This window comes from Dipodomys merriami, unplaced genomic scaffold, assembly GCF_024711535.1.
Source record: "Dipodomys merriami isolate MVZ:Mamm:240054 unplaced genomic scaffold, mDipMer1.0.p SCAF_26, whole genome shotgun sequence".
Taxonomy (NCBI): domain Eukaryota; kingdom Metazoa; phylum Chordata; class Mammalia; order Rodentia; family Heteromyidae; genus Dipodomys; species Dipodomys merriami.
In genome coordinates, this window is record NW_027204048.1 from 7,750,437 (window position 1) to 7,893,320 (window position 142,884).

General features: G+C 43.0%; 4 protein-coding genes, 1 long non-coding RNA gene and 1 pseudogene across 6 annotated transcripts; 1 reads left to right on the top strand and 5 right to left on the bottom strand.

Moving 5' to 3' along the window:
• Positions 1-5,985: 5,985 nt before the first annotated feature.
• LOC138836801 (ral guanine nucleotide dissociation stimulator-like) lies at positions 5,986-19,863 on the bottom strand. Its single transcript, XM_070035433.1, has 16 exons — positions 19,780-19,863; positions 19,373-19,560; positions 18,740-18,835; positions 16,146-16,339; positions 15,252-15,892; positions 14,413-14,628; positions 14,007-14,110; positions 13,497-13,581; positions 11,549-11,635; positions 11,057-11,089; positions 10,648-10,769; positions 10,357-10,452; positions 9,850-10,054; positions 9,448-9,690; positions 8,235-8,349; positions 5,986-6,496 (listed from the first exon to the last, which is right to left on the bottom strand). Exons 1-16 carry the CDS (start codon positions 19,861-19,863, stop codon positions 6,330-6,332), a joined length of 2,676 nt encoding a protein of 891 aa, XP_069891534.1. The 3' UTR covers positions 5,986-6,329.
• A 3,591-nt stretch (positions 19,864-23,454) lies between these two features.
• On the bottom strand, positions 23,455-28,361 carry LOC138836802 (tripartite motif-containing protein 5-like; annotated as a pseudogene).
• Positions 28,362-37,890: 9,529 nt separating this feature from the next.
• Positions 37,891-67,011, top strand: LOC138836947 (uncharacterized). Its single transcript, XR_011375126.1, has 3 exons — positions 37,891-37,971; positions 41,112-41,228; positions 66,907-67,011. It is a non-coding gene; the product is annotated as an uncharacterized lncRNA (long non-coding RNA).
• On the bottom strand, positions 52,735-59,310 carry LOC138836932 (spermatogenesis-associated protein 31A6-like). Its single transcript, XM_070035635.1, has 4 exons — positions 59,114-59,310; positions 57,630-57,687; positions 56,587-56,647; positions 52,735-56,351 (listed from the first exon to the last, which is right to left on the bottom strand). The coding sequence occupies exons 1-4, from the start codon at positions 59,303-59,305 to the stop codon at positions 52,796-52,798; spliced, it is 3,867 nt and encodes a 1,288-aa protein (XP_069891736.1). The 5' UTR covers positions 59,306-59,310; the 3' UTR covers positions 52,735-52,795.
• A 12,280-nt stretch (positions 67,012-79,291) lies between the features above and the next one.
• Positions 79,292-92,969, bottom strand: LOC138836938 (zinc finger protein 782-like). The gene is made up of 4 exons (XM_070035643.1): positions 92,598-92,969; positions 89,237-89,365; positions 85,649-85,750; positions 79,292-83,011 (listed from the first exon to the last, which is right to left on the bottom strand). Exons 1-4 carry the CDS (start codon positions 92,647-92,649, stop codon positions 82,047-82,049), a joined length of 1,248 nt encoding a protein of 415 aa, XP_069891744.1. The 5' UTR covers positions 92,650-92,969; the 3' UTR covers positions 79,292-82,046.
• A 28,342-nt stretch (positions 92,970-121,311) lies between these two features.
• LOC138836948 (procathepsin L-like) lies at positions 121,312-127,991 on the bottom strand. Of its 2 annotated transcripts, none has more exons than XM_070035647.1 (8): positions 127,887-127,991; positions 126,452-126,588; positions 126,072-126,194; positions 125,825-125,971; positions 124,236-124,460; positions 122,813-122,975; positions 122,201-122,315; positions 121,312-121,504 (listed from the first exon to the last, which is right to left on the bottom strand). In XM_070035647.1, the coding sequence occupies exons 2-8, from the start codon at positions 126,575-126,577 to the stop codon at positions 121,405-121,407; spliced, it is 999 nt and encodes a 332-aa protein (XP_069891748.1). In that variant the 5' UTR covers positions 126,578-126,588; positions 127,887-127,991; the 3' UTR covers positions 121,312-121,404. The 2 variants fall into 2 exon arrangements, with proteins under 2 accessions (XP_069891748.1, XP_069891749.1); XM_070035648.1 differs by lacking the exon at positions 127,887-127,991 and adding an exon at positions 127,717-127,763.
• Between the last annotated feature and the right edge of the window lie 14,893 nt (positions 127,992-142,884).

The following is a 142,884-nucleotide window of genomic DNA, read 5'->3' on the forward strand; positions in this document are numbered from 1 at the left end:
TCATTTTCCTGACATCACATTATCTAACCTTTTCCGCTTGACTCATACATATACTAGATATTACAAATAAGGGAAACCATGGGACCTATGTTTTTTGGGCCTGGCTTACTTCACTTAATATAATTGTTTCCAAGTTTTTCCATTTCCTAACAAATTGGGCAATGTCATTCTTTCTAATGGAGGCATAGAATTCCATTGTGTATATATACCACATTTTCTTGATCCATTCATCTACTGAGGGGCATCTGGGTTGGTTCCATATCTTAGCTATGGTAAATAATGCTGCAATAAACATAGTTGTGCTGGTAGCTTTAGTGTGGTCTTGTTTGTAAACATTTGGGTAAATGCCCAAAAGTGGGATTGCTGGGTCATAAGGGAGTTCTATGTGAAGTCTTTTGAGGAACCTCCATACTGCTTTCCAAAGTGGTTGAACAAGTTTACATTCCCACCAACAATGAAGTAAGGTTCCTTTCTGTCCACATCCCCTCCAGCATCTGTTGTTGTTAGAGTTCTTGATTTTTGCCGTTCTAACTGGGGTGAGGTGATATCTCAATGTTGTTTTGATTTGCATTTCTTTTATGGCTAGGGATGTTGAACATTTCTTCATGTGGCTATTGGCCATCCTTCTTTCTTCTTCAGAGAAGTTTCTCTTTAAGTCCTTCGCCCACTTATTTATTGGGCAGTTGTTTCTTTGAGGATTTGTTGTTGGGGGGTTTAATTTTTTGAGTTCCAAGTATATTTTAGATATGAGACCCTTGTCTGTTGTATGGCTAGTAAAGATCTTCTCCCAATCGGTGGGCTTTCTATTGATCTTGCTAGCTATGTCATTTGCCCTGCAGAAGCTCTGCAACTTTATGCAATCCCATTTGTCCAACCTTTCTTTGATTTGTTGTGTTTCCAGGCCTCTATTCAGAAAATTTCGGCCTGAGCCAAGGAGACCTAGGGCTTCTCCTATTCCATCCTGTAATGTTTTCAGAGTGTCTGTTTTGAGTTCAAGGTCTTTGATCCATTTGGAGTTGATTCTGGTGCAGGGTGATATATAAGGATCTAGCTTTAGTTTTCTACATGTAGTTAACCAATTTTGCCAGCACCATTTACTGAAGAGGCTGTCTTTCTTCCATTCTTTTGTTTTAGCTCCATTATCGAAGATTAGATGGCTATAGGTCTGTTGGTTCATTTCTGGGGTTTCAATTCTATTCCATTGGTCCTGAGGTCTGTTCTTGAGCCAGTACCAAGCTGTTTTGATTACTATGGCTTTATTGTAGAGTTTGAAATTTGGTATTGATATTCCTCCAGCAGTGTTCTTTCTGTTGAGGAGCATTTTTGCTATTCTGGGTCTTTTATTGTTCCATATGATGTTTTAGATTTCCTCTTCTATTTCCTTGAAGAATGAGGTTGGAATATTTATAAGTATCACATTGAATCAATGGCTTTTCTGTATGCCAACAATGAGAAAAGTGTGGCTGAAATTAGGAAAGCAACTCCATTTGTAATAGCCCCACAAAAAAATAAAATACCTAGGAATTAACTTAACTAAAGAAGTGAAGGACCTCTATGATGAAAAGTTTAAAATCTTAAAAAAGGTAATGTACACAGAACTTAAAAAATGGCAAAACCTCCCATGCTCCTGGATTGGAAAGATTAACATCGTGAAAATGGCAATACTTCCCAAGGCTATCTACAAATTCAACTCAATACCTATCAAAATTCCAACCTCATTCTTCAGGGAAATAGAAGAGGCAATCCAAAAATTCATATGGAACAATAAAAGACCCCGAATAGCAAAAACGCTCCTCAACGGAAAGAACACTGCTGGAGGAATATCAATACCAAATTTCAAACTCTACTATAAAGCCATAGTAATCAAAACAGATTTTTATACATACTTTTACTGAGATATAGATGAGCATTCTAAAATTGATACTATCTAGAAGATATTTGGATTTGACTATTAAACATTTGAATTTTGCTGTTTTCTAATTATACAGAATATTTGAAAAGGGTGCTTGTTATCTTTCGCAAACATTTTGGAAATGCTGTAAAGTCAGATTTTTCAAGTGCAGGATAGAAACACATTCACAGATGGGAAAAGTGATAGAATTACTGTCTTTTAACATATATCTTTAAAGATACTGCATGTCATGCAAACTGGAATGTGGCAACATTGAATGCTTTCCAAATTTTCATGGTATAGAAATGTATCAAATGTACCCCAAAGGAATGCAGACTTCTGGTTTTCCTAGAGTGCAAGAATAACATATTCTTAAGCTTTTGAGCCCAGTTTTTGTCCTTTTTATTTTCAGTTTTGGTGCATGTCTGAGGCTTTCATTCAGGTCCTGGGTGCTGTGTCAGAGCTTTTATGCTCTAACACTTGAGCCACCATTGAAGGTTATCACACTCTGTACTTCTTTATAAATGCTATTGATTGAATCTTTACAACCTTATAAATACTACAAAATGGGGCATCTCATAAAAGGAAAAAGTTAGTTTGAAGAAGTTCCTGACGATACTTGGAATTTAAAGGGTACAACCAGGATTTAAGATTGACAGTCCAGGTCACAAAAGGTGTATTGCTGGGAATCAAATATAGGTCTTTGCATATGCTAGGCAAGCACTGTATCACTGAGCTACATTTCCCATTCCCACAAAGGCATCTTAAATCACATTAACAAAGTGTAATCCATTAATAGTAGGCTTACATGTTTTGTTTTTCTTAGGTTTGCTTTAAAGTATGGAAGTTATGGCTTGTTTGCTACTGCACTGCAAATTGTTTACTTTGTAATTGATGGCAATCTAAACATGTTTTAAAATTAACTGTTAGCTAGGATTGTTTGTTCATGTCTATAACTCTGTAACCCTGGTTATCAGAAGGCTGAGGTCCCAGGATACAGGCCAGCCCAAGTAGCATGGACTATAAAACTCTTACTTTTGATTGACCATCATGATGCCCAAAGTAGAACTGTGACTCAAGTGGTCACTACCCTTTAGCAAAGAAAGAAAGAAAGAAAGAAAGAAAGAAAGAAAGAAAGAAAGAAAGAAAGAAAGAAAGAAAGAGAGAGAGAAAGAAAGAAAGAAAGAAAAAGAGAGAGAGAGAAAGAGAGAAAGAAAGAAAGAAGGGAGAGAAAGAAAGGAAGGAAAGAAAGAAAAAAGGAAAGAAAGAGTGATAATGGGGGGAAGGAAGGAAGGAAGGAAGGCAGGAAGGAAGGAAGAAAGGAAGAAAGGAAGGATAGATTTAAGGAAGGAAGCAAGGATGGATTTAAGGAAGCAAGCAAGCACGCAAGAAAGGAAGGAAGGAAGGAAGAAAAAGGAAAACATAAAAGCTCAGAAACAGTGGCCAGACACTGTGTTAGTACCACATACAAAATCATTAACTTCTGATCACTTATGGCTCATTACTGTAATACTAGTGAAGCAGAAAGCTAAAATCTGAGGATTGCAGTTTATAGCCAGCCTGAGGAGATAAACTGTAGAAACTCTTATCTTATTAACCAATCAAAGGACAAGGTTAAAATATGGATCAATGGCAGAGCTCAAGTCTTGAGTGAATAAGCTAAGGAAGAGCTTGTTGTCCTGAGTTCTAGCCCAGAAGTGACACAAAAATCAAATAAGTCAAAGTTGAAAATAATGTTTAAACAAATAGTGCTTTAATGTGTTGAAAGTTTGTGGAGAATAAAATTACTTTCCTTACCATTTATAACCAAATTTTCACTTGCCAGCACTAACATTGCACTAATAAAGTTAAGGCTCGGCTGCTGATTTGGATTTGTTCTGTGTCTCAATGAAACCTTAGGTTATTGAGCAACATATATTTACCTTTTGCATTTCTCAAATAGTAATGAGCTTATCAGGAAGCAAGTACCCACATTGATAGCAAACTGAGTAAAGCCCAGTAGGGTAAGCTTATATCTCTTTATTCACCTCTGTTGCCAGCATGGATTAAAAAAAAACTATATCCCCAAATAAACATTCTGTGGTTGTACTAAACTGTACTCAATAAAATTTCCAAGAATCTGGATCAGTTTGCATCACAATTGGCATATGCAGCAGGATTCAGAACAGGCCAAGTGCTTCCTCATGCCCCATACCAGGGATGATCGTGGGCATAGCTATCAGGGACCCCAGGGTATCCCATGGCAGCATCTCCCTATACCACCAAGGATAGAGGACAGGCAGTTACAGCAGAGATATGGTGCTGTGGACCCAGGGGAAAGTGTTGGCCAGCAGAGCACCCAGGAGAGACAACATGGAGCCCTGGCTACCATCTCTCTGTTACTCTCAGGTGAATCTAGGCTCTAGAGGGCAGCCATGAATTACCTGAGCCCGTGGGCCAGCTGACACTGGGAGGAGGGGAAAGGCTGGGCTCCAGGGAGTAGGTGCCATGAAAAAGCAGCTCAGGCCATGTACAGACCTGATAGTTCACTGACCTAGGAGAGAGAAATGAAGGGAAGCTAAGCCAAAGCTTAGCTACTAGAGCTCTACACCATGGGTAGGAACCCCTACTTGGCTGGACAGTGACTGGGTGAGTGTCCACCACATGTAGTGGGAGCTGTGGCAACACCTGTGAAAGTTGATACCAAACCTGTGCCTCCCAAATCAGAGGAGGACAGCAAGGCATGGAGCAGAGAGACCAGGAAGAGGCAGGGACCCAGCAGGAATACAGGAATACAGGAATACAGGGGACTGACCCAGACCCCCACAGAGGAAGCCTGAGCAGGTGTCAGAGGGCTGTACCACCTCCATACCAGAACTCCCAAGGTTGAGGGATGGGGAAGTGTTTGAAGACATCTTGGACTAAATAGAACACCCTCTCCCTCTCAAAAAAAAAAAAAAGACAAGCAAGTAAATAATTCCACCATGCCATTCTGTTAATATACATTGTAGTATATGTTTCTCTTAGATTATGCATAGTGGATTGGCCATGGCTCAGGGAAACCTGATTGTCCCTCCTCCTGAGCTGGGTTAGTGCCTTGTGGAAGGCTCCAGTCTCCTATTTCTGTGGTGACATTTGTAGATGAGTTTTGTGAAGCCTGTTAATCTCTGTGAGTGAATTCACTGATTTTTCTGTTCCTTTGTCTCTTGTCATCACTGACCCAGAGACATTCCCTTAACTCCTCAATGTCAGCAGGGTCCCTTTCCATGAAGTACTCCCCAGATTTCTAAATCTGATCCCTTCCCAGAGGCAACAAGGTATGTAGGGACAGTCAAAAACACCTCCTCCAACCTTGAGTGTTATTGCTGTTTCCCTGGAAATATTGTTAAAGACACCCAAACATCAGATTTTGTTCCATGGTCTATGGGAGCAACTAGGACATCCAGTCCCAGAATTGCTTGCATCATATCATGGCAGCAACCAGTTTAGTGAAACAGATTTAAACACTTGCTCTCTGCAGAGTGGCCATATTCTCCTTCATTAGATAGGAAAGAGTGGCATCATTCCCTACTTCTCCAAAAAGTTGACTGAACTGTACATACTAAATGATTTTGAATTTCACATAAAGTGGAAGAGTGTCTTATTTACACTAGAGAAGAAAATAAAACCACAATGATTATGATGGAAACATTTTATTATAAATAACAAGTCTACATTTCCTATCTATAATATCTATACATTTATGATATCTACACATTGCCCTACCCAATCAGTAGCACTGTGCTTTCTGCTCCTTCTACAAATGCTAACTACAAACAATAAATAGATACAGGGCCAAATGCTTCCAAAAATTATATCCATGTGCTCTCTAATGCTCAGTATGCTTTTTCTGTATGGAGTGGCATGTTAACTTGGCAGGCCATTGATTGTCTGCCGTTGAGTAGTAAAGACTGAGTTCTAGAAGAGGCCTTCCCTCTATGGTGCCCTAGGGTTTGTTGTGAGCCACACTCACTCTCAGTCAGCCCTGACAGGAGACTCTTCAGTGCAGCCTACTAAAGGTTAGAATGACTAAAAGGCAGGGAGGCTTTCTCCTGGGTCCCTTGAAGTCTCTTGAAGTCTCTGGGCAGGATGATAGAATTGAAAGTCATATAAGCTTGGTAAGAGAGTGCTCTGTGGAATCCACAGGCAAATTTGGTAGTGACCTGCACTAGAGAAAGGTGTCAGGTCAAGACTCATGGGCATTCCTCCACCCTCAACAGGAGCTGGCCCCTGAGGCACTTCTGGGAGTCCCAGATGATAGGACACTGTCCAATTTCAAGTGTAATTCTGACAGAAGGAGGAGACTGTGGATATGTGATTCTGAGTGTGACCTGGAGATGAGCAGAGTGGCAAGTACAGTGTGGCTTGGGGACTTGAGTTTGGAAGTACTTAGTTGGAGGCCAGCCAGGGGAGACACCCACTAATGGTGTCCTGCAGTTTTTCCATCCTTTCTCTTCCTGTAGGGTGGACCTGGCTCTTTGCTTGACTGTTGCTCCAGGAAGTAGGTCGACTTTTGCAGCATAAAATTATACTTCGCCATGCTGTTCATGGCATAGAAAAGATTAGCATCCCCGGGGATCCTCAGCTCTGGTGGAAGAAGGACAGAAAGCTAGTAAGCAGCACTGACAGACATGGAGACACAATTCCTTGAGAGCTTCCTCAGATTAGGTCTGACCCATGGCCTTTAATATCTCCAATCCAGATCTAGGAAGACCAATGCTGTGACTCTTGCCTGGCAACAGACTCTGCTGACTGCTGAACTCTAGCCTGTCTTGCTCAGAAAATAAATAGGCGTCCATGATGCCAGCTCATCCTGCAAGTGTCACAGGATATTCCTATCCTGCTCTTACTGCTGCCTGTGTTACCAAATCTGCAAGCAGAGCAGGCTTTCCAGAATGGAGATTCCTTGCTGGGAGTATTGGCCTACTGAGAACAAGGACTCCAAGGACCACAGAAGAGCAAGCATTGGCCCAAACCTTTTGCAATTGCTTCTGAGGTTCTCCCACACAGTGAGCTCAAGCACTCAGCAGGTCCTGGCTTTGGGCTCTTATTTGAGATCAAGTGTTCTCTGTCCTGGAGTCTCCTGTCACTTAATCTGGGCTGGACTCAATTTCTGCCAACATGGTTGTTTCTCATTGTCATTCATTACCCTCCCAAGGCCTCTGTCTTACTATCCTGAAAGAAGGGACCCCATGCTGCTTTCATAGTAAGAACATAGTAAGAAACATTTTATGACAGATCCTCTAGGAACTTGCAATCAATGCTGGCCATCTACACAAAGAGCCTGGTGGATTCCTCAGTTCATTATAAAAACAGCACATTGGGTCTTTGTCCTTTGCAGCAGTGATACTTAAAAGACAATGTTAGAAATGAACTTTGCAACTTTGAAGGAGCAGGGGGAGGGGGAAAGTGGGAGAAAAATGAGGGATGGTAACCATATTCCACAAGAAATGTACTCATTACATATACAATTATGACCCTCTGTATATCACATTGACAATAAAATTAAAAAGCAACAGAGCAATGACACCATGCATTTGCCTTTGTGGTCCATGTAAATATATTTCTTTTTCTGTGTTTCTGTTTCTCTTCAGTCTGTGTGTGTGTGTGTGTGTGTGTGTGTGTGTGTGTGTGTGTGTGTGTGTGTGTCTGTCTGTCTGTCTGTCTGTCTCTGTCTCTGCCTCTATCTCTCATCTCTACCTAACCTCTTGTCTTCTCTCAACCTCCTTTAGAAGAACACAGGAAAGAAGTTTTGGAACTTCCTCCTGGTCTCAGAAAGCTTGCTCTGGGCTGCGCATCTACTGGATTCTGCTTTTATTCCTCTGTGAACAACTGCACTGACTCAGCTCCTTATTGCATGCTTTCATGTCATTTGGTTGGATTTGTGTCATGAACTTTGACATGCTCAAACTGGGTTTGGGAGTGGTTTGGAGGAAACGTTTTGAAAAGTCCTGGGAATAGATCAAGTATCTCATGGATGCTAGGCAAGCAGTTCTTCATGGAGCTACACCCCCAGTTTCAGATTCCTTCTGCTGTCTTCATTCCACAGTTTAGTCAGCAAAGTCTCTTCTAATGAGCAATCTGGCCACCCTGACACATGGAGGCTGCCTTCTATCCACACCTTACTCTCTTTGCACTGACCCTTCCCTTGATAGGCAGGGCAAGCATAGATATATCCACCAACTTGGGCAGTAACAAGATCTGAAGCATCTGATATTGGCTTGCAGCATTGTGTTAGGTACACAATGTCCACCACTAGACTGCTGCACCCCGACTTTGGGCTGTGTACATGCTGACTCCCTTATGCCATTATTCAGTGACTTACTTCTATCCTCTGATATGATTTGGACCAGCTCCAAGTGCTCTGGCTTGTAACCATGCAAGAAATGTTTCTTCATGGCCTTCAGGATGATATCCCGGGTCTTGTCCTGGTTTGTCACCTGTTCAGAACAGGAGAGAAGACATCAGTGTGAAAGCCCGGTGTGCCTTCCCAGAGTTCAGTGGACAGGGATCCTCTGGATCAAACGCACACTAAGCACAGAAATCACACATGCTGTCATGGAGCATTTCATCTATTCCTTACTGGGAGTGATCTCCACATAAACAACAGTGGTACTTTCCCAACTATTCCTAGTTCTACCTGCTCCAAACTCCTTTTCAGTTATTTTCCCTTTAGGAATAATAACAAGATTGCCCATGCCAAAAGGAAACAACTTCCTCTTGTTCAGCCCAATGGAAGGGGGGAGTTAGTACAATGGCCAGTGCCTCCAAGCCAGGCCTGCTCTGGGCTCAAGGATGCAGTGGTGGGCACTTCTGTGACTCCCCGGAGGTTCAGAGCTCAGGAGAGAAAAAACACAGAGTCTCCCAGGTAGCTGTGAATGACGGCCATTCTAGCATCTGGCTAAGAGGGAACAGAACAATATGGGGTGTCATGGAATGCAACTCCAGCATGAGGAAGGAGAATCTATCAAGACCTCATTCCCAGTTGAGGACTTGGGGGAAGCCAGAGACCTCTCATGTGAGTACAGCCTGTTGCCTCCATGGTTAATACCATGCAGGTTCTGAGCACTATATTCCCCCAAGGCCAGCAGCTTGCTAAGACTTCCTGTCTCCCAACCTAGATTTGAATGTGACTATTGCCTACTCAGCAGCCTTCTAACATCTGAGAAATAGGTGAATTTCTCCCCCAGCCAACTGATCACATCCATTGCTACCTTATTTGCTACAAAAACTAGGGTCTTGGTCTGTCTTCACAGTACATTGTGAATGTTATAGTTTGGTTCTGCCCTAGACAATCCTGGATGTCATTTACATTAGTCTCGTTTCTTTTCCTCAAAGCTACTGTTCCACTCCTGCCTGCAGGTTGTGTGCACTGCTCCCAACCCCCCTTTCAGCTCAAGCCCTGAGCACTACATTTGTTCTGCACCACGGTCAGTTCTTCACCATTCACTACAAGGTCAAATTCAGGAAGGAATGGAAGGTAAATGGGAGTCTCACAGTTGGAGCACACCAAGAAGAATGCCATGTTTCCAACGTACCAGGATGCTTTTGTATACATTTCCTGTGTCCTCTTGTAGGCTCACTCTGATAACACAGGAGTCTCCTATCTGCTGGTTATACAAAGGCATGGTGGAGCTCTTGCTTCTAACCTCAGACACAGGGCTCTTCATATTGCCTCTGTTAGCCACAGATTTGGTAGAGGCTGAGGCTGTGGAGGTGGTGATGGAAGACAAGGAAGTCTCTGAAATTCCTGGAGATGAGGGGGAGGCTGATTTCCAGACCTGTGGTGGACAGCAGCAATGTCAGGAGAAGCCAGGACATTTACAAGTGCTCCAGTGTGGCAGCCAGTGGAATTTTGGAACTGAATTTTTGGGGTTCATGGTATGGATATTGAGAAGGCTGGCACTGGGAAGGAGGGGTATGGGAAGGGCCAAAGTCACCTTTTCCCGGAATTCAGAGGATTCTTTGTTGAGGCTCCTGTTGAGGTCTATGTGGGAGCTAGATGAGCCAGCCAGCTTCCTGTTACTGTGTGAGGTCACTTCCGGGATGTCCCCACTGCTGTTGTTAGGGCCACACTTGGCCTGATCCAGTGGTGTGGACTGGGAGCTTCCACTGGTATTGAGGTCAGTTTTCTGGGCCTGGCGGCTTTAGAGAAGGCCAAGTTTACTGGGAGGAACTCCACAAAGACACAAGAACCAATCCCTGGACCCCATACACTCTGTGATTGGTGCCCCATTCAAGGATGTAGGTCCATCACCAGCTACCTTCCTCCTTCCACAACTGAAGGCCCATAGAGACATGACAGTGGAGGAAGTGAGAAGCAGAGACCAAGGACTCTCAGCCCAGGAACAGGGCTTGCCATGGAAAGGTATCACCTGAATATCTGGCTCCTGTCTCCCAGCCCAGCATGTTCCCTGGCCCCTGCCCCAAAACGCCGATGCACTTACTTCTTCCAGGCCTTGCCAATGCCAAAGCGCTTCTTGGTATTAAGGCTTTTGCTGTTATTCTGGGTCCGGGGCTCCAGTGCAAGAGACAGGTCATAACTAAGGAAAGGGATGGTTTGAGCTGACAGAATAGCATGCTTGGGCCCTTCCCAGTGTCTGCCTGAACTGTAGAATCTGGTATCAGTTGCTCACTAGGCCCCATAGAGTGTCACAGTGACCCAGGTACAGATCTAGGCTCTCAGGACTCCATCCTAGGGACAACCCCACTCATGTTGCCCTGTGGTTCCAGCTCACCTGGCCTTCTCGCTGAGCCGCTCTAGGCCCCTGAACCAGGTAAGAAAGTGTTGTTCTGGTGTGAAGGTATAATAATTGCAGGTGGACTGCAGCTGCCTCACCTGCTCCATCACATCGAATTCCTGGTGAGGACAGGAGAGGATGGTGACATGACTGGGCTGTGCTGGGGAATGGATTTCTGCTCTCTGCAGTGGGAGCCCCTCATCTTCCTCCCACCAGGTTCTCCCTGTTTGAACATGATTGCATACACAGTCAGTCTCTGGATGCTCTCCTCGGTCCCACCTCAGACACCCAGCTTCCTGCTGGAGGTGCCTAGCCTCTCTACCAAAGGTCCACGTAACTCGAGTGAATACACCGGTTAATCCAACCCTGCTATGCGCATCTATCTGTGTGGGGAGTTGTAACTCACCTTTCTCAATTTCTGGAAATTAATTACTCCCTCCTAAAAGACAGACAGAAATGTGATTAGAAATGGCCCTCCTGCCTGCCTGGGCTCTTCTACCCCTGGAGGCAGGACACATATACAGGAACTGAGTGAGGGCAATTTGCAGACAGGGACTTTCTTCTCCTTAGACCTTCCCTAGGGACTGAAGTTCTGAGATCCAATTGTCTAAATCTTGTGAGGGACTTGGGTTTCAGGTCAAAGGCTTTGCTAGACCACATTCTGCATGTCTTTTAACCTTGGCTATGCTCTCTTTTCCCCAGCTAGTCTTGATGAATTTGCTGTTCCAGCTGAGTATCTGCCTCTGTCTCAGGCAGCTCTGAAAGTCACAGACGAAAATGGGTGCAGTGTTCTGCTCAGAGAGGAGATGGAAGGCTCTCAAGTATGCTAGACCTAAGAACTCAATAGGGGGACTTTTTCTCCTGGACCCAGGCCGCCAACTGTGCCCTGGCTACTCACATCCAGGAAGTCCTGAAAGGCAGTGTCAATCATCATGAGGTCCTTTAGGATAATTCCTAGGTAGGGAATAGTGCCCTTGACTAGCACCTGTAAGATTGGTAGGGATGGTAAGTTAGGCCCAGGGATCCTCTCCCAAGAGGTGCTCAGTCATTCCAAGCCCCACAGGGGCTTTGTTATCAGAGTAGCCTGGGGATCATATGGCAGTTCTGTGTTGAGCTCCTCCCCTGCAGTTGGAACTCCAAACTGCATCTGCATCAGGTTATGTCCCATACTGGCATTAAAGAACCCCAGCTGGTGTAGCCTGTGCCACCCAGCCTTTCTATAGATTAAGTCCTGGTTCTGGTGGGTCCAGCACCTCTTCCACAATGAAAACAGGGCCAGAATGCTGAAGACATGGAGCCCATTTCTCAGAGTGCATATAGAGAAGTGGGGAAAAGGTAAAAAGATCTCCAGGGGAACTCTCTTCTCTTACACAGCTGGGGCTTTGGGCACCGTTACTCACCAACTCCTTTGACAGCCGCAGACCTCTCTTGGCCTTCTTCTCCTTGGTGGCAACTATGGAAGTGTCCTGCCATGATTGGGAGTGGAGTCAGAGAGGTTTTTCTCCTATCCGCAATCATCCAAGACCATGAGCACAGAGTTCCCTGGTTGTCTGTGACAAAGGGTCCACCACCTGGCAGGCTGATTCTAGCTCAGTCTCTACCTGAGTTCCACTAATGTGGGATCCCAAGTGAGGAACCTGGCCTCACTGTGACTGTTTCCTCTTCTGCAAGGTGTGTGGGAATACACCTGCCTCAGGGGCTGGGAGTACTCAGTATCTTCCCCCACCAGTGGTGCTGTCCTGATTAGCACCAGCGCCAAGGCCGTTTCTGAATTCTTGAACATCTCTTTCTCTATTGGACCTCATCTTCCCTTGTGAAATAAACCTAAGCCTCCTCATCTCTTTATATGCCAGATGAAAATAATGAAGTGAAGAGAGGGCTGGAAACTTGTCCAGTGCCCTGTAGCTATACAAGGGGAAAAATCCTTCAGCCTCATCAGGCTATTGACTAAGGTCTTGTGCTCCAGCCCTTTGGTGTGTGCCAGGGTTCCTAGAGTAATTGAGGCTCAAAGAGAGAGGAAGACTGAAGCTTTCTGCCTGGCCCAGGTGCCGAATTCTCTGTCTTTGCACTGGGCCCAAGTCTAAAGCCATTTTTTTTCTAATCCCACAAATCCTCTACTATTCTCCCATGGAAGTCAATTCTACTATTACACTTGAATTGGGGCCTTTGTCAGGGCCCCTGATGTGGATAATTATGAACTGTGACTGAGGAAGTGAATCTTGTTTCCTGGTTACATAGTAGCTGCTAGAGAGTTTAGGAAAGACACTCAATGAGGTGACCATTCCCTTTTAATTTTTAAATCAGCTAGGCTTTCCACAGATCCACCTGTGTAGTACCTACCACAGCTTTTCTGTGTTCAGCAACAGCAACTTCTCTAGAGCACAACACAGAGCCAACACAGTGCCTCCCATGTTACATCCTGAGCCTGGATGTTTTGGCTCTAACCCAATGACTTCCATGTCCATTTGGCCCAGAGCAGCACTGAGAACCCCAGTGGCACAGCATAGCAGGAATCTCCCCAGTGAAGTCCAGCCAACAGTGACGACAGCAGAAGCCAGGGCTCCTGGGGACTGGTGGGACCTGTGTCTTGGCAAACGGACTCAACCACTCCATTAACACAGTCTAACAATATATAATCCCAGTAGGAAGAAAGACACCCCAAACCTGGGTTCAAGTGTCTTACAGAGATACCCTATCTTCCTGCAGTACAACTATTGTGAGAGGCCTCTGATCAATGTCTAAGCAGCCTCTTCTCTCTTTAGTTCAGATGACACAGAATTGGAAAATTTCAAAACACAGAGAGATAACAACACATACTTGTCCTCTCCTCACCCACCTCCCCTTACCTTGAATAGCAGTTCTCTGCACCTGCTGTGGTTATTATCTGGAGAAATTATCTCTGACAGTTTGTGAAATCTTTGGAAGCTATCCCTACAGGAGGAGACAAGAGAAAGGGACAGTTGAAAAGATGGGGGGATGAGAGAGTGGATCTCCATTTTGTTTTAAAACCAAGACTTCCAATTGCCTAGACAAGATTGTTGGAATACATCTTTTGAATTATATGGACACATAGGCTTGGAGAAAGTTTTTCATCCTGGCAAAAATCGGGTGCTACTTCTTTACCAAAATGTAGCTCTGGTTTGATTTCAAAAAAGCAGATCAGTGGCAATCCAAGAAACCTAGCTACCTCCTGTGTGTCTCCAGGTTTAGACAGACAGGGAGCTGGTCCCTGCCAAAGACAGAGCAAAGTGAGTCTCACAGCCAAGGAGCCCATGATCTGTTGTTGAGGCCCCAGATCTTAGTTTGGGTGATGCCAGCCTTTGTGCCAGCACAGCTCCTGCAGAGAGAGGACCCACCTGGAAACCATTTCCCAGGTCCTCTCCAGGCGGTGGATGGAAGAGCTTTGCAGGGCAGAGATGATGGCAAACATGGAGGAGAAGTTCCTCAGCACTAGGCACTCCTGGGGAGAAAGACTGAGTGAGATTTGGATGATTCTAACACCAGATTTTACCATGGTTGCTGGTTTAGCCTCTCATACTTAGGTTTTGGGAGAGATCAGGGAGTACATCAGGGAGTATGGGACAAGTAGGCAGGATTTTACATGGCCCAAGATCTGGGAGAGCACAGAGACAGTGAGTGGCCTGCTAGAGGAAAGGTTGTCTGTGGGGAAGAGGGACTCAATCCACAGAGGTCTCTGAACACAGTAAAATCTTGGGGATAAGAGGTAGAAGAGAGAGTCCCTGGTCGCCCCATGAATCATACCCAGGCCACCTTGATCCACTGCTGCACCAGAAGAGCTCTGTCTGGGGCCCTCATGCTGTGATCCCCAAGACAGCTTGTGATTACACAGGATGACACGCTGTTGAAGTGTGTGATGTTGGCCCAGACGGTTGGGGCCAAGTGCTCCTTGACCTTCTTGTCACTCTTGGACCAGATAGAGCCCAGGCACTGGTAGGGCACTACCTTTCTGAATAGTTCCTGGGGAAGAGCATGGTGTCACCCGGCCTTGTCATAGATTGCAATGCCAGGTGCAGGCTGGGATGACTCTAGTAGGAGATGGAGCTAGGGAAGTGCACAAGGTGACCTGAGCCAGTGGGAAGCTCTGGATCTGGTGTGCTGACCACCTAGAACACCCAACACCTGAGTGTCATAGAAGAAAACATAGGCAGGAAAGTGAGAGCTGTGTTTTCTCTACCTAATCCCAGTCTATCCACTTGAAATTAACTCTGTCTGCTTGGCCTTGGCCAGCAGGGTGTGCCCTCACATAGCCACTTCAAGCCTGTCTCCTGGTGCACATGCAATGTCTACCTTTTGTAAAGGCCAGACTTGTCTTCCCTAACCTGTGATAAAATAGGTGCCTAAAACGTCCTCATGCTGGAGAGGGTTCCTGGAATGAGGATGAGCTATAGGCCTGGCTGCCCCTGGGAGGGGAGTGGGTCTCATCTCTTATGATTCCATGTCAGAAATTTGCTTTGGCATGGTTAGGTATTGTGGAGCTGGGATTTAGACAAGGCCATGGCCCCGGGAAGAAGCAGCTACAGAACAGGCAGCAGAATAGAGCAGGTGCCCCATCCTCCCTTCATCCCTGCCTAGGACCTCACCACATCCATCATGGTGAGTTGCTTGGCCACCAGATCAGGAGAAAAAGCCAAGAAATCCAGCTTCTCCTTGTTCATCCAGTTCTGTGAGGTACCAGAAGAAAGACTTGAAGGGTCTCCTGAGGAACCTGATGCCTCCTCAGGCTCTGAATCAATGGAACCTGAGACTTCTGGATCCAGCTCTGAAAGAGGTTCTGCATAGGGCTTAGGCTCTTGACCCACAACAGGATCTGGCTCCAGCTCAAGAGCAGGTGCTGGAGCTGACTCTTGTTCCAGCTCTATACATGGTATTGGTTCTGCTGCTGAGGTTGGCATCAGAGCCACAGACTCTAGGTTGCAGCTAGCTGATGATGGTTCTCCTGCTGTGCTGGCCACCAGAGCCACAGGTGGAGTTGGCTCCAGCTGTGAAGCTGAGGCCAATTCTCCTGCTGGGCTTGCCACACAAACTGAGGCTTGTGCTAAATATGAATTGGGCTCCCACTCAGAACTAGAGCCTTTGACTCCCACTGGGCCAGGCACCAGAGGCACAGATGGAGCTAGCTGGCTCTCTGAATGTGACACTGGTTTTCCTGTTAGGCAGGGAACCACCGCTGCAGGTTGGGTTGGCGTCAACTCTTCGTAAGGATTTTGGGCTGGTGAAACACCTGGAAGAGCACAGAAGATTCTTCACATTACTGCAATGCTCTAAGTGTTTTCAAAGGTAGAGAAGACACCCTCTGCCCCCAAAATTTCCAGTTCCTCACTTTCAATAGGATACCTTCTAAAATGCCTCCTACCCACTGTGCCTTTCAGGTTCCTTCTTGCTTCTAATTCTAAGCCACACTTAACTATGCCTCCCAGTGTGGCCCTGCCCTGACTCCCCTTCTCCCCTCCCTGTTCCCACCCCTGGATTCTCACCCTCAGACTCAGCCTTGTTGGGCTCTAGGGCCTCTATCTGGCCCAGGAGAGTGTTGACACGAGATATCATGTCAGAACCAGGCATGTACGACTGAAGGTAAGCCATTAGTTTCTTGAAGCATGAACTTTGCAGAGGTTGGCAGAAATCCTCTGAGTACAGATCCAGCCAGGTGCCCAAGATGGAGGAGATGGCACTGGGAGGAGAAAAGGTGTGCAGCTGAGTCTGAGGCCTGGCCTCTCCTTCTTCCCAGTGAATTCCCTGAGCACCAATGGGACAGGGATTAGGGCCAGTCCCTATCCATCCAGTGTTTAGTGGACCCTACCCCAAGCCACTCTGGCTGGCAAGGCGGGGCAGACCAGGTTAGCCAGGCCAGAGCTGCAGAGAATACCCAGGCATGGATCCCATGATCAGTACTCTGAGCAGCTCTCTTGTTTTCACCAAGTACCACAGCCTCTAATCTCTCTCTCCCCACTAAAAGTCTCCAAATGGCTTGTCCCACATGGCATACACAGGATCCTGATGGCACCACACCTGATGCACTGCTGCCTCATTATCTGTACCACATGTAATGTGTCATTCTCCTGAAGATACAGCCTGACCCCAGGCTCTCACTGAGGGTTCAATGCCCAGCAGCAAGGTCTACACACTTTTTTGTCTCACCTGATTAATGATGGGCTAGCCTGGCTGGAATATACTATAGGGAAGATGGATTCTTCCAGGAGTTTCTTCTGAGCCCTTAGGTATCCCAGTGTTGCCTGGTGCTCAGAGTCTCATGTTTTTCTTCTAAACCAAATCCTTTCACCTCAATGCTCCAGTACAACATAGGTTGGAAGAAAGACAGCTGGTAATGGAAAAATTTGCTGTCCATTGGCATAAAACTGAAACTAGAGCCTTATACATCAGTTTGCACCAGAATCAATTCAAAATGGATCAAAGATTAGGTCAAGACAGAAACCATGAAAACATTACAGGAAAGGGGAGTGGAAACATTAGAGCTCCTAGGCACAGATCAGCCTTTCTAAGTAAAGATCCAGAATCAGAAGAAACCAAAGAAAGACTGGACAAATGGCATTTCTTCAAAAGTACACTTTCTGCATGTCAAAGGACATATATAACAAGTTAAAAAGAAGGTCTTGAACAAGGGATTAATATCCAAGTATACTGAACAGCTCACAATATTAAGCCTCATCAAATAAACCTTCAAAAATAAACCACCAAATTAATCAATGGGCTAATGCGTTAAAGAGAGAATTCTCAGAAGATGATGTAAAAATGGCCAATGGACACATGAAGAAATGTTCAGCATGTCTGGCCATAAAGGAAATGCAAGTCAAACCAACAGTGAGATTCTACCTCATGTCAATTAGAATGGCCAAAAATAAGAAAACTAACAATAACAAATCCTGGCATGAATATGGACAAAAGGGATCTCTATTATACTGTTGGTGAGATGGTAAGCTTGTTTGTCCACTCTAGAAAGCAGTATGGAATTTCCTCAGAAATGTAACATAGTGCTACACAATGACCCAGAAATTCTTCTCTTGGGCAATCATTTAATAGAAGAGAAAACAGGGGCTGGGAAGGTGGCTCAGTGGTAGAGCGCTTGCCTTGAATGCCTGAGGCCCTAGGTTAGATTCCTCAGCACCACATAAGCAAAAAGAAAAAAGCTGGAAGTGGCACTGTGGCTCAAGTGGTAGAGTGCTAGCCTTGAGCTGAAGAGCTGAGGGACAGCACCCAGGCCCAGAGTTCAGGCCCCACGACCAGATTAAAAAAAGAAGAAGAAGAAGAAGAGAAAACAGTCACACTAAAGCTACCAGCACAAACATGTTTGTTACGGTATTATTTACTGTAGCCAATATATGGAATCAGCCCTGATGCCCTTCCATGAATCACTAGATCAAGAAAATATGGTATATATACATATTGGAATCCTATGAATCCATCAGCAGGAATGATATTGTACCATGGGAAGATTTGGAAAAGGATGTATTAAGTCAGATCCAGAAAACAAAGTTTGTATGGCCTCCCTCCTTTGAGGTAACTAGAATGTGCCTATGAATCTACAGATAAACGTACTGCATGGTAAGCAAAGGTAACCAATGAGTTAACTGAAGTTTGATGGAATCTATGGAGAGCAAAGATCGCATAATTCTGTAAAAAGTCTAAGTCAAACCTGACAAAATCAATATCAGCAACTGGGTACTTGCAAGAGGACAGAGTGGGGACAAGGGGGGAGCAGTTGAAGAATGAATGGGGGAAATGGAGAGAATGCAGGCAAAAATTCATTGTACATTTCTCAGAATTGATAAAAATACGTAATCTAAAGTCAAGATAAGTAAGGGAAGGGGTGGGTTGGGAATGGTGTATGAGAATGCTGAAAAAAGGTGACATTGATCAGGATACACTGTATTCATAAACTGTTTTGGTGAATGACAGCTCCTTTCTACAACTGTGTACAATCATAAAATGTTTCAAAAAAAAAAAAAGAATCACAAGAGTTTGGGACTCCACTGTTTGTCTTTTCTATTAAGGACACAAATGTCCTCACTCTGGAGATAGATGTTTCCAGCCCTTTGACCTAAGGCCCACTCACTTTCTGAGCTGGTCTTGTGGGATGATCTTCTCAGAGGAATAGGGAAGGATTTCACCATCTCTATAGGAGTCCAAGAGGGCTTCACACCTGCGGAACCTGTTTAGAATGTTCGGTTTTACTGGCCATCAACCCATGTCTTGGATTTCAAGATAGAAAGGATTTACTTGCTCTTCTCACTCAACTATGATCAGTGTTTGGAAATCTGCACTTCTAATGTAACTGGATCTTATCTATTTGCAACATGGAAGAGGCCAACCAGCTCCTTTTCAGGTATTTCAGTGTGCCAGGATGTCTATGTACTGGTTAGAGGCACTCCTCTCAGATATAATGTGAAGTCCCCTTTTTAAAACAGAAGCTGCTTTTCCTGAGGACTTGGGTATGTGCTGCAGGAGGACAGAGCTGCTTTCTAAGGAAAACAGGTCACAAGGAAGAGGCTGAAGTCCTAGGCAGCCTGCTCTCCAGGGACAGGCTAGGCAAGCACTGCCAAGGCTCAAACCATATCGCCCTGCCAGGACACTAAGATAGTGATTTAGGCAGTACTTCCCAGGATCAAACTAGGGGTCAGAGTTTCAGGCCATTCCCCAGGTTCCACTTAGTGGTAAGGAGACCCCTGATCTTGAACTAGGTGCTCACCTTATGAACAGCAGGTCCAGCACCTGCTGGGCATTGGTAAACCTTCTGTAGCTGGACAGAAAGGTGGGGATGAAGAAGGGCTCCCCCGTCAGCTGGGCAGGCACCAAGTGGTCCACCAGCTCTTCCAGTGTGCCTGCACTAAGTGTCTCTGCCCACTGGGGCTCACCCATTGTCATTTGATTTTCATCCTAGAAGGGGACCAAGGAAGGTCAACTCAAATACTAAAGGTGGCAAACTTTAACACTCATTTCCAGAGTATAGAGATACAACCTAGAAAAAGGGTTGTCACAGAGAGAGAGAGAGAGAGAGAGAGAGAGAGAGAGAGAGAGAGAGAGAGAGAGAAGTTGGTGATGATCAGAGATTGGCTGGCTATCCTTTAACTGACACTCTATCAGCTTTGTGTTCACCTGGGAAAATCTCTCAGGATTATTGGGTTTGGGGGTAACCCAGCGTCGCCAGACATGGGTGAAGCCCCCTCTTTGGTCTTCCATTACGCATGAGCCAAAACAACTTGGGAGACAACAAACAGCAGGATATATCTTGCTTTCTCCACAGCCTCAGCACCAGTGAACTGGCTGGGGCTGTTGTGGATTCTGGCTACCTAGGCAACAGGGTTCTGAGTTCTACCTGATCCTTCATCAAGGAAGTGAGGTCATCTCCTCTACAGGTACCTTCACCTGAGTCGTACCCTCACATAAGACATTCTCAAAGGTGCCCTGTGTACAAACACTTGCCAAGAAGGGCACAAATACAGCTGTATACAATTCTACCCAGTCACCCTAGTCAACTGTCCCTGGGCTTGCCTGGGAGGACACTGCTGTGTTCAATCTGTCCCAACTACCAAAGAGATGTGGCACTGGAGGCAAAACTGTTTCCTTCACCATCTCTCCTATATCCCTACTTGTTCAAGGAGTCCCTCCAGTTTATGCTTCCTAGAATGTCATCATGTGGACATGCTTGTAGGTGTCTGAATGCTTTTTTTAAATTGTAAACATGTTATACAGATGGTTACAGTAACAGGAGTAAGGTAATGAGTACATTTCCTATCAAGCATTGTTACCCTCTCCTTTGTTTTACCTGTTCTATCCCTTCCCTCCCCAATTCCTGCCCCGACCCTGCCAGCCAAAGATGTAAAGTTTGTTTTCCACATAGTGTCTTGCATGTCTCATTGTTACTGAATGTCCTTGGATAAGTAAAATCACTCATTGCTAGTGCACTTAGATAATGACAAGACATGGAAAGACAAGGAACGCGACACAGAAGTGGCAGTGTTGGAGATGCATGGCGTGCCAGCACTGATTGGGAGGCAGAGGCAGCTGCTGATCTGGGCATCAGAACAGTGTTTGTTACTCTCTAGGTTCTCATAGATTGGTAGTGAATCCATCTAGACCTGGCCTTTTTGGATATGACAACTCTTCATTACTACATCCATCTAATTGTTGAAGTGACTATTTCCTCTTGGTACATTTTAGGAAGGTCAAAATAAAAGGTAGATCTAGGAACGTATTCACTTCCTGGCATTTGATTTTAAGCATAAGTATTTCCTCCTGATTCTTTGGTTTTCATTGAAATTTATTGTGGTATTCCCTTTTTTAATTTTAATATTAATTTGAGTCATGATTCTTCTTTTTGACAAATACTACTGGATTACAAAGCTTATTTTTCAAAATTTGTTTCATCAAGACTTTGCACAGTTTTTTCAGTATCCATTTGATTCCTCCTCTTCACTAGTTGTTTATATTTGTTCATTTTGCATTTTTATTCTTTTCTCACTTTTAGGTTTATCATTAACCTTTTTGTGATTTCACTTTCTCTTCTCATACTCCTGATTTTTTTTCTCTCCAATGTACATACACGCAGCTATACTAAGTTTCTTTCCTTACTGGCACTCTTACTGTATCCCAAACATTCTGACATGCAGTCTAATTCATTTCGACTAGCTTGTAGGATTATTCTCATTCTCCCTTTTCTTCTTCAGTCACTGTGAATAAGTACTAGGGCCTACCCAGGTCTTGGCAAAGCCTGGTCCCTGCAGTGTCTTGTGAGCAAGGTGAGGTGAGGGACTGAGGATCTGGTAGGTCTCAGGATGGCCTGGGGCCAGGGAAGTCTTAGGTCACTCAAGCTGTAGGCTGCTTGAATCTCATTGAGGCATGAGGCAAGGGGCTAAGAGTACCCCAGGGTCTCAGGGCAGCTTGTGACTAGGGACTGAGTGCTGAGGTGGTCTCAGGGAAGCCGAGGTTAAGGGTACAAGTGCCTGCTGGGATCTCCAGGAAGCCCTGGAAGACAGGATTAATAGTCAATAAGGGTCTCAGGGAAAACCTGGGCAAAGGACTGGGGACAGATCTTAAAATAGCTGGGCTGAGCAGCTGAGGGCCAAGAAAGGTCTCCAGACACACGAGGATGAGTAGTTGAGGAACCACCTGCTTCTCAGGGCAACCTGGAGCCAAGAGCTGGCCGAGGTCTCAGGGAAGCCCTTGATGAGTGGCCAGGTAAGTCTCCCAGGACTGAAGGACCAGAAGTTGAGGATTGGCCAGGGCCAGGACCTACGTTGTGCTCCAGATCCAGAGGATCCTATGGTTCATGGTTCTGAGCATGCAGAGACCACAAGAGGGAGTTGTACCAGGGACTGGACCTGATTGGGCAGCTCAAGCCATTGCAGGGCCCACCTGTAGTTTGTGTCCTGGCTCCCTTTCATGCCTACAGACCTCACCTCAGCTGCAGCACGCCATTCCAACTGCTGCTGTGTGCCGCCACCTGCCACCTGCCACGGCCTGCCCTTGCCTGCCTACCACAGTTCACCAAAAGAAACAGACACACTGAAAGAGAAACAGTGCCATGAGTGAGATACATCCTGACTGTTTATCCACCTGACCATATCAGTTATGGTGTGAAGAATGCTTCAAACCTCTTCTGCTTTCATGAAGGGAATGCATATTGCAAAGTCTTCCTTGTGAATATTCTATGACCAGCTGAATTGAAAATGAAGGCAGATGCATTTGTAATTACATCGTTCAATTTGCTTATTATTTTTTGAAAATGTGTTTCTGAATTCAGTGTGTTTTCTCATATAATTGAGAGAAAATTTTCATTGTGCTAGTTAAGTTCTAAATCTTGATCTTGAGCAACTCTTTTTTTATTTTTTTATTTTTATTTTTTATGAGCAACTCTTTTTTTTAGAGTTAAATAGATGTTTAATACAGAGCTTACTTTCTTATACAGTTCTAACGTGTAAGTTAAATTGTTTATATGAAACTTGCCAGAAAATAAACACAACATTTCAATATTTTAATCCAGCAAATACATGGGGAGAGGGGACATGAGTTAAAACTACAATGTACACATAATCTGCTTCTTGGTCTAGATCATTTGTGACACTTTTCTCCTTGATGAATAAAGAGTCTGAGAGTAAAGCTAAGACACTGCTAAGGGCTCATTCTTTAAGGGAGTGATTCCTATATATATAGTCTTTCAATGACACAAAAACCTTGTTGAAACAACTCTGCATTTTCTGTCAATGGCAGAGAGAAAAGGGCTGTGATATTAGGAATGATGACATAAGATTATCTCCCAAACAAATCTGGCCCATTGAAAGGTGTACATCCTAGTTATAAGTGAAGGACATTGAATCAGAAAGACTCAAGTAAGGAGGAAAAGATGTTTCAAGAAGCACAGAGGGGCACAGATGCATGAAACACACACCAGGACCAGGGACAGTGCACAGAAATGTCGAAGGGGGTAAAAAGGCTTAAGCACTGGATCAGCATAGAGTCATAGGTTCTGAACATTGTAAAGGATTGAAATATGGATAGACTTCACGGGTCAAGGCACAGTTAGTGGACTTGTAGATGAGAAATGCATTGTACGTAGTGCTGTAAAATGAGACTGAGCCAGCCTGGTAGTCTACAAAAACCCCCAACACGTTCAAGAGTGACAGGCAAAGACAGGGGCAAGGACAAAGGAGAATGAGTGGTAGGACCCTCCCTGAAAGCTTTATACTCAGATTTATTCTCCATCCCTATAATCCAGTAACCAATTTTTGGTCGAGGAACTTCATAAATAGTATGATCATGACTTGGCCTGCGTCAGAAGTGTCTTCCATCACTTAACCCCAGGTGCCAGGATGTTTTCTTAGACACACTTACCTCCCAGTAGTGCTTCCCTGATTTGATTACGAGGGCACGTAGGACTCCTAGGAGAGGTCAATTATTTCCTGGCAATTGAAATGCATTTTGTGAAAAACCTAAAATTTTGTTATGAACATTCTGAGCCGGGAAATAATGATCTCTAGAAATTGAAAAAGGTTGTGTGAAAAAGACAGGAGTATACTGGTATCTTATTTTTCTTTGATCCTTAGAAATATCAATTCTCGAATCGTCATTTGTAGTCACTCTCACAACTGCACCCAGTATTGGCGGGCATCAGTCAGCTCTTGAAACGCTTGTAGCCCTCCTCTCAGACCAGTTATTGGGAACACTGTCTGTGCTTTCTTGGGGAAAGGTATTGGTTTCTTCATTGTCAAGAGCTTACATCTTCTCATGATGGTATTCACATCCTGCAGCCTCTCCATTGTGGACCCTTTTAACAGACGCTCCGCATCTGAGATGAGCTCAGTCACCCACTCATGCTGCTGGATCAGCTCATTTTCTGACACTGCCAGGGTTTACAAACCATCTTCCTCCTCCCTTTTCAGCTTTTGCAGTACTTTCTCCTCCTCCGTGTCCAGGATGCCTCTCCACTGTGTAAAATCAGCTTGAACATTTTGTATCTTGCCCTGTATTTGAGTCTGCCAAGAAATTTTGTCTTGTTGGAGTTCAGCATTCCACTTCTCAGATTCTTCCTTGTTCTTCCTCAGCTTGTCCAGAGCTGCCCGGAGCTTGTTCTGTGAATAAGGAAGGAACCACGGCAGAGTCACTTTCTGAACTTTCTCAGCCTCTCCTCAAGGGATAACATGGAAGAAATCAGGAAGAGTCGAGTTTACAGAAAGGATGAACACTGTAATTAACTTCTAGCAGTTGGAAGAAAACTTATGAGCAACTCTTAAACTTTAGTTTTACCTTTCTAATGTGAGTGATTAGGACACTTGATTAGGCAGCTTTAAGAAGTCATATTGATTTTTAGAGTTTTAATTAAAAAAATTTTAAGTGTGCATATTGAAAATGTCAGGCCATCTGTGAGAAAAGCAAATAATTTTACACCATGATGACAATTTTTATGTATTACAATAAAATTACTTTGACATGTTTACACACATACTTGTGCACAAAATTTTAAGGCACTTTTAAGTTTTTTAGAAAAAATAAAAATTGGCCATATGTTTCCTGGAATTCCAGTGGCAAAATATGTTAATGCCTATTGCATGATAGAACCGCATGGTTTATGCTAAAAATGAAAAGCAACACCAATGTACAACACATATTTTTAAAACGATTTTGGGAATGAGACATATTAGCATATAAATTGACCTTTAAAGTAAGCTTGGTGGAAGAGTGGGGGTCATGTGAAAACCCACCATGTGGCCTTTGTCTCTTCCTAGGCAGTTATGGATCTCCAGGGCCTGTAGAGAACTGGGGGAGAGAAGAGTTCCTTCAAGGGGCCTGTAGCAAGCTCCTAGAGGAGTTTTGCCTGAAGGAAGAAATTAAGCATCCAGGGGTAGGAAGGTGGCTCAGTGGTAGAGCGCTTGCCTTGCATGCCTGAGGCCCTGGGTTCGATTCCTTAGCACCACATAAGCAAAAAGAAAAAAGCTGGAAGTGGTGCTGTGGCTCAAGTGGTAGAATGCTAGCCTTGAGCTGAAGAGCTGAGGGACAGCGCCCAGGCCTAGAGTTCAGGCCCCACAACTGGACCAAAAAAAAAAAAAACAAAACAGAAATTAAGCATCCAGATTCTGAAGTGAGTAGACCCAGGAAAGATAAAGGACTGGTTTATTTGAAGTATGACATATAACTGCTCCCCTTATGGGATTTTTGGGTGAGAAAAGGAGAAAGATGTAAAAAGGAGAAGCTGGCTTCGATGTGTTTGCTAGCCAGGGACTGTCAGTGATGGAGTTCAAGCAGGGCCATTAGCCTGTTGCAGGGACCACATGTAAAGCCACAGTTGCTTTACCTTTTGAGGCTTGCAACCACCCCACCTTGGGCCAGCCATACAGCAGGTACAGGGGGAGGCACAAGTCACTTACAGCAAAGTTTAATGTCAGAAAGCTAACAAGCTGAACCTCTCAGGTAGGGATGACTTAAAGAGGACAGTCAGTTTGCTGACTGCAAAGGGGAAGAATGTAGTTACTGGACCAAAAGTGGAAAAAGGCTTAGGAAAAAGGTGAGTGGTGGAGAGACAGATAATTTTAGCTAAGAAAATAGTAAGCCAGAATGGCTAACCTTGATAGGGAACCTTGGGGGGGGGGGGAGTCCTGTGATCCTGTCCATGTCTCACCTCTCAAGGGCACAAGCCCAGAGGCAGAGAGAGAGGTAAAGCTTGTACTTAGATGATTTCCTTCCATTTGTCTGAGTGCTTGCAGAAATTATATAGGTTCCATAAAGTATTAGGGTCCAGTGTCCCATGAAAAGGCCAGGAATACTCATTGTCCAGTGAATACTGGGGCTCAAGTTGATTATGTAAGCATCTAAACCCATGAGGATTAACATCAGGCAAAAGCTTAAGGGCCTCTAGTTTGTGTAAAAGGCAGCCCAGAGGGGAATCCTGAGGAATTTGGGATTGGGCCCCTCCCATGGTGAGTGTGCAGAGTTGAGTTGATGCTAGAGATCCATGGGCATGCCCAGTGGGACTCTGGTCAACTAACAGAGGGAGCAGGCAGCAGAGGGGTCATCACCCACAATTGCTGCATCCTGACCACAAAGGGATGCAATAAGAGGGGCCAGTCCCATGCAATTATTTGTTCACCTGGCCTATACCAACCTTCTAGAGGCCTAAGCCTCCGAGGAAAGGCTCAGAACTCAGTACCAGGTTTTCACCCTTGTGAACTCCAATCCCTGACACTGAATGGTCACTCACCCAGAAAAAATGTCAGATTGGTCACTGGTGGATGTAGACAAAGCAATTGGTCAGGAGGAAATCACCTCAGTGGTCCTTTGGGTGGACCTGAGATTGCCACCAGTTCCCTTGGGCTGCTCAAATTTCCTGAGGGGAAGAGCAAGGACCACTGGGGGATCCTAGATCTGACTGACAGCACCAATGAACACCTCAGCCCAGAAGACCACGTGGATACCAAGTCATGAACAACAAGCTTCAATGTCATCAAGCTGACAAGCTGACCCTCTCAGGGACAGCAGCCTGTCTTTGTGTAAGGTTGCCTTCTAGGGCCAGGGAATGCTTTGTGGTCTGGTTTGTGAGTGGTGGAGTACGTGAGGTACATGAAGGCAAGGAATTCCATTATGGTGGGGCTACAAATTATGGTTGCAGTTGCATGCTGTAGATAACACGTGATTCCAGGCAGTGAAGTGAAAGGAAAACCAGGGCAGAACAGCCAGTTGTAGTTAGGCCTGGCCAGATCAACTAGCTTTGTGGAAGGGGCTAAGGACATGAGATGGAGGATGTCAAGCCAAAATGGAGGAGGACATGCTAACAGGCATTGCTCATGATTTAAAAATGACCCACACACTATTCTATAAACACACATATGTATACACACACAAAACTGCTCTGCCCTCTTCTGGACTCTTAGTGTTTTCCTCCAATATTCTAGCAATAGACCCTACTGATTCATTCTCATTCTCTTTGAACTTAGTTCCTATTGCAGTAGTATATTGAATTTATATCTTCTCTTTGGAAAAGCAAGGATTAATCCGGAGGGGGGGGGGTTCTCTGGGGGAAAGAACAGGCATTTAACTGCCAAAGTGATGTCAACATAAACTGGATACAGATCAGACAAGAGTCACAACAGTGTCCCAATAGAAATAAATGTTCTGTGTAGAGATCCCTGTGTCATGGGCCCACAATGCTAATACTTGATTTGAAACAGAAAATCTCATATTTCTTTAATGGGTTATTCTACCAATATCAGTTCATACAAATCATCCACAATGGACAGATCCATTAGATACAGAATATCAGACTATACTTTATGTTACATAGACCTAAGATAACCCATATGTTAACTGCTAAATCACAGAACTCTGAAAGGCTATTGATTATAGCACAGACCACACAGTTGACAGCTAAAAGCTGCAATTCAGAAGAAGACATCTTTTCTCTGAAGTTTGTTCATTAAAATCCAAGCAAGAATGACAACAAAGTTAAAGAGCAGCAATTACCCTGTGGGTAATTATCCAATGGGTAGAGGTCCTCTGAATCATGCCTCCATTTTCCTTGACATATTGGAAAGAGGTATCTATTTGGCCACTCCTGCAGCCCAGTTGTGTTGAGGACCAGAACAGTTCAACAGGTTCTGCTCATTGGGGGAATCAGAAGTTTTCTGGAACTTTTGTCCTTCTGGTGTACCAATTGTGTTAAAAGCCCAACAAGAACTACACCTATCATGATAAGAGAACAAGACTGTCATACACAAAGCAAATAGCAAGATATTGACATCAGCAACTATGTTGAACATCCCTCAGAAAGAAAAATGAACTCCATGTCACCCAGACTCTGCAAAGGCAAGTGACATCTATTCCTGGCTTTCCTATGGACAGTGAAAGGGTCTACTGTGACCATGTGACACCTGAGACTGCACAGTAGTCACATGGTTTTTCTCTATCCAGTCCACAGATGTCAGCAGCTCACCAAATATAAGTTCCAGATACATCTGTCCCTCATTGTGCTCATCGGGCTGAGACATACCTTTCCTGTTTGAATTCCTTGGTGGTCTTCCAAGAACAGTAAAGGAAATATTGAAAACTAAGACCATTTTGTGTAGAATTGAAAGAAGCAAGTGGTAAGCAATGCACATGACACGTACCATGAATCCCAAGGCATTTATCGACAAGGTGAAGCCATGTTTCCCTTGGCTGTATTCTGCATTGTGCAATTCAATTATTTTCATGTCTGCCTCCCATAGTGCTCTCCTCTGTCCCTCTTCATCTTAGGAAAGAATACAAGTAATAATTGCTTTTTCTATTTAATCCCAGTCCTGTTTACTAAATGAACCTGCTGAAAAAGCTGGAGAAAGATTCTGGCCAGGATGCATTGCACTTTTGGAAGCTATTCTTTATAGTCAGAAAAGAGCAGGATGTCTCCCCGTATTGTGCTCTATGACTAACATTAGGTTAATGCCTTTCTAAGACCTGGCTTTTAGAAGCTACTCTCTGGCTATGAAGTTCCATCAGCAAGAATCTTGTCTCTGGGGTTCCTCTGAACATTGTGATGTTACACCCATTGTGCCGTAGCTTTTCCTCTCCTTTGTCTCCCACTCCATCCATTATCCATGCAAAGTGGGATCACACAATGGAACAACTGAGGCCATTTCCTAGCAAAGGATGACCAGCCACAGAGAAAGATCCATATTGTAAAGACTAGAAAGGGAAGGAAGCTGGGATCTCGTGACTCATGCTTTCTAGAAACCTTCTTTGATTGAAATATTCAAACTACTCTTTCAAATATTTATCTAAAGCTATGTAAATGTTTAAGGATGTGGCTTGACTTAAAGAAACAACTGGAGAAATGAGGTCAAGCTATCAACATGAAGGGTATCCTGCCCAAAGCTCTAGGGGTTAAAGCAAAGTATGCAAGGATAATGGTTGGTTCAAGTTGTGTCATTCAGGCAAAAATCTCACTGAATGAGATATGTGATCTTAGTAGGGGCAATCACATTCCCAAGAGCTCGGAGACCACTGACATTTTTATGACCAATACACATCAGGCAGAAGATGTGTTGTGCCTTGGCATCTCTCCTTCTTGAGTGAAAACTTCTGGAATAGTCCTCCTAGACAAACTGGGAAGACAGCACCCCACATTGTCACAGTTTCACACAACAGCCTCCAATGTCACAACCTGCTGTGCTATTCATGAGTACATGGTCATGTACTCAAACAAATGCATGTCTGCACCCCCAGTACAAGCACCTGGTCAGGAACAGGAGGCCTGTGGAGCTCCGGGCTCAGATTTGGGTCAGTGCATGTGGAACTCTGGGTAGTGACTGTCCAAGCATATACCTTCTGTTTCACCCTCTGCACATTTTCTTAAGAGTTGGAGGATGTGGGCTGGGAAGGTGGCTCAGTGGTAGAGCGCTTGCCTTGCATACTTGAGGCCCTGGGTTTGATTCCTCAGCACCACATAAGCAAAAAAAGAAAAAAGCCGGAAGTGGCGCTGTGACTCAAGTGGTAGAGTGCTAGCCTTGAGCTGAAGAGCTGAGGGACAGCGCCCAGACCCAGAGTTCAGGCCCCATGACTGGACCCAAAATCAAAAAACAAAACATAAAAAGAGTTGGAGGATGTTACTTGGTTGTAATAGACAAGAAGGAATGAGCATCACAATGCAGTTTGCAGGGATGCACCTGCCCTATCCAACCAGGCTAGACACTGAGCCTGACTGAACTGTACAACCTGAGATCTTCTAAGTGATCTTGTAGCCACCCCGGGTTTCATTCCTCCACACAACCCCAGCCCTGCCATCCTTCTCTGATGTCCCCAGTGCCAGTGTTAGGGCAGAAGCTCTTGTTCTGGAGGTTGTGTCTACTTGGGGTCTTGTTCCTGAAAGGATCCCTATTCCATCCCCTGTTCCCACCATGCCTCTGTGGGATGCTCACCTGAGATGGAAACTATGCAGGTGCACTCTGCATTGTAACTCTCTAAAGACCACTGTCCTAAAAGCTCCTGTTCCTGATATCTAACTCAGGTTTTAAAGTCTCAGGTCTGCTAACTGACCTGAGGTCCTCCCCACTGTTTTTTGTTTTGTTTTGGTCAGTCATGGGGCTTGAACTCTAGGCCTGGATGTTGTCCATGTGCTCTTCAGCTCAAAGCTAACAATCTACCACTTGAGCCACATCGCCACTTCTGGCTTTTTCTGTTTATGTGGTCCTGAGGAATCGAACCCAAGACCTCATGAATGTTGGGCAAGCACTTTACTGCTGAGTCACCTTCCCAGCCTATTCCCTACCTTTTGAACTGTAACTAGATACTCATGACCCAGACTCAGCCCTATTCAGCCCTCTGACAAGATCAGATCCACTTTTGTCTCTCATATTCATCCTCAGCCCTTTTGCAATATGATACCTTTGGGTATAAGCCCAAAGGAAGGCCCTTTCCAGATGCTGGCATCTTGATAGTAAGTTTCTCAGTCTCCACATCTGCAAAGCAGTATACTTCTCATGATAAATTACATACACAATCTGTTGTATTCTGCTACAGCCATATAGAATAGACTAATACTGCATGAGTAGAACATAGTATTTGTCCTTTTGTCTTTCTATAGGTCATTTAGCATAATATTAACTAGATTCATGTTGTAGCATCTAGCAGAGTATCCTTTCTTTTAAGGCTGAGTAATATTTTATTATGCATAGAGCCATTTCTTGTTTATTTGGGTGTTTGAATTGTTTGGGCATTTTCACACTATTACTAATATTCTTATCATCATAAATGTACAAATATCTACTCACATTTCTACTTTTGGTTCTTTGGAAGTTGTAGTGCTAGATATAATTGTATGCTTGATTTTTTTGTGATTTCCACAGTAGATGTACCATTTTCATTAACACCAACATTGTACAAGTTGTTGTAAGGTGAATCTTCCCAGAAGCCACATTTTAAAATACAGAATATTAGAGTCTTTATTATACAGTTAACAGGCTGCAGGCCGCCAGCTGTTACAAAGGCCTGAAGCACACAAATACACATAACTCAGCTAGGAAACATGCTAAAGAGGAAAGAAATACCAAAAACAATACCAACAAGCCATTTCAGCTCCAATGGAGAGCTGAATTGGGACGCCATGATGACTGGCGATGAGCCTAGAAACAGGACACAGGACAGGATCACAGAGACACACGTGGCATGGCCTCCTTCTGGCTGGGCTGGTCCAGGCTGAATAGGGTTGGCCCAGGTGGGGCAGACCCACAGGAAATTCCCAGTCCCAGGCACTGTACTGACAGACTCAGTAACCTATCAGCCAACTGCCCACCTCTGTCTCCGGGGATCCAGGCACACCCATCACCTGGGAGGCAGGTGATGGCAGGTGATGGGCAAGGTCATTTTCTTTCCCCAGCATGAAGACAAAATGTCAGATCCATATGGCTAATATGGCACTGGCCAGACCTCCTTACTTCAACGTGTTTCCAATTCTAATCATCTCTTCAGTATTTTCTCCTTCATCTCTCCCTTCCTTCCCACTCTCTTTCTTTCTCTCTCTCTTGTTCTCTCTTTTATTTCCTCTTTCTCTTTCTTTCTACCACTCTGTTTCTCCTCTTTCTACTTCTTTCCTTTCAGTGGTTATCCTAATACCTATGAACTGGTATCTCATTGTGATTATGATTTATGCTTATCTGATGATTAATGATAGAAAACATATTTTCATGTGCTTATTTGCTAGTTATTTATTTTTAGGAGAAGAATAACAGTTATTCTGTTAGTCATAGTGGTAATGAATTTTAGGAGTTCATTATATTTCCTAGATTTTAATTTCTCATTATTTCTATGCTTTGCAAATGTTTTCTATGGATTCACTTTCCACTCTATTCTGGACAAAATTTTGATTATAATGTGATACAATTTATCTATTTTCTCTATTGTTACTTTTACTCTATTTAAAAACCATTAGCAAATCCCCTACCATAAAGCTTTGACCCTATTTCCCCTTCTTTTGTAGTTTTTACCATTGCATTTCAATATTTCATTCATCTGATTAATTTCTGGGTAGTTACCTGGGTGGTTTTCCTAGCATTGTTGTTGAAAATTACCTTCTCTCCCTAGGAGGTAATCTTTTTCACTCCCCATTAATATATTTGAAAATCAATATGTGCAAATTCCATTCTAGAGAATTTAAAGCACAAGAAGCCTTTTGTTTCACTCTCAAGTGTAGAAAGTGATTGTGAAAGTTTACTCAGCTGCTAGTGAATGCAAGATTATCTTATTGCCAGTTCTTTGTAAATGTATCATCACAGAATTCAACAGAGTTATTCAAAATGTCTACATTAAAATCCTCAAGTAGAGGCATTTGATAATTGCTCTTGGGCTCCCTCTCCAGGAGGTAAGTGAGAAAACTGCTGACTGCCTTGGCCCCACCCACATATTGAGCTTGACCAGGCTGAATGGCAGCTGCTGCTCTGAACAGCAGCCTCTTGGTTCCTAAGAAAGCAACAAAAACCAAGGGAGGAATCCTGGATTTCTTTTCTATCAAGGAGCCCAACTGGAAAAATAAGTCAAGAAATCCTTAGCTGCAGGAGAAGTAGGAGAGAAGTTGGTGTTCGCAAGAAACTGGAAGGCATGGGAGTTCCAAGTTATTAGTGTCTATTTACACAAAATCAGTGTCCATTTATACAAAATCTCCTCAATAAAGAAGTGGGTTTGAAGGTGTGGTTCAGCGGTAGAGAGTTTACCTAACCTGTGCCTTTTACCTACACTACTACCTGAGTAGATATCCAACACATGTGAGAATAGAGGTGAGCCTCTTGCACAGATACCAGATTTCCCTTGAGGAGAACATTGCAGCATTAGGAGATCTTCAGATAAGGATCCCCAAAAGACCAGCAAGGAGCCGATTCCAATGTAAGCACATGAGTCATTTATTAAAAGCTCGAGCCTGGACTCCCAACCATCACCCATGCAGCAAGTCAGAGTTGAAAGCCCAGACCCTTCCTCTAGCAGGGTTTTATAGGGTTTTTAGGGACTTCTATGCATCATCGCAACACTTAGCAAATCATATCACACCGCAGGAAAAATCATAAAACAATTCTAAAAGATGATTAGTGAAACCAGTGGCGGAAACCGACCAGGTACAGGGGATTGGCTGGGTCATGGAGTCGATGCTCTTTGAAATGATTGGCTAAAGCAGATGGTCTGAGCCGCCACCAAGTGCTCTTTAGCTTGCTTTGAAATGATTGGCTAAAGCAGATGGTCTGAGCCGCCACCAAGTGCTCTTTAGCTTGCAGGAACATCTGGAACTTTGGGTTTTTCCTGTTATCTGCTGATTAGATGTAGTTAGTGGAATTTACAGTAGAGGGTTGTTCCTGCAATTTGAGCCCGAGAGGATCAAGGGGAGTTGCTGACACATTTCCCGGACAAAACGGAATCCAAACCTAATTTGTTCAGGCTTCACAGACATTGTACTTGAGAATACACTCTCTCCTTTGCACTTGGCCCCAAATTTGTTTTGTAGCCACTTGCTTCTATCTCTGAAGTTTCCCTATCCCAGGGACTAAATGCTATTCAACATCTCCAAAATCTCTGGACATGGTTTGGTGTATGATAGTACCTGAAGTGAACAAGGTGGAGATGTGTAGCCCATCAGACAGACATTTCAGAGAAACCCCCTTTGTGATGACAGGTGAGCCTCATTTTGTATCTATGCTAAACCTGCGCCCTAAAGAGCATAAGGAGCTTATGAAGGTCTGCTTTGTGACAGTCAGGCTTGAGGTTTTTTGAAAGTAATAATCTTGGGGGCCTTATGTCTATTTGTGCAGTGGCTTCTCTGCTCTGCAGGTTAGGGTAGGGACTGTTAGTATCTAGTCTTCCTCAGGCAAGCTGCTAGAATGGATGGGCACATGGGATGGTGCCACCGAGGACTCAAACTTATCCTAGATCCCTCATTGTTTCTTACCTGCCCATTGTTCAGTCATTACAGAAACAAACTACAGGAAGCCTTTAGGATGTGTGTGGATGAGGAAACCTGGGAAGACATCATGTGATGTCTTGCTTATCCCACATTTTGGTGGTTAATTGGAGATCAGAATCTCATGGACTTCCCTTTCTGATATGACCCACTTTCACCTCTGAGAGTGTCCTTCTATTCCAACAAACATTTTTGAATAAACTTTGCTGTTACTCTCAATTTGTGTCTTGGATGAAATGTTTCTTTGCAGTACATGATGGAGATAGGCAGACTTTGATACATTATAGTCTGAAAGTAAAATTTTACAAATAGATTGTAAGTACAACCATCTTCTTTATGCTTGTTCTTTGCAGTCTTGGTTTTTAAAATTTTTTATTTAGGGCTGGGAAGGTGGCTCAGTGGTAGAGCACTTGCCTTGCATGCCTGAGGCCCTGGGTTCGATTCCTCAGCACCACATAAGCAAAAAGAAAAAAAAGCCAGAAGTGGCGCTGTGGCTCAAATGGTAGAGTGCTAGCCTTGAGCTGAAAAGCTGAGGGACAGCGCCCAGGCCCAGAGTTCAGGCCCCAAGACTGGACCCAAAAAAAATTTTTTTTAATTTAATTGTAGAGATGTTGTACAGAGGGGTTACGTTACATGAGTAAGGCAAGGAGTACATTTCTTGTTGAACATTGTTACCCTCTTCTTTGTTGTTCTCCCACTATCCCTTCCCTTTCCCACGCCTCCCCCAACTCCCGAAGTTGTAAAGTTCATTTCAGACAGAGAGTCTTGTCTCTTGGTCATAGCAATGGGTCATCCTTTGTCCTTCATTCCCCATTTTGTGATTCACTTTCCCTTCCTCAAATCAGATTTCTTTTTAAAACCTGCACTATTGGATGAACTGTTTGGATTTTTACTTGTCTCTCTTTTTTTTTTTTTGCCTGTCCTGAGGATTGAACTCGGGGCCTATGCACTATCCCTGAGTTCCTTTCACTCAAGGCTAGCATACTGCCACTTGAGCTTTATTCTGACCACTCTAGCATTTTCTGAGTAGTTTGTGGAAGATATGAATCTTAGGGCCTTTTCTGCCTGGGCTGGCTTCAAACTGTGATCCTCAGATCTCAGTTTTCTGATTAGCTAGGAATCAGTTGTGAACCACCAGTGGCCAGTCTTATCTTTTCTTTATTAGCTTCCTATTTCCTGTGCAGTTTCCCATACTTGTCCTATGTAATCTCTCCATGCAATAAGGCAACCATGGCCAAGGGGTATATTGGCTACCCCAGGGATAAAATCCTACCACACAACTTAATGTTTCCTTCCAGCTCCCAGTGAGCATATTACAGATTCTGGAAACACAACTATTCTTTTTCTAGTTGGAGACTATTCCCACAGTTCTCTCTTCCTTCCAGAACCCTGCCTATCCACATGGAAATTAAACAATTGCTTCCTTAAAGGACTTTGAAACGATTTCTTAGCAAATATTATGCTAATGATTATCTGTGCTGGAGGAGGAACTGTTGATACCATGTGTTTCTTGGAGCTGTGAACCTCGTTTGGAATCCATAGCAGTTTCCATGACTGTGTGGTCTCTTGAACTCTATGACTCAGATGTAAGGCTCCTATGTGTTTAGGAAATTACTAGATTTCTCTGGAACTTATGAGCTATCACTGAAATTCTTGGTTAGATGAATGCACTAGCAACTGGCTATCTGAAGACACCAAATGGAGTACTGAAACTTATATTTTTATAATTAGGGTTTTTTTGGTTAACATCTAAATATTTTGGGGCAATGTGATAATGGCTTGCTAAAGTCGAGCGAAATACAGTATAATAAAAGGTAAAGGTGGAAAAATGATCAAGTCTAAAGATTGACTAGAAAAGAACTTAAGATAAAAAGAGAGGCCTTATTTTAAAAACAAACCAAAAGTCATTATGTCAAAAAATGAACTTTACAACTTTGGCGGGGGGTGGGGGTGGGGGGAAGGGGTAGGGAGAAAGATGGGAAGGGATGGGAAGGGATGTGAAGGGAAAACAGAGGAGGAGACAATAATGCTTGATAAGAAATGTACTCATTACCTTGCCCATGTAATTGTAACCCCTCTGTACGGTATTTTCTCAATATAAACAAACAAACAAACAAACAAATAAACCTATAATCAGCTTGCAAAAGAGGGTGATAGTATTTCTTCTGGGAAAAAAAAGATTGTGTTAATAAGTAGTAGAGAAGCTGGCTCATATAGAGAAAGCTCCTACCCAGGTTTCCCCTGACCAACTTATGTAAATGAAAGATGCGGTGGGCCATCCCTATTGGGTAGTTTTCTATAAGCAAGTGAATGATGTCCCTATGCTACTCTGTAATTGGTTAACATTTTGTACGTGAGGACGCTCAGTTTGCACGTCAAGTTAGGACTTCCGGGGACTGTTTAGTCTGGCGGTTGGGACAGGAATAGGCCCGGAGGAGGGCTGGGAAGTGCACCTGTGGTCCTTGAGCAGAACTGTGTGATACGCTGTCAGATGGCTGTCGTCGGTTCAGATGTGAAGGCCAGGTGGTCTTGGGCCCTTCTTGGGATGTGCCTGGCCTGAGGCTACTGAGTGTGCCGGCAAGTCCTGGGAGGTGCCAGGTGAGAACCTCTGCGAAACACCAGAGGCCCAGGCCGATGACGCTGAAATCCAGCACTTGGAGGGGGACTGACTTAATTGGAGTTTCACAGAGGCTTTTCTGCTTAGTCTGGCTTCGAACTATGATCCTAAGATCTCAGCCTCCTGAGTAGTTAGGATAACAGGCCTGTGCCAACAAATTGCTTTCTCAGATACTTTTCATGTTTTGTTGTCATTTTATATTCTCACATCTATTTTCTGTATGGATAATATTTTTAAATCTACTCAACTTTTATTTGCATGTTTATTAGCATCAGTTAGTTGTTGATCATTACATGGTACTTTCATTTGTACCTTGAACAAATTCACCCAATCAGTCACCTTCCTGTTTCTCTTCTGTCCCTTCTCAAAAGTTTGTACTAGCTCATTATTCCATTTTCAAGCAGATACATGAAGTATTTCAAGCATATGCATCATCTTTCATCCTCTGTTCAACTTCCCCATTTCTGCGAGTATGGGAACTGCTTTACAATTATTTATTGCTAGAGTGCATGTTAATTGTTCAAAGGGAGTCTCACATTCGTGTTTCACAGCCTATATATTATAAAGTGACTGACCATGTCCTACCTATGTCCTATCATTCAACAGCTTTCAGTGAGTTTGATTTTACCATGCTTATTTACAGATATACAATATTTCATTTTTAATTAAAATGCAATATGTTTCAATATTGTTTATCATCTAACATTCTGTTTCTGCACAACACGAATATTTTTGTGTGTACATATTATTTTGTATTAGTAGGACCTTTAGATCTAGCTAGAAATATTGAGCCAATAGTTGACCAAATATTCTGGATTTTCTAGCTTTATAATCACATCATCTAGAAATGTTTGTGGTTGCATATTTTCCCTCAGTTCTGTGCTCTGAATTTTTGTAATGCTCCCTGTGTACTGATAAGGTTTTTAGGGCATTGTTTAACAGAAGCATGATTTCTACTGAAGTCTTCTTCTTCATTTTAAGGTATATAATTTTAATATTTTTTTACTTACAAGTCAGGTATTGATTCCAATTTTCATTAGTTAGGATGAGTCAATCATTACCTTTCATTAATTTTTCAATCCAATCATTATTTAAAATAAAGTAATTTAATAGTATAAATAAGGTAAGGTAAAGTTGCACACTTCACCACTGCTTCCTTATTTCGTGACAACTGCCTATGCTTTAAGCTCTACAGATGTTCAACCTCTCTGCCAACTGCTTGGAGGAAAAGTCATACAATATGTGAATTTGAGCATCACTTTCCAACCCTGAGGTCAGTAAGGCTCAGATTCAATTTTTGGTGAAGGTGAGAATGCATGTAAATAACAAATAGTATAAATCAGGGATTTTATTCTCCTTGAGAGCCTGTTATTACAGATTTACTAGCACACCTTTATCAGATTGATGTTTCCTACAAGTTCAGTCATTTTCCTGTTAACTAAAAAGGAGAGAAGGAAGGAGGAAAAGAAAGGAGAGCATCTATCAGTGTGTCTATTAATCTGTGCATGATGATTTTTTGTCTTTAGGTATGGAGGTGCTTCACTGGCCTCTCCCCTGCTTCAGTTTGCTTTAGCAGCTTTTATAGCAGTCCAGGTGAATTTCCTATTGTCCTCTTGTGAATTTGCCCTGAACTAGTCTTAGCTATTTTTCATTCTTAGAGCTATAAATTTAATTACACTGCATTTAATGAATTGTTATAATTTATAGTTTTTTTCTTATTATACATTTGTCTGTGGATTTGCTAACCTTTCCTTATACTGAATAACATGACAAGAAGTGCTCCTAAAGAAAACTCAGGTCATGGGCTGGGAAGGTGGCTTGGTGGTAAAGCGCTTGCCTTGCATGCATGAGACCCTGGGTTCGATTCCTCAGCACCACATAAGCAAAAAGAAAAAAGCCGGAAGTGGTGCTGTGGCTCAAGTGGTAGAGTGCTAGCCTTGAGCTGAAGAGCTGAGAGACAGCACCCAGGCCCAGAGTTCAGGCCCCACGACTGCACCCCCAAAAAAAGAAAACTCAGGTCAGAAAAGGATCATTGGAATTTATAAATTATTTCCAAGTACATCATCCCTTTTTAGTTTATGAACAGGTTAGAGGAAGCTGACTAGACAAGTGAGGTACTTATGAAAAACTAAAAGTGATTAATTTCAAATATATATGAGCATATAGCAGAGCTATAGAGAAAAAGCCAAGACACAACTTGACCCCTCTGTGATGTGAAGGTGCCATTGCTAGTGCCATGGACAAAGTCCTAGGACTTTGTGGGAGGTTAAAAATCTACCATTGAGAGGCTGGGAAGGTGGCTCAGTGGTAGAGTGCTCGCCTTACATGCCTGAGGCCCTGGGTTCGATTCCACAGCACCACATAAGCAAAAAGAAAAAAGCTGGAAGTAGCGCTGTGGCTTAAGTGGTAGAGCGCTAGCCTTGAGCTGAAGAGCTGAGGGGCAGTGCCCAGGCCCAGAGTTCAGGCCCCACGACCGGACTCAAAAAAAAAAATCTATCATTGAAAATAAGGACTGCACAGGAAGCCTGTACTCAAAAGGGGTGGGCTGGAGCCAAGGAAAAGGGGTAGGGGAATGAAGACGAGAGGAGGAGGAAAATGCAGTTATGTTACCTACAAAATTAGGAAGAGTGAGGGAAGAGGTGGGGATAGAGTGGTTGAGAATTTTGAAAGTGTGGCACTGACCAAGATACATTGAATTTTGAAAGGGGTGACATTGACCAAGATACATTGTATTTATAAACCCCTGTTAAATGACAGCTCCTTTCTACATCTTCTTAATGATAATTAAAAAATAAGAAAGTACGGATTTCCTTTTATGCTAATGTTGTACAGGGAGATATGAGCTGAATCTTTGGAGAAGTATTAATCTATTCATGCTAGTTCTACTGAACATGTTACTTTTCCTATTAACAAAAAGCCAAATCAATTGATTAAATGCTATAGTTAAACTCAAATTTTCTTGTACTCTTTAAGGGGTAAAACTATTTTTCAGTGAAAGCTGAACTAGTTTAGGAAGTACAACTTAAATTTAATGCTACTACATGTAAGTCCATTGTTGTAAATCATGGTGGTATAACTACAGAAATGAGTATATTTTTCTCCTCTTTTAGCTTATTTTGAAGTTGAGAGGTTAGGATTTGAGTTCAGTGCATCCCTTAAACATCACAAGTGAACATATTAATTATTGCAATGTAGATGATTCTGATATAAAATATATTGTATAAAATATGAATGAGTATAATGATTGTGACTCATACAGGCTGTTGTTTTGGGTTTTAAAGTTCCAAGCCTGATATAGTGAGGAAAATGCATGTTGGTTAAAATGCCCTTCCTCTATGTTATGGGATTTGTAGATTTTTAAAGGGTGGCATCTTCTCATTCCCTTAGCTTTTCATTTATGTAGAAATCATTGGGCTTCCACAGTTTTTATTAAAAATTAAGACTATTCCAATATCACAACTTGTTCTAAGAAGTTCATACACAGTAGCTGATCATTGACTGATACTTGGTATCTGAAGTGGATTAGAAAGTAATTGGGCATACTTAAGGCTGGTGCATACATGAGCTTAACCATATTCTAACCACCCCAGTATAATTTCAACCCATAGAATATATGATTGACCAGTTAAATAAGCCACATTTTGTACTTTCTATTTTTTGCCCATTTTTGTAGTTCCATTCTTTCATTTAATTTATGCATATATTCTTGTAGCATTGTTGAATTATTATTTCTTAGAAAGTCACTAGCAGCTACACATATACAGAAGAGTCTTTGAAGGGCGCTGAGTGCACTGATTAGAGGCGTGTGCTCAGGCCCAGGCATTCCTCTGGAGCAGGAGGAGAGAGGCCCCATACTAGGGGCTGCACCTCGTGACCCCTAACGTGTCACTGTATTTTGGGCAGGTTTTCCAGGAGTTGGCTAATGAAAAAATCTGGTTATATTAGAGATAGCAATGGCTTGGTATTATTTTACAGAGAATCAAATGCTCCTAGAGTTTATTTTTGAAATCTATTTCTGTGGTTCTTCTAGAAGTCCAGTTTGATGTCTGAGATTTGGTGCCAGATACACTGTTTGCAAGAGGACCCTAATTCAATATGATTTTGCCTTTTCACACCTTGAAACATGAACAAGTTTTTAACATTAAAATAACATTAAATTGCTAAAAATTAAAAGTTCATTCATATTTCTCATATAAAGAATAACTGATGAAATCTGCAAAATTGATGACATAAGAACAGGCTGTGATATTCATCTTTATTTTCTTTCTTAATGTGCTTCCCTACAGGTTATCATTCATTGAGATCCCCATCCCCCAAACAATCAGAAAAATCTATTCACAGTAAATATTGTGAGGGTTTCATTCTAATTCATTCTACATTTTGCTTTTGTTGGTTGTCTTTTTGTTTCCACAGTCTTGCTACTTAAGGAACTGTGAAGGGTTTCAGGTACTACTGCCTCCCAGCTGTAGGTGACATCAGTCATGAACACTGAGTGCAGGTGTGGGGACAAGGGACATGATCTTGCCAGAGGTATGTAATTGACTAGGAAGTAACAGAGATGACTTATGTCTCTCTGCTCTTCCTAACAAATGCTTGTCTAAGTATTAATTTCCAGGCAGAAAGAACACTCTCTCTGTATCTTACATGCTGAAACCATGGGTTGTAAAGTCATGGGTATCTCGTACACCCTGTACCCATTGGAGACACAAGACACACTGCTGTGATTTCAACTTTGATTTCAATTTACCAAGAGTGAAATTTCATAATGATGTGATTTAATACAAACAGATTTGATTGAATCATTAGTTTCTACATTGTAGTTCCCACCTTCCTAACACTGAGCAATTGATATGTTTGCTCAAATCATGGATTTACTATATTTTGCTGGATCAGGAACGTGTCTAATGTTTTCCATGCAATTAATAACTGAGTATTTTAGGGATTATCTTATGAAAAGGTATCATATTTCTTTCCCACTTCCTTACAGTTCATACTATAAATTTATGGTTTAGCCTTTAGAAAGATACGTAAATTTAAAAACTTGAAAAACTTGACAAAGGAAATCAAAACAGAACTTAGAAAGTGGCAAAAACTCCAATGCTCCTGGATTGGAAAGATAAACATCATGAAAATGGCAATACTTCCCAAGGCTATCTACAAATTCAATGCAATACCTATCAAAATTCCAACCTCATTCTTCAAGGAAATAGAAGAGACAATCCAAAAATTCATATGGAACAATAAAAGACCCCGAATAGCAAAAACGATCCTCAACAGAAAGAACACTGCTGGAGGAATATCAATACCAAATTTCAAACTCTACTATAAAGTCATAGTAATCAAAACTGTTTGGTACTGGCACAAGAACAGACCTCAGGACCAATGGAATAGAATTGAAAACCCAGAAATGAACCTACAGACCTATAGCCATCTAATCTTCGATAAGGGAGCTAAAACAATAGAATGGAAGAAAGACAGCCTCTTCAGTAAATGGTGCTGACAAAACTGGTTAACTACTTGTAGAAAACTAAAGCTAGATCCTTATATATCACACTGCACCAGAATCAACTCCAAATGGATCAAAAGCTTGAACTCAAAGCAGACACTCTGAAAACATTACAGGATGGAATAGGAGAAACCCTAGGTCTCCTTGGCTCAGGCCGAAATTTTCTTAATAGAGACCCAGAAACACAACAAATCAAAGAAAGGTTGGACAAATGGGATTGCATAAGGTTGCAGAGCTTCTGCATGGCAAAGGACATAGCTAACAAGATCAATAGAAAGCCCACCAATTGGGAGAAGATCTTCACTAACCATACAATGGACAAGGGTCTAATATCTAAAATATACTTGGAACTCAAAAAATTAAATCCCCCAACAACAAATCCTCAAAGAAACAACTGCCCAATAAATAAATGGGCTAAAGACTTAAAGAGAAACTTCTCTGAAGAGGAAAGAAGGATGGCCAATAGACACATGAAGAAATGTTCAACATCCCTAGCCATAAAAGAAATTCAAATCAAAACAACATTGAGATACCACCTCACTCCAGTTAGAATTGCTAAAATCAAGAACTCTAATAACAACAGATGCTGGAGGGGATGTGGACAGAAGGGAACCTTACTGCATTGTTGGTGGGAGTGTAAAATTGTTCAACCACTTTGGAAAGCAGTATGGAGGTTCCTCAAAAGACTCCACTAGAGCTCCCCTATGACCCAGCAATCCCACTTTTGGGCATTTACCCAAATGTTTACAAACAAGACCACACTAAAGCTACCAGCATGACTATGTTTAGTGCAGCATTATTTATTATAGCTAAGATATGGATCCAACCCAAATGCCCCTCAGTAGATGAATGGATCAAGAAAATGTGGTATATATACACAATGGAATTCTATGCCTTCCTCAGAAAGAATGACATTGCCCCATTTGTAAAGGAAATGGAACGGCTTGGAAAAAATTATATTAAGTGAAGTAAGCCAGGCCTAAAGAAACATAGGTCCCATGGTTTCCCTTATTTGCAATATCTCATATATGTCTGAGTCAAGCAGAAAAGTTCAGATAAGGTGATGTTAGGGAAATGAACCCTAAGATATGTATTCAAATGTTTTTCTTCTTTCATGCGATTGTTTCTAACACATTTATAAGATTATTTCTTTGTGTGGGGGAGGGACAGTATAACCCCTGCTTTCACTGTATTTGATGTTGGTATAATTTGTGGAGGGGAAGGGGAAAAACAAATTGTTTACATAGGGATACAGATGGACCCATTGTAACAATGAGATGTACAAGTCGTTATGTCGAAAACTAACTTTACAACTTTGGTGAGGGGGGTTGGGGGGGCAGGGAGGATTGGGTGGGGGGGAGGATAGGAAGGAGAAAAAAGGAGGAGGCTACAATGCTTGATAAGAAATGTACTCATTACCTTGCCCATGTAATTGTAACCCCCTCTGTACAGTATTTTCACAATAAAAAAAGATAAGTAAATTTTAAAAGTATACAATTAAAAACCAGTATTTACTAGATCTAGGGTAGTACCCTAAGGGTACAATTCCTCAGAAGGGCAAAATCATGGACCAACAAAATAAACACCAGGAAAAAGTACTCTAAAGGAAGGAGTGGTGGGATAAAATGAAGGAAGTAAACAAATGAAGAGAGGCAAGGAGGGGATAAGGCAGTCATAAAAGTCAATTCACTTCTTAGCAAATTAAGAAACTTGAGATAAGAAATGGGGTTCGGTGGGCTGGGAAGGTGGCTCAGTGGTAGAGCACTTGCCTTGCATGCCTGAGGCCCTGGGTTCCGTTCCTCAGCACCACATAAGCAAAAAGAAAAAAGCTGGAAGTGGCGCTGTGGCTCAAGTGATAGAGTACTAGCCTTGAGCTGAAGAGCTGAGGGACAGTGCCCAGGCCCAGAGTACAGGCCCCATGACCGGACCAAAAAAAAAAAAAAAAAGAAATGGGGTTTGGAGCGATGATGGAGAATAATGAAAGGGATGACATAAAAAAGAATATTTACCTTTGCTTTTAAGATACTAAATAGGAGAGTTCTATTTTCTATGTGCACATGGCCAAATAGCACACGATATAAAATTCAATGTTTCTTAATCAAGGAATTGCTTTGTAAAACTTGGGAGAGGTTTGATGATTTGGCTATTGCTCATCATGCACCTCAAAACATGGTTATACAGATGTCTCCATTGTAAGCTGACTATGATTTATTTTGAGGAGGGAGGTATGTTCCCAGAGTGGTATAGAAGGATTATATGGGATGTTTGGTTTTGGTTTCTGAGAAAACTCTAAAGGAATTTCTTTTTTTTTCCGGTTATGGGACTTGAACTCTGGGCCTGGGAGCTGTCCCCGAGCTATTCAGCTCAAGGCTAGAACTCTACCACTTGAGCCACAGCACCACTTCTGGTTTTCTGTTGGTTAATTGGAGATAAGTGTTTCACAGACATTTCTGCTCAAGATCCTCAGATCTCAGCTTCCTGAGTAGCTAGGATTATAGGCGTGAGCCACCAGCACCCAGTTTTCCAAACTAATTTCAATAGACTAGTATACATTCTCACCAGTTCCAAACAGTTCTGTTCCCTCTACATCCTCACTAGTATATGTTAGTGTGTGTGTGTGTGTGTGTGTGTGTGTGTGTGTGTGTGTGTGTGTGTGTGTGTGTGTGTGTGTGTTGATCCTGGGGCTTGAAATCAGGGGTTGGGCACTGTCCCTGAGATTCACTGCTAAAGGATAGTCATCTGGCACTTGAACCACAGTGCCACTTCCAGCTTTTTAAATCTCTCATGGACATTTCTGCCCCAGCTGGCTTCAAAACATGACCCTCAGATCTCAGCCTTCTGAGTAGCTAGGATTACAGGCCTGAGCCACTGGTGCCCAGCTCTTATTGGTTTTCTTTTTTTTTTAATTTAATTTAATTATATTTGTGAACATACTGTACAGAGGAGTTACAATTACATGGGCAGGATAATGCGTACATTTCTTACCAAGCATTGCAGCCTCCTCCTTTGTTTACCCTTCACATCCCTTCCCAGCCTCCCCCCTCCCCCCCAATCCCAATCCATCTCCTTCCCCCCTTCCCACCCCCCCCCAGCACCCACGTTGTAAAGCTCGTTTTGGACATGACAGCTTGTACTTCTCATTGTTGCAACAGGTCCACCTGTATCCTTAAACAACTGGTTTTTCCCCATCTCCTCCACAAGTTATACTGAAATCAAATATAGTGAAAGCAGGGGTTATACTGTGGGGGAGGGACATACAAAGCAACAAAGAGATAATCTTTTTTTTTTTTTTGGGTCCGGTTGTGGGGCCTGAACTCTGGGCCTGAGCGCTGTCCCTCAGCTCTTCAGCTCAAGGCTAGCGCTCTACCACTTGAGCCACAGCGCCACTTCCAGCTTTTTTCTTTTTGCTTATGTGGTGCTGAGGAATCGAACCCAGGGCCTCCGGCAGAGAGAATGCAAGGTATAAATTCAATGTTTCTGAATTTAGACAAGTTTGCTTTGTGGCCTAAAATGTGGTCTATTTTAGAAAACGTTCCATGTGCTGCTGAGAAAAACGTGTATTCTGATGCTGCTGGGTGAAAAGTTTGGTAGATGTCTGTTAAGTCTAGTTGTTCTATGCAGCTGTTTAGATCTGCGGTTTCTCTGTTGAGTTTTTGCCGCGTTGTTCTATCTAGTGGGGAGAGTGGTGTGTTAAAATGCCCAAGAATTAATGTCTTTGGATCTATATGGGATTTGAGGGAAAGTAGTGTTTCTTTGATAAATTTGGGTGCTCCATTGTTTGGCGAATAGATATTTAGAATTGTAATATCCTCCTGAAGGAGAGATCCTTTAATTAGTATGTAGCGACCTTCTTTATCTCCTCTCACGAATTTTAATTTGAAATCTATTTTATCTGATGTTAGGATTGCAACTCCTGCCTGTTTATGGGGGCCATTTGCTTGGTAGATTTTGTTCCAGCCTTTAACATTGAAAATGTGTTTGTTTTTATGGGCAAGATGTGACTACTGCAGGTATCAGATAGAAGGGTCTTGTTTTTTAATCCAACTAGACAGTCTATGTCGCTTAATTGGAGAGTTCAGTCCATTAACGTTAAGAGATAGGACTGAGAGGTATTTGGGAGTTCCTGCCATGTTATCCACCTTCTTGGGGGCTGCAAAAACTGGGTTCTTCCTATGGTTCTTGGATTCTCAGTTTGGGTGCAGTTTCTTGGCCTTTATTGTGGTCTTGTTGGTTTTCTATGTGTAGGACATCTTTAAGAATCTTTTGTAGGGCTGGTTCGGTGGAGATGTATTGTTTCAATTTTTCTTTGCTATGGAAGGTTTTTATTTGGCCTTCAGTTATGAAGGAGAGTTTAGCTGGGTACAGTATTCTTGGTTGATAGTTGTTTGTTTTTAGGGCATGGCATACATCATTCCAGGCTCTTCTTGCTTTGATTGTCTCTGCTGAGAAATCTGAGGTGATTCTAATTGGTTTCCCTTTATAGGTGATTAACCTTTTCTCCTTGACAGCTTTAAGGATCTTTTCCTTGGTCTGAGTTGATCCTGTGTGGATTATAATGTGATGATGGGATGTCCTATTCTGGTCTGGTCTATTTGGGCTTCTAAAAGCTTCTTGTATCTGAATAGGCCTATCTTTTTGTATGTTTGAGAAGTTCTCTGCTAGGATCCTTTTAAACAAATTTCCTAGACCATTAACTTCTGTTTCTAGGTACTCCTCTACACCCATTATCCTTAGATTAGGCCTTCTGATGGTGTCTTCCAGGTGTTAGATAGATCTATCATATTTCTTGGACTTGTCTTGGATGGTTGTATGTTCTTTCTCTATAATATCTAGGCTGTCTTCAATCCCTGAGATTCGATCTTCTGCATGGTCTAACCTGCTGTCAAGACTCTCTACTTTGTTTTTTATCTCTTTTCCTTCTAATTGGTCAGCTTTGGTGGCTTCAAATTCTTTGTTGAAGCTCTGTTTTAGGTCTTGTATGAATTTCTTTACTTCCTTAATTTGGTGTTCAGTGTTTGTTCTCAAATCACTTAGTTGATTGTTTATGGTTTCTTTGGACTCCCATTCCTTCTGTTGGGTTCCATTCAGCATTCCCTTTGTGGTCTCCCTGACTTCCTTCAGCTCTTTGTTAATGGATTCCATGAATGCCTTTAGTGATCTTTGTGTATTCTCTACCTGGTCTCTCAATTCCTGTATTACTCTTTGATTAGTTTCCTCCCATTCATGGGATTCCTTTAGTTCTCTTTGAGTGTTCTCAGCCTGCTCATGCCATTCCTCCCTTTCTCTTTGAGTATTCTCAAGTTGCTCACGCAAATCCTGTATCAGTTTTTGAGTAGCTTCCTCACACTTATGATAATCCTTTATAAACTTTTGGGATGCCTCCTCTCTCTCCCTATCATGCTCATACAGAGTCCTTTGTAAGTTGTCAAACTTCTCATTTATCATGTTTGCCACCAGTGTTTGTAGAGCTATTTGGGAACTCTCCTCTGGATTATTCATTATCTTTTCTGAGCCCTGATTATCAAGATTGGGAATTGAGATACCCGGATTTGCCATTTTTCTTGTGTTTTTCCTGCTTACTCTGCCCATTTGAGATGAAAATAGCACCAGTTTTGTGCTAGAACACTATCTTAAGGCAACCATCAACCAAAGTTTGCATTTGTACAGTCAATAGTCTACAGATACAATCTAGTTCAACAGATACATCTATTCAACATCAAACAACTATATGTTAATGGGCTTCGAACCGCAGAGTATTTGGAAAACCAGAAATTACTAGGGTTAGGGAGAGATGTGGGTAAAAAATAGAAATAGATTGGTGTGGGGAGGCACAGGGAGAGTTAACTATGTCCTAATCTCAATTCAGTAAATAGGTTGGGTAGGATGCAAGTAGAGAGAGAGAGAAAAAGAAGAAAGGGAAAGGGAAATGAAAAGAGACCAGAAAAAAATAGAAATGTAAAAATTAATATTATTATAGAGAATAAAATACAGTCTATTTAGAGAGGAATGTGAATATATTGAGAGAAGGGGAGGGACATAGAGGAGATGTGAAAAACTTAAGAAAATGCTTAAAATATTATATAGGTATAAAGAGGTAGTACTGCTATTAAGGAATTTAAGTCTCAGAGGTTTTGAATTGAGTAATAAATTTGTGGATTAAGTGTGTACACAATGGGGGATAGGGTGTACTAGTTAACTATGGGTTTATCTGAGGATGTGCAGGACAAGAGTTAAGTCACATAAAGAAGAACAAAAGAGACGAAAGGGCGAAAAGGATAAGAAAGGGAGAAAAAAAGATCAGAAGTTCAGTAGAGCTAAACAAAAAACAAAAAGATAATTAAGAAAGAAAGAAAAAAAGAAAGAAGACAAGAAAAGAAAGGAAAACGCACATTCATGTATTCCTAAAATAAAAATTATAAGAGGAAAAAAAAGTTACTGGAAAACAATTTTTTTCAAAAAAGGCAAAAATTAAAGATTAATAAAAATTTTAGAAAAGAAAAAAATTATATATATAAGGTACCAAAAAAAAAGATGAAGAAGAAGAAGAAGAGGAAGAAAAAAAGTTCTTTGTTTTTTTTTTTATTTTTTGGGGAGGGGTGTGAAGAATCCTGTATCTCCCTTTTGTCTGTAACCAGCCTCTTGTTGGAGTCTCTGGTCAGCTTGAGGTCCTGTGGCTTGATTGGTTTCTTAAGTCAGTTTGGTCCTGTGGCTTGATTGGTTTCTTAAGTCAGTTTGTTCGAACAGGCAGAAAAATGCTCTGCTTTACCCAAGATTTTGAGATCCCCCTCCCAGGTTAGTTTAATGGGAGGGTGATCTGCTTTGAGAATCACAAAAGAGGGGGATGCAGTGGTGAGGCTAGGTTTTGGGTAGAGTTGAGGCCTTTCAACAAACAGTAGCTTTTCCTGGGGCTATTTTGTGAAAAACTCACAGAGCCCAGCCTGGAGCCATTCTCAGGGTTTCTGTTTTTCAATTGATTGTGGAGGCTGCTAGAGGGAGGGGCAGCCTCTGGCTCTGGTTACCCAGTGAGGAAAGCCACTCCAATGGCTGGCGCCTGAGCTGGGTGACTTTTTCCTGGATGGAGCTGAGTCTGGCAGGTCACTTCGCCATTAAGTTCTTGTGACCTGCTAAATGACTCATTTTATTCCAAGGCCTGAGTTGGAGCTAGCAGCTCCTCTGAGCTTTGTCGGTATCCAAGATGGAGATCACCGGTGCTGGGGGGGAGGGGTGGCCTTCCCTCCTCTGCTCCCTGAGAAGGAGTGAACATGTCGGGCTTCTACTCACTCTGAGTCTTGGTTCCTGGGTCGTCTCTGGTCTGCAAACTGCAGGATGAAGAAGTCCGCTCCTTGTCGGTTCTTGCTGGTATTGAGTAGAATCCTCTCGCCCTCTGCGTCTGGCTCCTTCGTCCCGGACTCTCTGTGGCTCAGATTTGGGTGCCCTGTGGTTGCCGCCGTGACCCTGCCGCCGCGGCGGTGGCTGCTGGCAAGCGCTCAGATGTGTCTCCTTGTCTTGGCTTCCCCTCTCTTGCCTAACTCTCTGTCCTGTGATGGCACACTTGGTGTGATTCTCTGGCTTAGGACTGTTCACTGGAACTCTAAAACTGCTTTCTATATGAGAGCTTGTTCAGATTCCAGCTTCTCCTCCGCCATCTTCCCTGAACTCCCTTATTGGTTTTCTTGATAACCATTCTTGCTGTAATTTTGATTTGTATCTTCTTTATGCCTAAGAATGTTGAACAGTTTTTCATGTATTTGCCATCTTACTTTGTTTGAAAAACAGATAATGAAAATATCCACCACTTGGCCATTAAGAATGAAATGATCTAATTTACTAAAAAATGCATAGACCTGGACATGTTCATGTTGGGTGAAATCAGCCATCCCCACAAAACAAGTATCACAATTTTTTTCTCTCATTTGTGGAAAATAGGAGAAACAAAATCAAACCATTAAGGCCAAAGATATAAAAGGGGGATTATAGTGAAGTGGTGTGTGTGTGTGTGTGTGTGTGTGTGTGTGTGTGTGTGTGTCTGTGTGTATTTGACCAGTGCATTAATAGCATTTGTTGAAACGCCATGGGTAATTTAATATTAATGAAAACCTTAAAATATTAATTTAGATATTTACTCTTATTTTTGATATAAATCTTATGACAATAAAATTTCCTTATATTTGTTCTTAGAATCATAATTAATCCTGAAAGGTGTGTGCTTCATATTCTGAATTATTTTGCCTTCCGAAAAGGTTTTAGGACCGAAAGGGTGCAAATGATGATCTGTTTTATTTTCTTTGTGTCATTTAATGTTATTTAATTATAAAGGTGATGTACAGAGGGTTATTCGATACAAATGTCAGATAACTATGTTGAAAATGAACTTTACGACTTTGGCTGGCCGGGGGCAGGGTGAGGGGAGATGGGAGGGGATGGGAAGGGGAAACAAAAGAGGAGGCAACAATGCTTGATAAGAAATGTATTCATTACTTTGCCCATGTAATTGTAACACCTCTGTCTGGTATTTTCACAATAAAAAAATAGTATATTTCTTTTAAACAATTGTTTTCCCTGCCCATACTCACCCAGAAGTTGTATAGTTTATTTTCAGCATACAGTGATCTATTTTAAGCCAGTATTGTTTCTATTTAAACAAAGGGTCCTTCAGATATATTATGGATGTTACAAGGACAAAGGTAACAAGATTCCTGTAGAATGTGCCCATGGGCTCTTCAATATTGATATAACTTATTGAATATCAAAGCTTGTCTGAAATGATAGCAACTCTTGGAAAGAGATACAACACAACAAGCTTGGACAGATGTTGATGTGGAGTCATGTGATGGAAGTAGAATGTCCTCTGTTCAGATCTCTCACATTCCTTCCCAGCATCAGAAGGTCCATGTTAAAAAAAAAAAAGCCAGGCACCAGTGGCTCACACCTGTAATCCTAGCTACTCAGGAGGCTGAGATCTGAGGATCATGGTTCAAAGCCAGGCCCAGCAGAAAAGTCTGTGAGACTCTTATCTCCAATAAACCACTAGAAAACCAAAAGTGGTGCTTTGGCTCAAGAGGTAGAGCACTTGCCTTGAGCTGAAGAGCTCAGGGACAGCGCCCAGACCCAGAGTTCAAGCCCCATGGACAAAAACAAAAAACAAAAAAAAAAAAACCCACAATCTGAGTTTTGTCACCAACCTTCAGAAAGGGATGGTCTGACATTTTCAACACCAGCTATACATTTTTCCTGGGATTATAAGCTTATGCCTATATCCAGACCCGACTAAACATATCCTCTTTTGGGATAGGTCAGCAGGGATCATCAGAATTTGTACTGTCACTGCTTAATTCAAAATAGTATATGGATTTATGTGAAAACCAAGTGTTGCAGAAATGTACCTACCTGTCCTGGGCCTAGGCTCTCTGTGAAGTTTATGGTGTAGATGCCTGAGTCCATAGAAGAAACAACTCAAACTCTGCTGGAACACATTCCCAGTTCAGCTTCTGGCTGATAGCGCTTTAAACATTATGCAGGTACATTGCTGGGCACCTGGGGGTCCTGCCTGCAAGCCAACTGACTCCCAAGCTTGAGATCTAAGGATCACTGTTCAAAGGCAGCCCAGGCAGGAAAGTCTCAAAAAGACTCACAAAATTGAAAGTGGTGCTCTTGCTCAAAGTGGTAGAATGCTAACTTAGAGCAAATAAAGCTCAGGGACATTGCCCAGACCCAGAGTACAAGCCCCACATCCACCACAACCAATAATAGAGACTATCCAGGTAGAGCTTTTAATTATGAATTAAACTGAATTTAGACAAAATCTTGCCCCCCACCCAAAGTGGCTCAGGTCAGGACAAGGCCCCTGTCCCATACTTTCTCCCAAACCAACTACACTATTCTCAATCCCTGATTAGGATTCTATATTCCAACAAACGCAACAACGAAAGGCTTTAGCCTAACTCGAAAAATCCTCAATAAGTCATTAGTCAACTGCCAACATTCTGGAGAAGGGGTGGATCTGCTTCTATGCTTTCTGGAATTCAATGCAACTCAAACCAGTGACCCAACAGTGCCAAGGATCACTAGCCATGAATGGCAGCATGGCCTTCCCTGCAGACCCCTAGCATCCAGTGGCTGAGACAGCTTCTGTGAAGATTCCCAGAGAAGTGTCAAAGGCAGATATAAGACAAACATAGGCTTTGCTAGTCAACATTCTGTCCTAGCTGAATAGCCCGCAAGTACAACAGATGATGTTCCAACTGAACCAAGTTCATTAGTTTGAGGAACATCCTAGTAAGCTGTCTTCCCAGGCTTCCTCATCCTTACAAACCCAAAAGGCTTTGTGAAGTTTTTGTAGTGATTAAATGGACACGATAGGTGAAATGAGGGATCGAGGGTGAGTCTTCAATGGCATGTCATGTGCCCATCACTTCTAGAAGCTTCTTTGAGGAAGACCACAGACTGCCCATCCCTACCCCAGCAGAAGGCACAAAAAGAAGCCACTACATCTCATGACATGCAAAGACTGTATTAAGCAATATGCATTTGAGGGGAGAGACATCGATTGTACTCATTCACAAAAAGCAGATATGCTTTGCATGGACTGGAGTTAGTCCTCACAAAAATGAGCCTCGCAAGGAAGTACATGATAAGCATAATATGCATGACTGCCTAACCCACCCTGGGGACAGTGCCCTGGGCAATGGATGTGCTGCCCTGGGACATTTGTCTCCCTTGGACTATGCTGGCAGCCATGGCTGAGTAGAGACGCAGGCTTTCTGGGAAGCAAGTCTGTCCCAGCGTTGTTATGGTTTGTGACTCTTCTGTCATGGAGAGGACGGCTTTGGCCAGTGGGGCTGGTTTGGGGAAAAGAGACCCTGCTGGTCTTCATTTGGCCTCCTATTTTGTAAGGAGGAGCCATGTAGGAGTGGGAATGTCTATCTGTGAAGGCTTGAAATTCTTTGTGGAAAGTTTTGTTGGAGGCAGAAGGCCTAAGGTGAATTTCTTCTTCTAGGATTTGCTCAATGTTGTTCTTGAGTGTCTGGGCTTCAGGCCCTCCACTGTCTTGGATTCTGCTTGTTGTTAAGTCTTGGTTCTTGCTATTGGCTGACTGGAGTTTTGAATTTGGCAGTGAGTCTGCCTGACTATTCTCTTTTGAATTAAAAATGGACATAAAAAACTTCTTTATTCGGTTTCCGAACTGACTCTCCGGGGGATGCTGTGCTTTCTCTGACACAGGTATGGAGTTCCTCCTCACAGTTCTTGTTTTCCTGACCTGGGCAGGAGAGTTCAGCCTGCAGCCTTGTGAGGGCCTCAGTCCTGCAGGCTTTGCCTTCTGTGTTGTAGCTTTGGGCCTCTCACTGCTCTGTGTCTCATTATGCCCATGAAACATTTTGCTGTACCATGGCTGCTGGAGTTTAGATGTCTTAGGTTCTTGCTGCTTGGTGATTTGCTCTCCCTTTGGCAAGGGAGAGCGTCGCTCATAGAAAGTGGATATGCTGCTTCCAGAAAGGTTCTCTGAGCTAGTTAGAGAACTCTGAGAAGCAAACATGTCATCAGCAATCAGCATATTGGGGGCACCACCTTGCAGGAATGCGTCAGCATTGCAGTCCTTTAGGATATCATCAAAAAGGGTGCTTTCGCTTGTGCTGGTTGACCCTGCCTGTTCTTTAAGGCATGAATCAAGTGGGTAGTTGGAAATTGAAATTCTGGCAGGTAATGGTGTTTCAGTGGTCCTCAGTTCTAAATTTCTGAGGTTCAAGTTATTGAAATCGATGATAGTGGGCTGTTCCTCTTGATCCTCTGCCATTTCCCTGACATGATCTGTGTACACAGATTTGGGTGGAACAAAGACCTCTCGGATGGTTACACTGTGGCAGAGGTTTTCTTTCTCATGTGTCGCAAACATGCCCATTTCTGGGCTTTTAGTTAATTCTAAACTGCTTTCCTCTGATCCTGGCACAATGTTATGGTGCCAGTTTCGTCCTACTAGGATACAAGATTGAATCTCAGAAAGCAGTCTGCCTTCCTCTCCAGTAGGAGACGCGTCCAAAGGACCACAGATATGATTGTACTGTGTTCCCCTCGGGGTTTCAGGTGGTGATAGTGGTTGAGAAGGTTGTAAGGCATGGCCTTCACTTTTTTCTCTCTTTTGGCTCTTTTCTTTGGGAAGGGCTTCTCTCTGGCATGCACCCTCCTTATCTGTGTGATAGGCCTTGATATTACTACAGGCCATGTAGGGTGAAGCTCCCTGTGAAGTTGGTAAAGGGGGAGCCTTTTTCAGAGTAAGGAGTTTTATAGGTTTGAGAACCTTTAGGCACAAGCTCCACTGGTGCTTTGCCCAAAGCTTCTTGATATGCACATCTAGCAGCTGTTGAGTGGCAGCATCAATGTGGGAAACCTCCTGGGAGGAGCTCTTGCAGGTTTCCCTGGTCTTTAAGGGTGGTTCTCCACCAGTGTTCTTGCTAGAGTTGGAGTTTTCAAGGGGGGGCAAGGCATCTGTCTTGCCCTGGGAATGACTAACGTGCATAGGGACCTTGTCCCTACTGATCTGCTCCCATTTAGTGATGAGATGGGCTATTGAGGTTTCTCCTCGATAGTTCTTATTTGAATGAGTTAGGGAAAAATATCCTGAGTCACTACTTGGTCTCAAGTCACTTTCTACTTTGGTCTGTGTTTTGGCCTTTATAAAATCCACTGAGCAGCTTTCTGCATCCCTGTCTAGAGCTCTCACTACTCTGCTCATAGAGTGTTGCCGATCATTTCTACAGTTCTCCCATCCCTGGGATACTGGGCATTCTGAGGTTTTCTGAATTTTCCGGTAGCAATAATCTATAGATGTAGAGTTCTGTAAAGATTCATATTTGTGGTCTGCCTGATCTGTCCCTGTGAAATTCTTAGGTGACAGCTGGATCATGCGATTTGTTTTATAGAGGTGCTGTAGGACCCTCTGTTGGAAGTGATGTTCCAGCTTTTTCCTCATCTCAAGGCTTATCAAATCACTGGATTGGTTGCTAAAGTCTCTCTGGTTACAGGGGCCCTGATCTTGACTAAAGGTTTTGTGAGACTCTTCAACCACAGAACATAAAATTCTACGACATTCCAGGTGTTTCTTCTCGAGATGATGTTCTAGCTGTTGAATAACAGGTGGGATAGTACAGGACCTCACTGGAGGTGAAGGACAGGATAAGTTTGGTGTAGAGAACATGCCATGGGGATAGGCCTGGATCTCAGCCAGTGGGGAAGGCTGGGGCCAGGTTAAGGTTGGAGTGAAGGGTTGTGATTTGACCAAATGATGCAGTAAGGGCTGCTGTAGAAAGTATGGTGGAAGTACTTTAGCTTGGACTTGTCCCGGCACTAAGTGCAAGAAACTATTGAATAAAACACAGGGTAAGTCTAGTGGATGACCAGACATTTGGACAGGAGCCACTAGGGACTCGCTGTGCAGGAAGGGAAGGCCCCAGAACAGTTGGCAGCATTTCTGCAAGACCATGGGGAAGAACAGCTCCTGAGAATCAGGAAGCTGCTGTGGTTTTCCCTCGGTGTTCCAGAAGGGCTGAGGGACGGCAGTGTCTTGTGCACTGCCTAGTGACTTCATCATGTTCCCCTGAGAAGCCACAGGGTGTTCTTTCTCCTGAAAAGCTGATTTCAGCTTTTCTCTCTTACTATTCACTCTGTCTGGCAAATCCAGGAGATCAGAGTTGAGGGCTGGAATAGGAGAAGGCACCCGAGAGCTGTTGGTTGGAGAGCTCTGTGGGGTGGTTTCTGGAGGGACTTCCCTGATGTCACATGGGGGAAGACCCGAGTTTGAGTCGTGCCTGGGTGGAGTGCAGGCCACAGGTGGAGGAAAATGAGAACAGGGAAAAGACCGTTCTCCTAGAGCAATCGACAGCTCCGGAGGCTGAGACACATTCTGGGATGAGTGTGACTCAACAGAAACTGAGGAGCCCATGTGGACTGGTGACAAGGTACAGGCCAGAGGCTGCAAGCCCTGGGGAGAAGGAGGTCGGGAAGCCTTCAGGGACACAGTGCTGGAGAAAGTGTCCTCCTCAGAGTCCCTCGGTGACGGGTGGGCTGTAGCAGATTCTGAGTTGAAAACTTCACCTAAGGCATCTCCTTTTAAGAAACGCTGAAAGCTTCTAGTGTCATCGAGTTTCCCTGGGGTGCTGTAGGAGACAGGAGACAAACTTCATTCAGCAACAGACAGGCCCATATGGGCAAGTATATTTACCTGCTGTCCATGGCACCCACAGAACCACACCCTGACATTTACACAGTCCTTACTTTTCTACATCCTGTGGCTTCAGCCACATCCCAGGCCAACCTGAAGTCTCTCTCAACCCCAAGACAATTCCATTCCCTGGGGTAGAAATGCAGGCACAGAGATGTGGAAAACCTTACCTACTCAGAAAGGAAGCTAGGTCATGTATCTCCTCAAGCTCTTCCCGAATCGCTCTGCAAACTAGAAATAGACAGTGGTTAGGGCAGATAAGGGAGGGCCCCTGGAACCTACAGGAGGCTGAAGGAAATATCTCTCTATTAAAGAACATGGAAGGCGGGGCGCTGGTGGCTCACGCCTGTAATCCTAGCTACTCAGGAGGCTGAGATCTGAGAATCTCAGTTCAAAGCCAGCCCGGGCAGGAGAGACCGTGAGACTCCTATCTCCAATAAATCACCAGAAAACCGGAAGTGGTGCTGTAGCTCAAGTGGTAGAGCGCTCGCCTTGAGCTGAAGAGCTAAGGGACAGCGCCCAGGCCCAGAGTTCAAGCCCCATGACCGAATAAAAAAATAAAAATAAAAATAAAAATAAAAATAAAAAGAACATGGAAGATCACATTGGATCCCAGATCTGTATTCATGGCTGCCAGATGGGTACCAGTACTAAGAGGGCATATAGAGGGGGAGTGCTGCTTTATTTACGAGGGACCACCTGCTCTGCAAACCTCCACAACCTGCACAACCTCTTGGGGGACCCGGAGAAAGGACGTCTCATTGCTAATACAGATTTTAGGGAATTGAATTGGGCCACTGAGGGCTTGAAGTTCACAGCTCCTCATCAAGTCAGTGTTACCTCTCAGCCTCTTAGCCCCTCCCCCTGTGTGACACAGATCCACATCATCAGTGTGACCTCACAGCCTCTCAGCCCCGCCCTGTGTGACACACCTCCACATCGAGGCAGTGTGACCTCACAACTTCTTAGCCCCTCCCCCTGTGTGCCACATCTCCACATCATCAGTGTGACCTCACAGCTTCTTAGCCCCTCCCATTTGTCATGATGCATATCACAGCTTCATTCCACGCAGAGAACCTGAGAAGCGTCTCCAGTCCTGGTTTCTTTCCCAGGACTCTCCTGCTAAGGTTTTACACACTGAAATACTTGGTGGCCTGGCTCTTGCTGACAGAGACCTAGATCAAATCCCCTTAGAAGAAAGTGCGGAGCCTACCTTTCAGAGCAGCACGTTTCTTCCTGCATTTGATCTGGCCTCTTTTCTCCACAGAATACTGAGAGATGAGAAAAACGTGACTTAGACCTCTTTACTCTTTTCCTTTCCCTAGACAAGTTGAGATATTTGGTGTTTCTGGATAAAATGATGTCTTCACCTGTGTCCCTGCATTTCCTTTCTTCACAGTTAGTGTGGCTGCTAATTATTTCTGTTTTTCTTATATGAGACAGACAACCAAGATCACCTCAGTGCTTTTTCTGTTCTCAGGACCAAGACCCTGATTTCCAGGTGCCTCTCAGCTTCCAGGTTGGCTTTTCCTTCCTGAGTCCAAAGGTGACCTTAGCCTCTGATGGGAGGTTGACATGGGCTTTGAACCGCCCTTTAATCAACCTAACACTGGGGAGACTGGGGATTTCAGGCCCCTGCTGTGACATAGGACTGAGTGTTCAGGTCCTCAGCTCTCAGGACCTCAGTCCTTGGTTGCTGAGTTTCAGGGTTTGAATTAACCCTGGTACTTGCTGCACTCCACACAGCTGTTCTGAGAGCTCAGAATAGTACCTTATGCTACTGACATTGTGCCCTGTGCTGATAGTGCCTAAAATTTTCCCTCAAGAAGCCTTGTTACTTGTTTTGGAGAAGTGAAAACATCAGTAAACAAAAGAACCATTTAAAAAATTATCAATAAGTAGTTGTACACAGGAGTTGCCATTTCACAAGGCAGTTTGTGAATATCATGTATCTTGATCACTCAATCTGTACCACAGTGTCTCCCTTTCATCTCCCACTCACCCCTTTCCCTTCTTACTGTCAGATTATAACATTGGATTCTTAACTACATTTCCCCTTCTCCCTTGACTACCCTCTTTCCTTTGACCCCTCCCCACCCTGTCAAGAACTCATTTCCTGTTTTTATTTTACTGAACTTGGATTTTTGGCTTTCTAATGAATTCCGCATTGAGATATCCTTTGACTCTACCATATCTCAGTCAATACATGGATGTGAGGGCGATCTGGCTGCGACGTCTGTCACCCCATTGATCGCCAGGGTTGATTCGACTGATCTGGCTGGCTAGGCGGGTGTCCCCTTCCTCCCTCACCCCTCCATGTGCGTCCCTCCCGAAGCTGTGCGCTCGGTTGAAGAGGACGACCATACCCGACAGAGGAGGACGGGTCTTCAGTCTAGGGTATACGAGTAGCTGTGCTCCCCTCCTAGAGCCTCCACACAAGATCTCAGTCAATACATTTGTGTACACATACATAATACCCACCACATTTGTGAGTATATAAGCTAAATCTACCTTCCACATATAGAGGAATACATGGATCTTTTGTCTCTCTGGGACTGACTTAACTTAATTTTCCCAAGTCTTCCATTTCTTTACAGATGCTACAATATCACTAACTGATAAGTAAAATTCCAATGTGTGTGTATAGATATAGATATAGATACCTATTTTTGGGTGGTCTGCCCTTAGGGATCTTACCTCAGTCAGTTTCTTTCTCTCAGGTGTTGGTGAGGATGGATTTTCCTTGAAGCAGGGAAGTAGCAGTAGCAGGAGGTAGAGCCCCACGCCACCCACAATGGCAAGGATCATATCCATTGCAAAGGTGGCGAGTTCAGGGCTCAGCCATGGAATAGCAACGCTTTTCAGTGACAAGAGAGGATTCTCCATCATCTGAATCGCACTATTGCTCTTGAGCAACTGAGCTCTGGGAGTTTCTTTGGCAATATATAGTAAATGAAGGCCTACATCACAAAGACCTGGTTTTCTAGTAAGTCACAAAGCGGGAGGAGTGATGTGTCACAAAGCCCTACCACTGCCACTAGCTCAGCAAGTCTTTCAGTCTTGGGCCCTCTAGATTCCTACCTCCAAATTCACCTGCTCAACCTGTCAGAGGCGTACTTCCATCCATTTCCTGTGCCTTTCCCTTCAACTAAGACATTACCTGTTTCTTTGGAGATCACTGCTTACAGTCCATATCGTTAACAGTTTTTGAAAATTTAGAGTTTACTCTGGATTTTGTGCTGTTCACTTTGCTTTTTAGTCTCAAGATGACCCCTGTCTACAACTCCCAACTCTACCGTGTTCCTGGAAATTCAGTTCCCTGAATTCAATGTCAATTCAATGTCAGTGAGATTAGTGTCTTAGAGTAAAGGAAATAAAGGTTTATTAACTTGAAGGCAAAATGAGACCTACTTGAGCTATTGTCTGACAAAGAAGAGCAGTCCTTATAGGTAGGGGAAGAAGGAGGCTTTTATGGACAGGCCCAGGATCATGGACTTCCTGATGGGTTTAAGTGCTGAGGCATGAATTCCGGCCTAATGGTGTTCTTGGGCCTGCTTATTTCCAAATGTGTTAACCAGCAGTCTCCAGAGATGTAGTCATCGTCCTAAATGTTCCTTCAATACCTTGGAAAGCAAGATAAGGAGAGGAGTGTGATGACCTTGACTCAAGGTATGAGAATCATCCTGAATTTCCTCTCCTAGGGCATGGCAAGTAGGTGTCTGGGTGGGGGGATAGGAGAATGAGCAAGAAAAGAAAAATGCTGCCTTTGAAAAACTCAAGAAACTGGAGGCACCTGGTCAATTCATGAACTAAATCCTCACATGTAAACATATTCAGATGTCGGGTCCTTTTACATTTTCCTCACTCTCAATTTTACCCACCAATTTCTTTCAAAGAATTATTGTCGATGTCTAGCTGCTTCCTGCTGAAATGGAATAATGGCCTAGGATGACTTGGTGTCTCTCATCTGTAATCCCAGCTAAGCAGGAGACAGAAGTAGAGGACTGGAGTCCAAAGCCGCTCTGAGGAAAACTATCACAATGATAACTGAAAAAGATCTGAAAAATAACTAAAGAGCCATAAAAATAATGGCACCCTAACTCTGCCTAATGTGGTCCTGAGTTCAAATCATACTATTGCCAAACAAAACAACCTAAATAAAACATTAACAAGAAACTAGGGTTCCATGTTCTTCCAGTTTCTACCAACAACAAATTTCTGTTTTATTTGGTTTTTCATGTGTGCTGATCTTGGGCTTGAACCTAGGGCGGAAGCCCTCTTCCTGAGCTTTTTGCTGATGGCTAACAGTTTGACATGAGCCACAGCTCCACTTGCTTCTGCTTGCTTTATAACAGCTATCCTAGTGAATGTAAAGCTTACTTTGGGGGGCTCTGGCTACTTGAAACACACAAGAGAAGAGAGCAGCAAGGAGGCGTTAGCACCAAGCGGAGGACTGGAGTGATGGCCAGTGGAGGACACTCCCACGCGGACTCAGCCCTACCGCCCTGTTCAGGACGCTCGTGATTCTTTCTATGCAGACCTGGAACCCAGGAGTGGCGGGATACACTCGTGAGTGCAGAAAGTCGTTTAAAACATGTATCAGAAACTGAGAAAACGCCATTGCATTACTATAAACTTTTATGAACATAATGGCTGGCCTGCTTCTGAACATGAAGCTAGCACGAGGTGGTTTATAGTTGATTTGCCCTCCTAAGTCTGGAAGATGAAAGTACTTTTGACTCTGGGAGCCCAGGTGTCTTGCAGTCCCCAAGAAAGCTCTGGTTGTGGTAAGGTTAGCAGGAGCATGTTGAGAGAGGAGAGAACAGGATGGGATTGCTGGACAGGAAGGTCAAGCCAGTGTCTTCACTGGTGTTTCGATGTGGATAAATCTTTCAGGAACTTTGTTACAAAAAGAAATCACTGGCCCTGGCCCAGGTGGCTTGGTCCTGCATTAGCATCATAGGTGTATGGAGTTGTCACTCCACCCAGTAAGCAGACCAGAGAGGTGCAGGGCTGCCAGGTGGACACAGCCTGCTCAGGTACAGAGAACAGACAGGTAAAGGGAAGCACCACCATCTGAGACTTACTTTCTTAAATTCTTTTAAAAACTAAGATTAATGATTTGACTTTAAAAATGTTTACTGTTTTATTGAGGTGATATGTAGAGTGCTTATGGTGACACATCAGGTAAAAAGAACATTCCTTTTTGGACAATGTCATCCCTTCTCTCGCTCTCTCCTAGTTTTTCCCTCCCATCCCCACCCACAGTTCTATAGTTCATTTTCAACATAGTGTCCAGCGAGTACCTTGCAGCATTTCCTCATGCTTTGGCTCTCCATTTCTGTGTTTAAAGGATAAAAAGCCTATCTGGATCCCAGCTGTACTAACAGTGTCTGTGCTGTGTGTTCTGATTTGCTGTGCTGCTGATTCTGGAATTTTCTGTGTGGTAAATGTTCATTTCTTACTTCTGCACTGGCACATGAAATTATAGCTAAAAAAAGCAAGTAAATTAACAGGACTGCATTCTTACAATTAAAAAAAAGTTCCAGAATGTTTCATTCATACAGTATCTCCATCAAGGGATCTTTCTTTCCTGGGGAATTTCAAGAAAGTCCCTTGTGTCCTTTCCTCTACAGGAAGGAGGGAAGCCTGGGGTATGAAAACACCTAATTATGACAACAATGACTATAGTAATATTCTTTGATGATGCCCCAACATAATCAATGACCTCTACTTGTTGATTGTCAATTGAGTGGTGTACTTACAAGCAGAGCCTCTGAGTTAGGAATTCTGGTTCTAGAGCTTCATTCCAGCTTGTGGGGTTTCCAGTAACCTACATTACCTCTGTGTCTCTGTTTCCTTGTCTTTACACAGGTACATGTGGTGAGATTTAGAAATGTGGTGTAAGCCATAGATCCACTTGCCTAGCAAGTATGAAGCCCTGAGCTTCAATGCTTGTACTCAAAAAAGAAAACAATGTGGTACCCTACCCGATAGAATTCTGATGAAGATTAAATTAAGATGTATAAATAACACCTGGATCATACTAATTTCTCAATGTAATTTGTCTGAAATAATAGCTGAAATAATGGCTTAAAGTGTAAAATAGAAAAATGACCCTGGTCCTTGACCTTGGACAGAAAGCTAAACAGTAACTTTGGGAAGTGCATTGCTATTGGTATTTCTACTGTCTATATATTACCATTAGTTAGGTACTATAGTTATAAAATAGAAATATGAGCCAGAAAGCTGGTATGAAATTAGAAGCTCTTTCTGCTTGGCACTAGTGACTTATACCTGTAATCCTAGCTACTCTGGGGTCTGAGATCATGGTTGGAAGCCAGGCCAGGCAGGAAAGTCCTTGTGACTCTTATCTCCAGTTGACCAGCAAAAAAATGCCCAAAGGTATGGCTTAAATAGTAGAGTACCAGAATTGAGTGGAAAAAAAACATGAGCATGAGGCTCTGAGTTCAAGCCCCCAAAGGAAAAAACAAAACAAAACAAAATAAAAACATCTTCCTACAGTATATTGACATGGCTCAACTTTATACAGTTATATCTCTATAAATAATTTCTCTGATTTTTAGCTATTAAGGTCCACTGGTTATTAGCAAATTTAACTCCCCCCCCCCTTTTAAAAAATGTAAAAGTGTAACTTCTTTCAATGTCACTTATTTTCCATTAGTTGGAATTATCCTGCTGTCTTTGTCAGATCAATGTGGCCTGGACACCTGTGTTTCTTATTCTCTCTGAGGACATACCTCCTCTGGCCATATATTCATTGTCTCGTGTCCATGACTGTTGATTTGTTAAACCATGCTAGTCTCCATGTGGAGCACACAGCTGTCCTGGGGTGGGAGCGGCATGTGCATAGATAGTGATGTAAGGCAGCGCTGTTGGAATCTGAAGGTCTCCTGGCAGCTCCACGCCTTGAGATTTCTCCTGTTATTTCTTCCCCAGACTTCTCTCTAGCTTGTGGAACCCTTCTTATCTCTGGCTCTTCCCCTGGGATTGTGCCTTCCTGAAATGCTTGCTACTTCCCCTGTGTGTTCTCCTATGGAGTTTTGGCTCTTTGCAGCCTCTGTGAAGGTCAGAAGTGGCTGCTCAGGCATCTGTGATTGAGAGGGAGCAACACTTTGCAGAACCTGCAACTGCCACATATCCTGGTTAGTGGGTGTCTCCTGTCCCCCAAGATGTGCTATGCTTCCACCCCAGATGTCTGAGCATATTTCTCACCTGAGGAAGATTCTTGCATAGCTCACTGCCTGGCCCTGGTAAGGAGGGGCTGTTTCACAAACCAGCTCCCAGGTCCTCTGTTCATGAGATCTCTATCTGGTGTTCTGTTCACAGCACTCCAAAGAGAAGCTAAGACCCATACCACATGTCTGCCTTTTGTGGTCACATTCTTTTATTATTTTTTAAAATGCCCTGCAAGGAGAAAATATTTGCAAAACATATCCAAAGCACTTACTCATAATAATCTTTGTCCACACTAAAATATGAGTAAATAGTAATAGTTATCTTGAGATCCACGTAGTTTATTGTTTTGACTGAAAATTCAATGGAATTGTGAAGCAACAGCAAGGGAAGTGGCTTTCCAGATTTTATAGAATGGAAATAATCCTCTGGATTAAATAAACTGAATAATATATTGTTCTGTGGCCATTTAAACTATTTCACCATTGAATCAGAGAATTTAGTAGAAACCTATAGAATTGAGAAACGTTTAGGTTTAGCATAACATGACTTCTGTTTTGAAACTGTGAGGTCACTGCCACTGATGTGGAATCAGGCTGTGTGGTACTGTCACAGAACCTCTCACAGACAGACGTCCTAAAAAACCTGCAGGTTAAGTCTGCCCCTGTGACATCATTGAGTGACCCCAGTTACCTCCCTAGAAGTCCATCCATTGCACAGATAGAGCCCTGTGCTTCTGATGTGAATCCATACATTTCCTCCCTCTGTACACAGCCTTCTCCCTTGACTGCACATATGCCCACCCACTGTATCCTCAATATTCTGGCTTAGTAGAGCCCAAAGCAGATGACATTTTGAAAATCATAATTTCAGGAGTGGAAGTATATGTGTCCATGGGGAAGAGACTGTACGTTTGTAACATGGCCTAGGTGTTTTATATTGCTTTTAAAATTACCTGACAGGGTTCTCTGATTAATTACAGGGTCTGACAGTCCTACCCAGGGGACCTGGGAGGCCTAGGCAAGTACAGCCACAGGACTCAGGGCTTTGGGGCAGTGGCCCCGATAATAAGTGGGGCCCCAATAATCAGCGTGGCTCCGTGGCCCGGCCGCTGAAGGGGGCGGGAATCAAGAGGTGAGCCTCACTGCTGCACAGCCGGGCCACCGGAGGGGGCGGGACATCGAGAGCCTGGCACCGCCCCGCGGGGAGTGCCACAGGAGGGGCGTGCCATGCCGCCGAAGGGGCGGGGCAAGCCGCCGGAAGGGGAGGGGCGCAGCCTGTACATAGGCTGCCTGTTAGGAGTCCCGAGGAGAGAACTAAGAGGAGAGTAGGGGAGAGACCAAGAGTCCTGAGGAGAGTCCTGAGGAGAATCTGAGGAGGGTAGGGGAGAGAGAGCAAGGAAGAAGTAGCACAAGGGAGAGGGCAGACACTGAGTGAAGAGAGGCGGCAGCAGGGAAGCCTGCCGAGTAGCGCAGGGCAGGCCTGAGGAGGCAGGCCAGCCTCCACAGCCATCCGGGACGTCCTCCAGAGGTCCTTCGGGCCTCCTCGAGGGGCCATCCGGGACCTTTCTCTGGGGCGGCCCGTGGAGAGGCGCCTCCTGGCGCAGGGCGGGGCAGGCCTGTGGAGAGCCGAGAGGCGGCAGAGGAGGAGGGAGGGAAGAAAAGGAAAAGCCTTCCCCTTCGGAGCTTTGCAGCTTTGCAGCTTTGGAGGTCTGGGGTTGGAGGTTTGCAGAACAACCGACTGATTTGTGGTTTGCAGACCTACTAATACAGATCGGGGCTGCCTACTGGAGACTGGGAGGCTTCATGGTCGAGGCTGCTCTTGGTTCTGGGTATCTTGCCCAGGACAACGTAGTCGCAGGACCCCTTTCTGGTGTGAGTAGTGTAAATAAATTTGTTTGTTACATTTAACCGTGCCTCGAGAAGGATTTTCTCACTCTTTAGAGGTCATTGGCAAACCTGTGCCACTTGTTTCCAACCCCTGAGCCATGTAGGGCTGTTTGAAATGCATGAAGAATCCTCTTTGGCTCTGGACTGGACTTCTAATGAATCCTTAGCTAGTTTTAGGGAAATCTAGAACCCTCCAATACAGAGTATGTCTTTGATTCCTGTAGTCTGCATTTATGAAGCTTAAGTGTCTGTGTGTGTGTGTGTGTGTGTGTGTGTGTGTGTGTGTGTGTGTGTGTGATGGGTCTTGAACTCAGGGCCTGGATGCTGTGCTGTCCCTGAGCTTTTTGCTCAAGGTTAGCACTCTACCATTTTGAACCACAGCGGCACTTCCATTTCTTTGGAGGGTGATTAATTAAAGATAAGAGTCTCATGGACTTTTTCTGTGTGGGCTTGCTTTGAACCTTGATCCTCAGATCTCAGCCTCCTGAGAGGCTAGGATTATGCGTGTGATCCACTGGCATCCAGCTATGAAACTTTAAAAATTTTTAAATATAATTTTATCACAATATAAATGTCTTATAGCATTTTGTAAATTTTTGTTAGGTTTTTGTCATTTTATAGTCATTTGATATTCTCTCATATTTTCAAAGTACAGATAATGTTTAGAAGTATACTGAGTTCTTGTATATTAAGGTAATATCTGAACAATTATTTTTAGATTTGCTACCTACATAATCAAAATATCTAGAAATATTGACAGTTTATTTCCTGTTCTTACTTATTTTCTTCTATATACGGGTAAGATTTTTCAGTTCAATGTTTAGCATAAGTTTTGATTCCTAATCTTGAAAGAAATACTTATTTCTCTATTCAATAATCAATCACTGGTAATAAGTTTTAGTTACTACTATGAACCAATCATTACTTTTACAAACCAGTTGTCTTTCAAAATAAAATTATATAAACTTTTAGTTAAGCAAAATGGAAGTAAATTCTCACAACTGTCCACTAGGTGTTGATTTCATGATACCTATACTTTAAGCACAATGGCGATTAACATATCTTCTATTTGCATGCAGAAATGCAAATGATGTGTGAAACTCTGCATTATTTTCAAACCAGTTGGTCAGTAACAGCCCATGAATAGGTTCAATTCTGGTCAAAGTTGAAATACTTCTACCATGGGAAACAGCAAATGCTACAAATCAGGTTTAATAATCAATGAGAGCCTGTAGTTAGCAGTTACTAGCATATTTCATACAAAACTGATGTTTGCTACAATTTCAAGCATTTTTCTACCTGTTACCTCAACATGTAGGAAGGTGAGAAAGTAGAGAGTAGGAACACTTTTCTCAGTGTCTGTAACCTGTGAGGGATGATGATGTTTTTGTTGTTGTTGTTCAGACAAGTGCGATGCTCCACTGACCTCTGCCTTGCCCTGGGCATCCTTCAGCAGCAGCTCAGCTCTGTCCAGCAGCCATGGCCCTGGATTTGCTAGTTTACATAGGAGAGATGGTGAGTCTGCTATTGTCAATACACTTTGATCTCTTCCAAAGACTTTGTATTCTTAGCTATTTTCCATATAGCTGCAAAACTAGTTATACTGAAATTTAAGGAAAGGACCCATCATGTTATCACTTGTTAGCTTTCTTCTTCCTAATAAGTTTGTGTTTTTTCTTGGTTTTGGTATCTTTCCCCTGTACTGAATGACAATAAGAGCTGATGAGGAAAACTCAGTCAGAGAAGAAATATTGGAGGGCATAGAGTATTTCCAATTATTTCATCCTTTTTTAGTTTTAAAATATTTATTTTTAAAATACCATGTGACTGATCAAGTGAGATGATCATAAGAAAAATATCACCAAAACTAAAATAAAGAAAGACATGAGGCAGTTTCAGAACAGCTGGGTAAAGTAACCAAGGTAGCACATGATGCCTCTTTGATGTGTAGGGGCCATGGTTTGTGATGGGGAGATGTCCGAGTCCCAGTACCTCAGTGGGAGGAAGCCAGAAATGTATCATTAAAAATATGGATAACTGTCCATCCTAACCATGTGAAGGGAGCTACAAGATCACTCTTTGAAGATGTATTGATCCATTCATGCCAATCTAACTTTACTAAATACATTGCTTTTCCTATTGAGCAAATAAAAATTTAGTAGATTAAACAATTGACTGCATTGAGCACTTGAAAGGTTAAAGTTTGAGGCAGTGACCACCACGTGTTGCTTGTTTCTGTCTAGCAAAGCAACACGTGGTGGTAATCAAAACACCTGGTTGATTGTGTGCCTATATAAGACCTGCAAATCCTTAGCTTGGGGTTCTCCTCCAAGGCTCAGCTGTGTCAGAGTCTAGGACGAGGCCCAAGCTGCAGCCCATTTAAATAAAACAGCTGTAGAGTCTGACTCTCGGTGGTCTTCTTGTGGGGGGGTCCTGCGACCTTGGCAGAACATATTAGTGGGGGCTCATCCGGGATACCCCCCAAAGGCCCCCAAGACCTCAGACTCCAAAGGTAAAACACCACTGTCTTTGTTAATTTGTCTTGTCCTGTCGTTTGTCTCTTTTACTTTCCCTTTACTTTGTGAGGATAGCCTCTCTGATTGGTAAAGGGTTGTCGAAGAGGACGTGCTTACATGACAACCCTGGAGGAACTGGGAGACGTCCCAGATCCTCCTGTGGGGCAGGGGTCCTTGGAACCCCACCGTGTGGGGGGGTCCTTGGAACATCGCACGTGTGAATTGTGGGGCGAGGGTGGGTTCAGTGTTAACCGAGGCCCAACTCGCCCACTGTGGGTCTGCTCCTTCTGCTGTGGGGCGTGGATGTCCCATTACAGGAGTCAGCAGACCAATTCGTGAGATCTCCACTTCATAAGCTTTTTTTCATAATTGTCAGGCCTGCGTGTGTTTTGCTTGTACTGTTTATTGTTTTTTGGACTGAACAACTGACGGGACTAGAAACCATGGGCAACACTCCATGTAGCCCCCTAGACTTACAAAAAGAAACTAAGAAAGAGATAAAGAAATTGTACCCCACCCCCAGTTTTTCAGGGAGATAATTTGGAAGAAGAAATGTTTCCTCCCCCATACTCCCCTTCCCAGGTTCCTTTTTCAGAACCTGAGAATGATCAAGAGGAGGAGGGATCTATAGAATCCTCGGCACCTGCCCTTAAAGTTTCTGAGGGGCCAGTCACTCACCGCCACGGTGGGATCAACCCCCCATCTTATGCAGCTGTTTTTCCTTTATGCACCATAGGTACTGTGGATGTGTATGGTCAACAGCAACTCCAATATTGGCCATTTTCTACCAGTGATTTATACACTTGGTGCACCCAAAATACCCCCTTTTCTAAGAAACCCCAGGATTTAATTCGTTTGCTTGAAACTATTCTCTGTACTCATCAGCCCACTTGGGATCATTGCAGTCAGCTTTTACAGGTTCTTTTGGAGATTCCAACCTTAAGAACTACAATGACAGGCATACATTTTCATTGTTTCAAGTCAGCAAAGTTGAGATAATTTGTCACAGCAGCTCAGGAAATACACAAGCTTTATGTTAAAAATGTATCTGTTCCCTTCATTGATCTTTCTGTGTCTGTAAATTTGCCAGCCTGAACAGTAACAGACAAATCACAGAGTTTGGCAAAAATCAAATGACTTAAGTGAGCCAAGATTTCTCAAAACCCCCTAGATGGGTTCTGAAGGTATTATACACAGTATTTCTGAATGACTAGGTGATTGTTCTACAATAAAACCAGTAGAGAAAATGGTTTCTGATTTTAAAACAAAACAAGGGCTGTGAATGTGGCTTAGTGGTAGAGTGCATGCCTAGCATGCATGAAGTCCTGGGTTTGATTCCTTAATATCACCTAAACAGAAAAAGCTGGAAATGGCACTGTGGCTCAAACGATAGAGTGCTATCCTTGAACCAAAGAAGCGCAGAGACAGTGCCCAGGCTCTGAGTTCAAAACCCAGGACTGACAAAAAAAAAAGCAAAAGAAAACACAAACCACTGAGCTTAGGAGATAATTTACTACGTAGAGTAGCTATAATCCCTTTAATCCTCAGGTCCAAAGCCAGTAATGAGCTACAAGTCCCATCCAGTTTCTATCCTAACTGGATAAATGAGGAGAAACAAAATGAAGGAGAGCCAAGGTAAAGTAAGGCAAAGCCAGTCACTCCAGGTGTGACATACTCCAGGTGCAAATAAGAAGGAAAAGACTTTGTTGTCTTTTGCTCTTTCTGGTGTTAGGGAGGCCCCAACCAATGACCATAGTCATTCTGACATAGTTCCCAGCTGAACTGGAGAAGTGTGCTAATTTGTGTTCATGATATTTTACACCCATTCTTGAAAGGAACTGATGTGGTTGTGCCCCTGATTTGGGTGAGCTCTAATGACCGTCCTGAACAAGCATTGGTCTGCGGAGAGGCAGAATGAGGGTGCCTCAGCAGCCCCCTATGTGAGGATATCTTAGATGGTTCAGACTTGATGTGGACCAAGGATGTGTGTAGGTAAGCACTGCAGGAGTGAGTTGTGAGTGAAATCCTTGAGAAGAGGGGAAAGAACGGGAGCAAGGGAGATGGCAGGGGGCCACTGCCTGACGGCAGTAGAGCAACCTCTTTTCCCCGAACAAGTGAAAGGATTCCGACTCTTATCATTTTGGAGATGAGGTTGTGAAAACTACTGAGTTTTATATGCTCATTAGACAAAGACATGGACAATTCTTAGCTCCCTTGCTGCCTCTAATCTATGAGGCTCTTTGACTCCTGACAACTGTGAACATGGAACTGCTCAGATTTTTCTACTTGGTGTGCTAACACTGTTTCTTCTACATCTACCCCAGCTCCTGGGAGCCTCACATCCCACCCACCTCCTCACTGCTGGTCCTGTGGAAGTGCTTGTTCTGATCAATTTGTATCCTTCACAAGGATCTCTAGCAACGTGACTCCCTCATCCATGATTAGATTTAGCTGAATGGGTTTGTACATCAGCCAACCACCTTAATGTGTCATGATATTAACTAATTCAGTGCCCTATTCCAAGAGAACAGAATCCATTCTGCACTTTTACCCTGTGTATTCCCTTCCATCAGAAAAATAGAGAGCATGAGCATGATAACCATGATTGTTATAAGAGATGAAGGAATGGGAGAAAATAAATAGGAGACAATACAAGCAGATGCTTTTGTTTGCCTTAATACTAAGTGATTTAATATCACAGTGTTGTTGGTACACTTTAGCCAACCCCTATGTTCTGGAACACCCACAAGACCTCATACAATTATAGTTATGAACATGGGTGGATTGTCATCTCACTGGTCAGTTGTGGTGACATATGGCTGCAGTCCTAGGTACTCAAGAGGTAGTGTAAGTACATCTGTGTCCAAGATTATCCCAGAAAAAGCTTGAGGCCCTATCTAAAAAACTAAACAGAAGGAAAAATCCTGGGGCCATGGACCAAGAGTGGTACAAGATTTGCCTGAAAAGCATAAGGCCTTGACTTCAATCCCAAGCATTGCCAGACATAACATATCACCTTACTGTCTTTGTAAGTTTTTTTTAATGTCACTTGCTGTATCCCAATCCCTGTTTTCACTGAGGACTGTTTCAAAAACTGTTCAGAATTCCTCAGGCTGGCTCCTTATACTCTGATAAAGGCCAAAGCTACCAATGTCAGTGTTTGTGTTGGAATCCATCAAATTCGAGCAGCGTACCTCCTGCAGCAGGGGCAGGTGCGGGATATCACCAGCCACTTTTTTATGCATTCTGAATGAAAGACATGCTGGCATGGCAACTGTCGGACAATGTCCCCACAGACAAGGTCTTCCAAGCAGATCATACACTCTTCTTTGTCTTTAGTTGTTTCCAGCTTAAAAACTCGTTCAGACGAACGGTTGAGATGACGAATTAATCGATTTAGATGACGAGTTAAAGTTAATTGCCATTGGATTCCTAGGGAATTCCCCATCTCTTGATAGTGCTGTCCGGGAATCTGTATACTTCTGATTGCCTTCTAGGAACCTAAAAAACACATACATACATAATACATAAATAAATATGAAATAAAATCTGATCTACTACTTGCAGAATTACAAATATTTATCTATACAATCCTCTCAATAATCCTTCTGATTCTAGTATATTAACAATGAATAACTATTGTTCTAGTACCATGGTAATATTACATGATTCAAAGTATAACCAATGGAACCAATGGAATTGTGTGTGTGTGTGTGTGTGTGTGTGTGTGAGAGAGAGAGAGAGAGAGAGAGAGAGGGGGAAAGAGAGAGAGAGAGAGAGAGAGAGAGAGAGAGAGGAGAGAGAGAGAAAAGAAAAAGAAAAAGAAAAAGAAAAAGAAAAAGAAAAAGAGTTCCGGGGGTTGAACTCAGGCCTGAGCACTGTCTCTGACTTCTCTTCTTTTTTTTTTCTGCTCAAGGCTAGTAATCTAGCACTTGAGTCCCAGCTCCACATTTGGCTTTTTTGGGTGATTATCTGGAGATAAGAGTCTCATGAGAGGCTGGGAATGTGGCTTAGTGGCAGAGTGCTTGTCTAGCATGCATGAAGTCCTGGGTTTCATTCCTCAGTACCACATAAACAGAAAGAAAAGAAAAAGGTGGAAGTGGTGCTGTGGCTCAAGTGGTAGAGTGCTAGCCTTGAGCAAAAAGAAGCTCAGTGACAATGCCCAGGCCCTGAGCTCAAGCCCCAGGACTGGCAAAAAAAAAAAAAAAAAAAAAAACCACAACGAAAAAACAGTCTCACAAACTTTCCAGCCCATGTCGATTTTGAACCATCATCCTCAGATCTCAGACTCCTGAGTAACTAAGATTATAGGCATGAGTCACTAGCTCCCAACTTGAATGTGATTTTAATTCTAGTCTAATTGTAATCCCATTCATATTTCTAAACATGTTATCTCCAGTGGTACATTTCTTACCTAGCTTAACAGTGGATGTCGATTTCAGATATAAATCAGATCCTCACTCCAGTTTTCATAACTTTCTTCCCTCCCCTAATTGATAGAAAAGCTTTCCAGGGGGCGCTGGGAAGGTTGCTCAGTGGTAGAGTGCTTACCTCACATATGAGGCCCTGGGTTCGATTCCTCAGCACCACATAAGCAGGAAAAGCCAGAAGTATCACTCTTGCTCAAGTGGTAGAGTGCTAGCTTTGAGCTGAAGAACTCAGGGACAGTGCCCAGACCCAGAATTCAGGCCCCATGACCGACCAAAAGAAAAAAAAAGAAAGAAGCTTTCCAGATTTACATTCTCAGACGCAAGGAATGTACTTTTTGTTTAATGCTCTTTGCCTCCATCAGTCCTCAAACTGCATCTTATTCATTGCCTGCATTATTCCTTACTTGCACACTTTCAAAGAAATGACAACATGCTCACATCTGCCTGACATTTAGTGCATTTACTGATCAAATGCCAGTTCTGAATATTGAAAAGTTTTTCTTGGGCTAGGATGTGGCTTAGTGGTAGAGTGCTTGCCTAGTAGGCATGAAGCCCTGGTTTCGATTCCTCAGTACCACATAACAGAAAAAGCCAGAAGTGGTGCTGTGGCTCAAGTGGTAGAGAGCTAATCTCTAGCTGAAGAGCTGAGGGACAGCACCCAGGCTCAGAGTTCAGGCCCCACAGCTGACAGATAAAAAAGAAAAGACTATGTTGAGCAAATAGATTTTAAATCATCTTCATCTTAAAATTCACAAGACTGAAGTTTCCTTCTCCAAGTGAACATATCCAGCACTCACCAAATTCAAGTTTGTGGATGGTAGAGGAACAATTCCTCATGGATGGCTCTCAACAAGGCAGCCAGGACTCTGTGGAAGGCGTTGGCCAAGACTGCACAGTTCTGTGGCTGAGCTCTGCTTTTATACACTTGATGAAGCCACTAATCTCATCTCCTCCTTCACTATAGAATCCACTCAATCCTAGAATCCCAACCTGTCTGCACTTTGAAAGATTTACTGATAAATCTAATCAAGGCTCACCTCTTTAACAAAATCTTTCCCTTTAGATTAATTGCATAATTATGATTAAGAACAGTATGTATTCTAATACTGCCTGTTTTGGAAGCGTTGCATTCCTAGTGGTGAATTTCGTGTGTGTCTGTGTGTGTGTGTCTGTGTGTGTGTGTCTGTGTGTGTGTGTCTGTGTCTGTGTGTCTGTGTCTGTGTGTGTGTGTGTACTACTACAGACATGTATAGAAAATCCACCAATGCTGACATGCTATGAACACCAGGGTGACATTTTAATTAGAAATACTAGTTTCATAAATACATATTTAATAACATTTGGGGAGTTGGAGGTGTGGCCTGGGTGGTAGGATGGCTACCAATGAGCATAAAACATCAGATGGCAAGTCTGAGTCCTAGTCTCAGACAGAAAACAAAACAAAAAACACACCCCTTTTTCTCAATATTCTAGAATGTCCATATTTTATTTTTATGTTTATTGAGTAGTTGCACAAAGGGGTTTTAATTCCAGATGGAGTCAGGTTAGGTTATGAGTACACTGCATCTGGATCAGCCCTTCAATTGTCCTCTTCCTTTCCCCATCCCACCCCTAACCTCACATTGTGTAGTTCAATTTTTACCCAGTATCCATTGACGTTAAAGACTGTATTTGCTCACACTTTCTCCTATTTGTGTAACCCCCTTGTTGCCTTCTGAGCCCAGCATGTTTCAGCTTCCTGACTGTAAGGCCTGGCCCAGGCCATGCAGGTCCAGTCCAGACATTTCCCTAACTCTTGGCTAAGTTTCCACCCAGTATCCATTACCTAGGTAACTGGCACACCTGGAAGCAGTGACCTCCTCCTGCTAGGTTATATCTGGGCTGCCCCTGGCCTTCCATCTGACCATAGATGGGTCCCAGGCACTGAGGTCACATCCAGATGCAATGTGGCCACAGCTTTTCCAGTCCCTCGCCTAGATAAGTCCTGGCCCAGGGGTGGGTCTCCCCTTTCGGCCATGCCTCTCCACCATGCACCGTGGGGGCAAGCAGTTCTGAAATAAACTTCTTTTCCTGCCTCGAATGGTGTTCTCTTCATCAGCTACCTAATGAAACCTACCTATTTAACATACCTTTCACTGCTGTTCATTAAAAGAAGTTCCACTCTACTCCTCCCCTAAGTATACTGTCCTTAAGTCAGTTTGTTTGGGTGTATATGCATATAACCCTGTATATGTTACATGTATCTATATCAGACCTAACTTCCACATATGGGAGAAAACATGCACTGTTTGTCTGAGCCTGACTTATTTCACTTAACATAATTTTCCTAGGTCCGTCCATCTTCCTGCAAATAGCATAGTATTATTCTTTCTGATGGTTGAGTAAAATTCCTTTGTATATATGTAACATATTTTCTTGATCCACTCATCCATTGTTGGGCATATGAACTATCTCCACATCTTGGGTATCTTGAATTCATATTTTCTAATCAACCAAAGCATGTCCATCTGGCTTGAGTTCCTTGATATGTGATTTAACTTTCTGTCCTGAGAGTTGTAGTTGTCTACAAGTTTCAAAATATTAAGGAATCCCAGAATTTGATCTGTTTCTCTTTGCTGAATATAGGCTTTCATCAACTATATTGTATTTAAATAATAACTTTTGTGTGTATATTCGTACTGCAACTTCAACTCAGTGTTTGCTAGCTGTCTTGGCTTTTTCACCCTAGGCTGGTGATCTACCACTTGAGCCACAGTTCTTCTTTCTGCTTTTGGCTGGTTAATTGGACATAGGAGTCTCATTGACTTACCTGCTGGAGCTGGCTTCAAGCCATAATTCACAAATCTCAGCCTCCTAACGAACTAGGATTACAGCTACCAAAACTCTTTAGTACTGGTTGGATAGGCACACCAATGAAACAGATACACTGCCCAAATATCCCAGGTTAGAGGCCAACTCTGTCCATTAAGCTCATCCATCACCTAGAGCAACCAGAGAGGGATGGTTCCTCTGAGTGACCAGGAACTGGGTACAAGATAGTTAGAATATTTCATTTCCTGGAATCTTTCCTGGCCTGACAGCCCTGAGCATAAAGGGAGACATAAAGTTTATGAGCAGACCCAAGGATCTGGTGCTTCAACCTTGCAGCAGAGATGGAGGCAGCTGCCTCTGAGGTTTAGGCAGCTCTTAGTGACAAAAAGAGGTACCAATCTAGAGAAAGGCTGAGTTAGGGGACAGAGAGTAATCAGACTCTCTTCCTCAGGTCTCATCCTTAACACACCAAATAGCTCAACTTTTGTTCACCCTAAGATCTTCCCCTTGAGGCAGGTGTGGAGTTGATCTTCCTCAGGATTCCACAGCCCATCACCACAGGAAGACTAGGGCAGGTGTCAAGACATTTGAGTAACTCCTGGAGCTTCAGGAACTGTGTTTGGGATTTATTTTTATTTTTATATTTTTGCCTGTCCTGGGGCTTGAACTCAGAGCCTGGGCACTGTCCCTGAGCTGCTTTTGCTCAAGGCTAGCACTGTACCACTTGAGGCACAGTGCCACTTCCAGTTTTTTCTGTGTATATGTGGTTCTGAGTATTCAAACCCAGGGTTTTGTGCATGGTAGGCAAGCAGTCTACCACTAAGCCACCTTCCCAGGCCTGTTTGAGATTTATTGAACTTGAAAATTTCTCAAGCACTGGGTTAAAAGCACAAATTGCCTACTACTTCAAATGAATGGCAGCAATGGAGCAGAAGTACTGGTTTTACACAATGTGAGTATTTAATCACTGAGGAAGACATTAGAAACTTTCCTCAAATGTTTCATTGCATACAGATGAGTCATAATAACCCTAAACCAAGGATTACTTTGCCCTCTAGGAATCCAAAAATTGGCTCTACTCTGGGACGGAAGGGATAAAAATCTCACTTTTTAAATTTAATGTGCCATTACTGGGGCTTAAAATCTGGGTTTCTTGCCCTTGCTCTGCCTTTTCACTCAAGGCCAGCACTCTACCACTTCCACCACATCACTTCCAGCTTTTTGCTGTCTCATTGAAGAGTCTGCCTGGGACTGGTCTGCCTAGCCTGGCTTCACATGGGGATCCTTAGGTCTCAGCCTCCTGAGTAGCTAGGATTACTGCAGCCCAGCTGATTCACCCTTCTTGTTTCAGATCATCAGTCAGTTCTCTGAAGAAGCTACCAGGAGGCACTGCACATTCCCTCAGAGGTGAGTAGTCTGAAATTCAAGGGTTCAGGTTTAAGGGGCTCTGAAGTCACTGGCCTGTATAAAAGGCGACTTCCTCAGGCAAACTCATCGCTGCATCCAATGTTGCCTTAACCATGTCAGAAACACAGACTAAGGATGTGCCAGAGCACTGAAGTAAGCTGCACTGGCCAGTAGGTTTAAGTAGTATGAATTAGCTGTCATGAAACTGTGATAAGCTTTCTAGAAATTAGCAAAGAAGAAACTGTTTATGGCTAATGGAAACTAATTTTCCCACTAAAATCATAGAAGAAAATATAGAAAAGACTAGAATGAATGTGCTTGAGGGTATCCGTTTTCAATTTATACATATGGAAATACAGCATGTATTATGTATATGAGAAGCCAATGGCAGCTTTTATAAGACTAACTACTGGGCATAAAATTTTACATGTAATGGTTGTCATTAGCAATCAGGAAGTGAATTCAGATACTAGAAAATAGAAGTGGAGTTGCATTGAGTATGTTGGGGTTTCCAAAAAGAGGTGGTATTCTGAAACCAGGAAACTAATCAAGCGCTGATTCCGAATACTAAAGAGAATATTACACACATAGTATTCTTTTCTTGGACTCTTGTAGCAACTATCATAGTGCTGTGTGCCTGTGTGCTTGAGAATATGGAGGAAGGGATGCTAGGTACTAAATCCAGAGCCTCACATATACTAGACCAATTGCACACAACATCCCTAGCCACTTTACACTTCATTTAAACTGCTTATTTACCAGCCCAGATATTGACTATATGCCCTGTGAATAGCAGAATGACCGGTATTCTACACATTAATACTACCTGTGTCTAACTTGGAAGTTCCTGCTTCTGAAATGCGTTCCTCATTCCACCTTGCACTGAATCCATTGTGCTTACAATACAGAATGGACAAGTCTGGTTTGATCATTCCAAGAATGCATGATTCACTGAACATTAGAAGAAATCTACACTGTGCATACTGAAAGGAAAAGGTACCAAAGATGTAAAAAAGAAACTGAATAATACCCACTATTTAATTTTAACATTCAATGGCTTTTTAAAAATTCCATTTACAAGGAATAGAAAAACAATTTGGTGAGAAAATCTTGAGGGAAATGTACAAACATGCATGTTTTGTACTGAAATGTTTAAGTTCCTTTTGTAATAAGGCATGTCCCTTGCCCTGTCTGCAAGTGCACCATTTACAGGAACACTAGCAGGAAGAGCACAGCAAGGCAAAGAAAGAAAAGATGCAAGAATTGAAAACATTTCATCAACACTGTCACTGAACACAGGTAATGTTTAAGAGTGCATAGTGAACCTCACAAAACTGAGACACACTAATAGAACACAGATCTAATTTCATATAGATGAAATATAGAAATATAAATTTCATATAGATGACATATAGGTCTAATTTCAACTGTTCAGTCACTCTACAGCCACAAATGAAAAGTATTTGAGATTACAATTTATAATTACACTAAATAACAATGAACTAGGGGTGAATCCAAAGATATCAAATCTGGGCTGGGAAGGTGGCTCAGTGGTAGAGTGCTTGCCTTGCATGCATGAGGCCCTGGGTTCGATTCCTCAGCACCACATAAGCAAAAAAGAAAAAAAGCTGGAAGTGGTGCTGTGGCTTAAGTGGAAGAGCGCTAGCCTTGAGCTGAAGAGCTGAGGGACAGCACCCAGGCCCAGAGTTCATGCCCCACGACCGGACCCAAAAAACAAAAAACAAAAAACAAACCCCAAAGATATCAAATCCATTCATGAGTAGAAGTGACTGATTTTATTGAGAATCACTAAAACTGAGTAAGAGAATATTCACATTGAAAGAATCAACATGGCCAAAGTTCTGTCAATTTGTCCCAAATTGGTGGATAAAATGGAAACTGGTGCAACATGCAAATTCTGGCACATTTTTCGAAGGGGATAAGTCTAGTGACTGATTCAGGAGCAATATTCTCCTTCCCAGATAAGTTGGGCACCTCTAGATCAATACCTAGGGTGCTAGTAAGGGCAAAGTCCTTGAGGAGGAATAGAGCTTCCTGTTCTCTGTAAATCTGTCTTTCCCTAGCCCACCAACTCCAGGATCTTCCTTGACCACCAGGGGACTTTCTGCCCTTGGTGAAAGTGCAGCATACAGCTGCAGTCGGCACACAACCAAAGGAGCAAAACCAAAATAGCAGGGGAGGAGAGGGATGGGAATATCTCAGGAACTCTTAAGTAAATCATGAGGAAACTAAGGTTCAGAGCTGAAAATGCTGAGCTAAATGGTGGCTAAATGTGGGCTGGTGTTGGATTGTTAGAAAGGGAGGTACTGGGTTGGAGTTTGGGTTACTTAAGGCCAAATTGGGGACCAGGAACGCTTCTAACGCCCCAAAGAAGAAAATAAAACATTCAGGGGCTGGGAGGGTGGCTCAGTAATAGAGTGTTTGTCTTGCATGCATGAGGCCCTTTCAATTCCTCAGCACCACATAAACAGAAAAAGCCAGAACTGGCGCTGTGGCTCAAGTGGTAGCATGCTAGCCTTGAGCTGAAGAGCTGAGGGACAGCGCCCAGGCCCAGAGTTCCAGCCCCACCCACAACTGACAAAAAACAAAATTCAATGAAGATGATATGGACAATATCTTCCCATTTAATAAGTTAATTAAAATACATAGTAATATATAAGTACAAAGAAAATACTGGCATTTCTGAAAAGCAGGGAAGGGGGTTTTATGTTAGAGGACAGCAGGACAAGAAAATGTGTATGACATGGCGAACTTTCAGTTAACAATTCCATATGTAGCTAAACAGACAACTCAGAAAACACACATATTGTTATGGTCAGTTTATGTGATTTTATTTCAAGCTATTCTAGTAAATTCTAGTGAATATCTGAATCAATACTGTGCATTTCACTATATGTTTCTTTAATACACAGGAAACAAGTTTTGGTATAAAATTTCTATCAGGGGAATAATTACTTACCTTTCTCAAATGGATACATCTCTCTCATATTTGTGAGAGGTAAAATTTGCTGATTTGCAGAAATTTTCACATTCAAAACAGTCATCAGAAATATTTACTGGTTTAATATGATTCTCTTAGTAAGAGATTTCTTCAGCATATATTGCCAAATTTATCCATTTACACCTCCCCCCACCTAATAATTACCTGATGAAAAGGAGGGGGTGTTGTAATCCACACAGCCATTATGAAGAACCAATGTGGAGGTGCTTCAAAACCTTAAAGCATATGGACCACTCCTGGGTATACATTCAACGGAAAAAAGAAAATCATCAGAGGGGAACTAAGGGGGCAGGGGGGGTGGCGGTGGACAAAAGCTATGGACATCCGAATTGCTATTGCAAGTTTCTTCTGAAATGGTCAATTCAGGTATCTATAGAAATGATATTCATAGGCTATATTATATGGGGGTGGGACATTTGTATCAATTTCAGGTATATCTACCTCCTGAAGCTCAGCAAAACTTTGTTGCTACAAAAAACAAAGTTGGAACTGATTAGCTGTGAGGAGACATGTTACAGCCGTTCTTTCCATCTCCGTATGGGAACTCCAGGGTAATCTCTACTTGGTCTTTTGAGAAAAAAATTGAGATGTACTAATGAGACTGGTGTGTAACTGACCTCCACATTCCACTAACTAGAACTTAATATCCATTTGGATGACAGTGAGATGGACAGGTTTTAGCTTGTAGCATGGAGCCAGGAAATAGGTATTGCTGATTATTGTTATGGTTGTTCCGTGGAATATAGAGATTACTATGGTGTAGTTCAGACTGAGTATGGACTTATGATAGGGTTTTCATGTCCATTACCTTCACTTCTCATCTGTTTTGGCCAACTGTGAGCCCTTTGTCATCCAGCATTTTGTGCTATACTGAGAAAATTAACTTTTGACTATAGGTGCCTGCACATGTATTATCCTCCAGGTTTTTCTATTTGTGACTTAAATGATGAATTACTATGACTGCTTGCTCATTTTAGAGCATTTCTGCAGCATGAATGTCCCAAGGACTGAACTCAGAGTCTCTTTTAAATTCATTACCTTTATAGTTTTGTTTGCTGGTTGAGTCCTCTGATATTCAATGAAATCCACACTCCAAGACTACCCAGGAAAAACAGGCACTGGTGGCTCATACCTAAAATCCTATCTGCTCAAGACGCTGAGGGATGGAGAATCTCAGTTCAATGACATACCAGGCATTGAATCCATGAAATTCTCTCCGAATGTATGAGAAAAAGTAAGGCTGGAGTCATGGCGAAAGTGGCAGAGCACCAGGTAAGTGAGCAACTGGAGTAAGCATGAGGCCCCAAATCCAAGCCCTAGTACTGCCAAAAAATAAGAAACAAGGGGCTGGGAAGGTGGCTCAGTGGTAGAGCGCTTGCCTTGCATGCATGAGGCCCTGGGTTCGATTCCTCAGCACCACAAAAACAAAAAGAAAACAGCCGGAAGTGGTGCTGTGGCTCAAGTGGTAGAGCACTAGCCTTGAGCTGAAGAGCTGAGGGACAGCGCCCAGGCCCAGAGTTCAGGCCCCATGACCAGACCCCCTTCCCCCCCAAAAAAAGAAAGAAAAAGCCAGAAGTGGCACTGTGGCTCAAGTGGTAGAGCGCTAGCCTTGAGCTAAAGAGCTGAGGGATGGTGCCCAGGCCTAGAGTTCAGGCCCCATGACCAGACCCTTCCCAAAATAAATAAATAAATTGCTTGTGAACAAAATTTATATATACCTTGTCTTTCTGATGTTTTGATAATGTTGTGCAGAAGAAATTCTAATGTTCACTATACTTACAGTTCTACCTGGCTTCCTTTTATGGGTTGAGCTCTGATTTCTGGCTGAGTTCTCCTGTATTCTTTACATTCATATATTTAATCCTTTGTATGGACTTTCTGTTCTCTAAGGCTTAATTTCTGGCTGGCATTTTTTCCACATTTAAATGGCTTCTCCCGTGTGTGAATCTTCTGATGCTTTCTCAGGGCTGACTTACTACCAAAAGCTTTACCACAGTCATCACATCCGTAGGGCTTCTCCCCTGTATGTGTTCTATGATGATTGCTTAGGTCTGATTTCAGTTTGAAAGCTTTCTCACACACCTCACACTGATAGGGCCTCTCCCCTATGTGAGTTCCCTGATGACTTCTTAGGCCTGACCTGTGGGCAAAAGATTTTCCACACTTATAACATATAAAGGGTTTCTCCCCTGTGTGAGTTCTCTGGTGTACGATGAGGTTTGACTTAAAGATGAAGGATTTCCTACATTCATTACACTTAAAAGGTTTGTCCCCAGTGTGATTTCTTTGATGCTATTTTAGGCCTGACCTTGTTTTGAAAGTTTTCTCACAGCTATCACATTTATATATGTAAGGTGTCTATACTTTGCTTAGGCATGAATTTTTATCAAAGACCCTCTGAGACTCATAACTTTCATAAGGTTTGTCTCCTGTGTGACTCTTCTGAGGCCGAATCAGGAGTAAGACCACAGAGCGGGGTTGTCCACATTCATTGCCTTCATGGGGCTTCAACTTAAAGTGAGAGCTGAGATGTACATCACAAGTTTCCTGGCAGCTGGATGTACACGTGGGAAGATCAGATGGTTTATCTGTGGTGTGAGTTCTCTCATATAGCAGGAGAGCTGGATTATGCCGGAGGTTTTTTCCATATTTCAAGTGCTTCACCTCAGTATGATTTCTCTGTTGTTCCTGGTGTGATTTCTGGATGAAAGATGTTCTTGGTGTTTTCTGAGTGGTCTGACTGAAACTATTCCTGCTTTCAGTTAACTCATAACGGCTCTTGTCTTCTGGAGGAATGTCCTGAGACACAATAATGGTTGATTTATTTCTTTGGGTTTCCACAGATATATTGAACCCGCAATATTTCAGTTTGGGGTGGGTACTCTGAGATATCTTGAGGGAAGTCTTTTCAAGAGCTTGTCTACTTTCATTATAGTTAAAAACTTGTCGCAGATTCTGAATTTTGTGATGCTGATTAACTTCCTCCATGTAATTGAGGGGTTCCCTATATTCACTAAAAACAAAAGATTTCATTCCAGTATTCATTCTGCAGTCCTTACTACCAAGGAGCTGTTTCTCATGTAAGCTCACCTCATATGCCTTTTCCCTTGAACACTGAGTGTGCGAGAAGAGTGGGCTAAGACCCAGATATGTAGGACCTATGGTGTCACATTTATAAGGCTTCACTCTTGCAGGAAAAATGTTTTTGTCTGGATCATATGGTTTTGCAGAGATTTCTGGTTCTGTAGTCAATGCTTTTTGTGATAAATGTTTGCCTTGATTTTCTGGGTTCTTTTCTGAGAGAATATCAGGATGGCAGTCTTCTAAAAATAAGAAAATTAAATAATAATGCAATTATTAATGGGTTTTAGATACATACATTCTGTTATGTATTTGATTTCTTGTTTTCTGGCTTGCTTCCCACCCATAAATTAATTGCAGGTAAAGGTATACATAATTCTTTAAAAAATGCAGTATATACCTATTATATACTCCTTGGTTTTTAAAAACTGTTCTTTACTAGAGAAAAGTAAACTAGAAATAACATGTCTCTAAGGGTGGGCATATACATCTGGTATCCTAAAATACAGCTGTCAAAACTAAGTACAGAAAAGAATACAAAGAAAAAATAAGAGGAACAATTGAGAATAGAGTTTATTAAGTGAGCTGCTGGATCCTGGGAACAGGATCCTGGGAACAATAAAATCAATGATAAGTGTAATGGAGATTATAAGCACTAAGTAGGTCACAACAACAACAACCAACTCTATAAGGTCTAGGTTTTTCTGAGACAAGAATATAGCCAGGCACCAGTGGCTTACATCTGTAATCCAAGCTACTCAGGAGGCTGATGGTCTGAGTATTAGTTTGAAGCCAGCCTGGGCAAGAAAGTACCTCCAATTAACAACAAAAAGCCCAAAGTAGAACTATGGCTTAAGTGGTAGAGTACTCTTCCAGGTGGTACAGAGGCACATGCCTACAATCCTAAAACTTGGGAGGTATAGGCAGGAGGGTCACAAGTTCGAGGTAAGCTTGGGCTATATGCCTTGTCAGATCAAAACTAGCCTGAACTGCACAGTGAAATGATAGTTCAAAAGCCAAGGGAAGGCCTTTAATTTTCCTTTTTTTTTATGCCATTACTGGGGCTTGAACTCAGGACCTTAAACTCTCAGCTTTTTCACTAGAGGTTGGCATTCTACCACTTGAGCCATAGCACCACTTCCAGCTTCTTCCAGGTTAACTAGAGATCAGAGTCTCATGGACTTTCCTGCCCAGGCTGATTGTGAACTGCAATTCTCAGATCTTAGCCTCTTTAGTAGCTAGGATTACAGGTGTGATCCTCGGGCCTCAGCACCCAACTAATTTCTCTTAAATTCTTCACAAGCTATAGTCTTAGTTTCAGTGAACAAAGCCTTTCCTGTGGAATTTACTAACATGTACCTAAACACTTTTTATATTTTATTAATATTCCATGGTCATCTTAAGACTTTTTCTTTGTTTCCCAAGCAGAGTTTTAAAAAACACATTAGAGATTCATTTTATAAAATATATTACAAATTCTACAGCCAGTGTCACTAAACTTTTTTCAGTAAAAAGGCTAAAATAAATCAAGGTTATGCTTGATCTTTTGGCATTTGTTGCAACTGCTTAACTCTCCTATAACCTGTGTTCCAATGAATCTTCCTTTTCCAAGAGACAGCAGGTAAATTTGACTGACCAGTTTGCTGGGCACCAGTTTAAGGTCTCAACTGATGTCTTCGGTCTGTGATATGAAAAGCAGAGTCTACTATATCTAATATGTCCATATATTTCCTTATAATGCTTACAGTTTTCATGAAAAGGCATAGTGGGTACACAAATACTCAAACTATTTGTTCCTTTCATATTGTTCCTTTAAATTTGTCTTTACCATTAATAAAATACCCTTTCTCTTACCTGCTTTCTATTTTAACTGAACCCAAAATATGAGTGGTAAATAAACACTGATTATTTATTTATTGCTTTATCAATTCATAACTGTGTTTTTCATTTTTAAAATAATATTTTAACTGTGCCCCTTGTTTCCTTCTACACTGTGGATGCAACTGACTCAATTTTCTCATTCTTTTTTTGTGTGTGCTGGTCCTGGGGGCTTGAACTCAGGGCCTGGCACTGTCTTTGAGTTTCTCTGGTTCAAGGCTAGCACTCTACCACTTGGGCCACAGCACCACTTCTGGCCTTTGCTGAGTATTTTACTGGAGTTAAGAGTCTCATGGGCTTTCCTTCCCCAGGTTAGCTTTGAACCACAATCCTCAGATCTCAGCCTAGGATTATGGATGTGAGCCACTGGCACCCAGCTCACCTACATTATATGATGCACAAATCTATCTTACTCCATATTATACTGAGAGTCTGTGTGGTTTTGTGCAGATAATAGTTGCTCCAACATACCTAAGTACTCGTTAAAAGGCCTCCTTGCCAGGTTTGTTCTTGGATGGAAACCAGAAACTTAAAATTTCTAAAGGATTTCCAAGATTCTCAAAAATATCTCAGAAGAGTTTACTGTGCTCAAACTATTTGTATATATATGGTGACTTAGGCTGAACACCTGTTTCCCCTCAAAAAGTCTGGACTTTCAAGGGTGATACTAGACCAAAGGTGCCGATGTGAGCAGTCCACAATAAAAATCTTGACTATCTAGTCTATAATAAACGTTCCTAGTAGACAACATCCCACTTTAAAACTGTCTTTACCATTAACAAAAATGTCCTTTTTCTTATCTTCAGCCCTTTTACTCATTTTATTCACTGCTGGGAGAATCATATATGTACTATAAAAACTCATGAATCTTGTGTGTAATCTCCTGTGGACTTGCCCCAGGCTTTGTCTCTGATTTTCCTTTGTATCTTTCCTGTTAAATTTAGTCATGAATATGACTTTTTGTGAATCAGTGAACCTTCTGGCAATATTCAACAACTCACCTGGGGAATTTGGGCTTAGAAGTTTGTTCTCCTTATTTAATGACCACAGATTGTCTCCTTGTTCCAACTTGAAGATCAGTTCTGGTTTTGTAGAGCAGTACCCTGCAAAAAGGAAATAATTCAGAACTCGAGTTAGCTGTAAAGTTCCCCTGTTCCTAAGTGTGAAATACTCAATGTAAGTGTGTGTGTGTGTGTTTGTGTGTGTGTGTGTGTGTACATGGGTGCTGGTACTAGGGCTTGAACTCAACATTCCGTGGTGTACCCACCACAAGGATGATCCTCCTCCCTGAGAACAAAGAAAAGCATACAGATGATATTCCTCTTTGGGACCAAGAATTCCTGAAAGTTGACCAAGGAACACCTTTCAAACTTATTCTGGCTGCAAACTACTTAGACATCAAAGGTTTGCTTGAAGTCACAGGTAAGACTGCTGCCAATATGATTAAGGAGAAAACTCCTGAGATTTGCAAAACTTTCAACATTAAGAACGACTTTACTGAAGAGGAGGAAGCCCAGGTACGCAAAGAGAACCAGTGGTGTGAAGAGAAGTGAAATGTGCCTGACACTGTAACATTACAAGGATTGTCCCGAATACTAGTTGCACTGCCCTGTTTATAATTGTTAATATTAGAGCAACAGTAGACAAATGTAACAGCACATCAATTGTATTAGCATAATATTGTCCTCGTTGCATGCATAGTTTGAATACACAGCCCAAACTTTGGCTGAGTTTCTTCTAGTCCAAGTGAAAGTTTCTCTTTTCTGAAAAAAAACAATTGTGGGTTCTCTGTGGAAAGTGGCATTTTAGGATTTCTCTCTTTCTGTAAGAGCAATTTCTGCCTAGTTTATTGTCTAGTTAACTTTAGTTAAGCTTGCAGAAGTTGGCATTGTAAATAAAACAAGTTGCAACAAGGTTTCTGATAGAATTAATAAGAGATCTTCATTTACAAATTGGAAACTGAAAAAAGGCTACTTGAATTTAATGTTCTTAGTGGGCATTTTAGTATATTGTCTAGAGTCTAGTAGCCAGGATCACCCGTTACGTATGAAGCAGGACTTTTAATTGGATCTGAGAACTCTTTTTTCACCTAATTGTTAACCTCGACTTTGAATATGTTGCCTAGAGATTCAGTTACTACTGAGTTTATGTGGAGTTTTGGGGGGAGAAATGTAACTAGACAACTGGTTAGCTTTTTTATTAAAAACATTTAATTTATGTGGTATGTCATCTTTTCCTGATCAGGATTTTTAAAATCAATAAATAAATACATAGAAATGTACTAATTATCTGACTTATATAACTGTAACCCCTCTGTATGTCACTTTTACAATAATAAAAAATAAAAGTATCTGAGTGTTGGTGGCTGGCTCATCCCAGGAGGCTGAGATCTGAAGATCTAGGTTTGAAGCCAGTCCAGGCAAACAAATCTGAGAGACTCTTATTAACCAACAATAGCAAAAACAACAAACACCAGAAGTACGGCTCAAGTGATGAAAAAGCCAAGCAAGAGCACCAGGCTAAGTTCAAGCCCCACACCAGCACAATTTAAAAAAAAGCTTTAAGTTATTTTAAAAGGTCTAAATACATACACACACACAAACATATACAATGTCTAGGGAGCACAACTTTTGTTCTATTAATGGTCCCCAGGTAACTTAGCCTAAATGTCAATCTTTCTAAACCTCTTTCAAAGAGCTTTTTCCTTCCTTCCTTCCTTCCTTCTTTCCCTTTCCTCCCCTTCCCACTCTCCCTCCCGGCCCCTCCTCCTCCTCCTCCCTGCCAGTCCTGGGTCTTGAACTCAGGGCCGAGCACTGTCCCTGAGCCTCTTTTACTCAATTCTTGCCCTCTACCACTTGAGTCACAGCACCCCTTCCAGCTTTTTCTGTTTATGTGGTACTGATGAATCAAACCCAGGGCTTCATGCATGCTAAGCAAGCACTCTACCACTAAGCCATCTTCTAAAGAGATTTTTCTTTAAACTTTCTTCTATGTGGGATCAGATTAAGAACCAGTCCTTTCCCACCCCTAAAGAAGGTCGATGGACAGGTGACAGTTCATTCAGAGACAAGGACAACTTTCAACATTAGAAGGCACTACCAAAAAGCAGTAGTTAGAGCAGGATCCACAGTTCTTATGGCTGTTACACATTTGTCCACTAGATGGAGCTATTAGACATCTTCTGACTTTTAACTCCTAGTTGTACTGTGCTCATTATTTCTTTCTGACACAGGCACTGTGGCTCCTTGTTTTACTTAGGTGCTTCAGGTGCACCTAATGACACCCATGCCTCAATGCAGTGACTGATGAGTGGCCAATCAGACAGCAGAGCACCCTAAGCCCATCAGGATTAAGCAATGGACAGGAGAAAGGGGTAAGAGTGGGAGGGAACATTAACAGGGGCCCAATAATTAGGAAATCATGCAGGTCTTCAAAATAGCCCATACCGAGAGTCCTCCTGATGCCAGAAAAGGCTTACCTCCCAGTCCTTGTGACTTAGGTAAATAGCTAAATCCACATAGGATCTGTATGTGAGCCAACCACTAGTGATTCATGCCTGTGGATCATAGCTATTCATAAGGCTGAGATGTGAGAATCACTGCCCAAAGCCAGCCCTAGCAGACAAATCTGAGAGATACTTCTCTCCCATAAGTAAAAAGATGGAATTGGAGGTGTGGCTCAAGTGGTAGAGTGCCAGCCTTGCATGAAAAAGCTAAGTGACCAGCTCTGGGACACACGCTCTCTCTTAACACACACACACACACACACACACACACACACACACACACACACACACACACACACACACACACACACACACACACACACACACACACACACACACACACACACACACACACACACACACACACACACGGTTTGGATGTGAAAGTTCATAGCTTTATTCTTAATAGTTCCAAACTAAAAAGTCGGATAAGTCTTATCAGTTGATAAAGAATAACAAATTGTGACAGACACACACAAAGGATGCTCAACAGAAAAAGAATAAATTCCTAATACACATAAATATGTAAGAGCCTCAAAAGCATGATGTTGAGCCGGGTGCCTGTGGCTCATCCCTGTAATCCTAGCCCTGCAATCCTAGCTACTTAGGAGGCTAAGATCTGAAGATCGAAGTTTGAAGCAGGCCTAGGCAGAAAAGTCCCCATGAGAGTCTTATCTCCAATTAATCTCTCAAAAACCAGAACTGGCAGAGGATTGGGGGAAGGGGGGGGGGCGGTGGCTCACGCCTGTAATCCTAGCTATTCAGAAGGCTGAGATCTAAGAATGGCAGTTCAAAGCCAGCCTGGGCAGAAAGTCCATGAGACTCTTATCCATCTCCAATAAACCACCAGAAAACGAAGTGGCACACACAAAAAAAGTATACATAGTTGTTGATTCTATTTATATAAAATCAAATGAAAAAGAAAAATTATTGCCACAGAATGCAGGACCATTGATGGAGAGAAAGGACTCCCCAAAAAGAGCTACAAGGTATTTTGGGGGGGGGGGATGATGGAAATATTCCAAGCCTTAATTATGATGGTAATCCACTGCATACATTTTGTCACAGAAGATGGTGTGCTCACCCACAGAGACGAGATGGCTGTAGATCTCCAACATCACGTCTCTGTACAGGGTCCTGTGCGCGGGGCCTAGGCACTGCCACTCCTCCTCAGTGAGGTCCACACACACACATCCATGAAGGACACTGATGCCTGTGACAACACAGTTCTAGTCAACATGGTGGTTAAGAATCAGGAGCAGCAACTAATTGACTATGCTCATTGTGGAGAGATGAAAGTGAATGCCCTAAAGGATACCTATCATGGCCCTAAATCTTGTCTTATAGTTTGGGGATACATAGTGAGCACAAACTTGATTTTAATTCTGTTCTATTTTTTTTTTAATTATACACATTGCCTCTCTGTTTGTGTACATATGCCTGCTAGTCCTAGCTCTGACTCAGGGCCTGAGTCACTGAGCTTTTTTGCTCAGGGCTAGTGCTCTATCAATTGAGCCATGACTCCACTTCCAGCTTTTTGCTGGTTAAATGGAGAAAAGAGTCTCACAGATTTTCCTGCCCAGGCTGGCTTTGAACTATGATCCTCAGAGCTCAGCCTCCTGAGTAGTTAGGATTATAGGTGTGAGCCAGCTCACACATTGCCTTTTAACATACTGAGGAAGTTTCATGCCTTACATTTTTATTATTATTATGAATAGGATTTCTGTATGCATTTTCAACACATTATACAGAGTACTCTATATAGTACAAACAACCCAACCAAGGGGATCCCTGCTGGATCAAGGAGGAACAACTGAAGAGGTACAGGTAAGCCAGAGCAGTACTACACAAAACCACATTTACATTCAGGAGATATACTCGAGAAAGCTAGTCCTGAGACAGAACAGCTATGGTAAGGTGATGGAGAAACTAGAAAATATATCAATTAACCTGATCAGGAACTAAAACAGAAGTAGGAAATAAGGCTGGAAAAAAAATCACTACAACAGCAAGGAAACGAATCATTGTTCAAGAATGTACAGAACTGGGTTGTCAGTGGCTCACACCTGTAATCCTAGCTACTCAGGAAACTGAGACCTGAGGTTTGCAGGTCAAAGCCAGCCTGGGCAAGAAAGCCCCTAAGACTCTTATTTTCAATTAACAATAAAATAAAAAGAAATGAAAGTAGCGCCATGGCTCAAATGGTAGAGCAAAAACTTTAAGCAAAAGAAGCTCAGGGACAATACCCAGGCCCTGAGTTGAAGCCCCAGGAGCCTAGGACTAGCATACCAAAATAAAGAATGTATACACCTACAGTCTTTTCATCCATCACCCTGCTACTTGCAGAATGCTTCACCCTAGACATTTGTATTCAGCCTTTCCAAACTCAGTTGAGATGTCACATATCTTCAAATTAAGATATTTATGAGCCAGGGTCCAGTGGTTCACATCAAATCCTAGTTTCTCAGAAGGAGGCCGAGATCTGAGGGTCATGGCTGAAAGCCAGCCTGAGCAGTAAAGCCCAGAAGTGGAAATGTACCTCAAAGTGTTGGAGCACAAGCCAGCCTAAAGGAAAACAACAACAACAACAAAAAGCTCAGCAAGAGAAGGAGACTTGCCAGGTGCTGATGACTTACACCGTTAATTCTAGCTACTCAGGAGACTGAGATCTGAGGATAGCGGTTCAAAGCCAGCTCAGGCAAGAAAGTCCATGAGACTCTTATCTCCAATAAACCACTCAGAAAACCAGAAGTGGAGCTGTGGCTCAAGTGGTAGAGCACTCACTCAGCTGAAGAGCTGAGGGACAGCGCCTAGGCCCAGAGTTCAAGCCACACGACCAACAACAAAAAAAAAGAGCAGGCGACTCTGAGTTCGCATACTAATACTGGAGTGAGATAGAGAGATAGAAAGAGAAAGAGAAGGGAGGAAAGGGAGAGAGAAAGAGGAAGAGAGAGGAAAGAAGAGGGGGGGAGAAGGAGAGAGGAAGAGATTTGTGTCTACTCATAACATTCTCTTCTGGTTTGTATAGTATACTTCATCATGTACTAAGACCATATTGGTTTAATTATTGAAGCCTTATAAAAGACTTCAGTATTCAGTGTACAAGCCCTATAATATTGCCTATTATTCAACATTTCCTGTCTATGTGCTTATGCTTAGTTTTCCCTAGCAATTTTTTTTTTTGGGTCCGGTCATGGGGCCTGAACTCTGGGCGTGGGCGCTGTCTCTCAGCTCTTCAGCTCAAGGCTAGCGCTCTACCACTTGAGCCACAGCGCCACTTCCGGCTTTTTTTCTTTTCGCTTATGGGGTGCTGAGGAATCGAACCCAGGGCCTCATGCATGCAAGGCAAGTGCTCTACCACTGAGCCACCTTCCCAGCCCTCCCTAGCAATTTTTTAACCAAAATAAGCAATATATATCAATATATATAATTAAAAGGGTAATATGAAGTATTTAGTGTTAAGGCAAGTTAAGTGTGAATTAATTAAAAATGGATATATCACAGCCAGGCATCAGTGGCTTACACTGTAACCATAGCCACTCAAGAAGCTGAGATCTGAGGATCACAATTCTAGGACAGCCAGGGAAGGAAAGTCTGAGACGCTTATCTCTAATTAACTATCAAAAAAGCTAGAAGTGGAGCTATGGCTCAAGTGGTGGAGGTGTTCAATGTAATGCAACGCACACTCAGAACTAACCTTCAGTTTTGCCAAACTGATAAGTGTATGGGACCTACTTATCTTAGCAAAGGTTGTCTATCAAGAGGAAGTAGCAAACCTGAGTTTGAGTTCTCTTTATAGTTTCCCTTTTCAGTTAATGCATGGACCCTTCTAAACCTTATAAATGCATTAGATTACAAAGTGGGGAATGAATAAAGCACTCGCCTGAGATGTGTTCATTTTCTGAGGCTCTTGGAGAGTGCAGAACTGAGAGGGCTCAGCTAGGGAGAGCTCCTGTACACAAGGCCACTGCTTCCTACTTCACAAGGGATGAAGATGTATTTCAAGAAGCTGGACCTAAACCAATTTCATTTTGGGGTAAAATGTTGATTCTTTGGAATTCCTTATACCAAAGACCAGTTTCAGCCTGACACTGAAGTAACACTAAAAATCTTAGAATACATAGGGCGCACGGAGCGATCACGTTTGCATTCACTTCCCATTCTGTCCTTGTGTATTTGGGGACAGGTCAGCTCTGCTCAGGGCTGGGCGGGTGACAATGCTGGCTTGAAGCAGGTGTTGCAACAGAAAGCCTTGAGACTAGAAGCAAATCACATCTGCCCTGGAATCCACGAGGTCCTTCACCTTTAGCTTGTGCCCAGTACAGCTCCATCCACCTGAGCCTCAGTTACTGTCTCCATGATAGTACTCCAAGCCAACCTCACAGCGTGACGTGACGTTTACACCCGTCAGCCCAGGAAACAACACAGTAGCGGTTGCCAATTACCTCGGGGCGTCGTAACCTCACCCGTGGCAGTGTGCCACGCAGGTGACGACATCGACGTTTCCCAACAGCAGCGGGAGGTGAGTGGTCCCCGCACACTCACATGACCTTGAGAACTCGGGCCTCGGCTCCGGGGTGACCTGGCGGGAACTGATCGGAGTCTTCCCAGCTCCAGAGCGGTGGGAGGCCTCACCTCAGCCCCAGCGCCCGGGCGTTCGGGTCGAGCTCCAGGCCCCGCACACGCCAGCCCGCACCCGCTCCGGCCTGGGATGCCCGGAGATGGGAGGCCTTCCGCCCTCCAGGGCCCCGTGCGGCTCAGTCAAGAGCGCGCTGGGGCAAACGCACAAGACATTTCTGCCGAACACAAGCACACACACACACACACACGGACTGCTCCCAGGCTCTCACCCCAAGTACGCGCCCCTTCTTGCAGAGCACACCCCGAAACGGACGAGCAGCCAACGCTCCGGGCCGAGAAGCCCATTGAGGAGGCGGAGCTACCAGAGGCACATGCGCAGAAAGCTGCGTGAGTCCCGTGCCCAAGATGCAATGGCGGTGAAACACGCTCAAGACTACATTTCCCATAGGCCTCTGCGTCCACCATAGTTGTGCATTAGCTTTTCCCGGCCTTGGAAAGCTGAAAGATGTGGTTGTTGAATGTCATCATTGTCTACAGTAATCTGAGAGCTTGTCGGTTATACCTGACCTCACCTCTAACACCAAATGACAGAGAAACCTTTTGATTTGGTCTTGATGAGATAACGGCATTTTGCACGTTCCTTCAGAGGACTTGTGTTTGTCTTAATCTAGTCAATCAGTTTTTATTTATAGTGTAAGATAAAAGATCTAGCTTTTGCACGTAGATACCCAGTTTTCCTATCAGCAGCCTTTTCCTTGTGTATTGTGTTGAAGATTAGTTGAATACATGAATAGGGATTTCATGGTTTTAAGTTCTGTTCCCGTGTGTGTGTGTGTGTGTGTGTGTGTGTGTGTGTGTGTGTGTGTATGTGTGTGTGTGTGTGTTTGTGCCAGTATCAAATTGTTTTGCTTACTATAGCTTCACAACAAATTTTGAAATCAAGAAGTATAATATGGGGGGGAGGATTCGGTGGGGGGGGGCGGGGGGAGGCTGGGAAGGGATGAGAAGGGTAAACAAAGGAGGAGGCTGCAATGCTTGATAAGAAATGTACTCATTATCTTGCCCATGTAATTGTAACCCCTCTGTACAGTATGTTCACAAAAAATTAAAAATTAAAAATTAAAAAAAAGAAGAAGTATAATATCTTCTGCTTGCTCTTTCTCCCATGATTGTTTTGGCTATTTTAGATCCTCTGTGATTCTACATGAATTTAAGAACTGATTCCTCGCATTAAAAATAAAAAAGTCATTTTCCCCCTATGGTATATACCCTGTTGTCACTGTATTTAGATTTTTTTGGTACCCTGCATCTTATATATACATTTATCTAATTTGGGGAGGGGAAGGGAATAACCAAATGCTGAAATAAGGACACAGGATGACCCATTGCAACAATGAGAATCACAAGACATTATGTTGGAAATTGGCAGGGGGAGCAGGGGCGGTGGAGAAGGGAAGGGATAGTAGGAGAAAAACAAAGGAGGAGGTAACAATGCTTGACAAGAAATGTACTAATTACCTTACTCATGTAACTGTAGCCCCTCTGTACAGCATTTTTATTATAAAATAAAATGTTAAATCATTGAAATTTTTATAGGCATTGAGTTGACTTCCAAATTGCTTTGGATAGTGTGGAATTTTTAGCCATGTGAAATCCTGTAATCCCTGACCACAATGTTTTTCCATTCCTCTGTCATCTTTAATTTCTTCCAAAAATGTTTTGTAGTTTTCAGTAGTTTTTTTCCCTAAATATGATATAGTTACTGCATTTTGTTCTGGTGCTGGGGTTTGAAATCAGGGACCTACTTCTTGCTTAGCCTTTTCCACTCAAGGCAAGCTCTGTACTTCTTGAGCCATAACTCCACATGAGGGATTTTGCTGGTTAATTGGAGACCAGACTGGGATATTTTTATGCCCAGGTTGGCTTCCAACCATAACCCTCAGATTTTAGCCTCTTGAGTATGTAGGATTTGGCCTTAGACACTGGCACCTATCTTTTTTAACATTATTTTAAACAGAATTTTTCCCTCACTTCCTTTTCAGATAGTTTATGGTTGGTTTATACAAATGCATCTGGTTTTAGTATGTTTTTACATCATGGCACTTTGCTGAATTTATTTATTAATACTAACAGTTTCAGGCTTTTCTGTATGTTAGATCATGTTATCTACAAGCAAGCTCAATTTTACCTATTTCTTTCTAACCAGTATCTATTTTCATTATTTTCTTGGCTATTCCCCTGGTCAGGACTTAGAGTGGGCATCCTTGACTTATCAAAGATGTGGTCCACACTGGCCTTGAACTCATGATCCTCTTGCTACAGTCTCCAAAGTTGTTGGAATTACAGGTATGTACAGCAATGCCTGTATTATATTGAGTAGTCTTTTAGTTTTATCTAGAGTTTCATATAAAAAAATCATATGTGTCTGGATTCTTCTTCACTTAGGATAAAGACTTTGAGATTTCTCCTTTCATTGAGTATCAACAAAGGGAAGTAGGGAGGTCAGGTCTGTCAAGCACCATATTGGCCATATGGTGAATGGTTGGGTCTGGCATCTCATCTTCATGCTGGGGGAAGGTGATGCCCCTGCCTCCCAGGTGATGGGCCTGCCCAGGTCCTTGGAGACAGGGGCAGGTATTTGGCTGATAAGTTACTGAACCTGTCAGTCCAGCCTGAGACTGAGAGTGTCCTGTGACCCTGCCCCCTGCCCTGACCTTATTTAGGCCCAAAGGAGCATAGAGGCCATTACACCATGCCACATGTTTTTGTGTTTGTGTCCTGTGTCCTATCTCCTGGCTTGTCTCCATGGTGTCCCTATTCAGCTCTCCATTGGAGCTGAATTGGTTTGTTGGTATTGCTTTTTATCCTTTCTTTCCTCTCTGGCTTGTTTCCTAGCTGTGTTGTGTATTTGTGGGCTACAGGCCTTTGTAACAACTGGCTCCTGCAGACTGCTACTTGTGTAATAAAGACTCCAAGATTCGATCCTTCAAAATGTGGCTTCTCTGATAATTTACAACAAAAGCAAGATCAGCCTCACACAGGAAGAAATCATGCTTATGAGATCACAGTGTAGCCCCTTGGGCCCTATGAGTTCAGGCTCTATCTGAATCCAAGACTTCTGTTCTCCAAAACTATAAGAATATAAACTAAGCCAGGTACTGGTGGCCTACACTGGCTTGATGCCCCTAACTACAATAAATAATAAAGGCACAGAGCAGAAGAGTGAATGCAAAATGACACAGCCACTTTGAAAGTCAATTTGGCAGTTTCTCATGATATACTTTTTTGTGAAACTCGGGGATTCTACTTATTCTGTGGTATTAACCCAAGAAAATGAAGACATACATCCCCACCAATAAACATGAAGATGAATAATTAATGGGAATTATCCACACCAACCAGAAAAGATAAGTAAAAAAGATAATAATAAGCTGTATCACTACTCATCCTAGATAGATAGATAGATAGATAGATAGATAGATAGATAGATAGATAGATAGGCAGATAGATAGGAAGATAGATTAAGTCAGGTACCAGTATCTCACATCTGTAATCCTAGCTATTCAGGAGGCTGAGATCTGAGGATCATGGTTCCATAACCAGTCTATGAGGCTCTTACTCCCAGTGACCACCAAAAAGCCAGAAGGGGATCTGTGGCTCAAGTGGTAGATCTATCTAGCCTTGAACAAAAAGCTAAGGGACAGCTGCCAGGCACCAGTACAGGCACACACACACACACACACACACACACACACCAACAACCCTGCAAGTATCAAATTGAATGACACTCTTTGGTTCCTAAATCTCTCACAAACTATGTAGCTCTGGGCAATTCTCTTACACTCTTAAGTACAAATTCTTAAAAGCATTCAATGAGTCAGAAATAATGGTTATGACTTCCAACTCTAATCCACTGTGTGGAAAGAAGGCCTTTATGGAAGTAATTATGATTAAATGAAGCAATAAGGTAGCTGAACAGACATATACCCTTCTAAAAAACCATCACTGGGAGATCCTGTGAGATCAGGATAATGAGCGCATAACTAGTATCACATGGGGCAATGGACATGTGTAAAAACACAGCAGCATTTGTAAAGAGTAGAGAAGCACCACCAGATACCAGTGGCACATGTCTGTAATCCTAGCTACTCAGGAAGCTGACATCAGAGAATCTGCCAGCCTGGGCAGGAACTCTGTGTGATTCTCATCCAATGAACCAGCAAAAACAAAAGAAACTGGAAGTTGAGATATGACTCATGTGATAGAGGATGAGCCTTGAGTCAAAAAGCTAAAAAGGGGCTGGGAATGTGGCTTAGTGGTTGAGTGCTTGCCTAGCATGCATGAAGCCCTAGGTTCGATTTCTAAGTATCTCAAAAACAGAAAAAGCTGGAAGTGGTGTAGAGCACTAGCCTTGAGCACAGAAAGGCTCAAGGACAGAGCTCAGGGCTTGAGTTCAAGCCCCAGTACCGGCCAAAAACAAAAACAAAAACCTAGAGACACTACCAAGGCCTTGAGTTCAAGTTTAGTACTAGAAAGAAAGAAAAAAGAGAGGGGGGGAGAAGGAAGGAAGGAAGGAAGGGAGGGAGGGAGGGAGGGAGGGAAGGAAGGAAGGAAGGAAGGAAGGAAGGAAGGAAGGAAGGAAGGAAGGAAGGAAGGAAGGAAGGAAGGAAGGAAGGAAGGAAGGAAGGAAGGAAGGAAAGCAAGCAAGCAGAGAATCAAGAAACTGAGGGCTGCCTCCAGATAGACACAATTTCCCCCACCTGCCTGAGGATTCCTTCCACCGATACCTGCCCCTCACAAATTCTACATCTTTTTAAAGCTAGAACAGATATTCCCTGTCAGAATCTTTGTTGCCTTCTACAAGTAATAGCATTGCTAATTCAGGCTTATTCTGGAAAAGATCAAGAACTGCTATGCATACCTGCTCTTACCTGGTATTGTGGTTATCGTTGTTGTTTGTTCTGGTCTCATACTGGCCATATTGAGCAGTATGAATCATCAGGTCCAGCTTTACCTGGGATTTTCTGCCTCTGCTCCAAAGGTCTACAGTCAGAGAAGGTCTCTTTTCATGTAAGATTTCTGTCTCCAGGGGCAGCTGCTTGCTTGCTTGCTCACTCTCCATCTTTCTTTCTTTCTTTTTTTCTTTCTTTCTTTCTTTCTTTCTTTCTTTCTTTCTTTCTTTCTTTCTTTCTTTCTTTCTTTCTTTCTTTCTTCCTTCCTTCCTTCCTTCCTTCCTTCCTTCCTTCCTTCCTTCCTTCCTTCCTTCCTTCCTTTCTTTCTTTCTTTCTTTCTTTCTTTCTTTCTTTCTTTCTTTCTTTCTTCCTTCCTTCCTTCCTTCCTTTCTTTCTCTTTCTTCCTTCCTTTCTTTCTTTCCTTTCTTTCTTACTTCCTTCCTCTCTCTCTTTCTTTCTTTCTTTTGCCAGTCGTAGAGCTTGAACTCAGGGCCTGCGCACTGTCCCTGAGATTCTTTTGCTCAAGACTAGCACTCTACCACTTGAACCACAGCACCACTTCTACCTTTTTCTGTGTATGTGGTACTGAGGAATCAAACCCAGGACTTCATGAATGCTAGGCAAGCATTCTATCACTAAGCCACATTCCCAGCCCATCTGCTTCTTTCTTACTGGAGCTGAATGCTTTAAAGTAAATTCATTTTCCAAACTGGGCCTTTTGAACTTCACTTTAGGACCATGAACTTGACCCTCTGAAATTCACTATGTCAGACTGGAAACACAGATTGCTAAGCAGTACACGAGAGGCTAGGAGCATCTGTTTAATCCAAGGGATCTGAAGAGACACCACAAATTTGCAAGAAAATATTTGACCCCTGGTAAAAGCCCATTTAGATTCACAGCCCATATGTCTCTTACATGTTTGGAGACAGGTCATTCATTGTTCAGTGTGGTGAAGGCAGGTGTGGTATTAATTAGACAAAGCCTGAACCTGGAAGCAAATCACACCTGCCCTTGAATCATAGCTCACTTCCTCCCTAGTTTGTGGCCTGAGAGCATGGCTCCATTATTGTGACCCTTGGTTTGTTGTGTTTAACACAGATGGTTATGCAGGTCTCCTAAAGCGACGTGAGGTTTACGTAAGTCATCCAAGGAAAACAAAGTGTGTTCTAAACATAAGAGCAGTTATCATTCAATCAGAGCTTACTGACCTATCATTGGCTGTTTGCTTTACTAGTGATGGCACCTAATTTCAAAATACTACCATGAGGTCATCATGAAACCCTTGTAGATTCATATGAGAAATTTGACACTTAATCAGGACAAAGCTGGAATTTGTCCAGGTCTTTCTAGCCCCCAGAGCTAGAGGGTCTCAGCATAAACTCTGGCCATGGGTCCTGGGAAATTAGTGATCAATGTCATACAAAAGCTTTTTCTGGGGCTGAGAATATGGCTCAGTGGTAGAGTGCTTGCCTAGCATTCATGAAGCCCTGGGTTTGATTCCTCAGTACCACATAAATAGAAAAAGCCAGAAGTGACGCTGTGGCTCAAAGGGTAGAGTGCTAGCCTTGAGCAAAAGACGCTCAGGGACAGTGCCCAGACCTTGAGTTCAAGCCCACGACTGGCAAAACACCTACACACACACACACACACACACACACACACACACACACACACACAATCTTTTCCTTCAGCCACCTACAAAGGCTTTCCTCAGACCAGGCTGGGGTCAGGGTCCCACATATCTGGCCAGCACAACCTGATCACAGTGGTGGTTTAAACCTAGACTGGTTGTGTCTGGTGTTCCCAAGCTTCCTGTTCTCACTTTTTAGGATCACAAATCCATTCCTATCTATAAATTTCCAGACTGCAAAAGAAAATAATCTCTCTCTCTCTCCCTCTCCCTCTCTCTCTCTCTCTCTCTCTCTCTCTCTCTCTCTCTCTCTCTCTCTCTCTCTCTCTCTCTCTGTCTCTCTCTCTCTCTGTGTCTCTCTGTCTCTGTCTGTCTGTCTGTCTGTCTGTCTGTCTGTCTGTCTGTCTCTCTCTCTCTCTCTCTCTCTCTCTCACACACACACACACACACACACACACACACACACACACACACACACACACACACACACACACACACCCCAGGTGCATATAGGAGCTGTGATCACCTTCCTATAGGATCTCGCTAGGCAGAAGTGTGGAGGGGAGGAGGAGAAGGAAGGAGAGAAAAGCCTGCTCATGCGCAGAGGTGACCCAGAACACCAATTCCAGGAATATGTATCCAGGTAAGGGTCTAGCAGATTCCATGCTACATTTTCCAAAAATCTCCTTACCTTCAGTTTATTTTGCAATGTTTTCCCTATTCAGGTAGATGACTGGGAGCCATTCTTGACTGTCAATCTCCCTTTGCCCAGATCCTCTCAAAGCCCCAGACCAAATTGTTAGGCTAAAGCCTAAAGTTCATTGTCAAACACAAAGGTGTGGCTCCTCTACCAAATCCTGATTGGAAAAGCAACAGATGTTGGGAACAATTTGGGAAATGTAAATGTAGACTGACAATTAGAAAACTAAAGAATATTACATTTATTCTCAACTGTTCCATAGAATTATACTGAAATATATATTATATTTATGTATATTCTTGTGAAGGCATGGGCAATGGATATAAAACTGAAATTATCTTGTTCATTTACTTGAAATTTTTTGCTGAAATTAAAAGTTTATGTTCTTCCAAAACAAGAACAGGATATAAGAAGGGAGCTCATTTTAGTTTTGTGTGTGTGTGTGTGTGTGTGTGTGTGTGTGTGTGTGTGTGTGTGTGTGTGTGTGTGTGTGTGTGTGTGTGTGTGTGTGTACTATGTACTTTTTCCCTGAGCTGGCTTTGAACCTTGATCCTCACATCCAGACTCCTGAGTAGTTAAAGATTACAAGTCATGAGCCATCAACACCTGGATGTAGTACTAGAGTTTGAATTCAGGGCCTCCTACTTGTTAGTCTAATGCTGTACCTCTTAAACCATACCCTCAGCCTTTTTTCTTTTTCTTTTTGCTTTGGTTGTTCTGAGAAAGGGTCTTATATTTTCTGCTTGGACTAGCCTTGGACTGAATTCCTTCTGATCTCTGCCACCCAAGTGTTGTACAGGAATCCAGTCATGAGAAACCAGAGAAGCCACATTTTGAGAGGTCGAATTGGGAGTCTTTATTAGAAAGCTGGCAGCTGCAGGTGGACTCCTGTCTCAAATACCTACAGCCCAGTTCAGAAATTGCTTTTAAAGCCGTAACCACATGTTTGGGGTGGAGATCCAAATCCAACAGAAACAGAACATATAGGGAAATGCTCAGGTAACAACAGAACTTCCCATCTAGGGAAGTCGCTCAGGGGTGAGTTAAACTTTCTATATTGGGGAAGGGGGAAGGAGATATGCCTCAAACTTAGAGAGATAATCAAGGACAAGTATTCTCTGTGGAGAAAGCTCTCCTGAGGCTAAAGAGCATGGCATCTGTGATTCAATAAATGGCCTCTCTCACCATTAAGCTTTTCAGAGCTGAGTGGAAAGCCCCTCCACCCAACAAGGCACCAGGATGGCTATGAGAACCAGCGGATGTTACTGAGACTCAGTCTCCTTATTTCACAAGTAGCTGGGATTAACTTGTGTTTCAAACAGTTTGTTTTGGATATAGCATGTTGTTTGGGGTTGTTTTTCTTTTTGTACTCCTTTATTCTGCAACATATCAGAATCTACTGCTATCAGCTTTTTGCTACAATAAATAGAATGTAGATGGTTGATGACCTGTTTGGTTCCTTAACTCCCTTTTATAATGTAGTTGTTTTGAATATTACTTCATATATTAAGATTCATATCAGATAGTGTTATTTTTATTTTAACCATCAAAATAATCGAAATACGTAAGACATGAAGAATAACATGTAACGTATTATGTATATAATATATTCGTCGTTGAGGTTTCCAATCAGCTGGCTGGGGTTCTTTTCTGCTATCCAGGTGAAAAGAAGCTCCTTTGGTGCTGGAGGTCCAGGGCCGTTGAGTGGTCAAGGTCTAGAGGTTGGACTGCATGACCCCAAGAGGTATAGCTCAAACCCTGAAAGCTAGTGGCCTATTACTCTTTTTTTTTTTTTTTTTGTCAGTCATGGGGCTTGAACTCTGAGCCTGGGTGTTGTCCCTGAGTTCTCCAGCTCAAAGAGAGCTCTTTACCACTTGAGCCACAGCGCCACTTCCAGTTTTCTGGTTGTTAATTGGAGAGAAAAGTCTCACGGACTTTCCTGCCTGGACTGACTTTGAACCATGATTCTCAGATCTCAGCCTCCTTAGTAGCTAGGATTACAGGTGTGAGCCACTGGTGCCTGGCGTGGCCTATTACTCTTGGCTTTAGAAACCTGAGACTTATGACTTTAGATCAGAGGCTTGCTTACTACATTGGTCTTTAATCACCAGTGACTTCTGCACTTGGCAGATACTCAATCCTCAGATCCCAACTACAGTGTGTAGTGGCAGCCTCAGGTAGCACCTGCCAGCATTTATAGCTAGTGTTCGGATGGCCAGTGTTTCAGTTCTTGAGCTTAGAGTCTTGTGACCCTCATTCCTCAACAGTGGCTAATGTGACAGCTTTTAGGCCTAGAATAATGGCTTTTGAGAGCAAATATCCAGCAACCGAGCCTATAGCTTCTCTTCTCTGGCTCTTCACAGCCTTCTATCTTTAGCCTCAACTTTCCACCCTCTCTTGCCTTTTTTCTACTTCTGGTGGCCCTCATCTCTGCCACCTCTACTCTCATTATTTCTGCCTTGGATACTCGCTGGAACTGTTTAGCTGCCTTTGTATCATTATCGATATCACCTCTATGGTGACATCCTGCTGCCACTGCTACTGCCTTTGCTACTGCTGCCTCCTCTACCAACTTCTCTCAGCACTTAACCAGCTCAGCTTGCTTTATTAATGATAAGGATCAACAGTAGGTAACTAAAATCTAAGAAGCTTTTAATAGGGTCTAACATTCCAATACCTAGGGTAAGTACAAGGCACTGTACATCCCACTGATGTTGTAAGGTAGGAAATCAGAGAAGCCACATTTTGAGAGGTTGAATCTTGGGAGTCTTTATTAAAAAGCTGGCAACTGCATGGTGGATTCTGTCTCCAAGACCAGCAGCCTGCAAATACACTTAACACAGTTAAGAAACAGGCCAGAGAAGAAAGAAAGAACAATACCAACAAACCAACTCAGCTCCAATGGAGAGCTGACTTAGGATGTCATGATGACCAGAGAACAGCCAGGAACCAGGGGACCGGAGACAGGAGACAAACATGGAGACGTGTGGCATGGGATAAGGGCACCTGAGCTGGTCCAGTCTTAAATAGGAGCAGGTCAAGGGAAGGGTCACAGGAAACTCCCAGTCCCAGGCACTGGACTGACAGGTTTAGTAACCTACTAGCCAAGTTTCCGCCCCTGATTCAGGCAAGCCCATCACCTGGGAGATGGGGGCTTCCCCTTCCTCCAGCATAAAGACAAGATGCCAGACCCTACCATTCACCATGTGTCCAGTATGGCACCTGCCAGAACCTGACCTCCCTACTTTACTGACTCAAAAGTGAACGGATCAGCCTGCTTACAAAGCCATCATGCAAATGAAGGACTGTTTTTGAACCAATCACCTGCCTTCCACTAGGCCACCAAAGGAAGTAATCCCCTCTGTCCTGTGTAAGGATGGCTGCTGGGTTATCTACCGTAAACCAACTCTTGATTTGCTTTGAGTGCTGCTTTTGCCAGCCTGGTGCTGGCTGTCCAGGATACACCTTCAAGTGTGGTTTATAATAGTCCTTTGCAGCTGTTCAAGTATCCTTAAGAGTGAATGTAATCTACCCAAGAAGCCAGGCTACCAGGAGTGCAGTCCAACTGACTGCCAGAAAAGTTACTGCTGGCTGACAGATTCTTTCTCCAGGCTCCCAGGAATAAGGGGAAGACCTATCAAATGGCCTGTTCTTGACACTTTTAATCATTCACAGAAAACATTAACAGGGTATTTACGTAAAGACTGAACTTGAAGCTCAACATAGAACTAACAGTTTTAATAGCGTTTAACAGTACTTAAGAATATTTAACAATGTTTAACAATTCTTAACTCCAGCCACAGTCCCCCAGCAAGAAGTGAGGTCCCTCTGATCTAAGTTTTCTCATTATATTTTATTCAATCTGAAGAGCTTTCTTTATCCAATCATTGGAGATATGGGGCTGTTGATAAGTTTTCTTTCTTCTGTGTTTATCTTTAGTCTTACAGTCCATTTTTCCCAGAGATAAGTTGGGTCTGGTGGTATATATCTGTGTTCTGAGCACTCAGGAGGTTTAAAAATTAAATACCAGCATGGGCCACATAGTGAATTTGAGGCTTCTTGTCTTAAAACAAAAAAAAAAAACAAGCAAATAAAAATTAATCTGGGTTGGCAAGATATTTTTTTAGTCCCATTCAATTTTTTAAAATTTTTACAATGATGTGCTATGGCACAGGTGTATTTTCATTTATCCTGTTCAAGATTTGCTGATCTTGTTGAATCTGTACATTTATTTGCTTTTTGCAAAATATTAGAAACTCTGAGTCATTATTTCTTCAAATATGTATTCAGTCACACATTCTTCCCAATCTCCTGGAATTTTTGTTTTTAAGTTTTGGGAAGAAGTGTGTGTGTGTGTGTACCAGTCCTAGGACTTGAACTCAGAGCCTAGACACTATCTCTGAGCTTCTTTATCACTTTACCACTTGAGCCACAGCTACACTTCTGGCTTTCTGGTAGTTTTTAATGAAGATAAGAGTCTCAGATGTTATATGGGAACTTGATCAGCGAGAATCAGAGAAGCTGCATTTTAAGAGGTCCTTATTAGAATGCCAGCCACTGCAAGCCTACTAGCGTCAAAGAATCTGCAGTGCTGAATGTTGTTAACATGAGGCTTATAAAGGCAAAAAACACATCAAGGCAAGTGCTGTTTTGTGTGGGGATTAGCAAAGCAAGTTTACAGAAGCAAAACAAGCCAGTTAAGACTTAACTAAAAGGCAGCAGTTGGGGTTTGTTATAAGTTAACTAATTGGGACAATCAGTGGTTTAGATTTACTGGAATCCGCAATCCTATCAATCGGGAATAAAGGATAGGGATTTCTTGGAGTCTGTCACTGGACACAGGTGAGGGTTTGTGAAGTTTCCCTTTGAAAGTAGGGACTCTTCACTTAGGGTCCTTGACTTCGATCACATTGGACAAGTCACAATGGTAAGAACACTTGGCAGAACTTTATTTAGTAAGTAAGCAAGTAGGCAAGCAGGCAAGCAGACAAAAGCAGATATATACACAAGCAGAAGAACAGAGGTGCACTCTGAGTGAGGGTGCTCTTAAAGAAGAAGAGAGAGACACACAAACAGCTCCTTGGCTATTGGGGATATTTATATTTATATGGGGGGGGTTCTGGCTTAAAGGTTATACAAAGATAGGTGTGGTTTTATTTTTCCTCTCTCTAATCACTCCTGGTGCTGCTTTCTCAGTTTCTGGATGTTTTGGGAGCATTCTTTCCAGTTAAGAGTGCAATCCTGCCACGAGACAGATCCTTATCCTTGAGATAAGGAAGGTGACCTGTTGGGTAGGAGGTTGCTTACATTTTGGGGAGCATTTCTCTCAGGAAGGCATACATCCTTCCAAACCAATGTTAATTATTGGGGTGAGACATGCATCTCTCAGGAAGGATGCATCCTATTGCTTTTCTTTGGAACACAGATGGTACTTCTATGTTTCTAAATACCCTATTTCTGAGTTGCCTTCCACAGGCCTCATTTTCCTCAATTTATCCTGCCTCATTTTCCCCTAACTGACTTTGGTCCCTTAATCTTAAAGTAAGTAGATGAATGAATAGCTCCTGTGTGTGCCGTAAGCTTACCATACCTCACTAGCCTATCCTGCTTCATTTTCCCCTACATGATTTTGTTCTCTTAATCTTTTTTTTTTTTTTGTCGGTCGTGGGGCTTGAACTCTGGGCCCGAGCGCTGTCCCTCAGCTCTTCAGCTCAAGGCGAGCGCTCTACCACTTGAGCTACAGCGCCACTTCCGGTTTTCTGGTGGTTTATTGGAGATAGGAGTCTCACGGTCTCTCCTGCCCGGGCTGGCTTTGAACCGCGATCCTCAGATCTCAGCCTCCTGAGTAGCTAGGATTACAGGCATGAGCCACCAGCGCCCGGCAGTTCTCTTAATCTTTAGGGAAGTAAATGCACAGGCTTTAAGCTTGAGTGTTTTAATTCCTGGCAGTCAGTTACTGTGCCTCATTTGCCCTAGGCTATCCTGACTCATTATAATCCATGACATAGCTGGAGTTCTCCAAATGACCTATGCCCCATTTATAGTTTTTAAAATTGAGTGACATGCTCCTGTTGCCTATTAAGGCATTAAGATAACAGTGGAGACAAGATAGTACTGCTTAGGCCCAGTATCCATATTTCATGGTCTTTCCTGCCAAGGCAAGCTTCAACTGATGATCTTCAGATCTCAGCCTCCTATGTAGCTACTATGACTAACACCTGGTGAAACAGAATTAAAGAAGAAAGGGAGAGAATGATGACTTATGGGAAATAAGAATTAATGAGATTTAAATAGCAACTATCAGAGACCTTTCATTTACTAGGCCCAGCAGCTAATTTCTCTAAGATATTCAGATTGCATAATCTTCACTGGTATTTCTTCAAATTCACCTCCCTCTCCCTCTCCTTCCCTCTATCCTTCCCTCCCTCCCTCCCTCCCTCTCTCTCTTTCTCTGACTTTCTCTCTTTCTCTCCCTCTTTCTCCCTCTCTCTTCCCCTCCTCCCCCCCTCTCTCTCTCTCTTTCTCTCTCTCTCTCTTTCTCTCTCTCTCTCTCTCTCTCTCTCTCTCTCTCTCTCTCTCTCTCTCTCTCTCTCTCTCTCTCTCTCTCTCGTGTGTTTCTGGTTCTGGGGCTTGAACTCTGGGCCTGAAGGCTGTCCCTGAGCTTTTCTGCTCAAGGCTAGTGCTCCACCACTCAAGCCACAGCAGCACTTCTAGCTTTTTGTTTCTTTTGTCTGTCTTGGGGCTTAAACTCTGGGCCTGGGCTGTCCCTCAGCTCTTCAGCTCAATGCTAGCACCCTACCACTTGAGCCACAGTACCACTTCCAGTTTTCTGGGTGGTTTATTGGAGATAAGAGTCTCACAAACTTTCCTGCCTGGTCTGGCTTTGAACCACGATCCTCAGATCTCAGCCTCCTGAGTAGCTAGGATTTTAGGTGTGAGCCACCAGCGATCCATACTTCTAGCTTTTATTGATTAGTTTATTGGAGATAAGAGTCATGTGGAATTAATTTTTTTGTTTGTTTGTTTTTTTGGGTCCGGTCGTGGGGCCTGAACTCTGGGCCTGGGCACTGTCCCTCAGCTCTTCAGCTCAAGGCTAGTGCCCTACCACTTGAGCCACGGCGCCACTTCCGGCTTTTTTCTTTTTTGCTTATGTGGTGCTGAGGAATCGAACCCAGGGCCTCAGGCATGCAAGGCAAGCGCTCTACCACTGAGCCAACTTCCCAGCCCCATGTGGAATTAATTTTGAAGCTGGGATAGCTTCAAACCACATTCCTCAGATCTCAGCCACTTAAACAGTTAGGATTATAGGCCTAAGCCATGACCACTCAGCTGATTTACACTTTTCCATCTCCTCCTCATTCTGCTATTGACTTCAGTGAATTATTTCAATTACTGAAGTTTTAGTTACTTGATCCTTCTTTAAACACCCTATTTTTTTTGGCTGACAACTTCTATTTTCTCATGGTTTAAAAAAATGTTCACAATTGCTAGTTACATTGTTTTCTGTATGGGTTCTGGGGCTTGAACTCAGGGCCTGGGTACTGTCCCTGAGCTTTTTTTTTTTTTTTGGGTCCGGTCGTGGGGCCTGAACTCTGGGGCCTGGGCGCTGTCCCTCAGCTCTTCAGCTCAAGGCTAGCACTCTACCACTTGAGCCACAGTGCCACTTCCGGCTTTTTTCTTTTTGCTTATGTGGTGCTGAGGAATCGAACCCAGGGCCTCTGGCATGCAAGGCAAGTGCTCTACCACTGAGCCACCTTCCCAGCCCCTCCCTGAGCTTTTTTGCTCAATGATAGTACTCTACCCCTTGAGTCACAGCTCTACTTCCAGCTTCTTTGGTGGTTAAAGATAAGAGTCTCACACACTTTCTTGCCATGATCCTTAGATCTCAGCCTCCTGAGTGGCTAGAATTGCAGGTGTGAGCCACCAATGCCTGGCTGGAAACTCAGTGTTTTTTTGTTTTCATTTCTTTTATGGCCAGAGATGTTGAACATTTCTTCGTGTGTCTATTGGCCATTCTGACTTCTGAGAAGTCTCTCTAAGTCTTTAGCTCATTTATTAATTGAGTTGTTGATTCATTGAGGGTTTATTTGGTGTGGGGTTTTTATGAGCTCTAAGTATATTTTAGCTATGAAGCCCTTGTCTGATGCATAGTTGGTAAGCATCTTTTCCCTCTGTGGGTTTTCTATTTATCTTGTTAGCTATGTCCTTTGCTATGCAGAAACTCTTTAGTTTGATGTAATCCCATTTATGTAGTCTTTCTTTGATTTGTTCTGAATCTGGATCTTTACTTAGGAAGTTTTGACCCATGTCTAGGGTTTCTACTGTTTCCCCTACCCCTTCCTGTAATATTTCCATGATATATGGCCTTACACTGAGGTCTAAGATCCAATAGAAATTATTCTGGTGCCAGGTAATATATATGGTTCTAGCTTCAGTTTTCTGCCTGTGGATAGCCAATTTTGCAAGCACCGTTTTTGTTTGTTTGTTTGTTTGTTTGTTTAGGTCTAGTCATGGGGCCTGAACTCTGGGTCTGGGCGCTGTCCCTCAGCTCTTCAGCTCAAGGCTAGCGCTCTACCACTTGAGCCACAGCGCCACTTCCAGCTTTTTTCTTTTTGCTTATGTGGTGCTGAGGAATCGAACCCAGGGCCTCCGGCATGCAAGGCAAGCACTCTACCACTGAGCCACCTTCCCAGCCCTGCAAGCACCATTTGTTGAAGAGGTTGTCTTTCTCCCAACCTGAGCTTTTGGCTTCCTTATCAAATATTAGGTGGCTATATGTCTCTGACTTCATTTCTGGATTTTCTCTTCTAGTTCATTGATCCTCAGGCCTATTCTTGTGACAATGCCAATCTGTTTTTATTAGTACAGTTTTGTGACAGAGTTTGAAGTTTGGTATTGATATTCTTCCAGCACTGTTCTTTCTGGTAAGGATTGTTTTTGCTATTTGAGGTCTTTAGTTATGCAATTTGAATTTTTGGATAGCTTTCCCTATTTTTTTTTCTTGTTTTTGGCCAGTCCTAGGGCTTGAACTCAGGGCCTGGGCCCTGTCCTTGAGCTTCTTTTGTTCAAGGCTACAACTCTACCACTTGAGCCACAGCACCACTTCCAGCTTTTTCTGTTTATGCAGTACTGAGGAAATGAACCTAGAACTTCATGAATGCTAGGTAAGCACTCTACCACTAAGCCACATTCCTAGCCCTTTCTATTTCTTTGAAGAAGGTTTTTGGGATTTTGCATTAAATTTGTAAATTGCTCTGAGCAGTACTGCCATTTTTACAATATTAATTCTTCCCATCCAGGAGTAAGGGAGATTTTTCCATTTCCTTAAATTTGCTTCAATTTCTTTTTTTGCAGTTTATTTTCAAGTTTTCAAAATAAAGGTCCTTCACATCTTTGGTTAATTCCTAGGTTTTGTTTGTTTGTTTGTGTCTACTACAAATGAAGTTGCTTTCCTCATTTCAGTTTTGTTCTTCTCTTTGTTGGCATACAGAAAAGCTACTGGTTTTTGTGGGTTGATTGTATACCTTCATACTTTGCCAAAGTTCCAGATCAACTCAAATAACTTGGGGGAGGCATGACATTTTTTTAACTTAAAAAATATATATCTCAGGCTGGGAATGTGGCTTAGTGGTAGAGTGCTTGCCTCACATGCATGAAGACCTGGGTTCAATTCCTCAGAACCACATGAACAGAAAAAGCCAGAAGTAGTGCTATGGCTCAAGTGGGAAAGTTATATATATATATATATATATATATATATATATATACATACATACATACATACATACATACATACATACATACATACATATAATTATGCCAGTGGCTTATGTCTACAATCCTAGCAACTCAGGAGGCTGAGCTTTGAAGATTGTGGTTTGAAGCCAGCAAACAAATCCAAGTGGCTTTTATCTCCAATTAACCATCAAAAAGCCAGAAGTGGAGGCATGGTTCAAGTGGTAGAGCATTAGCTCTACGGGGTTATTGATGAGCTCCCTGAGTTTTTGTATATCTCTCTATAAAGCCTCTATCCTAGAACTGACAACAGATGCAGAGTAAACATAGCTCTAAAACATTCCTAACCAGGTGCTGGTGGCTCTCTGTAATTCTAGATACTCAGAAGACTGAGGTTCAAAGCCAGATTGGGCAAAAGTCCGTGAGACTCTTACCCCCAATTAACCCCTAAAAAGGCTAAAGGTGGATCTGTGGCTCACATGATAGAGTGCTAGCCTTGAGCACAAAAGCTCAAGGACATTGCCCAGGGTCTGAGTTCCAGCCCCAGCACCAAAAAGAAAAATAAAGAAAATTCTATTCTTAAGCATAAGTTTGAGAACAGATGATCTGATAGAAAGCCTTTTAGCAATAACAGCCTCTTTCCAGCCCCAAAGCAGAAAACCCTCAGTGCCTCTTACCCATGCAGATGTAAGCAGTAACACTGCGAGTCCCAGGTCAGGTAGAATTGGCTGGACTGGGCATAGAACTTGTCTTCCATTCCTCATACCACAGACAGATGACAACTAAGAACAGTGACGTGTGAGCTGAGAGTCCTCCACTCTTTGCTTAAAGCAAACAGAGATCTGGCTCTCCTCAGGGTAGTGTCAATGGGGTTAAGTGGTGAGCTGAGCTTCTGTCTCTACCCAGCCTTAATACAACTCAGCCAGGCAATAAAAAGCAGAGCTAGTTCCATTTAAGCTTCATCTCTCCAGCACTAATCCAGGAGGCTTATTGGGAAGCTAAGATCGACCTCCACCTGGCATCCCAAGGAGGCAGAATGAATTGATGAAAGGAGGGGTAGCTGATTTTCTGCTTTGCCCCTTTCCTGTGGTCCGGGATGACCACAGGATCTCTTCTATCTATAGCAACAAAATAGAGCGAGTCAGCTCTCTGCTCTGCTCCTTCCTCCTCACACTGGAGACTTGGGAGCCAATCATGCAACCTCCTGAGTGTCAATAAGGTGGGATGAGTCACTGTCATACTTCAGCCAGGAAGATGGCTGTGGAATGAAGAAAAGGGACTTTTACCCCGCCCCTTTACAACCATGCAATGTGAGTCAGTGCCCTGTTTTTCTCTTTTTGACCACCATGGTTTGGAGAAGCCCAACAGGAAGCTCAACAACACATCCACCTGGGCCCTTGTACTATACTTGTTTTGAAAAACAAAAATCTCAAGACATACAGCTGGTCACCAGTGGCTCATGCCAATGATCCTAGCTAGTCAGAAAGCTGAAATCTGAGTACTGAAGGATGAAAACATCCCAGGCAGACAAATCTGGGAGATTTTTTTTTTAATCTCCAATTAACCAGGAAAATGCTAAAAGTGGAGGTAAGGCTCAAGTGATAGAGTACCAGCCTTGGCTGAAAAAGCTAAGTGAGAGCAGGAGACAATCCTTAGCACTGTCATAAATAAATAAGTAAACAGATAAATAAATTATAAATTCTGATAGGTAATCTCAGTTATATAATGTAGTAGATATAATAGAAAACCTGAGATGAACCTAAAGACAGAAACAGAATTTCCCTGTTCTGAAGCACTGGAAAAGGATAAAGGAAAAATAATGAAAAAAAAATGACAACATCACAGAGATGTTAACTAGAGGGTTAACTTTTCTGTCATCAGAGACTCAGGAAAGATACTTGAAAAAATAACCTTTGGAACATTTCAAATTGGGGGAGGGGGAAGAAACCTATAGATTCAAGAAGTTGAATGAACCCCCAGCATCACAGACCCAAAGGCATCTATGCCAAGACATATAATTAAATTTCTTCAAGACCAAGAGAAAAGAAACTAACTTCCGGCCTCTACCAAGCAGGGTACTCAGCATCTTGAACTGCAAGTCTCTATCCTTGAGTTAAACCCCTAACCTTCAAATAACATTTCATTTCTTACCTGTAACCCTGGGATGAGAAGAAAGTGAAAAATAGTTTTTAGGGCTGGGAAGGTGGCTCCGTGGTAGAGCACTTGCCTTTCATGAATGAGGCCCTGGGTTCGATTCCTCAGCACCACATAAGCAAAAAGAAAAAAGCCAGAAATGGCACTGTGGCTCAAGTGGTAGAGTGCTAGCCTTGAGCTGAAGAGCTGAGGGACAGCACCCAGACCCAGAGTTCAGGCCCCACAACCGGACCCCCTCAAAAAAAAAAAGAAAGAAAGAAAAATAGTTTTAGTGACTGAAAGATTAAGTAAAAATACCATTTATGAAAAAAGAGCCAGGAGCTAATGCCTCACACCTGTAATTCTAGCTAATCAGGAGGCTGAGAATTTGAGGATCACAGTTCAAAGCCACCAAGGCAGGAAATCCCATGAGATTCTTATCTCCAATTAACCACCAGAAAGCTGAAAGTGACACTGTGGTTCAACGTGGTAGGGCACTAATCTTGAGCAAAGAGCTCAGGGACAGCACCCAGGCCCTGAGTTCAAACCCCACAACAACAGCAACAATTAAAAGGGTAACTACAAAATTGCAACCCGTCTGTACTTCACCTTTATAACAATAAAATAAATAAATTAAAAATTAATTTAAGAAAAAGAATAAAGGGTAAGCCAGGTTTTCATTCTTAATATCTTAACTCTCAGGAGGCTGAGGATCAAGGTTCAAAGCAAGCCTAGGCAGAGAAATCCCGAAGACTCTTATCTCCTCCAGCAAAAAGCAGGAGGTGTGTGGTTCAAGTGGTAAGAGTACCAGCCTTGGAGGGGCAGGGAGGAACCAAGCCAGAGCTTGATGCTCTGAGTTCAGACCCCAGTACTGGGAGAAAGAAAAAGAAAAAGTAGAGTGACTTCAAAACATAAACAAGAAGCCAGGAGTAGTATCACAGGCCTATAAATCTTAGTACTCAGGAGAATAGAGTTCAGGGGTTCCAGAGTATGACGCTGTCTCTAAAACAAAAACCTCCAAAATAGGGCTGGGAAGGTGGCTCAGTGGTAGAGCGCTTGCCTTGCATGCCTGAGGCCCTGGGTTCGATTCCTCTGCACCACATAAGCAAAAAAAAAAAAAAAAGCTGGAAGTGGTACTGTGGCTCAAGTGGTAGAGCACTAGCTTTGAGCTGAAAAGCTGAGGGACAGCGCCCAGGCCCAGAGGTCAGGCCCCATGACCAGACCCCCCCCAAAAAACCCTCCAAAATATCTATTCATATTTTTCTGAAGGAAACAAGTAGAATGAATAACATGAAAGCAAAATACCAGAGTATTGACTGGAAATGTCATTCAAGCACTCCTTTTGACACACATCTATTGAGCAAGTATGAAGTGCTCTAGTTTAAGGCAACTGACACCTGATATAAGGCAGAGATCAGGTCAATATATTTTTGTGTTGGTGGCTACAGCCACTTTGCTCTCCTTCAGTTACTGAGGCCGCTCTGGCCCTTGGTATCAATCAGAAAAGAAGACTGGAGTGTTGGGTACAGGTGGCTCACATTTGTAATCCTTGCTATTCAGGAGGCTGAGATCTGAGGATTATGGTTCAAAGCCAGCCTGGGCAAGAAAGTCTGTTAGACTTCTATCTCCAATGAACTACTAAAAATGCTGGAAGTAGGGTTGTGGTTCAAGTGGTAAGGTGCTAGCTTTGAGCAAAACAGAGCTAAGAAATAGCACCTAGGCCCTGCCTGAGTTCAAGCCCCAGTACCCATACACACACGTTCCTGGGATTTCTAGTATCCTCTGGTTTCCCAAGATCTGTAGACCCTAGATCTAGGGATGCAACCAGTACCCTAGGAACTTATAATGCTCAAAAGCCTATTCCAAAGACTGGACTGAAAAAGTGCAGCTAGTCTATTGCTTCAAGGGTGGGGTCATGCCAGCTTGGCAGGAAGCTTACAGGGCCTACTTGGTCCATCTGACTGAAGACAATAACATATCTATGCAAAGTAGGAATTCTCTCTTCAGTAATAAGCCACAGCAGATCCTTCCTGCTTTCTGAATTGTACTTCCATTCACCAGCGACACCATTTCTAGCTCCATACTGATTCTTTTCTAGATGCCAACAGCATTTATTCCTAAAATGCACATTTCAAGCCCAATATAACAGTCCAAATTTGATGTAAAAAAAAAAAAAGGTATGAAAGAGCTGGGCACTGGTGGCTCATGCCTGAATTCCTAGCTACTCAGGAGGCTGAGATCTGAGGATTGAGGTTCAAAGCCAGTTCGGGCAAGAAAGTATATAAGAATCTTATCTCCAATAAACCAGAAGAAAACCAGAAGTGGCGCTGTAGCTTAAGTGGTGGAGTGCTTGCCTTGAGCTGAAGAGCTAGCTGAGGGAGAGCTCCCAGGCCCAGAGTTCAAGCCCCACTATTGACCAAAAAAAAAAAAAAAAGGCATGAAAGTTACCATTGGCTTCTCTGTTCTGCCCTCCAATCGCATTACTGCAAACTTCTGGATGCCCAAATCATGATAATGATATTGAAATCATTATTTTGTTTTTGTTTTTGTTCAGTCTTAGGACTTGAACTCAGGACATGGATATTGTCCCTGAGCTGTTTTGCTCAAGGCACACTCTACCACACGGAGCCACAGCCCTACTTCCTGCTTTTTAATAGTTAATTGGAGATTAGTGCCTCGTGGACTGTTTTGCCCAAGCTGGCTTTGAACAGATAGCCTCACATCTCAGCCTCCTAAGTAGCTAGGATTATAGGCATGAACCACCAGAACCCAGCCTAAATTGATTATTGATTACCAAAAACTAAGATTATTTTTCTCAGTAATATTAGGCATTTCTCTTCATCATGTACTTGCCTTATATGTATGTACATATAATTTTTTTTTTAAGTCGGTCATGGGGCTTGATCTCAGGGCCTGGGCACTGTCCCTGAGCTTCTTTTTGTTCAAGGCTGCACTTTACCACTTGAGCCACAGTGTCACCTCTGGCTTTTAGTATGTGGTACTAAGGAATCAAACTCAGGGCTTCATGTGTGCTAGGCAAGCACTCTACTATTAAGCTGAATTCCCAGCCCTGTACGTATACTTAAAAAAATTATTATTTTTTTTTTGGGGGGGGGGTCTGGTCATGGGGCCTGAACTCTGGGCCTGGGCGCTGTCCCTCAGCTCTTCAGCTCAAGGCTAGCACTCTACCACTTGAGCCACAGTGCCACTTCTGGCTTTTTCTGCTTATGTGGTGCTGAGGAATCGAACCCAGGGCTTCAAGCATTCAAGGCAAGTGCTCTACCACTGAGCCACCTTCCCAGCCCCTTATTTATTTTTTTGTGCTTGAAATCAGGCCTCATAGTTTCCTTTAGCTTTTTCATCCAAGGCTGGTGCTCTGTCATATAAGCCATACCTCCACTTCCAGCTTTTTGCTAAAGATAAGAGTCTCATGGATTTGTTTGCTCCTATGCTGGCTTTGAAGCTTGAAATAAAATTTAACACACATAAAGATATTTAATACTTAGATAAAACTTTAGGTACATTTTATGAGCTTTTGTCTTACTAGAGTTTGTCCTTTTCATTTACTTGTATTTTATTCTTGTGTGTGTGTGTGTGTGTGTGTGTGTGCTGATACTGGGGTTTGAACTCTCAGCCTCATTCTCTTGCTTAGCTTTTCTGCTAAAGGCTGGTGCTCTACCACTTGAGCCACACTTCTACTTCTGGCATTTTTCTGTTTAATTGGAGACAAAAGTCTCTTAGATTGCTTGAGACCTCAGCCTCCCAAGTAGCCGGGATTATAGGCATGAGAAACCAGTACCTGCTTAGTCCTTTTAAAATCTTTTTGTGCTTACTTTAGCCAAAGGATGAGGCTGCCTGGCAGTGTGTCTGACATGGAAAAAGAAAGCTTTAGAGTCCCTAAAAGTTGTCCTGATTAGGATGTCCTGCGAGAGTCCTGGTCCAGCCACGTCTGAAGCCTTGCCTAATTCAGGTTAAAATGTCTCCAATTCTGTCACTGTAGTTTTGCTAAATAGATAGGCTGGTAATGATAAGAAGCCCAGGGTATCTTTTGTATTTCCCCAGTGAAAGATTAAATGAAAGATTAGAGTTTGCCAGAGAACCATGCAGACATCCAGGTACAGAGAACAAAGAAAGGTTTATTGCTGGGAAAGGGGGCCAGCAAGATTCCTTCTCACAAGGGAGAAGTGAGAAGCACCAGCTAGTGTCTGAGGTGACCTAGTTAACCTAGGAGGTCTAGGAGGGGCTAGAAGGGGCTAGGAGGCAGAGACCCTGGTGTGGACCTGTGGGCCAGGGGCTTCATCATGGCTGATTAGGACTGATGGCTGCTGCCCAAATAGTAGATAAGGGGTCCTGCAACTGCCCGGACCTGAAGGTCACTCTAAGGGGCTCTTGCTACCTTCTATGGTGGTAGCTGCCCCAGAGAAGTTCCATCCCAAGGTAAAGGGGGTCGGAAGTTGATTATTTACTGCCTTTACTATATGGGCCTGGTGTTGCCTAGGAAGGGAGCATGCTAAGCTGTGGAGAAGGGAAGAAGTGGACTAAGCTATGGCAAGGGAGCTCATTTCCCTAACACCCAGCAAAGGTAGTTTTTTAGTTTAATTTCATGTGTGTTAAATTTCATGGGGTGGCTTCGTATGGAGGAGTGGCATATTGATGACTTTGCCTTGTTGAGTGCAGGTGATCTTCCCACTCTTAGCCCCTCAAATAGTTTAGACTAAAGGCATAAACCACTGTTGATGTTTTTTAATTGAAATAATCTGGCAAATAGGAGAAAGTACCTTATTTTATCACCTCCAAGAAGCATGTTTGTTTACATCCTATATGAATATTTAAATGTGTATACAGTAATGTGTATGGCTTTTTAAATTATACTAAATTATTCACACTGCTCCACAACTGCATTTTGTTCATTTGAAAACTATATTTCAAGGAGGCTGAGATCTGAGAAAGGAAGTTGAAAATCCACCTGGGCAGACAAATCCATGAGATTCATATCTCCAATTAACCAGCAAAGAGTGACAAAGAGAAGCAACAAAGCCAGGTTCTGGTGGTTCACCCTTATAAAAATTCTAGCTACAAAGATGGTTGAGATTGGAGGGTGGCGGTTGGAAGCCAGACTTAGCAAAAAAGTTCCTGAGACTCTTATCTCTAACAAGCAAAAAGCCTGAAGTGAAGGTGAGTTAAAAAAAAAAATAGCCCAATGAGTGCCAGAGGCCCTGAGTTCAAGTCTCATTATCTACAAAACAAAAAAGAAAATGAAGGAACTATATATCACAAGCAAGATTATGTGTTTATCCTGCCAAATTAAGATGAATTGGCTTTAAGTAAATTACTTTATTAACTCTCTTGGTAGTCTTCTTAAAGTTTTATTCTTTCCAAAATCATGTAGGTTTATTTTAGTGTGACATATAAAAGATTGTTTATAAAAATAATATGGTTGACCAAAACAAACAACTTACCTGCTTGATTTTCCATTAAGTAATTTTTGAACACATGTAGGATAATCCACACACACACACACACACACACACACACACAAAACAAAGAGAAATTTTATACTTCCTTATTGCAACAGAAGCCAAAAATTCCAGCACACAGTTAAAAATTAGAAGAACCTCAGGTCCTAAATTCTTAATCTTCTTAGTCTGTTTGATCAAATGAAATGTATAACATGAAGGCTTTTATAATCCTCTGTGACTGCTAGCTATGATATTACTCTAAGTTATTACTTTTTTTTAGGGGGGGGGGTCTGATCGTGGGCCTGAACTCTGGGCCTGGGCGCTGTCCCTCAGCTCTTCAGCTCAAGGCTAGTGCTCTACCACTTGAGCCACAGCACCACTTCTGGCTTTTTTTTCCTGCTTATGTGGTGCTGGGGAACAGAACCCAGGGCCTCATGCATGCAAGGCAAGTGCTCTACCACTAAGCCACCTTCCCAGCCCTGGGAAAGTTTTTGATTGGAGAAATAAATGCTGGATCACAGAGCACTTGATGACTAGGTGGCCTCATTTCTGAAGCTCAAATTCTTTCTTTCTTTCCTTTTTTAAAGATCAAGCTGAGCACTGATGGCTCTTATTGGTAATCATAGCTACACAGGACTGAGATCTGAGAATCAAGGTTCAAAGCCAGCCTGGTGCTAAGAGGGTAGTGAGACTCCATCTCCAATTAACCAATAAAAAGACTAAAAGAAGTAAAGCTGTGGTTCAAGTGGTAGTGCTAGCCTTTAGCAAAAATAGCTTTTGGACAATGCCCAGGTACTAAGTTCAAGCCCTAGGAAGTGTGTGTGTGTGTGTGTGTGTGCGCGCACACACACACACACAACACACACAGAAATAAAAGAAAAAATAAAAAAATACAGAGTGGAGAGAACTTCATTTTATAAAAAAACGAATTTAGGGGGAAAAAAATCCCCAACCCCAAATTAGACAACCAGTATTTACTGGGACTGGTGTGTGTGTGTGTGTGTGTGTGTGTGTGTGGTGTGTGGTGTGTGTGTGTGTGTGTGTGTGTGTGATTGAGGGGTATAAGGTGATGATGATGGCAAAGGAGAAAGCCAGTGAGAGGTAAAGAAGAGACTATGTATGGGTTGGGGTGCATCACAGCAAATGCTCTTATGAGAATGCTCCTCTGATGGTTTGTTTGTGCCAGTACTAGGGCTTGAACCCTGGACCTCAAACTTGGATTTAGCATGTTTGTTCAAGGCTGGTTGGTGCTCTACCATTTTGCTGATTAGCAATACATCTCCTAGACTTTCCTGTCTGGGCTAGGTTTGAACTGCAATCCTCAGATCTTAGCCACCTAAATATCTACAGGTGTGAGGCAGTGGCGCCTGGCAACGATGGTAAGATTTGTGTATGTCAAATTGGTCTACTGTTTTGGCCAAACACTAATTAATGTAGATGTTACTATGAAGGTGTTGTACAGATGTGATTAACATCCACAATCAGTTGGGGATAATAAACCACATAGTATGGCTGTACCCCACACTATACTAAAGCCTTAGGAGTAAGAACTGAGGTTTCCTGGAGGAAGACTTCTACCTGACCTGCTAGCTTGCTGACCAGCCTTCTAATTCCTGAACCAGTGCCCTAAAACACACATTTTGTTACTATTATAAGAGGCAACTTAAAAGATGCTTTTTCTGGGCCCTGTGAATTAAAACAACAACAAAAAAAACCATATATCTACCTACCACTTGGATTTCCTTATTTTGAGGAATACATACAGATTCATAGGTTTTAGTTTTTATCTACACATGTGCTTGTCTAGCTTGCAGGTAGGATATATATAATGTGATAAAATATTTTTTCCTGGTAATAGCATTTTCTGTAGAACAATTTAATTCACAGAGTTTGGCAATAGCTCCTCTATCTTCATTGTATACCATTTTATTTGCGTTGACTATCCCATGTGACTACTGGCTTGTTTTTCCCTTCTGGTGTTATTTTTAGGCTGTTTGGCTTCATGACTTTTGACATGTCCTTCACTTGTGATTTCTTACCCATCTCCCGAGGCCAAAGGTCTACTTTCATAGCCTGACCTAATTTCTTGTGGATCTTAACACATTTCTCCAGCTATTACTACATAACATGAGATTTGTTGATCAAAACTGTTAAATATTTCTAGGTAGCAAGTTTTTCCTAGGAGAGCAATGTAGACTTGTTGTTGGCGATTTGACAGAACAAAACAAGAATAACCTTGGCAATCCATCTTTCCTCACACTGCAAAGTAGCTAGAAGAGAGGTTCCAAATATTCTCCAATAAAGAAAAAACAATGTTGCCTGGTGGCCCACACCTGTAATTCTGGCTACTTGGAGGGCTGAGATCTGAAGATTGTAGTTCAAAGTCAGCTCAGGTAGGAAAATCCATGAGACTCATCTCCAATTACCAACAAGCCAGAAGTGGAGCTGTGGTTCAAGTGGTAGAAGTGGTAGTGCTAGCCTGGAGCAAAAAGGCTTAGGGACAACATCTAGACCCTGAGTTCAACCACCAAGACACAGACACACAGATACACAGAGACTTACACACAAATAAAAGAATAATCAGGTGCAGGTGTGGTGGCATATACCTGTAATTCAAGCACTTGTTTGTTGAGGTTGGAAAAACAGTTTGAGATCAGCCTGGACTACATAGAAAGACCCTGTCTTAAGTAACCAACATTAGTCCCCAGCACTTGTGGCTCATGCCTATAATGCTACCTACTAAGGAAGCTGAAATATGAGAATCACTGTTCAAAACCATCCTGAGCAGGAAAGTCTGTTAGACTCTTCCCTTCAAAAACCAGCAAAAAGCAGCAAGTAGGTGTGTTAATTAAAGTGGTAGAGTTAGGGTTGGGAAGGTGGCTCAGTGGTAGAGCGCTTGCCTTGCATGCCGGAGGCCCTGGGTTCGATTCCTCAGCACCATATAAGCAAAAAGAAAAATGCTGGAAGTGGTGCTGTGGCTCAAGTGGTAGAACGCTAGCCTTGAGCTGAAGAGCTGAGGGACAGTGCCCAGGCCCAGAGTTCAGGCCCACGACTGGACACCCCCCCCCAAAAAAAAAACCTAAACAATAAAGTGGTAGAGTGTGAGCTCTGAGCAAAAATGACAAGAATACAAGTTTGGTACTGACATGTATGCATACACATGCATGTGCTACCATGAGTGTGTGTGTGCATGCACATACATCAAAAGAAATGTTAATACTTGGGCTGGGAAGGTGGCTCAGTGGTAGAGTGCTTGCCTTGCAATGCATGAGGCCCTGGGTTCGATTCCTCAGCACCACATAAGCAAAAAAAAAAAAAAAGCTGGAAGTGGCACTGTGGCTCAAGTGGTAGAGTGCTAGCCTTGAGCTGAAGAGCTGAGGGACAGCACCCAGGCCCAGAGTTCAGGCCCCACAACCGGACCCAAAAAAAAAAAAAAAGAAAAGAAATGTTAATACTTGAGGTGATTAATAAGCCTATTATTCCATAATGATCAAAGATTGATCATTATGTAATACCATAATGATAGGAAAACATCACATTGTACCCATAAATATATACAATTACTATATGTATATTAAAATTATGAAATACAGTGGGCTTACATAAACTAATATAAAATGTGTATTTCTATCTAAAAAAACCCAAAGGCAACCATCATCTTTTACCTTTATCCTAAGGTACTACACCGTATTCTCTTTACTTTCTCCAACTACATAAGAAGTCACCACATTATAAACAGAAGTCCAATCTTTATATACTGAACTAAATTTTATTTAAGGTAAAGCTTTATACATCCTTTTATAAAACGAAAATTCACGTCTTAGAATTAAACAAGTCTTCAATATCATAAAGCTATTTATAATAGGAGTTTAAAAGTAGTGGTTAACATTTTACTCTTGTAAAAATGTCACAAGAATTCAAAATCATAACTTGGATCTTCAGTGATTCAAGTGTTTTGTTTGTTTGTTTGTTTTGCCTTACAGAAGGGCTTGGACAGCTTTGAGACAGAATTCCTCCAAACATACTGCCCGTAAGTCCTCCATTTGTCCGTGCAGCAGCTCATACTGTGGGGTAGCTAGCTGCAGTTGCAAGTCCACAGTGGTTGTCTTTGTCCCTGGCTATTTTGACGAAGCCTTCTGCACCCCACTGAGTACCCCAGCTGAAATGTTTTCCATTTTCCATCACACATAGAAAACAAACAAAAAACAAGAAAAGATTAGCTTAATTAGTAACAGCACTTACACTTATATGTATCCTTACACTTACATATAAAAGACACTACCCTAATGCTAGCACAACTATATAAACACCTATATAAATTATATTCCCTCTGGCTCCTTCATTTTCAAGATAGGAAATTGAAAAGGCAAGTGCTGGTACCTAATTACTCAGGAGGCTGCGATTTGAGGATCACGTTCCAAGCCAGCCCAGGCAAGAAAGTCCCTGAGACTCTTATCTCCAATAAACCACCAGAAAACCAGAAGTGGTTCTGTGGCTTAAGTGGTAGAGTGCCAGCCCTAGCAAAAAATCCCAAAGTTCAAAGGCAGTGCCCAGGCCCTACGACCCAAAATAAATTGATAAATCAGTTCTCAAACCGTCAGGTCCCATGCCCTTTGTTTTAAAATCCTTAGGGCCAAATGTGTTTCAGAATTAAGAAAACTGACTTTAGACATACAATATTACAGCTATATATAAGGCTGTATATAATTTCTTGCTCATACATCAATTATCTCTGTGCTCACTCTTAAGAAGAGAAAGCCTCATGAGATAAAGCTTGAAGTTTTGTGAACTTGTCAATAATGCTCATTCCAGGCAGAGACCCTCTTTTCAACATGAAATATTTAGAATTTTATACCTGTTCTTCACAAGCCAATATTTATCATCTGGGCCATTTCCATCAGTACCGTAGCCAACAATCAGAATGCCGTGATCCAGGTCCTTGCTGCTACAATTTGGTTCATAATAAATGCCTGGGAAAGTAAGATAAATACCAGAGTGAGACAACCCAATTTACATGGACAGTGATCTATCTCCCTATTGTCACCTACAGGGAGTGCCAAGTCTGTATTTAGTGACATGTTAAACAGATTACAAACATTCAAAAGATCTTAAATACTTTTCCCCTTCCCCCACTAAAAATAGTAATTAGGACAGCACCCAGGCCCAGAGTTCAAGCCCCACAACTGACCAAAAAACAAAAGTAATTATGGCAAAGTTGGGCACTGGTGGCTCATCCCTGTAATCCTAGCTACTAAGGAGGCAAAGTTCAAAGATCACAATTCCAAGTGAGCCCAGGCAGAAAGTTCATGAGACTTTTTTTGGTTATTGGGTTTGAATTCAGGGTATGGACACTGTCTCTGAGCTCTTTTGCTCAAGGCAGGTGCTCTACCACTTTGAGCAACAGGGCCACTTCCGGTTTTATGGTGGTTAATTGGAGACAAGACTCTCACTATGAAAGACAACTTACCTGATTCATAGAACTGGAAGGATGTATGGCTTGCATCCATAGCTGCAGAAATGGGCCCCACAGAGGCCACTGCCTTCAGCAGGGACTTCTCCCTCGGAGGGATGTCCACAAATCCAGTGTCATTTGCCACAGCATATTCAGGATTGTACTTACACTTACCATCCTTTCAAAGTAAAAGAAGAAAAGATTTAATGACTATCTTTTTCTGCTTAGGAAGTGTTCCAGAATCAAAGCACTCAGTAAATTAGTTTACCATTAGTTGATTTGAAACTTAAAAAAACTCTTATCTCCAATTAACTAACAAAAAGCTAAAAGTGGACTTGTGAATCAAATGACAACTCAATATTGAGGGAAAAAGCCAAGCAAGAGTATAAGGTCCTGTGTTCAAGCCCCAGGACTTGCATATGAGTGCATACACACACACACACACAAAAATAAAATTATTTTGTTAGTCATGGGGCTTGAGCTCAGGGCCTGGATACTGTCCCTGAGCTCTTTTGCTCAAGGCTAGTACCACTTTGTTCTGTAGTTCCACTTCCAGTTTTCTGAGTGATTAATTGGAGATAAGAGTCTCCAGGGACTTTTCTGCCCTGACTGACTTTAAGCCACAATCCTTAGATCTCAGCCTCTGAGTAGTGAGTATTAAAGTAGTTGTATTACAGGCATGAGAGATTAGTGCCTGGCCAAAAAGGATTTTCTTTTTTGGTCAGTTGTGGGACTTGAACTCTGGGCTTGGGCACTGTCCCTATGCTCTTCAGCTCAAGGCAAGCACTCTACTGCTTGAGCCACAGCGCCACTTCCGGTTTTCTAGCGATTTATTGGAGATAAGAGTCTCATGCACTTTCTTGCCCAGGCTGGCTTTGAACCATGATCCTCAGATCTCAGCCTCCTGAGTAACTAGGATTACAGGTGTGAGCCACCAGCGCTAGGCTAGGAATTATTTTTACAGTGCAGAAATTCCTATTATCTGTAGGGTGGTTTGGATATTCTGTTACAAAGAAGCTTAAACAGCTATATGTGAACTATCAAATCAGAGAAGGCAAAAAAATAAATTGTGTGTGTGTGTGTGGTACTGGACCTTAAACTCAGGGCTTGGGCTCTGTGCCTTAGCTTCTTCACTCAAGACTGGTACTATGACCTTAGCCACAGCTCCACTTCTGGCTTTTTACTGGTTAACTGGAGATAAGAGTCTGGAGGACTCTCCAGTCAGAACTGGCTTCAAACTGAGATCCTCAGATCTCAGCCTCCAGGGTTACCAAGGATTATAGGTGTGAGCCATCAGCACAAGCCCAGCAAGAGTACTAAAAAGTTTGGTGATTCAATTCTACCATCTAGAATTGTGGCTTCTGGAATGATGTTATCTCTGATTATTTCATTCCACTCAGAGCTCAGACAATAGCAAACTAAAGCACTTCCATTTTACCTGGCCTTCATATGGATAGGATTTCTCAGAGTCCAAGCCTTTATTTTCCTTGACATACTGGAAGGCAAAGTCCATTAAGCCACCATTGCAGCCCTGATTGCCTTGAGGATGAGAGCAGTCCACTAGGTTCTGCTCACTGAGGGAAATCAGTTTGCCAGTCTTCTTGAACGTCTGCCCTTCCAGGGCTCCAGTCGCACTGAAAGCCCAACAAGAACCACATTGACCCTGAAAAAGGAAATTTAAAAAGCTGAAAGTTTCTAGACAAAGATCAACAACAGTTTACATATCACCTTATTTTTATATATTTACTTTTTGTGCATGCTAGTCCTTGGGCTTGAACTCAGTTTTTGTGTTTTTGTTTTTGTTTTTTTGGTTGGTTGTGGGACTTGAAATTTGGGCCTGTGCTCTGTCCCTGAGCTCTACAGCTCAGTTTTCTGGTAGTTAACTGGAGATGAGAGTCTTGCAGACTTTCCTGCCTAGGTTGACTTTGAACCGTGATCCTCAGATCTCAGCCTCCCAAGTAGCTTAGATTACAGGAGTGAACCACTGGCACCTGGCTTCACTTCTGGCTTTTTCTGAGCACTTTATTGGAGATTAAAAATCTCACAGAATTTCCTGCTAGGGCTAGCTTTGAACTGCAATACCCAGATCACAACAGATCTCAGTGTCCTGAATAGCTAGGATTACAGCTGTTACATTTTCAAGTAGTTAACAGTAGCATGTGGGTGAGCAATCATAACCACAATGTTGTTTTTGTTTTTTTAAATTAAAAGGCTGAATATATCGGCTTGTACTTGTTAATCTCAGCTACTGAAAAGGCAGAGATAAGGTGATCTCAAATTTGAGGCCAGCCTGGATAAAAAGTTAGTGAGACCAATATCTCAAAGAACAAGCCAGGGCCAGGAGATCTGAGGATCATGGTTCAAAGTGAGAAAGTTTGTGTGACTCTTATCTCTAACCAACAAAAAAGCTAGAAGTGGAGCTGTGGCTTAAAGTGGTAGAGCACTAGCCTTGAGCAAAAGAGCTCCAGGAAGCCAGGTGCAGGTGGCTCATGTCTATAATCCTAGCTACTCAGGAGGCTGAGATCTGAGGATCATGGTTCAAAGCCAGCCCTGGCAGGAAAGTCTGTGAGACTCTTATCTCCAATAAACCACCCGAAAACTGGAAGTGGCCCTGTGGTTCAAGCGGTTAAGTTCAAGCCCATGACCAACAACAACAACAAAAAAAAGAGCTCAGGGAGAGCACCCAGGCCCTAAGTTCAAGCCCCACACTGACATTTAAAAAAACAACAATTCAGGTCTAGTGGTATATATCTGTAATCTCAGCTACTAACAGTAGAATTACATTTTAAAGCTGATCCTGGAAAAAGGCATAGACTCTATCTGAAAACAACAACTAAAGCTACAAGAGCTGGTTCAAGTAGTAAAGTGCTTGCTCAGAAATCACACAAAGTCCTGAGTTCAAATCCCAACACTATTTCCTGTCTGAAATAGCAAATTATATGTAGCTCCACAATACCCCAAAGCAACTATGCCAGTTTACTCAGATTTTCCTGGCAGCGCAGAGTGTGTACCTGACACTTTTCATACCTGATTCTTCACAGGGGTCACATAGCCTTTTTCTGTCCAATTCACAGATGCAGGGGGCTTAAAAAATAGAAGTTCCTGAAACATTTTCCCCTTCTTGTGCTTTGAACTCTGAAAGCCATTCATCACCTGTCTGAATTCTTCATTGGTCTTCAAAAGAAACAAATAAGATGAAAAGGCAAGAGGAATCATTTTGTGAAGAAGTGAAGACAAACAGCCTAGAGTTAAGCAATGCATGTGTGACACTCACCATGTCCCCAAAGGCATTCATTTTCATGGTGAAACCATGTCTGCCTAGGCTGTATTCCCCATTATGCATTTCAATCATTTTCATGTTCTTTTCCCAGACTGCTCTCCTCCATCCTTCTTCATTCTAGAAGCAAAATGTTAATTTTTACTTAAAACCTGTGTTCACCATGAGGCTTTTCCAGGCAAAGATAAAATCCATGGCCAAGGATGGCATTACATCTCTGGAAGGTGGTTCTTAGATCCAAAGAGAGCAGGGATGTTTTCCATATTGTGCTCACGAATGGGTGTAGTAAGATTACTGACTGGGTGGGTAAGAGCAGGCTACTCCCAGCCCATGAACTCTAAGAGCCATTCCTGCCAGGTAATTTCAAAGATACCAACCGAGCCATATAGTCTCCTGTGCATTGACTTCCACTGGTACCACTTTGTGTCCAAGTTCTGGTCATGTTTTGGAGTAGCTGAGGCTATTCCCAAGCAAAAGGCAGCGAGGAAGAGTGAAAGATTCATGGTTCAAAAACCTAGGAAAAGAAAAGAAATAAGTATGCATGTGCTATTTACTGGGGCTTGAACTCAGGGCCAGAGATCTATCCCTTAGGCTTTTCTACTTGACTATCTGATGAAATCAATTTTTGGAGGACAAGGGGGAGTTGTTACTGGGGCTTGAACTGGGTGTGTATGCCGTCCTTTAGCTTTTTTCCTTTCAAGATTGGTGCTCTATCACTTGAGTGGACAACTCTGCTTCCAGCTTTTTGGTAAATTGGAGATAAGAGCCTGAGCTGGTTTCCAGCCTCAGTCTTCAGACCTCAGCATCCTGAGTAGCTAGGATTACAGGCGTGAGCCACCAGAGCCCGGCAAAAGTTAAAGCTACCATAACGGAGTAGAAACATCTTAGTTATCTTTCTAATTATTAACATAAAGATGGGGAAAAGGGGGGGGGGACCACAAGAGGGCAAGGGAACTAAATATTTGATTAAGCTACTGAAATGGCAAGCAGCCTGACAAATGCTATAAGTAAAATAAATGGTCAAAATGTGACTTCCGAGTGGTGCAATAATCTGGGCTTACAAGGTCCCACAACAGTACTTTAATGGCACCTTAAGGCAACAACTTGGCAACAAGGAAGTGGTTCATCCAGGTTATTTACCTGACAGTACTGAATCTCCCAGGAGGAGTCTTACTATGAGAACATCTGGAATCAAGTAAGGAAAGAGGGATCCCCAAGAATTAGTAGGCTATTGCATACTTGAGATGTATTGCAATCTGCCTTGGAACTGAAATCTCTCAGAAGTGCCTTCCCAGGAGATCGGGGCTGGGAGTGGGGGGGGGGGGTCCCGGCAGAGCACCCCTTCCCCACAAGGGGCACTCCAGGAGAGGGGGGGGGCAATACTGCTCCGCCCAAGCACAGCCCAACCACTCCCAAGGATATGATGGCGGCGCAGGGAGCGCCGGGCATCGGGACTCGGCTGCGCGGACCCGGCTCCCCCTGCCTGGCTCTTCCAGGCCCGGACACTGCGCGGCCTAGGGCGGGGGGCGGCCCCGAGGCCGGCAGACCGCAGGTACCCCACGCCCCCCCCCCCGGCCCGCCCCACACCCCGATCCCCAAGGCCCGCCGGAGTTTTCCCACCGCCCTCCCACCGCTCCCGGACCTGAACGCCGGCAGAGCTCCGGACGGATGCCCTGGTTCCCACGAGCGGCGCCCGCCTCATCCCCCCCCCCCCTCGCGTGCTCCGGCAGGGGTTGCGTTCCCACCCCCGACCCCACCTCAAGTCCCAGCTCACCCCGCGCCGCTACGGCGCGGCAGGAGGGGCGCGCTCACCTGGTGCGGCGGCCGCTGCGCAGGCGCACTCCGCAGGCGCAGCTTCTTTCTCAGGTCGCCCGGGGTCCAAGAATCTGGCCCAGCTGTCCCTGACTCAAGCTTTAAAGCCCCAGGTCGGGCGCTTGCCTGGCCACGCCCCCGACACCTCCCCGCTGGACGATTGGTTCCTCCCCGAGAGGGGCGGGGCCTGCGCGCTTTCTGACTCCCAGCACGTGATGCCGCAGGGTCTGGACTCGCCTGTGGGTGGGGCGAGCGGATCCGAGTGGATTCGCGGTCCCTTCCGGGCAGAGCGGGCAGTGGTAGGATTCCTTTGTTGGAGGGATGGGGGTCTGAAGAACTACTCGGGCTGGAAGCGCTGGGCTGGCGGTGTGTGGGGCGAGGGGTGGGGGAAGAAGAAAAGAGCGTGCAGCAGCAAGCTCGGTGTGAGTTTTCAGGGGATCCCTGAGCGTGGATTGGAAATGTCCTCTAAGATGGAGAGCCGGTGTAATCTAGTGGTTGCTGTTTGATCCACAGCACAGGTGGAAGGGTAGCTCTCATTTCAGGGTAATTCCCCGAAGATACTGACCCAGGGGGAAAGAATCGCATTTTGCAGTGCGTCCTGGCCTGGATCCGCTTAGCAAAAGGGCTCACCCCGTTCTCCAGTCCAAAATCATTCACAGAAAATGCTGTTACTAAGCGCGAGCGCCTCACACCAACAAGCCTAGCTACTCAGGAGGCTGAGATCTGAGGATCGCCGTGCCAAGCCAGCCCGGGAAGGAAAGTCTGTGAGACTGTTATCCCCAATTAACCAGTGAAAAGCTGGAAGCGTGGCTGTGGTTCAAATGATAGAGCTCCAGCCTGGGATGGGAAAGGTAAGGCACAGTGCCCTGACCCTGGGTTCAAGCCCCAACACTGGCACAACACAGAAAGATAGAGACAGTAGAGACGGATGGAGACTATTGTCAACTCTGCATTACAAATGATGTCTTCTTCACCTTGCAAATGCTTCTCGTGGAATTCAGTACATTTACTTTAGTAATAGTTAATTTCAGGGTTGAGGTTGTATAGTTGGAGAAAAACTTTTACAGGAAAACCTATAGGTAAGGATTTAAAGAAATTAATTCAGAAACATTTCTAAATTTTCAACCATTTCACGAAAGGAAATATATTTTAGAAAACAGGACTGGGGTTTACTTCATGGGGTAGAACATTTGACGCCCTGAATTCAAGTCTCAGTACATCACCCTCCAAAAATTAAAAAGACAAAATGTATTTTAGGAAATAAACATTCTTTGACCTTCCCTATAATTCTGTTCTCATCTTTAACTACAAAAATATTACAGTGCATATCAATTTATAAACTTTTACAGAAAAATTGAGGTGTATGTGAGTGTGTGTGTGTACAGGGTCTGGGCCTTGAACTTAGGGCCTCTGACTTTTTGCCCACGGTTAGCTCTCATCACAGCTGTGTCCCTAATTGGAGTTTTGGGTTTAAATGGCAATCAATGTCTCCCTTAGATTGGCTTCTAACTGCAATCCACAGATCTCTGCCTCCTGAGTAGCTACAGTTAGAGGTGTGATCCATGAGTACCAGACAATAATTCATGTCAATTCAAGGCAAAAAACCAAAAGGCCATTTTACTTTTTCCCTTTGAGAGGGTCTTACTATGCAGTCTAGGCTGCCTCAGCCTTCTCAGTGCTGGGATTACAAGTATGTACTAGCATATTTATCTCAAGTGTTTTATTTGAGCTATAGATCACACCAGTAATCCTCAGGACCCTGAAGGCTGAGATCTAAGGATCACAGTTCAAAGCCAGCCTAGGCAGAAAAGTCTGTGAGACTGTCATCTTCAGTTAACTAACAAAAAGCCACAAAGATCTGTGGCTTAAGTGGTACAGCACCATCCTTAAGTGAAAAAGCCTAGGGACAGTGCCCAAGCCCCAAGTTTAAGGTCTAATTCTGGCACACACATGCACATGTGCACATGCATGCACAGGTACGCATGTGTGCGCACAGACAGACAGACCAAGGTTTATTTATGTCCTTTGAAGAAGAAGGAGTCTTTCCCTCCCAATTACAACTAGGTTAGGATGCTCTCAAGTGCTTACAAAACTATACGGTAAGTGGTTGGAGTCTTGCTTTTTTCCTTTGTCTAAATTTATTCAACATAGTCATCGTTCACACATGGGAATAAGCGAAAACCACCATATGAGAACAAAAAAGCTACATATTTAGAACTTGATATAACAGCGATAGAGGACAGGAAAAACTGTAGTGGGGGAAAAAAAGGGAGACTGAATGTGCCAAGTTTGAAGACTTATCATAAGAGGGCTAAAGTAGTTAGTATGACAGGAGTGAGCCACTTGGGTCCACCCTAGAGGAGTAATTCTTAGGAATTAACTTAAATGTGCTTAATTTGGGCATCAAATTTGATTAGAAGAATTAACTATTAGAAATGGATCATTTAATACAGTTGCTTTGGTTTGCCCAGAGTGGAGAGGTAGAGGGAAAAATAAAGACATTGTCATCATTGAGCAAGTCCTGAAGAATCTGAGCTGTTCACTATGAAGATTATGCGCTGTTTTTTTCCCGGTGGGCCAGAGATAGATTGCTGTATAGTTGAGCTATTGTATGTTTGTTTATACAATGTATCACAAGCAATCTTAGTTATTCTAACACGTGGGTTTTAGAGTTGCCCTTGGGCCACAGCTCCCTATGATTGTACAGGGTGGAAAAACCTGTCACTGCATCAAGATCTGAGCCTTGAGCAAGAGCTTGGCAGTAGGCTGTGTGCCAATTGCTGCTCCAAAGAAGGGCATCCCCTTTTTGCTTATGTGTATATCAATCCTGGGTGCTATCCCTTAGCTTTTTTTTGTTTTCTTAGAGCTATCACTTCCATTTGAGCCACAGCTCCACTTCCTGAGTTTTGTTAGTTAATTGGAGCTAAGAATCTCACAGACTTTCCTGTCTGGGCTAGCTTTGAACTTCAGTCCTCAAATCAGCCTCATATGTAGGTAGGATTACAAGAGTGAGCCAGTGGTACCTGGCTCTTTGATTCTTGAAATGTGATTTGAATGCATTGGCAAAAACTTGTACTCCCTTTACAAATCCAAAGTATAAAATTAAACCAAGAAATACCTACATGTACACAAATATTGGAGATGCTCACCTAACATAATATCTAATGACATTTGTGTATACAAAAAAGTATTACTATATTACTAGTCATTTTGTTTCTCTTGTATCTTTTCAGTTTTACTTTGTTGTGAAATAATTTCATTAGATGCTAATTATTCAAATGGTCACATGGAACAATTGGCTCCCTTCCAAGTGACATTATCCAAGATGCATTGTAATCAAACTGACTTTTTGAATTGAAGCCCCTTTGTACAGCTACTTAAAGATAACAACAACAACAACAACAATAATAAAAAGTTTATACTCAGCGCCAGTGGCTCAGGCCTATAATCTTAGCTATTCAGGAGACTGACATTTGAGGATCTTGCTTTGAAGCTAGCCCAAGGAGGAAAGTCTAGGAGATTTTTGTAGTTGTTGTTGGTCATGGGACTTGAACTTGGGCCTGAGCACTGCCCTTCAACTCTTCAGCTCGAGGTAAGCACTCTCCCACTTGGGCCACAGCACTACTTCCAATCTATGCGCTTTTTTTTTTTTGGGGGGGGGTCCAGTCATGGGGCCTGAACTCTGGGCCTGGGTGCTGTCCCTCAGCTCTTCAGCTCAAGGCTAGCCCTCTACCACTTGAGCCACAGCACCACTTCTGGCTTTTTGCTTTTTGCTTATGTGGTGCTGAGGAATGGAACCCAGGGCCTCAGGCATGCAAGGCAAGTGCTCTACCACAGAGCCACCTTCCCAGCCCCAATCTAAGAGCTATTTATCTCTAATTAACCACTGAAAAAATTGGAAGTAGAGATATAGCTTAAATGATAAAGTGCTAACCTAGAGCAAAAAACGTTCAGGACAACATGTAGGTCCTGAGCTCAATTCTCAGAACTGGCACAAAAAGAAAAAAAATATTTTACAAAAATAGTTACATTGTAGGGGCTAGGAGGTGACTGAGTTGGTAGAGTGCTTGCCTCCCATACATGAGGCCCTGGGTTCGATTCCTTAGCACCACATAAACAGAAAAAGCCAGAAGTGGTACTGTGGCTCAAGTGGTAGAGCTCTAGCCTTGAGCTGAAAAGCTGAGGGACAGCAACCAAGCCCAGAGTTCAAGCCCCACGACCAACAAAAACAACAACAAAAATAGTTACATTGTAGCTAAGTGATCAATTTTTACCTCCACTTTTGATAAGATGCAGGTGGCAGAAAGTCTTGATTACTATTTAAAATACCATATCTGTGATAGAATACTCATGTATAAGTCTCATGTAAACTTACTTAAGTGACTCTCATGTAGAGTTACTTTGCTCACTAGTAAAGCAAACTATAATGAAAAAGGAAAGAGAAAAAAGAAGGGATTACTTTTTAAAAACATTGATCAAACTTTACATTTGTGAAAAACATTTTTTTTTCTTTAGGGTTTGAAGTTAGGGTCTCACATTGCTAGGCTGGTCAGTGTATGTGTGTGCGCGTGCACTGAGGTTTGAATTCAGGGCTTGGGCACTGGGCACTGTCTCTGACCTTTTATTTTTTTTATTTTTTTTAAATTTAATTTAATTTTATTTGTGAACATACTGTACAGAGGGGTTACAATTACATGGGCAGGATAATGCGTACATTTCTTACCAAGCATTGCAGCCTCCTCCTTTGGTTTACCCTTCACATCCCTTCCCAGCCTCCCCCCTCCCCCCCAATCCCAATCCTTCTCCTCCCCCCCTTCCTCCCCCCCCCCCCCCCCCCCGCACCGACGTTGTAAAGCTCATCTTGGACATGACAACTTGTACTTCTCATTGTTGCAACAGGTCCACCTGTATCCTTAAACAACTGGTTTTTCCCCATCTCCTCCACAAGTTATACTGACATCAATTTTTGCTCAAGGATAGCACTCTATTATTTGAACCACAGCTTCAGGTCCGGCTTTTTTATTTGGAGGTAAGACTCATGAACTGGCTCTGAATCATGATCCTTAGATCTCAGCCTCCTGAGTAGCTAGGATTATAGGCATGAGCCACTGGCACCCAGCACCCATTTTTTATTTATATTTGTTTTTTTCTTTTTTTTGGGGGGGGGGGTCCAGTCGTGGCGCCTGAACTCTGGGCCTGGGTGCTGTCCCTCAGCTCTTCAGCTCAAGGCTAGCACTCTACCACTTGAGCCACAGTGCCACTTCTGGCTTTTTTCTTTTTTCTTTGTGGTGCAGAAGAATCGAACCCAGGGCCTCAGGCATGCAAGGCAAGCGCTCTACCACTGAGCCACCTTTCCAGCCCTTTATATTTGTTTTCTAAGATACAGTCTTGCTAATTTGGGTTGCCCGGGTTGGTCTCGAACTCAAGATTGTCCTTCCTCTGCCTCGAGCAGCTGGCATTGCAGGTGTGCACAATACCTGGCTAGCCCAATTATTCTTTAATGTTCATATGAAACCCATTTACCAAATAACCTATTGCTTTGAGTTACTGTAGCTTTGTCTTCCCTCTGGGGATAGGCCATCAGCCAATTTCTCAAATATGTAAGTGAAACAACAAGAATGAATTAATAAGCTCTTCCTTTATGCTCATTGTTACTTTCTGGTGTAGTTCAAATATTTCCTTACACAGTCTAGAAGTACATTTTTCAGTATCTTTTCTTTTTCTTTCTTTCTTTTCTGTAGGTTGTGGGGCTTGAACTCAGGGCGTGAGTGCTGTCCCTGAGCTCTTCTGCTCAAAGCTAATGTTCTCTCACTGTGAGCCACAACACCACTTCCTGTTTTTGAGTGGTTAATTGGAGATAAGAATGTCCCGGAGACTTTTCTGCCTGGGCTGGCTTTGAACTAAGCTCCTCAGATCTCAGCCTTGTGAGTAGTTAGGATTATAGGTAGGAGCCAATGGTGCTCTGCCCAGCCTTCCAACTTCTTTTCAGAGGCTTAACCTTTCCAAGTACAAATGAGATTAATTATGGTGTAATCTTGGCTTGATAACAGATAGACACAAACTTGGCAGATGTATTTAAATGGTATTGTGACAAGGGGACTGTGACCCTATAAAACTTTTCTAACAGTGCTACAACTCTCAATGGGTGCTACAAGATCTCTCCCTCGTATTTGAAAATAAATCTTTTCAAGACATGAAGAGTCAGGAGCCAGTGGCTCATGCTTATAAATCTTAGTGACTCAGGAGGCTGAGTTATAAGAATTAAGGTTCAGAGCCAGTCCAGGCAGTCAAATCTGAGAGATTCCTTTCGCCAACTAACCAGTAAGAAGCCAACAGTGGCAGTGTGGCTCAAATGATACAGTATCAGACTGGAGGAGAAAAGCTAAACAAAAGCACAAATCCTTGAATTCAAGCCACAATACCCACACCAAAAACAATAAAATATAAAATAAAATAAAACCACTTTCCTATGGCTGCTGCAACATATCGCCCCACAACTTTGCTTAACACATAGACTTTTTAAATGTTTTCTTGTAAAGATGCTGTACAGAGGGGACATAGACTTTTATACTGGAACTCTGTGTGTTTGTGTATGTGTTTGTTGTTGTTTTTGTTGGTTGTGAGCTTGAACTCTGGGCCTAATCTCTGTCTCTCAGCTCTATAGCTCAAGGCGAGGGCTCTATCACTCAAGCTGCAGCGCCACTTAAGGTTTTTTGAGTGGTTTATTGAAGATAAGAGTCTCATGGACTTTCCTGCCTCTGCTGGCTTTGAACCACAATCTTCAGATCTCAGCCTCCTGAGTAGCTAGGATCACAGGCGTAAGCCACTTCTAGTGGCTTCCCGACATCCTTGATTGATTTATGGCCACACCACTCCAATCTCTGAGATCCTATTGCCTTTTCTCTGTCTGTGTCATCTCCCTCCGCCTCCCTCTTCAAAAGTCATTTATTTCACTTTGGACTTATTCAGATAATGTGGGATAATCTTATCACCTGAATATCTCTAAACACAGTTGGAAAGTATTGTATGACAGTTACGGTTTCCAGGAACAAAGATCCGATATCCTTAAGGGTGCTATCACACCTGGCTTATGTAGAAGTTAGTTTCAAGATAAATTGGATGGAAATTTCTTACAGTAACTGGAGGCCAGCTTGATGAGGCCAGCAGGGGCGAGGAGGGGGAAAGGGAGGCTAACTCCATGAGAATGTCTCACACAGTCACTTAGTGCGCCATCTCAAGCCTAGCTCTGTTCTTCATGTACCTGAGTAGTTATGCCAGCATTCATTCTCTGCCCCAGCTTTTCCTTGCTGTGTTTGATCCAGTTTTTGTTTGTGCGTGCCTCTGTGTGTGTGTGTGTGTGTGTGTGTGTGTGCATGTTTGCTGCTGCTAAGGCTTGAACTAGGGGCCTCACACTTTTGCTCAACTTTTTTGCTCAAAGCTAGTGCTCTACCACTTCAGCCATATCTCTACGTTTATCTTTCTGCAGGTTTAATTGTACATAAGAATCTCTTGGATTTGTCTTTCCAGGCTGGCTTCAAATTGAGATCCTCAGATCTCAGTCTCCTGAGTAGCTAGTATTATAAGTGTGAACTATCAGTACCAGGTTGATGCAGTTTTTTTTTTTTTTTTAATTTTGAGAAGCCTCCCAACCCCAGCAGTTTCTATTACCTTTGCATGTTAATGCATTGCTCACTCCTTCATTTCAGGAGTTATTTCCGGTTCAGACTTTAGCATCATTCTGTTATAATAGGTTCCATTAATCAATTCTTCCCTGACTAAGGTAGGCCTTGCATTTATTTTTCCTCTTGATTTCCCGTGCCTCATTATGTTCAGTGGTAAAGACAGACAAGACCTTTGTGCTAAGAGGCTCAGGTGGACTCCACCTGCCATTCGAAGTTGTTTCAAAGGAAGGGCGTCTCCATCAGTGAGCAGCTGGTACTGTGGGAAATTAAAGCATTGTTAGAAAAGATTTTAGCCATGATGCCCATGATGGGGATGGTATGTCCAGCTGAAGAAGACTGCAGTGCCAGGCACCCTTTTGAGCATTCCAACCTGCTTCTTTACTTAATCTTTAGTATATCCCAGTGACAATGGCTCTCAAATTCCAGTGTTCCTCAGACCCACTCAGAGGGTCCAGATAGATCAGACTGCTGTATTTCATCCCCCATGGCTCAGTTTCAGTGGGTCTGACACCTACTGAATGTACTGAATGTAAGATGTGTGTGTGTGTGTGTGCCAGTGTGTGTGTGTGTGTGCCAGTGTGTGTGTGTGTGTGTGTGTGCCAGTGTGTGTGTGTGTGTGCCAGTGCTCAGGGCTTCATGCTCTTGCTTAGCCTTTTTGCTCAAAGTTGGAGCTTTACCATTGAACCACACTTCCACTTCTGTTTTTTGTAGTTTAATTGGAGGTAAGTATCTCTCAGATGTCTGCCTAAAATGATTTTGAATCTCGATCTTTGGATCTCATCTTCCAGATTAGGTAGGATTACAGGAGAGAGCCACTGATGTCTAGCTCCAAAATTTGTTTTTATTTTTTTGTATTTGTGTAATTTTAAAAACTACCTTTAAATAGTTGTATAAAGAAATGCCAATTAACCTTTAAACATGAGGGTTTATGAGTACAAAGGGTTTTGTGTGTGTGTGTTTGTGTGTGTGTGTGTGTGCCCAAGAGCTTAAAATAAGGGCCTGAGTACTATTCCTTACCTTTTTTTTTGCTCAATAATGGTGTTTTATCAATTAAACCAAAACTCTACTTGTGGTTTTGGGTGATTAATTGAAGATAAGAGTCTCAGGGACTTTTCTGACCAAGTTTGCTCAAAATTTCAATCCTCAGATCACAGACATTTTTTTCTTTCTTTCTTTCTTTCTTTCTTTCTTTCTTTCTTTCTTTCTTTCTTTCTTTCTTTCTTTCTTTCTTTCTCTTTCTTTCTTTCTTTCTTTCTTTCTTTCTTTCTTTCTTTCTTTCTTTCTTTCTTTCTTTCTTTCTTTCTTTCTTTCTTTCTTCTTTCTTTCTTGTCAGTCATGGGGCTTGAACTCTGGGCCTGGGCACTGACCCTGAGCTCTTCAGCTCAAAGCCAGCGCTCTACCACTTAAGCCACAACACCACCTTTGTTTATTTGGTGGTTAATTGGAGATCAGAGTCTCACGGACTTTCCTGCCTGGGCTGGCTTTGAAACACGATCCTCAGATCTCAGCCTCCTGAGTAGCTAGGATTACAGGTGTGAGCTACCTGCACCTGGCAGATCACAGCCTTTTGAGTAGCTAGGATTACAGGCATAAAACATTGGTAGCTGGCTTCAGAATTTACATTTTCATTTTTAAAATGAATGTTATTATTGATTTTTATTTACATAATTTTTAATTACTGTTAAGTAGCTGTTCAAGGGAGTTTCAATTCAACATATCCATTATGAGGGTACTACATCTTGATCAATGCCACCCCTTCTGTCATTTCCTCGCATTTCTCCCAACCAGAACTTGTTTTTATAACATAAAGGTTCCACGAAATGCAGATGCCAATGGCTGGAGACCCTGTTTTGGTGTGGGTGCACGTCTACATCCCATTTTACAGGTGAGAGTAGTTGTGGTAGTGAGGGAAGCAGAAGGAAGAATGAGTGTCAGATCCCTTCCTATAATAACTTCAATGCAAGAAAATAACTTCAGTGCAAGCAAGCCAGCAGGCTTTAGGAAAGGAAGCTGAACTTTTGGTCTTTCTTCTCTACCTATCCCTGACCCCCGTCACTTGCCTGGCAGACTCAGCTCAGAGAGCCCAAGGGCACCCAGCAAAGTGGAATGTGATCACGGAAGCCATAGGAAGTAAAGCCTCATGGCTCCCCAAGGCCAGTCTCTTGACTTTGATTCGGATGCCAGCTCACCTGGTGTCACCATGAAAGGAGGAAAAGGGAGATGAACTATGCAGAAGGTATGCTGCCTGGATTGGGTTGGGGATCTGAATCTTCCTGCCCAGCTAGCATCCAGCAGGGCACTTTACTCTGTGCCACCAGGGCATGACTCCTCCCTTATCATTTCTAGGAGACGTAATCATTGCACCTTCTCTGGGATCCATTCATTGTCAGTTTTTTTTTAAAGGTGTAATTAGGACACTAACTATGTATGGTGCTTCAGTGATAATCTTAGGTCTTCAAAAAGTAAGGTTCATTCATTTCCCACTTACAAAAACAAATGCACAAAATAACATTAATTTTTTTTCTTTCTTTCTTTTTCTTTTTCTTTTGGTGCTGGTCTTAGGGCTTGAACGCAGGGCTTGAGTGTTGTCCCTGAGCTTTTTGGCTGAAGGCTAGCTCTCTAACACTTGAGCCACAGCTACGCTTTTTTTTTTCTTTTTGTCAGTCTTGGGGCTTGAACTCTGGGCTTGGGCACTGTCCCTGCCCTCTTCAGCTCAAGGCGAGCACTCTACTGCTTGAGCCTCAGCGCCACGTCCAGTTTTCTAGGGATTTATTGGAGATAAGGCTCAGTGGTAGAGTGCTTGCCTTGCATGCTTGAGGCCCTGGGTTCGATTCCTCAGCACCACATAAGCAAAAAGAAAAAAGCCGGAAGTGGCGCTGTGACTCAAGTGGTAGAGCGCTAGCCTTGAGCTGAAGAGCTGAGGTACAGCACCCAGGCCCAGAGTTCAGGCCCCACGACTGGACCCCCCCCCCCAAAAAAAAGAGTTTCCTGCCTTGGCTGGCTTTGAACTGTAATCAACAGATCTCAGCCTCCTGAGTAGCTAGGATTACAGGTGTGAGCCACTGGCGCCCGGCCTGCACTTAGTTCTTTTGGTGGTTAATTGGAGGTAAGAGTCTCATTGATGTTTCCTGTCTGGGCTAGGTTTGAATGACGATCCTCACTCAGCCTCCCAAGATTACCTGCGTGAGCCACTGGCACCTGGCTTTTAATTTCTTTTTCTTTCGCATCAATACTGGGGCTTATTCTTGCTTAACTTTTTTTGCTCAAGGCTGGCACTCTACCTCTGGAGCCACATCTCCATTTCTGTCTTTTTTTCTGGTTAATTGAAGACAAGAATCTTGTGGATTTTTCTTCCTTGGCCTAACTTTGAACCTCAGCCCTCAGATCTCAGCCTTCTGAATGAATAGCTAGAATAAGTCAGGAGCCACCAGCTCCCTGAGCTGTCTTCGAAAAACTTTGAAATTGCTAAAAAGGAGCTAGAACCACATAATCAAGCATTTTTTTCTATGATAGCCTCAAAAAAAAAAAAAAAAGAAACCAAACAAAACAGGGAAATCTAAAAATAACTGTAAAAATAAGCGTAGGCAGTTTTGCTAAGTTTACTGGCTTCTCTAGGGGTGACCAGCTTCCTCCCTCATTTTTCCCCACCCTGCAGGTCAGTCCCTCCCTGCTTTGGTTTTACCATCCTTATTTAGATCTGGCTTCAAGTACTTTATTGTTATCCTTATTGTTCTCCTTTGGAAATGTACAATCCTTTCTCCAAATAAGGAATCTGATCTTTTTTTTTTTTTTTTTTTTTTTTGTCGGTGGTGGGGTCTGAACTCTGTAGAGGCCTGGGCGCTGTCCCTCAGCTCTTCAGCTCTAGGCGAGTGCTCTACCACTTGACCTGCACAGAGGAATCGAACCCAGGGCCTTATGCATACAAGACAAGCACTCTACCTCTGAGCCACTGTGTCAGCCCCAATCTGTTCTTTCTTTAAGGTCATTGGTAAGATGCCAGTGGAGCAGAGCATTGTGGCCAAGGCCTGTAATCCTAGCTACTCTGGAGGCTGAGATCTGAGGACAGCACTTCTATGCCAGCCCAAGCAGACTCTTATCTCTACTTAACCAGCAAAAAGCAGAAATGTAATTGCAGCTTAGGGCACTAGCCTTAAGCAAATAAGTCAAGCAAGAGCACAAGATCCCGAGGTTAATCTCCTGTATCAACACACACACACACACACACACACACACACACACACACACACACATACACACACACATGCCAAAAGAAATGCTGGGTAAGAATTCACTATAGAACATACATCATTGACCCAAGGAAATAACAAATGCCTCTCAGATCCATTTCCTTTTCATAGGGTCCTCTGTCCAATTCTGTCTGTCTTCCTACTGTAGCTATGAAGAGGAATCAGATGATGTCAGGAAGTACGAAGTCCTCTGGTTTTGTAGCCCCTCTACATACTGACTTACAGAGGCTGCTTGTTCTGTCTGAGTCTGGAAGCAAGGACCACACAAGATGGCCATTCTCAGACTCACCGGCATCTACAGTGGGATATGGCCTGTGTGTCCCCGGAACCACCTTCTCATCTCCACACAGAACCTGCCTCACCTCTCAGGGGCAGTGTCCAGGGATGGCTGCTGAGGTCTGTGGAGAATAAATACAACTTCATCAAGTTTATTTGGAACATCATAAGGGGAATTTTGTGTTCAAAGAATGAAATAGAAGTAAATGATAACTAGAATAACTTAGGAAAAATTACGTAGCACAGAGGACAAGCAAAACAAAGTTAGATATTCCATCTCTCTATCCAATGCATGTTGAGGGTACAGACTCCTTTAAACTGCCGGGACAGGGTGGGGGATGACAGCGGGGGTGGGGGTGGGGGTAGTCCCAGTGTATGGCAGATATCAATAAATGACATTGCAGAATGACAGCTACTAGACTAAGAGAGGAAGTATAGCCAACATCTCCCGGAGGCCTTGATACAGGACTCAGGATTCAGTGGGTCTCAGGTGGGGAATTTCTCCTGCACTCAGGACACACAAATCTTAAGACTTTCCTCTTGTCCTTAAGATGCTTGAAAAGGGATCTTAGAGCTTCCTTGTCCCCGAGAGATTTCCTCCATGTCCAGAACTAGCCAAGGCCCTCAGCAAGGGTCCTCTGAGACTTCACTCCCTTCTCCTTGGGGCCCTGGCGGTTTCTACAGTTCTGTTGCTACAAGGGAGTCTCTCTGAGTGACCCCTCAAAATGGCAAGCCAAGCTGTTCCCGTGGATTTCTTCTTCTTCTTCTTCTTCTTCTTCTTCTTCTTCTTCTTCTTCTTCTTCTTCTTCTTCTTCTTCTTCTTCTTCTTCTTCTTCTTCTCCTCCTCCTCCTCCTCCTCCTCCTCCTCCTCCTCCTCCTCCTCCTCCTCCTCCTCCTCCTCCTCCTCCTCCTCCTCCTCCTCCTCCTCCTCCTCCTCCTCCTCCTCCTCCTTCTTCTTCTCGTCGGTCGTGGGGCCTGAACTCTGGGCATGGGCACTGTCCCTCAGCTCTTCAGCTCATGGCGAGTACTCTACCACTTGAGCAACAGCACCACTTCACTTCCAGGTTTTTCTGCTTATGTGGTGCTGAGGAATCAAACCCAGGGCCTCATGTATGCAAGGCAAGCACTCTACCACTGAGCCACCTTCCCAGCCCTGTTCCCACGGTTTTTGATCTTACCAGTTTACACTCAGTTGTGAGTACAGGGAGGTGAGACCCTCTCCTCACAGAGCCCCAGAAAGACACTGAGGACAAAGAGAAATAGTTCAAAGCTGGACACCAGTGGCTCACCTCTGGAGGTAAGGTCTGAAGAATCAGTTAGTCAGGAGGCTGAGAGCTGAAGAATCTTGGTTCAAAGCCAGATTAGACTCTTAACCTTCAATTAACCAGTAAAAAGGTAGAGTGGAAGTATGGTTCAACTGATAGACTGACAGCTTTGAGTGAATAAGCCAAGTGAATGTGAGGTCCTGAGTTCAAACTCCACTACTCCCCCTCCCCCCCCTCTCTCTCACACACACACACATACATACATACACACATATTTTTACTACCTCTCAATACTATCAGGCCAGAGACCAAAATTCCCACTCATGAATCTTTGGAGGAACAAATTCTATGCAAACCATGTAGCGTGGAGGGACTCTCTACTTTTGCACATTTCCTGGGAAGAAAGAGAACGTCCTGAAGAACATTGTAAAAAGCTCACTGTGGAACTCATTGTCCCCAAAGACGTTCCAATAAATGATACCCCTCATTGTGGCTGGAAAGAGACTTGCCAGATTGAGAAATTTCTGGTCTAACAATGAGGGCCCAACCTCCATGACCTGGTGACTGGTCCAGTTTCTAAGAAGTTGAATCACTGCCTAATGAACTGTAGGTGCCTTCACAGGGAGTTGTGGTGGTCAGCTGAGAATTAAGGCAGCTGACAATACAGTACACTTAATAGTGCAGTTGTCAGACCAGCACATTACAGTGTTTTGTTAGCATCTAAATTGTTCTTGTAAGGACCTTTTCAGGGCTAACTAGTCTTAAATGATAAGTTAGTTTATTAGGTTTCAGAACATATGATTGATAGCTTTATTCAGGGGTAGTTAACATACAACAAAATCCACAATTTTGATTTGGGAGCTGATGGCTCATGTATGAGCTTCTGGCTACTCAGATTTGAAGACTGTAGTTCAAAGCCAGCCCAAGCAGACAAATTTGAGAAAATTTTTATCCCCAACTGTCCAGCATAAAGCTGGACACACACACACACACACACACACACACACACACACACACACACACACACACACACACACACACTTCTGGAGAGTTTGTCTCAGTGGTTAACAAAGGCCCTTTCAAAAATCTTCACTGTGATTCTGGGGTCCCCAAAGAGTCTTGGAACCTTTCTCAAGATCCTTTGTGTGGGAAGACCATCTGCCTAATCCTATATTTCAACACTAAGAGCCATTGCAAGGTTTCATGGTGAGTTTCAGTGAATGTATTCTACTATGCTGTGACCCAGGTAGGCTTGGATTTACAGGTATGTTTGTTCTATGCTTCATATTCAGATGGACAGCTTCAATAGTTTACTTTATCAGTTGTAGACTTTGTCTTCCTTATATTCTGTCAGGCATCGAGTACAGTGTCATCTCCGTGTGGGTGCTCTACAAACACTAATTGATGGTGACCAGGATAATGATGTTGATATATGGCCCCATGAAACTGATGAATCATTTTGTTGAAGAGGCCCAAGTACAGCAGTTATGTAATGTTGTTTTTACCAAACAGGTAATGTTTCATACCT

Excerpts from the sequence above, each read along its gene's own strand:
- LOC138836801 (XM_070035433.1), bottom strand. The coding sequence starts at position 19,863 with ATGGAAGACCAAAGAGGGGGCTTCACCCATGTCTGGCGACGCTGGGTT. Across the intron at positions 15,893-16,145 it reads CAACAAGGCTGAGTCTGAGG|GTGTTTCACCAGCCCAAAAT; the intron begins GTGAGAATCCAG and ends GTGCTCTTCCAG. Across the intron at positions 14,111-14,412 it reads AGTGGATCAAGGTGGCCTGG|GAGTGCCTAGTGCTGAGGAA; the intron begins GTATGATTCATG and ends CTTTCTCCCCAG.
- LOC138836932 (XM_070035635.1), bottom strand. The coding sequence starts at position 59,305 with ATGATGGAGAATCCTCTCTTGTCACTGAAAAGCGTTGCTATTCCATGG. Across the intron at positions 57,688-59,113 it reads AGAGAAAGAAACTGACTGAG|TATTCTGTGGAGAAAAGAGG; the intron begins GTAAGATCCCTA and ends CTCATCTCTCAG. Across the intron at positions 56,352-56,586 it reads CTAGCTTCCTTTCTGAGTAG|CACCCCAGGGAAACTCGATG; the intron begins GTAAGGTTTTCC and ends TGTCTCCTACAG.
- LOC138836938 (XM_070035643.1), bottom strand. The coding sequence starts at position 92,649 with ATGTCGTCACCTGCGTGGCACACTGCCACGGGTGAGGTTACGACGCCC. Across the intron at positions 89,366-92,597 it reads TGAGGTTACGACGCCCCGAG|GCATCAGTGTCCTTCATGGA; the intron begins GTAATTGGCAAC and ends GTGTTGTCACAG. Across the intron at positions 83,012-85,648 it reads TCTAAGCCCAAATTCCCCAG|AAGACTGCCATCCTGATATT; the intron begins GTGAGTTGTTGA and ends TCTTATTTTTAG.
- LOC138836948 (XM_070035647.1), bottom strand. The coding sequence starts at position 126,577 with ATGAATCTTTCACTCTTCCTCGCTGCCTTTTGCTTGGGAATAGCCTCA. Across the intron at positions 126,195-126,451 it reads ACAGGAGACTATATGGCTCG|AATGAAGAAGGATGGAGGAG; the intron begins GTTGGTATCTTT and ends TTTTGCTTCTAG. Across the intron at positions 121,505-122,200 it reads TATTGGCTTGTGAAGAACAG|CTGGGGTACTCAGTGGGGTG; the intron begins GTATAAAATTCT and ends AAAACATTTCAG.